The sequence below is a fragment of the Oryzias latipes genome, chromosome 5 (assembly GCF_053564925.1).
Source record: "Oryzias latipes strain Hd-rR chromosome 5, Olatipes_Hd-rR_3.1".
Lineage (NCBI taxonomy): Eukaryota > Metazoa > Chordata > Actinopteri > Beloniformes > Adrianichthyidae > Oryzias > Oryzias latipes.
The window spans coordinates 13,865,729-14,009,907 of record NC_136241.1 but is presented as its reverse complement, the minus strand read 5'-3'; the positions used below and the strand labels follow the sequence as shown (position 1 = coordinate 14,009,907).

Here is a 144,179-nt window from a genome sequence, read left to right as displayed (position 1 = left end):
GTTTTTTCATGGCCAGTTTTTTAAGGTTTTTAGGATAACAAACAATATGCTTGAGAAAAAAATTCACCAACAAGATATTACTAGAAATTGGTATCAGTAATTAATATTCAATATTTATTGCAGTAATTAATAGGTATTGTACTGAATCTTAAAAGTGTGGTATCACCTCCACGACCTAACTATCACCTCCTACTGTTACAACAATGTATTGGCAACAATGACTTTGGCTTCATTTACCACCTCTCCTAATGCTATATTATCTTTTTGATTACAAAAAAAATGTTCTGGATGTGATAGAGATGGAATCTGACATGTGGAAGTCATCTGTGAAGTTATTTCAGGAATAGATCGTTCTTCTATTAAACATGTTTTAGTAGATGATGAGTTGCTAATATATTCCAAATAACAAAAAAATTGCACCTCTGTGTCCCTCTAATTGCAAAACATTCTGCAGCATCAGACCAAATCTTTTGTGTGTTTACACAATAGACATATTTTCACTAGACGAATGTTCTGTCCTTCATTCTCTGGAGAAAATGAAGTCTGAAGAGGGACTGGCACACTCACTGGAGTTTACCTTTACCTTAACAACATTCCAAAACGGGTAGCTGGGAGGAAAAAAGTAAAGTTTTGCTATAAATCCACCCACCCATCAATCAGAAAAAATACATAAAATAATGCAAAATATAATACTTAAGGCCGTGTCACACAGTCACTTCAAACATTTTGTGCATTTTTCACATATGACATTTCGGTCTTTTGTGATACATGATACTGCGTTCGTGTGCGCAGATATCCGTACATATCACATTCAAATTACATAATTGATGTATGAATCACTAACGAATTTCATATAAACAGCGCAATAATCAGGCACGGTTCATGTTCTACGTTGATTGACGTATTCTTTGCGTGGTTTATACGTCTTCTGTAGTTTTCACATGGTTCGTTCGTGATACATCTGTGTAAATTTCACATAAAGACCACACATTTTCTCACTTTTTCCACATATATTCGTGTATGACAATTTTCATCCGTGTAATATGCACAACATGTTTGTAGTGGCCCTGTGGCACGGCCTTTAAACAGCAATTTGTAACCTTCTTAGAAGGCCTAAAGTGCTTTACAGTCACAGTCCCATTCGCACACTGATGGGGGCTCCAATGCCGAACACTGGCGCCAATCTACAACCATTAGGAGCAATGTGTGTGTGTATGTGTGTGTGTCGATAAGAAATTTCTATCCTTTTCCACACAAATGAAAAATTCAAACATAAAAACCAACTCTTTAATTTGATGTGTTGTTTTTTTAAGTCTTTATTACATAGAAAATTACTCCCTTTAAAGGTAAAACACTTTATGAAGGGAAAGTTTTTAAATTCTATCATATAGTTGTTGTATTTTTTGTGCATTTCTACACAGCAAAATCAGCAGTGTTAATTTAACTCCCATAGTGTCAATTTTAACACTTTGCGAGTGTTTATATAATCCTCACCAGCCCAGTGTTAAAATTACACTTTATAAAGTGTTACTATTTTAACTCTGCAATAGTGTTACATTACTGACATTCTTAGTGTTATTTTTGACACTTCAACAGTGTTTTTTTCACACTAAATTGTGTCAAAAATTAACTCTTATTCTGAGTTGATTCCCATGATTAGTTTTTTTTTCTCTGTACTTTAGTGCCTTTAAAAGACTAGTTTTATATTACGTTAAGTTTACTTTTATAAGTAGTCAAATACAAAACATAAAAGGTTTGGTTCCTATAATGTTGTAAATATGTTTATCTCAATATATACATACAAACAACTGACGATCAGTTGAAGCGTGGCTTTCTTTGATTATACAGAAGTAGGAGCAGATACACAATCATCTTTGCCTACCTATCCCTAGCTTGGTTGTAGGTGCAGCCGCCTGAGAAAACACCAAGTGTAAAAATATTTTACAATGTGAAAGAAATATTATGACATTTGAGAAAGCTTTGAACTCTTTATTAAGAGTAACAAATCATCCAAGCACCATAACATTTTGCGCACAAGGTAAATTTGACCATCATTACAACAAACACAGAGGTACAATATAAATGCTGTCGTCTTCACTGTAGGCACTTTGTAAGTCAAACGGCCTGTGAATGGCAAGACAGTCTGCTTTAATGAAATCATTTTCATTACTTATGAACACTTTGTACGCATGAAAATGCTCATTGAAATGTTCCACCACAAGCTTGTCTACAAGGAAGTAGATCTCTGTGTTTAATAAAAGGATCTTTTGTATCCTACCAAACATTGGAATTTCATCAACAATATCACTGCAGATTATTAGTCCTTGCCTGTACTCTGTACCACATATTTTAATCCAATTAGCTGAAAAGATTTTTTCTGGTGAAAAATTCAGAGCTCTTAAAAACATGTCAACATTGGGCTCATTTTTTAGATTAAATGACTTCAAAGGCCCATACTCAATGCTGTCTAATTGTGATGTCTCCCAATGATACCCAAGTGACATCTGGTGTTTTTTTGCAAGGGATTTAGTAATGTTCTTAAAGTTTTTAAGAGTGTTTTTGAAAATCTTGTGTTTTGCTTCAAATCTCATGCTCCACATATGTATCAAAGGTCCAATTTTTCTTATGCAAGCTGGGTAATGTATCATGAAATGGTGTTTGGGAATAAGATTTCTACCTGGATACAACACTTTAAACAGGCTGTGATGTTCAATTATTAAATATTTCAAAAGCACAGTCATACCGAATGAAACAGAAGTTGAAAACACTATGTTAATTATCTGGAGTAACAGAAGCAGCAATGTCCAGTTTTGGTTTCCTTCCGGCACAATATCCCCAAAGACCAAGGGAATGTTTCTAACAAGACACAGGGTCTGAATGGCATTCAGTCCAACACTGTTGCCACAACTGTCCAAAGTAAGCCTGGTAGGGCGATTTTTGCGTTCCAGGTACCCGTAGTCAAAAGCATAAATTCTGGACAGTAGCTCAAATTTTGACAAAAAATTTTCTGACAGATATTCCAACAATAACTTTATCTCATATTGAGCCACCCCTTCAAGAATGTCATGCATTATGTCAAATGAGAAATTGTTTGAAACATGAAAGTAAAGCAGACTATTCAGTGGTGAATTTTGCTTTAAGCCAAAAACAGATGACTTTTGTGGCTCCGACTGTAATTGTTTGCAATGCATTTCAAAAACATTTCTTTCACGCAGAGTTACCTGGAAATCGTCCTCATTGTAAATTCTCTGGGCATCATCTTTTTCAATCAAGCACAAACGACAAAAATAATGCCCATTAAAAGACTCTGTAAAACCCAGAATTGTGTGCATTCCTAGGTTGTCCCCAGTTATCTGACAGATGGTTCCATGGACTTTTTCTGTGGAGAATGGAAGGTAAAGGCCTTCGTGTTCCAATATTTTGATATCATTAATCAGAGGCTGCAGAATAGGATCAAAGCCATATTTCTTAACATCATCTGTGTGAAACAGTGCAACCAAATGAATGTTCATGAGAGCAGAATTAAACTTGGCTGGCAAATTTCTAAGGACAAAATAGAGGGCACCAACTTTATGAACAGTGCGTTTTGAACCAAGTGGGTTAGCTGTTTCGAAATCATCATAATACAACAGAATTTGTAGAGAATTTGGCTTTTCTGAGAAAAGTGGGTGTGCTTTAAAATAACTTCCATCGCAAAAGTCTTCAAGTACATTAGTTTTTGAGAAGTGATGATGTTTGAGAAGTTTACATATTTCAGAATTTCGGCATATAAATTTAATTGTTTCTAAAATCGGAATGTAAACAAATGTATCTTTAACTGGAACTTGATCGTAAGTGCCTGTTTGTTTATTTTTACGATTGTCAAATCGAACACCTAACATTATTTCTACAGGCTCAACTATCCCCCATTTGTTCTTGAAGTATTTTACTCTTTTTGTTTCTGTGTTAAAGCTCAAAAAGGGATTTTCAAATTTGTCAAAGGTTTTTTCTAGTGAAGGTCTTATTGGGTTGTCTGGAGGCAAAGCAGACAAAACTTCAACTTTGATTTGAGACTGCATTTCAGTTGTAAGTTCTTGCATATCACTAATTATAGTTGAAACAACACTGTTTGCCATTCCACTTCCTTGGAGTTTAGCTATAATTGAAGTGCAGATACTTTTAACATTCTCCTTTTGAGGACTTGATCCACTATTCTCAGAACATCCAGCCTCTGACCTCAGAGTTTCATCTGCCGAATTTACTTCTGTTGTGTCATTGAAAGAAGGGGCCTCAAATGGTTCTAAGTTTGCTGAATTACCACTCTGTAACTTGTCCCTGTGAACAGTTTCCAAATGCTTTTTGAAACCAGAATAAGTTGAAAACTGACGCCTACAACAACCTTGTGCACAAAGCAACTTAAACCTGGTGCTTGGATAAAAACTATGGTCAAGTCTTAAATGGATTGTCAAAGACTTACAGGTCACATGAACAGCCTGACAAATGAAACACTTAAACATATTTTAAGCTAGTTGAGCAGTTTAGCACGCAACTCACGAACTCTCGGAGACTCGTCTGTTGTTGTGACATCGATGTTAAAGATGGTTGTTTGAACAAAAGTGTAGAGCTGGACCAGGGATTCCTCATAGGACAAGTTGAAAACATAGTGGGATTTAAAGAGTTCATCAAACGCGCCCAGTGAACTAGTGGCTTGGCAGGGAATGAGCTGTTTGTCCACAATGATGTAGAAGGTCTCAATTTTGTTCTGGGTTTGGCCAATGGCAAGGATGTAGGGTTGCTTGCCTTCACGTTTTTGCAGGTGTTCACCAATGCTGCAACATGACTGAAAAAGAAAACATTGACAAAGATTTCAAAATAAATAGATATTTTAGGATATGAGTGTTACTTCTTGGGTGCAAACATTATCTCCAATTTAGAGAATTCAGGCCAGACTGAGATAGCTCAGACATCTTGAAAAAGACCAAAGAGGACGTTTATGGATACAGTGGAGGAAGACATAAAGTTAGCTAGTGTTTGTTAGGGGATGCAGAATTTGGTTAGATAACTTTCAATTAGAAATGTATGCTGAAACACAAAAGTGTACACAAATTAATATTTTGCACAACTTAAAATAAAAAATATGAACACATTTGTGCATGACCTACCTGTGATTTTTTTTCACTCCCAGTTTGTAAATATTGTAAAACCCATACCTTATGAAAGTGCACCATTTTAGGTACAGCATCAGTGGGGCTTATTTTAATCCTCTTTCGTCCTGCTGTGGGTGGCAACAGATGAAGAAGGAGCAGCAGTGAAGCCATATCACTGTCCCAGTCTATCAAAATATAAAAAAATAACAGAGAATTTGGGAAGAAATTATTATTATCCACTCTGAACACAGAGATAATACAGTGTAAACTATCATATTTATAGACAATGTAATGCTTACTGGTCTCATCATTCTCTGTTAAGTTTTCAGCAGCTTTCAAAAGTTGAAACAATTCATTTGTCCGTGTCAGGTGTTTGGCCTCCTCAATGATCTTTTGCTTAAATGTCGTGTCCCACTTTTCAAGCATCCTCGAGGCAGTTTCAGCTCCAAACACCAGCACAAAGTCTTGGTTAAGCTGTTAATTACATAAAAGGGAAAATGTATTATATGAATGAATACTTTACAGTGAGCTGTCAAAATCTACCAATATTTGAAAAAGGTCAAGATCATTACAAACGCTTACAAGTCCTTTGACATCTAAAAAACGTGGAAAGACTTTGAAGACTTCTTCTGTTCTTTGTGGATCATGGATCAGTTCCTGGCGGTGTTTAAAGGTCTTCTTCATCTTTTCCATAACACTTGTGTCGTCATTACAATGGAGAAGAAATGATATTGCCTCTTTGCAGGCATCTCCAGTAAGTTGCTGAGGCACTCCATCTGCTGATCTTTTGCGGTTTGGTCCATGGGCTTCAAGATCTTTAGCTACTTTGACCGGCCTCTGATACTTCTTTCTGGATATGGTCTTGAGGCGCCATGCTAAATATCCAGTGCCCTTTTGTGCATCATAAAAGTGTTCCTATTAAATAATTTAAGAATAACAAACATTTCAAAACACAGCTGCAGACAAATGCTGTCTTCTTGTTTGTCTAATTTTAAATAAACTTACATAGCCCTTTGGAGAAAAGGGGTCCCGCAGTGAAGGAAAAAGTGTTATGATTCCAAGGGCATACTTCTCTTTCTGTTTGTGAGATGGAATCCTCCTTCAAAATTCAAAAGAAAAATAAAACAACATAAAATGAAGAAATCAAGTTAACTTAAACTACAACCAGTTCTACCAAACATCACTTTTGTCTTGTGAATCTAAAAAAATAAAATAGAGCAACAAAAAAGGGCATTTTTCTGTAAAACTACCAGAAGATAACTGTGTGACAACAGTGAAAATAACAGAAAAAACACTAACCCATGTAACTCAGTCATATGGCTAACCAATATGTTGACAAGCTTCCTTCGGGTCCCATGCTTTAGTGAATTTTCTGACTTGTACTCATCTAGAACATCCTCACCTCCTGGCTTCGCATGCAAGGCATTTTCAACCATCTACCCACATACACATAAAAATTGATTAAAAATGAAATAACAATGTTAAGCTTACATTGAGACTATTCTGAACATTTAATAAGACTTGGCTCCATACACTATAACCAAAGGCTACATAGCACAAACGCCCTTACATTTAACATTGTCATGTTTCTTTTTTTAATTAGAGATCCAAATATTTTTAAAAATATATTTTTTAACTTCAAATTGTATACCTCTTTTGCAGCATCTGACTCAGAAATCTCAGTGGTTGATTTACTTAAGACCTCGCAGCTTGTTCCATCTCTGACAGTGGGAATTCCTAGCTCTCTAAAGAAATCAGTCACACTTAAAGTGACTGACTGTTCTTCAGGGAGGGTGGATGGACATGAATGTTCTAAGGGAGAGAAAGGGAAAAAAATGTAAAAATTTGTACAAGAGCTAATGATAAGTTATGTGAAATCATTCAAAAAGTTACTGAAACTTACTGTCTGATATGCTGTCACAAACAGTCAGACACAGGTCAGGTTTGCTTTCTATAAGTTCAAGAAGAACATCTTCCTCCACTGCTGTGTCAAAGTCGTCAAAAATGTGAAGCTCAGTTCCATCTGGAAGTCCAAACTTGTTTTTTACTGGAAAAAAAAAATTGGCATGAGCGAAAGAAAGAAAAAAAGTAATAACATCTGCAGTAATAAAAAAATGTCATTACATTTGATCAAATATTCCCAGCTTCCTTGCATTTTAGCAAAGACCAAATGATGTAAATATTTAATTATACAGAATGCCTGCTCACCTTCACAGATGACATCTGCATAGGTAAATCCTGACTGTAATCGGATGTATTTTTTGGTACTTTCATATTTGACCTTTAGCAGCATAGTGGCAGTTAACAGAAACTGTTAAGGAAAAACAGTACTTTAGTTTCACAGAATTAATTTGCTCTTAGACAAGTTGAAGCATAGATAAACATTTTTGTTCTAATGAACAGAATTCATATCAGTAATACTTTTAAAAATGTGTAATATGCAAAATCAACTTTTTCTAGCTTTCTTTCATAAAACAACTATTACTTGATCAAAAACGTGTCTGGAGTGATTTTCTATTTAACTGACGCACATGCACACACAGAATCTCACCCATCCTGTGACATTTAAGTATTTTATAATAAATAAGTAGCAAAAGGGTCATAAAATTACTGTGTATTTTTTTGTCTCGCGCCCCTGTCAAGCCTCCAATGAATGTCCATTCTCCTCCTCCTCCCCCATCTTTAGATAATTATGGCGCGCAGCAGAAGTTACTTTTCTTATTAATGCTCAAATCACTTTCGATTTAAAAATGTGCTTTTGATTTATTCACACCTGTAATTGAGTCCAACCTTGTACCATAGTTATAACATTAGATTTATAAAGTCCCACTACTACTATATTTCGGATCCTTGTTGTGACAGCGCTCAGTTGTCTTTTAACTATGTTGGGGGCGTTTTTGGCGGTTTTAGGGTCGGTTCAGCGGGGTTTTTTTCTCATGAAAATACCGTACCGGACTAAGTTAGGCTGTATGGCCGCTGGAGTGCCGCTATCCTTTTTAACCTGGAGACGCAACAGGCAGAGACGGCGCTTAACGGACCCGGGCTCTGTCATACAACCTTTTGTTGGGGGTTTGCCGCCCCGCCCCGCCTGTCCAAAATTGGGTTAAGAAAATGAATGAAAGTCCGGGAGCAGAACTGTGTGTGGGGTGTGCGTGTGTGTGCTTGTGTCAGCGTACGCAGCGCCCCCACCCCGGGGACATAGAAGAGATTGGCGGTTTTCAGATTACTTTGAGCTGGAAAACGGTGACACTACCATCCAACACTACCTTGTGCGTACAGTTTAGATCCAGATTCCAGCGCAGACGAGACAAAGACGTTCATGGATCTATTAGACGCATGAGGGGGGCAGAGCGGAGAGACCGGGTCGCCCATTTTAGTAACTGCGTCACATTTGAGGTTTTTTTTTTTCCGAACGGCGCATTTTTGTCTGCTACAATTACAAAAAGAAATACTAAAAACACAGTTTTACATATTACATTATTCAATTTCCAATATCATCAGAAAAATGTAACAAAAATATGTTAAAAATACTCAAGAAAAGGCGATTTTCATTGGAGTGGGTCGCCATGATGATGTAACACTGAAAAACTAGCTAAAGAAAAATAGCGCGTTACTTAACATTAAGAGCAATATATACATCGAAGCTAACTAATATCTATCGCATTACAAGCATGCTTTATGTTTATAAAAGTGAAGAAATTTATATTTTTGTTCTTACCCTTTTGAAATGAATGTCGCAGACGACTTTCCTCCTCCGCTCTCCGAGAAAAAACCGCCAACAGACTTTGAAATAACTCCGTCAGCCGTTGCAGCACAAAGCTCCGCCCCAAATTCTGTTTTAACACTGGATGTGCTCAAAACAACACTAAGATCAACACTTATCAACTCGAAATATTTAACACTGGAAAATTCAACACAAATCAACACTGCAGATTTTGCTGTGTATACACACTCCATGCTACCTTTCACAGTCCAAATGGTCAGCAAAGGTTAATGAGGACAGATAATATAAAATGAACCATAAAGTGGCTTCACTTAGCAGACTACTCCTCAGCTGAGCACTTAAGAAAAACCTCTGAGAAAGAGTCTAAGATAGTTTACTCCATTATCATCAAGATGCCACATAATGAAAATACAGTAGGTGTAAAGCAACACTCAACTTAATGGCTCAATGCTGATACTCTAATTGTGAAAGTAATATCTTAAAAGCTGCAGAAGTCTCTTATTGAAAATCAATACATATCACCTCATACAAATGTCTCATCTGGCATGATGCTTGTGGAGCATTTGCAGTATATCAAGAGACGCTGCATGTTTAAGCCGACAGCCAAAAGAGCCATTTGTGCAGGAAACCAGTGAAAGCTGCCTACTTTAGGTTCAACCCATATTTTTCAAACGTTGTGCATGTTTTTTAGTATTTTTATCGTACCAGGTGTAACCCACCATCCAGGGTAAAAATATATTTGAAAGCACATTGAGATTTGTCTCTTTTCACATGGAAACATTGCTTTGCTGATTTTGTTGCTAAGGCAGTCGTAGACACATAGATTTAAAAATAATTTGAAGTCACACCATGTAGACTGTGTAGCAGCAGAGCTTTAAATCCTGTACATTTAGTGTCTCAAAGAGAGAAGATGAGGGGAATTCTGGACGTAAACACAGATTTTCCACAAACAAACTCCATTGATGACTTAATAAAACAGGGATGGGCCTCGCTCCTGTACATTGAACACTAAAATGTGAGAAAAACATCACTTCTAATCGAGACTTTTCTAAAAAAAGTTCTACTCCGATCATCTTTTGATCTATTTTAAGAGTGTTGCTGGTGGTCTTTTAAGTATGATTATTCCGTTTTTGGCCAAAATCAACAAACCCATGTTGTTTTCTAGGACACAGTTTCTGCAGAGCAGCAGGAGTTCTGTAGAAATTCACCCTTTAAATTGTGGCTGGGACTGTTGGCATGCATTAAGTCCATCCCCACTTCCTGTCACCCTTCTTTTAAACGCTCTTTTGCTTTCTTACAGCCCCTTACAACCCCAACTCCAACATTACAAGTGCAGCAAGAATGGCGAGCAAAATTTGAGCTATTCAGCTGTACAGTTTTGAGCCAGACGTCAGGAAAACAAGGACATACATGGGTCAAGGTGATTAATTTAAGTGGATGCGTGGAATTTTTGGTGATTGTACTTCTACATCACTACAAGTTTTTTCAAACAGCATTTTTTGTTCATCTGCTACTAATTTAAAACAATGTGAGTAAAGGAATTTTCAGAAACACGTTTATAAGCTTCTTTTTCTTTATATATGTTCTGCATCATGAGAAAAATGCCACATTTACATATGAAAAACACTATGAACACACTCAACGGAGTCGGTCTTTAAAGGGCCTATTTCTTCTTAAGCCTTTCAGAGTAAACTATCAGTATATCCATCTATATGATAATATATAACCTTTGACACACTAAAGAACAAATTACTAATGAAATATGAGTCGTTTGAGCTGTTCATTTTCGTACCTGATAATAAGACGACTCAATCTCTGAGGCACCGCCTAGTACTCCTTGTGGACGCCGCCCATGTCATGAGGTCAATCTAGAGTCGGCCTCTGCAGCTTGTAAGCGTCTCGCCCGTGAAAACAAAAAACATCCGAACTTTTGCAAAAATGGATGTGCATATTGTGCATTTTAAAAATGAAAGCGGTTTTGCAGTTTACAGCTAGCTCTGCGGTGAAAGTGGTTGTTTGTGTGTTAGCCTGGGGACGGTGCTGACAGCATAGAGTCTTCCTGGCAGGAGCTGTTCCACACTTTCATACATATGAATGTGAATACCCGATCATTTTCGTGGATTGGGAGGGGCTGGTGCTCAGAGAGCAGGTTTTTAGAGGAATACTCAGAAATGAGTGAACAGTTCAAAATACCGCCTTGGGGGTTGTTTATATTGAGGAATTAACATTATAATACACTTAAAAGCTCAAAAAGTTAATTTTGGATGATTTAGGCCCTTTGAGGTAACTTTTCTTGGCTGCAATACAAATCCAAAAAGGTTTACTGATCTTCTTTGTAGCTGTATTGCTTCATATTGTGAAACATTTACTTTGAATATACACAAACCTTTAAGGAACCATTTTAATACTCCAAAATGTATATTTGCACAGTAAAAATAAATAAATAAAACAGTTTCCCAAAATACAGTTGTCGTGCACCTGCATGAATGATTACACATTACACATTGTGAAGAAAGTTTTAATTTATGCAAAGCACAGGGATCATTCTGGCCAAGCACTTCCAGCCTCCACCTCTATGCTGCTCCTCTAAGCAAAGCACTGCAAAGACACTGTCTATGAAGCCCCTTTATGACGCATGAAAAATAAACTGGGTGTGTTCAAAACATTCTGAGAGCATAAACATAACTCAGCTTGCTTTTATAGACGACACAAACATGAAATAGAGGTAGGGGGAGTCTCTTTCTCTCCAGAGAGTAACAGAAGGTTAGCAGAGGAGGATGGACGGCCATGTCAATAAAAGTGGCTCCTTTTTTTATGGCCATAACAGCTCCCCATCTATCCATGGTTTACAGGTTATTGATTACAGCAGGCTCAACATCATGTGAATTCTATTTGTGCCATTGATCACGATGCATCGTAAAGCCATAAGAAGATCCTGTATGGCCTTTGTGGACCCCTTATTAAAGCAATTTATTTGATCTTTTATTTGCAACACTAAGACCTGCACAGAAAACTTCGCCAGAGTAGAATACATGTTTTATCCTGACAAACAAAAACAAAAAACAATTTAATAATTTTTTACAAATGATATTTCAGGATCTTTAAAAATATATAATATATAATCTAGATCAGCCCGTTTGGCCACTATCCTTTGTTTGGGCCAAAATGTTCAAATCTAAGCCAAATAACTGAGAAATGTATTGTTGGAGTGAAGTCCATATTAAATTACCTAAAGATCCATGCAATGAATATTGTGTTTTTAACATGTTTTTGTGGCGTTTTTCTGATGATGGACGACATGTGTGAAGAAAATTAAGCTTAAATTCAATTTCTGGGTATTTTTTTATTCAAATAATTGTGAACCAGGAGCAGACTATGGAAGCGATTCAGAAGCATAATCAAAAATAAAAGACAAAACCAGAAATGCTTTTTCATTTTCAAAATGTAACTGCATTTTTTGACTCAAAATTAAAATGAAAAAGCAATCCACCAAAATGCTTTTTCCTTTTCTACTTCAACACTGCTTGTTCTGTAACTTAATTAAAATGATAAAGAAAATGGTATTTGACATTTCATTTTCAAAAAGTTCTCTGGTAAATGTGTAGCATAATTCATTTAGAAATGTCTAAATGTCTAAATGACTAAACAAGGGGAATCAGCGTTTCAATATTCTGCAGCTAAAATCTGGAACAGCCTCCCTGAAGGCGTAAGACAGGCCTCTTCTGTGTTCATGTTCAAATCTAGACTTAAAACATTTCTGTTCAGCCGTGTATATGACTGAAAGGTCCTATCTGCACTTTTCTTTCCTTTCCTTCCTTTATTTTTAAATCATTTTTCAAATTTTTTCTTTTCTTTTAAAGTAAATTTTACGTTGATTTCAATGATGTATTGTGATTTTAATGCATTTTTCTGTTTTGTGAAGCACCTTGAATTACTTTGTGTACGAATTGTGCTATACAAATAAACTTGCCTTGCCTTGCCTTTGACCATTAAAATGGATTAACAGAAATGCTTTTTCATTTTCAAAATGAAGCTGCATCAAATGACTCAAAATTAAAATGAAAAATCAATCCACCAAAATGCTTTTTCCTTTTCTACTTGAAAACCGCTTATTCTGTATCATAATTAAAACGAAAATGCAAGGAGGGGATTGCATTTTCATTTTAACATCCACCCTGCGAATAGTGTTGCATATCTCAATTCGACTGAGCATTTCCAGAGGGGAGGTGGGGCGATGACGTCAGTGCTGTCTCCGTGTGTCTGGCTGCTAAGAGACACATGCTAGGAGCAGTGGAGCTTTGTGTTAGCGGCAGAGAAGAGGGCTTTGTGATGGTGTGACCTCCTGATGATTGTACACAGCTTCTCAGGACTATGTAGGAGCAGAAGAGAATGAAAAAGCATTTTGAAGGATTGATTTTTCATTTTAATTTTGAGTCAAAAAATGCAGTTACATTTTGAAAATGAAAAAGCATTTCTGGTGTTGACTTTTATTTTTAATTATTCTACAGAATCGCTTCCATAGCAGACGAAGAAAAGCTGTTTGAAAAAGAGCTTATTTGTGCCATAGAAAATACCATATACCAAAATACCTCCATTCTGATGTATCCACTTACAGACAAATAAATCCATGTACATCTTTGGTTTCCTTGTCTGAGCTGGTATCTGGCTCAAAACTGTATGGCTAGATAGCTCCCATATCGCTCGACATTTTTGTTGCACCGATAATGTTAGGTTGGGGGTGTAAGTGGCTGTAACCTAGCGGTAGAGTTTTAATTGCATGTCGGGAAGTCGGGCAGGGCTTACTCTGTGCCAGCAGTCCCGCCACAACTTTTTAATAAGCTAATGCCGCCCAACAGAAACTATGTCCAAGAAAATGACACATTTTCTTGTTTTGGCTAAAAATGGCACGATCATAATGAAGGTTGTATTCAGACTTGATACATTTGGTCCGCTTAAAGTAAACCAGAATTTGTTTAACCCGGTAATCCAGAACAAATCTTTAGTCTGAATGCCCCCAAGCGGACCTTGCTCCAGGACCAGGAACCGCACTCTGACCATTTATTTCGAGGTGGTCTCGGTTCGTTTCCAAACCGACTGAGCTTCGGTTCGCTCTGAGTTTCCTCGGCCTGAACGCAATAATACATCCTCGGAGCGGAACAGCTGGACCAAAGCAGTCACCATAGCTAGGTGTTATGGGGAGAGTAGAAAGGAAGCAAATGATGAGCCGCGGGGAAACGTGAAGCAATGACTAGACACAGTCAGTCATTGAAGTGGGGTCGGATGAATGCAGGCTGATTAAAACAACTTTTAACGTCATAAACACTGCTTCTTAAAGTTTTCCCAGCAATCTATGTGTCATGAACATGTAAAAAGTGTTGTACCTGACGTTGATACAGACGATCATAATTGGTCAGCCAAATATGAAGTTTATTCCAACAAGGATTGCAAAGTGCAAGATTTACATAATTTCTGCTAGTTTTCTCTAGTTTCTTTGCCTCACTTTGGTCATTCCTGACCAATAAATGTGGAGATCTTTGGTCAGGTGGTGTTGATTACAAGCTTAGGTTCAGAACAGGAAAGTCTGCTTGACAGCAGTCTGATTATAGACCAGACGTAAAGTTCAGGATTCGATCAGACCATGTGGTCCAGACCAACAGACTTTTACAATCTTAATAAAACCTTAACAGACCACGTGGAAGTTAGTATAAAATAAATGGCTTAAAAATGGAGCAAAACAGCTTGTGAAAAACTAGTTCCTGGCACCGGTTTGTAGCTGCACATTTGAAAACAACACACAACCATTCACCTGTCAGCTGTTACCCAAAATAATGACAACAACAAAAAAAGAACATCCACCTATGTAGGTGTGAGACTGTCAACTTTGCTACTCTGCATATGCCAGCGTGTATACCATAAACATCTGCCAGTCTGCCTTCCTCCAAACTCAGACAACCTGCAGTGGAACAAACAGATTTGCGTACATCTGCGCACATCATTGTCATGTCATGCATTGCCGCGCAGCCAGATGGCAGTGAGCAAAAGTTGGATGAAGAAGACTTGGGCTTTAAAGTATGCTTCCTTTTCGGTCTTGCTGAAAATTGTAACACGATGACTCATGGGAAATCGCGCTGGCAGTGGGGCCAGGCGAGCTTCTTATGAGGTGAAAAGCAGACCACCTGTGCATGCGGGGTGAACAGAGGCTGCAAGGGAGTGTGTGGGAGGGTGTGTAGGAGGGTGCTTTGGTATGTGTGTGTTGGTTATGTAAGAGAATGAAGTGATAAATGAGAAGATCTTACAGAATTCAGGAGTGCCAACAAAGTACCAATTTTTTCTATCTTTTTATCCACAGACAACAGGAAGAAGAAAAAAGGTACACAAACTTAAATTATGTTTTCAACGTTCAAGATGTTTTCATACATGCTATGTCTTGGGAGATTGAGTTCTGCAAGAAATCGACAACATTAAGAAATCCTGAATAAATGCTTCGAACTGAAAACTATTTGATGTGAATTTCAAAGGGGTTTCATCTTCTAGAGACCACAGACAGGGACTCGTGTTATCAGTAAGCAAGAGGAGTGTCTGTCCTTACTTTCTGAGTATCCTTGGTAGTAAAAAAAGTTATGCAACAACACTACAGTCACACAAACACAGTCGATGCTTCATTTAATGCATCTACCCTCTCAAAAAACCAATGTGTTTGTGTCGTGGCGGTTAAGCATATCTTGTACTTGAGATGGAGACCCTCGAGGGAGGCAAGACCTGAGGGATGTGAGGCTGGAGAAGTGATGCGAAAGATGCTAAAAGAGTGGGGGAAAAAATGGCAGGAATTAAAAGTATAGACCCAATGGATGAAGGGAAAGAAGAATGGGAAAAGATATTGCACTTGACTGATTTAATGTCAGTCACTCCTTTCTTGTATTTGGTGGTTATAAATGGGCAGATTAGGACTGTAGGCCACAAATGTAAATCAGCTGGCAAAAAGATCAAACACTTTTAGTTGAATTTACCCTTGGGTCTTCATACTCGACTCCCATCAGAATAGAACTGTTCCAGATTTTCCTCGGAAATCCCACAGAGGGTGAAACTGAGTTCTCCAGACTGCAGGAGAAACTTCCTTCTTCTTCTTTACAGATAAACTTTGACCTAAGATTAAAACAACAGTTTAAAACATTTGCAGTTTAAATGTTTTTTTTTTTCCTGCAGTCATTTTCTTTTTTGGTTAAAAAAAATATCAGTTTGAAAGAAATACAGGGGAAAAGAAGTTTTAATATATTTTTGTTAGAGGACGGTCATTCCCTTCATTTTTGTGTGTAACTTTTTATATATCGTAATTTTCAGGGTATGAGTCGCTCCAGAGTTAAAGTGGCAGCAACCAAAAATGCAGAGAAAAAGAAAGATTAATCACGTATAAGTGGCTCTTTTGACCAAATACGGGGAGAAGGACGGACATTTTATCTTGAAAGGCAAATCATAATAACAGACTATTTGTCATGTAAATCAATAAAATAGGTCAAAATGTGTCTGATGAAAATATGCATTTTTATGCGATGACACAACTATTTATCGCTTTAGTGAAAGCTGATTCAGTGTGGCAACCTCTGAAAGGATGTGCCGAAAAGTCAACCAAACGCTCAAACAACAAAATACGTGCTATAAGTTAAACTTTGACTAATCAGGGACTTGGATTTGGTTCTGACGTATGGTAGCGTCATTTACAAAACACAGAAATGTCAACTGTTTGAAAAGTAATCAAAGTGAAATTAATATTCAGAATAAGCCTGGAGTAAGATTTGCACCGCTTTGACATTTCACACCAAGCCTCTTCCAACTGTGAGTGCATGCATTGGTATGGAGTGGCAACAGTCCAATATGAACACCATATGCTAAAAACGTGTTCAAGAACATTCTGAACGTAGGCATCACATGCCAAGTGAGACTAAGTATAAGACTGAGTGGCGCTTCTTTTTCTCGCAAAGCTGTAAGTAGCAAATACTCATAGACATGCCTACCTACCCTGTAGTGGTTGTTGCTTTTTTTTTTAAATCACATATAAGTTGCACCTCACCAAGTAATACATATACTCCCAAAAACATAAAGTTTTTTAATAACAATGTAATAATCAAAGTGAAATCATGTTGTCATTTATATAATGGTGGGTTTTCCTTTTTTAGTGTTTCTTATAAAAGAAACCTTTAAAAGTTACATTAAAGTCAGGGTGTTTTTTAAACCATTGCTGTGACAGTAGACTTTAAAATCCAGTATGTTCACTTTTCTATCTGACTTGACTATCTGTTAATAAGACAAACTAAAAATCTCTTATGGAGCCAAAAAAGTATTTGACGTTGTCCGTTTTAAAAAACACTTCTTAAAGGAATTTTTTGAACAAATGTTCAAAACGTGGGATCTGAGTAAAACATAGGATCTGATTATTTTAAACATGTTAGGGTAATAAGGGTGTATCTTTGTTTGCTAAATTCAAGTGGTAAAAAAAGGATAATCAAACCAGTTTTACAAACTGTTCCCCCTTGAGATCCATTTGAATACAGGCCGTGGTTTGATTATCACATGGATCCTTTTGAAGAGATGAACAAATTGCTGTGTGACAAGAAAAGGGGGATAATAGTGGATTTTAATATAGCTGCCCCTGTTGTTTCAAAAGCACATTATCTGGCCAGATAATGTCAATCTTTTGTTGCTCAGCTAATCAAAATCATTTAGCTTCATTATGTCCGTTTTCTTTCGATGGTTTGGCACTTAAAATCCAGGGTTTGGATAACCAGGCAACAGAAACTGTGACTTTTAATGGGAAAATGTTTTTGTAGAAATCAATAGGTCAAAATATACACTTTTTTTTAAATATCTGTTCTGTCCGACGAAGAACAACTCAAGGGGGACTGCCTTCTTAATTAAACCCGCAGTACTTTACAGTTTACTGAAGCTCTGTATCATGTTCATAAACAGATTCCCTGAAAAAATATTTAGCCTTTAACAAGGGGATCTCTCTCATCTTTGATTGCATAAAGTCTCTTTTTCTAAGTGTTGCCAACTCAGCAACTTTTCTGTCAATCATATTTAGCGACTTTCCAAAACCCCATGGTGACTTATTTTCTTAAAACCAAATCCAGAATTTAAAACAAAAATAGTATTTTGAGTGAGAAATGGTGAGAAATTGTATTGGTAAACTAACAAAAAAAAGGCAAAACTGAAGCTTAATTTGGATTTTCAAAAAAAGTTATTGCAAATAATATGCAAATTAGAAAATGACACCTTATACAGACTTGTAGTGACTTATAGTTCAGCTAATACTACTGTCACAAATACAACAACCACTGCGGGGAGGCATTTGCAGAATCTTCAAGATTTCATGCCGCCGCCAGATTTTTGGGGGCATTTTGAGATATGTGACCGTAGAAAAAAACGCTACTTTTCTCACTGAGTAGTTGTCCGTGCTGCTCTTTACACAGACTAAAACAAATTCACAAGTCTTTACGATTAAACATTTTTGAGAAAATGTCAGTTTAATGATTACTTTGCGCTCTTCAAAGGGCAATCCATGCCTGAACACGACTGTGAGCAAACTTGTTTAAGAATAGGATTTTAATGCAAACTCTATATCGTGCTTCTCTTAAGCCTTTCAGGGTAAACTATATCCCTATATATGTGATAATATATTAACTTTGGCACACTAAAGAACACATTTTTAATAAAATGTGTTTCCCCATAAAAAACAAACAACATCCAAACTTTTGCAAAAATGGATATGCATATTGTGCCAAAAAAGGAAAGCGTTTGTGCGATCACTACTAGCTCCGTGGAGAAAGTGAGTTTGTGCCTTAGCCTGGGGGGGATGCTGGCAGCGCAGAGTCTTCCAGGAAGGGGCTGTTCTTCACTTTGTGACATCACTCACTGGGAGGGGCTGATGCTCAGAGAACAGGTTTTTAGAGGAATACTCAGAAATGAGTGAATGGATGAAAATACCACTTTGGGTTGTTTTTTGAGAGGAAAGAACATTGTAATACACTTAAAAGCTCAAAAAGTTAATTTTGAATTACTTAAGCCCCTTAATAAGATTAATAACGCTTTACATGCCTAAATTATCTTTGTGAAAATTAGAAGCATAAAATGTTATGACACAATATTTCTGGCTGTTTTTAAAGTCCCTATTTCTGAGAAAGCTGGACTGGACCAACATTATATGATTACATTATATGACCAAGCTGTCAAAGGGATATTGTTTCCCTTTGAAACCTGCCCCCGCTGGTGTTTTGAAGAACTGCATCATTTGCTAATTCTGGGTTTGATTCAGATTCACATTATTCAACAGAAAATCCATCTCTCTTATCTTATTATGTGTCTTCATTAGCTATTGTGATAAATACCTTGTTATTTTTTCATGATATAATGCTTTGGACTTAACTCTTAAAAAAACTTTTTTCCCTAATCAGTGTTAATGAACAGTAAATTACATTTTAATCATGTTTGCTGCTGTAAGCGTGGGTTAATTCACATCAGAAAATCCTTTTTAAATGCTTATATGTTGCTTTTGCACAAAATGAACTAAAATAAGTAAACATGAGATGTGAAGCATTCAAGAATACGCACCTCATAATATTTGAAGTTGTTTTACTTCTCATTCCCATTTTCAGGGTCTGCTGATCCAACAGTCTTTAGGCATTTCATTTAAACCCAATGCATTTTGTTGAACACTTAAAGTCCTATACTTCAACCTGACAGCTGATCAGTGATTTACTGTGAGAAAAAAATGCATCTACAAATTATAGAGGCTTTGAATTTGTTCTAAGCTCTGTATTGTCAGCATTCGGTGGGCTTTAAACAGCTGTAGGTGGCAGATGGTCTCTGGACAGATGGTCATCATCACAAACGGACAGTGTGTGAGAATACATCAAAACAGAGCAGACAAATCTGATTACCTTTTAAATACATGACTGCCACTTTGCTTCTTTTTCTGCAAGGTTTTCTGTGGTTAATGTAATTAATGAACAAAAAGTCACTGGGTTTTCAATGTCAACACACAAAGAACTGTCAAATGTTGTTATATCATGTTGGCATAAACTGTGAATAAAGCATGAAATAAGCCAACCATGGCATGTGTACTTTGTGTGGGCGTCACAGCTTATTTCTCTGATTGATTTCATTTTGATTTATTCCATATTATTTCTGAGTGCAACTATCTGAGACTTACCACAGCAAATGTGTTTGTTTGTTTTTTTCTTTTTTAAGAAAAAGTAATTCAACAATTTTAGAAATCAGTTTTCTTTTTTTGTGATCTTCACTGGTGTCCATGGATTACATGAAATCTTTCCACCTTTATCGTAATCCATGGACACCAGTGAAGATCACAAATCATTGAAGTAAAAAAGGTTCAGTGCACTGTCTAGTGGGTCTAGATGACCCAACTCCCAATGTTAAAGTGCCTTGGATAGCACAAGGGTTAAATAACTGCAAGCCAAAAAACACTAAATCTATATACAATTTAGATTTTTCTTTATCGTTGGCTAATAAGAAAAAATCTTGATCTGCTAGGATGGATTTTTTTATCTTTATAACAAAATAACCAAACTCCATCCTTAAGGCTTAAGCTGTGTTCACATCGCATGCGATTGTGCGTCCAGTTTCAATGTTAAGTCAATGTACAGACCTGATCAGAGGTTCTGTGGCTTGTTTAGAGTGTCAGGTGTGACGGTCTGACAGCAGCGTGTTTCAGGCGTCACGTCGAGATGATTTTAGAGGTTAATTATATGAACTCTGGTGAAGAATTTATATAGCATCAACCAATCAGGAACATTGGGTGGAGTCCAAAACCAACATGGAGAACAATTTTATAGTTTTCCTCCTGAGATTTATATTTTTCTTATTTCCACATACACAATAAAGGTTCTCCAATTTTATTCTTATTTCAGTTTTTGGCTTCCTTGGACTAATATGGGTCAACAAGTCTTTAAACTGGGTCAAAGAGAGATAGAAGAACCGCTAAAAGCTTTCGTCATTCAGACCCAGTGGCTGCAGTAGTTGGGGAAGTTCACTGTGCTGGGAGATACTCTGAATGATTAATCAATCAATCAATCAATCATAATAGCACTTTTCATACTTGGTAACAAAAAGTGCTATACACCAAATAAATAAAGGAAAACAAGCTAGTTACTTTAATAATAGAGCCGCACTCCCATGCACACACACAACCCCCCCCCCCCCCCATACTCTTACACCTTCCACCCTCTAAACCAATGTCCCGAACGGAGACATAGAGACGTTCTTATCGATGCTTTTGGTCTATTAACATCATCCATGTCTTCCATGCCTGTATATGTATATGGGATGTACAGATATACAATCAATACTTCCATGTCATTTTGAATTGCTCTATTCAGACTGGAGTCTTCCCTGCATCTCTAAAGACTGCTCTGGTGAGGCCCACTCTGAAGAAGAGTGGTTTAGATGTGTCCAATTTAAATAACTACCGGCCGGTATTCAACCTGTCATTTTTAAGTAAAATTTTAGACAAGCTTGTTTTTACTCAGCTGAATGATTTTATTAATGAAAATAACATTTTAGAAAAGTTTCAGTCTGGTTTTAGATCTCATCACTCAACAGAGATGGCACTTGTCAGGGTCTTAAATGATCTCAGGTCCAATGCTGACATGAAGAAAGTATCTGTACTAGTTTTACTGGACCTGAGTTCAGCCTTTGACACAGTGGACCATTCAATCCTTTTAAATAGACTTCATGACATGGTTGGAATTACTGGTACAGCTTTCAGTTGGTTTGAATCTTACCTTACAAAAAGAGATTTTATTATTAATCTAAATGATTTTTCATCTGAAAGGCATACACTGACATGTGGGGTTCCCCAAGGTTCCATCCTGGGTCCCACACTTTTTAATCTTTACATGTTTCCGCTTGGTGATGTCATCAGGAGACACGGCATTAACTTTCATAGTTATGCCGACGACACTCAACTGTATGTAGCTGTGTCTCCTGATGACACTGGACCCCTGGATGGCCTTTTAAATTGTATTTTAGACATTAAAATGTGGATGGGAGAGAACTTTTTGCAGCTCAATCGGGACAAAACTGAAGTCTTGGTAATCGGTTCTGAGGCTGAGAGAGATAGGGTCCAATCTTATCTGTCAACCCACTCTATGACTACACGTGACACAGTGAGGAACCTCGGTGTGATTTTAGATGCAGATCTTAGCTTTGACCAACATGTGAATCAACTAACTAAATCTGCATTTTACCATCTAAGGAATATCGCCCGAGTGAGACCCTTTCTCTCTAGAGCAGTGTTTTTCAACCAGTGTGCCGCGGCACATTAGTGTGCCGTGGGAGATGGTCAAGTGTGCCTTGGAAAATTGCCCTCATTCACTGATCTAAAAACATTAACCATCTCCAGGAAATCAGCTCTTTGTTCATCCAAACAGGTCCTGATAAAACACTGAGTAGTTAGGAATATGAAAGATCATAAAATACTTTTTTCTTTGTGTTTAACTGATTCTATTAAAGACATTTTGATAAGAATGACGGCACCGCGATTTACCCGCAGCTATAACTATTTTCTGAAAAGTCCCGCAGCTTTTACTGTCTCCACGACTCCACCAATCATTCTTGAAGGCTTAATCACATGTCATCAGTCTGACCAATCAGAAGTGTTTGAAGCCTTCACTTCCTTGTTCCAATTTAGCTCATAACTCTCTCAGTTCCAACAGAAACACCAGCTAAAGCTCGTCTTTAGCGGTGTAGCTTTCCACAGAATCCGGTATCAGACCGTGGAACAAGTGAACAAAACCATGAAACTCAGACACGCAAGTGTTTCTGCCGTTTTCTCGCCGTATTCACACTACATCTCCCATGATGCATTGGCTTAAAGGGACAGCGCCTTAGCGTACAATGAGTCGTCCTTGTTACACGGATTGAAACCACAACGAACATACAGTTTGTATGTAACTTAACTTTTATTACGTCTTTTAGAAAAAATATCTGCATATTCCTGCTTTTTCTGCCACAATTATCACAAAAATGCACGTCAGATTGCCGGGGGGGGGGGGGCTGTAGATCAAAACAGACTATGAGTTTATGCTTTTTTTTGGGGGGGGGGGGGGGGGGAATGCTGGTGTGCCGCAGGATTTTTGTCAAGGTTAAAGTGTGCCGTGGCTCAAAAAAGGTTGAAAAACACTGCTCTAGAGCCAGTGCTGAAATCCTAATCCATGCTTTTATTACATCAAGGATAGATTATTGTAATGCCCTCCTTTCTGGTGTAAAGAAAGCCACTCTCAATCGCGTGCAGCTAGTCCAGAACTCTGCAGCACGCCTTTTAACGAGAACCAGGAAGAGGGAGCACATTACACCAATCTTAAAATCTTTGCACTGGCTCCCCGTCAGCTTCAGGATTGATTTTAAGATTCTTTTAATAGTTTTTAAGAGTGTCCATGGTGTTGGTCCTTCTTTTATATCTGACTTGCTTTTAACGTATGAACCTCCTAGAGCCCTTAGGTCCTCAGGTGCAGGCCTGCTGAAGGTCCCCATGGTCAGGACAAAAAACCACGGCGAGGCCTCATTTAGATACTACGGGCCTCGTCTGTGGAATAGTCTACCTGAAGATGTGAGGGCTTCATCAACTGTGGAGGTTTTTAAAAAGAAACTAAAGACATACCTTTTTAAAATAGCTTTTAATTAGATTTTATCCCTTTTTATGTTTTATGATGTTTTACTACATCATTTTTAGCATTTTACTTGTTTAATCCACTATTTTCTATTCTTATATTTTATGGTATTTTATCACATATATATTTATTTTCATTCTTTTTACGTTTTATGATGTTTTATTACATCATTTTTAGCATTTTACTTGTTTAATCTACTATTTTCTATTCTTATATTTTATGATATTTTATCACATATTTATTCTTCATTCTTTTTACGTCTTATGATGTTTTTGCACATCATTTTATCATTTTATCATTTTATTTGCTTAATCAAGATTTATGATATTTTACTAAATATTCTTTTTATTTCTAATTAGACTGTTTTCGAGTGTTTTCTCACCCCCGGCTGGGGTGTTTGGGTCTATACTGACACCCCTGCCGAGAGGAGGACAGGGCAGACGGCGCTTTCTGGTTTCTCTTGATTCTGGTTTCTCTTTATTCTGGTTTCTCTTTATTTTTATCACTAATTTATTATCCACTGGTGTTTGTCTTTGTGTATTTTATTGCGCGGGGCTAATTGAATGTATTTTATTGTATTTTATTGCTTTTGTTTTTCTTTTTATGTACAGCACCTTGAGCTGTCTTCTCGTCATGAAAGGTGCTATATAAATAAAATTAATTTAATTTAATTTAATGTAGTGATGAGGCAAAAACCTTTGACAGTGCCCCCCCCCACACATTTTTGGACATGCGTTGATCAACGAATTATACACGCATCAAAAAAGAGGCGACGGCTTTGACACACATCGCATTTGTTATGGACACGGCATTAGTCCTGCTTGTGGTTGCCTGGGCCCAGCCAGCTATCTCCAGGCCAAAGCAGGGTATACCCAAGAAAGTTTGCCAGTCCATCGCTGCACTATTATCAAACACAGGGGAGAAATGAAAGCATCATTATTTAAATACTACTTATGGAAATAATCGTACATTTGTTGTATCTATTTCATCCTGTTCACTGTCTTGATTAGGTTATAGGCTTTTTTTTTAGGATGGAGACCCATTTTTGTTCTGTTATATTACATGATTCCATCTTATAATGGGCTGTCAGTTTGTTTACACATTGTTTTTCAGCAAATACCAAATACCATCGGAAAGGGCAAGGGGTGCATCTGCTATTCATAACCCATTTTTTCATTCCAGGTAAATAAGTTATCTGTCTGCTGCTGAGACGAGTGTTTTTTACGATCAGGAAATCTGAAGCCAGTTATCTGTTCCTCATTGTGTATGAAAGAGGGCAGAGTATGCTGTTGAACTTCTCTACTCTGTGGGAAAAAACCTACATCTTTATGAAAAGTGTCTGAGGTACACATAGTCCAAATAAATGTAACCTTTATTTAACATTAAAGAGACATAATTAGTACTGATTACATTTGTAGAGGGTTCTTTTAGTGTTCATCATATGTATTATTTCCAAAGAGAAAATGTTTTTATAAGTTAATATTTTTGATGATCATGTGTTCATGTGAATGTCCCTTGAGATAATACAGTATGAATGAGCTGTAGATGATGTCATGATGGTACAGATTATTTTCCTGCATTGACTATTTTCTTTGATATAGTTTGTTCATGACATTGCTTGATTTCTTTTTATCAGAACAAAAAAATATTGTTTTTGTCATTTAGCCATTTAGCTTGTTAGCTCGTCAATTATCGTATTTCCTGCACCCCAGGGCGCTGGATTACACATTGTCAATGAATGGTCCATTTTCAAAATTGTGTCATATATGTAATGGGTACACCAAACTATAGGGCGCATTGAGCGAGAGATAAGACTCAGAGATAAGTCAGTCAGTCAGACTTTATTAACTGCATTCACAGTAAATACCAGAACGTGTTTATAACATGCTACCTGTTGGACACGCTAGAAGGATCCTGAGCATCCAGGAGAGTTTGGATAAAACCAGATAGAATTCATGAATATAGAATGGGAAGAAAATTAGCTCATGCTTTTACATGATAGTGTGACTGGTCTTTTATTTTGAAAAAAAAGGGCACAGCCTATGATTGTGTTTTATTTTTATGGCAATAGGAAGAACATATTAAAATGCCATTGTCTTATTTGGGATTTTTGCTTACTCTGTGTGCAAACAATGTTGATACTGGTCACTGAAAAGACAGCTTTTCTATCTCTGACTAAATTTACCAATGCAGGAAAATCTAATTATGCTTTTAGTCTGATTAAAACTTTTCAATGTCAACTTATTAATATAGGATGAGGAGACAATTTGCTCCTTGTTTTTGCTGAGTTGATTTCGAATTGACCTTGTGTGTCCGTTTTAAGAACATTTCTTGTCCTGGAAATAGCAGATGAAGCTTAACAGCCTTATTGTGGTAAATAAATGAGTTTCCTGTGTAATACAACATACGCAGTCATACAATTAAAATGCCTGGGTGCACTGTGGCCTGACAAAGCTGCTCTCATAAACATACTGACGGTAGTGCAGCATGGGCTGAGCTAACATAATCTATAATTTTCTACATAAAACTCAGAGTAAAAGCCACAGTTTTGCTCTGTGCATGTGCAGAATCAAGATTAAATTATTACCATGGCTGCTTCATCATAGAATTATTTATTATTCCAATGCACTGTGTCCATAACATGGAAAAGTGAAGTGCAATTTAATTTAAAAAGCATGCATGCAGGCTTTTTTTCCTAATTTATTTTTAAGACAAATTTTAGTGAATACATTTTTCTCAGCTTTGAGGGTTAGATATTAACCATAAACGGTTTTCCTCTGCAGTTGGCTCTAAATTAACCAAAAAGTCTTACTGCAGTAGGGGGAAAAGTTCTTAAAGAAATCTCCCACCCTTCTCCAAAATTCAGTAACAAATGACTCCCCCACACCCCCACACCCCCACCCCCCGAGTCTTCACTGTGGGTCAAAACGTGACGAATGGGAGCCTGTAAGGGACACATGGATGCATTAACAAGGCTCAAATCTGCACAAATACCAAGTGAGTGATGGCACACAGAGCTGATATCATTTGACATGAAGAGGAAAACAGGGCTTTGACATTTAGGCCAGTGTAAACAGCAGACAGATTCAATTCCTACTGAAACAAATAGGCAAACCCCAGGAAAAATATTTCTGACTAAACTTTGGGCAAGCAGTGCAGTGTTTTTGTAATCAAAACTCACCCCTCCTTCGTATTGAATTCCTGTTACATTGTGCCTGCTTTGCATAGTGCAGGCCAATTAATCCAACTTGGCTGCTCTCCCTTTGCGTGCTAATGCGATTAATGGGATTGTGACTAAAGCTAGCTGGATGTGGGTGACCATGCTCTAGCTAAGGGATAAAAAGAGAGACAGACATGGTGACTGTTTATACTTCTAAGCTCAAACATTTAAAAAATGTCAATTTTTGATGATTGTCCAGAAGGTAAAGATATAGATGAACAAACACTTTTAAATGTTGCACTTTTTAATGTCCCACTCCAATCCCCTTTTAATTGACTGTAAAAGGCCAAATCCGAATTCTTCTCCTACCCCTGCGGCTTCTCCCTACCCCTACATTTAATCCTCTAAATAGAGGAATGTAAATAATGAGAGATGTAAGTAACAATAGTGTCTTCAAATTCAGACGACACTATCCCTTGATGACTTCATGAATAGAAGTCGGGGAGCTACGTTAGCACATAGCTGCCAGTGTTCAGAAAATACATAACGTCAGTTTTGTCATTTTAAAAAGACATTCAAAAACAAAAAGTCAGTCCTTGCATTTAAAATTCAGAGCACACCTGCATGAAATAATGTGTTTCACCTCCGCGGCACAGTGCAACACAGAACACCCTCCCGGTGCAAGAATATTCAGTCCTAAGTCACTATGGCTACCACCCTTTAAAAAAAACAAGTTCGGACACCACTACAGCTTCAAATGCACCCATAATTGGAGGGGTATGGAGAAGCCGGAGTGGTAGGGGTATAATTTGGATTGGGCCAAATTGTTCCTAGTGGTCTTTTAATTATGATTTTTTTTTTGTGCCAAAAAAAAGAAAACTGTTGTTTTTCTATAGGACATAGTTTCTGCAGGGCACCTCCGAGTTCATCAGAAATTTGCCTCAGTCTTCAGGACTGTTAAATTAAGCCTTCACTCATTTCCCTTGATCCCTTTGTTTTTACTCTCTCCCGCTAGCTTACACCCAAGCTAACATTAGGGTTGCAACAAAAATGAGCAGCAATTTTGGAGCTATCCAACCGTACATATCAGAGCCAGACGTTTGGTCAGATGAGGAAAATGAAGAGGTACACAGATCCATTTGTCTGCAAGTGGATGCATCAGAATGGAGCAGAGCAAGAAATAGTATTTTTCAAATAGTGTTTTTTTATTTCTACTCCTGTTTTCACCACGATTTTAATAAAGCAATACTCAGAAATGGAATTTTGAACTTCATTTTCTTTATATGTGTCCTCTATGGTGAGATCAAGAACATGTGAAAAACGGCCAAAACACAATTTCCATTGGAGTGGGTTTTCAAAAAATGAACATAATGACTGGAGAGAGCCAAACTAAGTCACGTCTTCGGCCTGTGTGGCTACTTCACAAAACCATGCTTCTGAGCAAACTCCAACCTACAGAGGCCACTGCCCCCGCCACAGCAAAGCGGCTCAAAGTGTTTCACAAATCCAGAGACAAAAGGCAAGCAAGAGTGAGCAATTAAGTGCTAGCTGCTTTGTGAAGGGCCACGCAGCCCACACAGCACCATTCAGGGGGCTAAAACACGGGCCAGGATTACGCTTATCAAGCATCAACTGTTTGGTCACACAGACAAAAGCTTATTGCTGTGGGACAACTTTAATGGCCTGTGGCTGAGTGCAAAAAGTGCCTCTTATAGAGAAAGGGGAGCAGAGGGTGAGAAAGAGGGAGGGGGGGGCGACACAGCGGCAGTCTATATTTTCGATAATGATGAGAGCAAATGAAGGGATGAGCAGTTAGGGTTTGGTCAGTGGTATTATCTCTTTGGACCATGAGGAAAAGAAAGCAGACGGAACAATGGCAATCCCTCGCCATCCAGAGGTCCACGGTAGGTTTTACAGCTATTAATAGCTGCACAGAAGAAGAGTCTATTTGGTCGCTTGGTATCTACCGTGTTGCTGCTGTCATGAAACATGCTTTTAAGATAAACCAAGGAGCATTTCCACATGGTTTGGCACCGGGCTAATAAATGAGGTGTTAAGTTTCCAGGAAGTGGGCATGACTGCGTTGGATTTTTGTCATCTGAGTGGAGTAAAAGCTCAAACGTAATGAGCATCAAAGTGCAAACAAAACCAGTTTTTGTTTTCTTTTAAATAGGAAGACGGTTGTTGAAAAGGATGTCATTTCTTGGTTTATTTTCATTAAAAAAATGTTACAAATAAGGGTAACATCATGACCAAAAATTTCAACACTCAAAATGAACATATTTGTGTATTGATTTGGTAAATTCATAATCATTTGAGCTACAATATTTTTCGCACTATAAGGTACACTCTAAAGTCTTTTTTAATTTTCCAAAAAAGATGCCTCACAATCCAGACCGCCATACGGGATAATTGTGGTTGTTTTTACAGATGTCGGAGCAATTTTGAGACGTTTCCGACACTCTGTGAAAATGTTTGGTTAATTGTTATTGTGAAATTTACTAAAATGGCAACATGTAGCAGTGCCAGACTGTGTTGTTGTTTTTATTTATTTTTTATACAGTATATATGTTACTTACAAGGTTAGGAATTAGCGTGGTCACAGTAACATTTGTTTTAATGGTACAAATTGTGTTTTTTCACATGTTACAAACAAAGTTTGGGGTTAAAGGGATTGGGAATACGCTAACATGGCAAACATGTAGCAGTGTTGGACTGTGGCTATGTCCGAATTCCTTCCCTACTCACCATAAAGTGCACTATATAGAGCGTTCGCCATTTTGTAGAGCTGTCTGAATGTTCCAAAATACTGGAATAATAACAATAATAATACCAATTCCTAGAAATTTCCCAGAAGTCTCTACAAAAAATCAATGTGCATCGATGCTCACGAGATTGGCGAAAATGGACCACAATGCATTGCGCTTAAACAATTTTTGCAAAAAATGTGTATTCAGATGTATTTTTTTAATAAAACATCTATGTTTTTATCTTCAGAAGACAGTGGATTCATAAATGATCGTCCCAAAACACTTACATTAATGACATTTTAACGTGAAACCGATGACGTCATGTAGGCCGTTAAAAAAAAAAAAAGTAGTGAGCATGGTGTCCAAATTGCAAATCCAGGGCACTATAGTCCCGCACAATATAGGTTTTTAGTAGTTAGGGAGTAGGTTGGGAATTCGCACACACCATGTGTTTATTTACTTGTCACTAACAGGGTTTGGGGTTAGCTTAGCCACAATAATGCTTGTTTTAGCATGTTTTTTTTACTTGTTTCAAACAAGGTGGGTTGTTAGGCCGACAGGTATTGTGAATATGCTAACGTGGCTAACGTGTAGCGTGTTACACACAATTTCTTAAGTTTCTGTGAATGCAGGTAATAAAATCTGACTGACTAATGAACTTATCACTGTCCCTTATGTTTCCCTATGCGTTTTTTTAGTCCAATGTGCCTTATATATGACACAAATTAAAAAAATAGCCTATTCATTCTTCTAATTCTTTTCACACTACAGTGCAGAAAATACAGCAATATTTCGCTTTGTAATGTATGAAATGCATTCATTAGTTCCCTTGGTGTTCACATAACTGAATCCAGAAAATAATTTTTGGGGATTTCTGTGCGCAACTGCTGAATAATATTTTTGCAAGAAAAAATTGTTTACCCATTAGGACTTTACCCATTTGAGAAATGGACCAAAATGTTACTCAATTAAAATATAAAACAGAATTAACTGTTCCTGCTCTCTCTCTCTCTTATATGTTTAAAATCTACTAAATTTAAAAATCCTTCTCCACATTAGTGTGCACACTCATTTTCATCTGGCTGCAGAAGTAATAAATGTATCTAGGTTTCTTTTTCAATTGATTCTGTTTACTATACTATTCAAATGACACCACTTTACGTGCTCTCTCCTGCCTACAGTACTTTAGCCAAAACCATGTATTACTTTTATCCTGACATCAGCATTACACAGAGTTCACCTCCATATACCCTTAACCACCAATACATTCTCCCACATGCATCTGATACTGCCTGGTCTTTTCCCCTGCAAATCCACTCAGAGACGACATTTTATGTAAATCCTCCTCTTTCCGTTTTTCTTTCTAGTTAGGTCTTTAATCCTGAGCTCTATCCGCACGCTCTGACTCTGCGCATGTTTCTTTGTCTTCCTTCTTTTTATTGTTTGGACAGATTAGACTGCTCATTAGCATGTGATTGCTTACCTCAAATCAACACTTAGAAATTCTGCATCTCTTACTAAGTTCATTGTCTACTATGTTCCAACTGTGTTTTCACTATTACTCAGTGCTCTTTCCTACTTACTGGTTTGAACCATGTCAGGGTTTGTTCCTTCAGATAGTCTGCTTTGCTTTGGTGAGTGCGAACTCCTGAACTCTGGATCAAAAAAGATAATCCTAGTTGGTTGCAAAGAAAGGATCATAATTCCCATGCTGGTGTAATCTGGTGTGGTAAACTGTGATGGTTCAGTCCTGCACCTTCACTTTCACCCAGCATTTTCTTTCCACTCTGATTTAATTCACCTGTGCTGAGTAATTCCTATGGGCTCGAGCTGCGTTAACAGTATTTAAGATGCTCTGTTTCACTCCCACACTGCCAGTTCGTTAAGTTACTGTTTCACGTTCCAGGCTTTTCTTATTTAGTTTCTAGCGGTGCATGGTCTTGACTCTTTTCTGGGCCTGGTTTAAAGCCTTGTTAAGGCTAAGGGTGGGGTCATCTAAGATAGCACAAGGGTTAAAATCCCTTGAGCTTGATCCATTTTAGCTCTGGAAACAGTGGTCTAATTTTCTGGTCATAATCTTGGTCAGTTTTCAGTAAGGTCAACCCTGCCTTACATTTTGGCCGAATCCAAAAAGTATTCTTCTCCTACTCCTCTGGCTTCTCCCCATCAAATCAATTGAAGGGGCATTTGAAGCTGTAGTCATGTCCAAACTTGTTTTTTTAAGGGTCAGTCGTATAGGGACTTTGGGAATCCCTCTGCCGGGAGGATGATCCGCATCTCACTTTGACGCAGAGGAGAAACCATTTTTTCATGTGGGTGTGCTCTGTAGCACGGAAGTTTACACTCTCACGTAAGTACAAACTTTTTGTTTTAGCGTTACTTTTTAAAAACAGCCCTTAGAGGTGAATACAAGATGTCTGCGGGCAAAGAAAAGGGGCAAACTTGTAGGGAGTATGCAGGTGGCCTGCACCAAATTTTAATGAAATCGTAGCGAGCTCAGTGAGCTTGTAAAGCGAAAATGTTCATGCACATTTTCCTCTACTAGTACGCTGCAGGGAACTTGTCTTAGCTAACACTTATACAATACGTAAGGTTAAGTAAGTGGGTAGCAGATGAGATGCAGGCACGTTGTACAGATTTTTCATTTTTTCACCCATCCTGAACCCTGCGCACTGAACAAAGGGCCCATAGTGCTGTTCTAGTGATAAGTGTGCCCTTCTTGTGCCCGTTGGTTGCAGCCTGGCTTTTAGAGGTGAGGAAATTAGACAAAGTGTAGTTCATGTGGGCATCTTTTGTGCACTTACGCATCGCCTGCACCCCGTGTCAATAAGGAGCTAGGACGCACACCTAACTAACGGCTAGACTGCGGTGAAGTGGGACCATGCAACACCATCACCTGGAAGTGAGTGGGACTTACATTATCCTTACAAATATTTAACAACACATTTACTTCAAACACAAAAATCATACTTTCCATTTCCCGATGTCCCTTAAATAGGCCATAAGAGCCTCAACTCCCGTACAGGTGCATGTGACTAAGGCAGAAGGGGACCACTTGCAGTTTGTCCCTGACATTCCCTGCTGGAAGAAAAACATCAGTTTGAAGTTGATTCAAGAGCTCATTTTAAACAAGTCAGCAACTTGGTTTCTTAGCAGTGTTCAAAGTTGACTTGTTGCCAAGGCTCAATCCAGAAATTGTAAAAAAAAATTATAATAATAATAAAATAAAAAAAAGGAAGATTCTTGGAACTGCTAAAAATTGGAGCAAGGCCTATGTTGCTCCCAATCAGGTGCAATCAGGCTTATCACCCAGAATCATTGTTTCAACAAGGATATAATCTACCAATCACAAATTCCCTCCTTTCTTGTGTCACATTTATACATCAGAGATTGATATATCAGGTAGCAATGCATTTTTTTTGTCTGTTTGTTTCTCGTGGATTTGATGAGTTGTGGACTTAAATCTTCCCCGAAAACGAGGTCATTACTCTTATCTATTGATATTCCATAAGAGTTAACATTCTGGGGCTTCTTCTCTATTGCATCCAAGCTCTTTACTCTGTTGTGACAATCCTTATTTGCACAACAGCAACAACAGAAAGCCGCAACACACAAGCCGGTGCTGTTCCATAAAGATGCAGTCAGAAGAAAGGAGGTCGATCAGCCATTCTCCATTTGTGTTTGTTCTCAACATGACAGACTTTCCTGGGGAGGCTGTGGCTGCTGAATACTAAAGAGGGAGCAAGGCTGTGATGTGGAGTATGCACACAGGCCCAAGTCACCTCCCCAGAGACACCAGGTGCCTCAGAGAACAAGGGAAGAAACAGGGACTTAGACTTTATTCATTGATACCGCCCACTGAGTTAAAGGGTTTCAAATGGGCAGAATTACTGGATCAATAGTGTGATTAGCAGAGACCTTGTAGCAAGAGCGTGTTGTTGGCAATCCATTGCATCACACTACACCCATAGGACTGGGGGGGGGGCTGCTATTCTTTCCAGACATGGAAACCAAAGCAGTAACTAGGATTGGGGAGAAGTAGACAAGTTAAGCAAGGCCAGCTGTGCCAAGCTTTTAAACCATTCCATTTAGATCCTTGTCAGCATACATATGCGAGATGCAAGGGTCGTTACTCTCAATGATTTTGAGTGATGACAGTTCTGACATGCAGGAAAAATATCACTGAAAGCCAGTGAATAAACTAAAAACGTTTGACATGTGGAAGAAACATGAGAACCCTTTAAAAATACCAAAGGTTTTGTACATTGTTGTCTCCTGTGGTAGATGACATTTGAACTGATTCTGTTTCAACATTGGATACCTAAAATTACTCAAATAAACATGATTTAAAAACACTCTAAGGGATTGTCTGGGGGGTTTTGCGGCTGTGGTGCAGAGGCAAAATGGTCGATTTCTGATCAGAAGATCACAGGTTTGGTTAGTGTCTTGCCCATCCATGTGCCAAAGTGTCCTTGGGCAAGACACTGAACCCCAAGTTACTCCAGGTGGTTATGGGTTGGTGTCAGTCTTAGGCATCAGTGTGTGAAAGTGTTTGTGCATGGGTGAATGGGACTGTGACGGAAAGGACTTTGGGGCTTCAAGACAGGTTGAAAAGAGCTAAATAAGTACATATACCTTTTTGTTGGTTCCCGGTCTATATTCTGTAGTGTAGAATATTAAAACACTTTAGAAAAAAATAAACCCTATTTCATGCTGCTTATGTTCTGCAGGGAAATCCAGAAAGTTCTTTAAAAAAACTCACCAATTAATATAAAGTTTAGGCTGGATTTGAATGAATTTACACTCACTGGCCACTTTAGTAGGTACACCTGTCTAACTGCTCGTTGATGCTAATTTCTACTCAGCCAATCACATGGCAGCAACTTAATGCATTTAGTCATGTAGACATGGTCAAGATGATCTGCTGCAGTTCAAACGGATTATTAGAATGGGGAAGTTAGGTAATTTACGTCATTTTGATTGTAGCATGGTTGTTGGTGCCAGACAGGCTGGTCAGAAGATTTCAGAAACTGCTGATCTTTGGGATTTTCACCCACAACCATCTCTAGAGTTTACAGAAAATTGTCCCAAAAAAGAAAAAAAATCCAGTTTTGTGAGCAGAAATGCCTAGTTGATGCTACAGATCAGAAGCGAATGGACAGACTCGTTCCAACTGATAGAAAGGCAACATTAACTTAAAAAAATCACTGGTTAAAACTGAGGTCTGTGGAAGAGCATCCTTGAACCCAAAATTTAGTACCAATTGAGCATGGTTACAACGCCACAGCCTACCTGAATGTTGTTGCTGACCATGCCCAAACCTTTCTGACCACAGTGTATCCCTCTCCTGATGGCTACTTCCCAGAAGGATAAGGCGCCATGTCCCAAAGCTGGAATCATCACCACTGGTTTCTTGAACATGACAATGAGTTCACTGGACTCCAATCGCCTCCACAGTCACAAGATCTCAACCCAATAGAGCACCTTTGGGATATGATGCAGAAGACAAATCTGCAGCAACACTGCGATTATGTCAATATGGACCAACCTCTATGAGGAAGGTTTCCAGTACCTTGTTGAATCTATGGCACCAATGATTAAGGCAGTTCTGAAGGCAATAGGGGCCCAACACAGTAAAAGCAAGGTGTGTCTGATGAAGTGGCCGGTGAATATGAGAGTGGCTCAAGTTGATCCTAACAAGCAGCTTAGATATTAGGTTAACCAATAAAATAACTAGCTATATATTTATACACTGGGGATTACTCCTCATCATATATGAGCCATTGTGGATAAATGCATGATGAAGGGGCTGAAGCATGGATGCAAACTTCCCCTTAAAGTGTTATGTCAGCCACAGTTTATCTTCTGCCTCGCCTGGGTGGCTCCACAGTATCATCGGCCTCAGTTCCGCTCTATGCATTTAGAGCTGCTGTCCCTGACATTCTGACTGAATTTCATTATAGATGCTATTACACAAGCAAGCTGCTGGTCTGGCCTCAGGATGAGAAGGCCAATCAATACAGTCAGTATCTGCCCCCTATAATCTCTTTCGCCTGTGTCAGCCCAGCTATCTGTAATAGATCTTAAGGATTAAGGGGGACCTTCTTAAGACACTTCTTCTTTAGTTGGAACTGGCTGGGCAGCAGGTACCGTGGAGGTAAGACCGAGTCATGTTGATCCGGCCTGAGCTGTGAAGGGAATGTCAGCGGGACGATGAGAGGGAAATACTCACATGAAGAGGGGGAGATGGAAAAACAAGAAGGTCATGTCACAGAGGAAGAAAGTAAAGAAGGCCACAGAGGAGCTTCAACACAGAAGGAATGAAGACAAGAAAAAGGGCGCCGGGGTGGGAAAAACTGAGAGCAAACAGAAGACAAGGCAAAGAGCAATTAATGAAAAATGGCAGAGGAAGGGAGAGAGATGAGCAGGAAGGAGGATAAGCACCAGCCAGGAATTTCTCTAATCCTCGTGGCATTTATACTTTCACTAGACAGATAATAAAAATGAAAAATAAAATGGAAAACTTTTGCTCTTAGTCCGGGCATGTTTTTTTATTTCTCCTTTTTTATTCTCCTCCACTATTTCACTTCTTTTTACTTTATGCAGCACCTCAGAGGCTCTGCGCTGAGTCAGCAAAAGTGTTTCTGAGATTACTTTACCTTGAGACAGACAGACAGACAGATGGATAGACAGACAGATGGATAGAATAGAGTGGGTAGGTTGATGGATGGAGGGAAAGATGGATGGACAGACAGATGGATAAACTGACAGACGGATAGACAAAAAGATAGAAAAATGGATACATAGATAGCAGGGCAGGTAAGGGGGGTGAATGGATGGATGGTCAGACAGAGGAATGGATGTAGACAGATGGATGGGCGGAAAGTTAGAAAGATAGATGGAGATTTTTGAATATGAAAATGGTGAATACAGTTTAGCCAAACAGCCATTTAATATGCAGCACAAGAGGCTGGAATTCAAACTTTTTGTAAAGATTTAAATTCAGCTGTGTTGTGTGTCGAAGGTTCAAAAGGGCCTCATACTTTTGTGGGCAAAATTAAGATGAAAGAAAATTGCAGCACTTTTCTTGGTAACATGCAAAGAGCTACACTTTCATCTGCAGCTTCTGCTGGGCTCAAACAAACCGGAGCCCCTTTTCTAAGCACATTACAATTAACCTCAAGTGAAAGCAGGTCAGAACAAAGTCATTTCTACATTTCCTGTTATTCCATCGCCTTTCTGTCTACCTGATTGTATGATTGGTGGAGCTAAAAGCTGAAATCACGTGTGTGCTTGTGGCTTCAGGCAAGCAAATGTAAATGTAAAAGAGCAGATTTATTTAGCAAAGAATCACTCTCAGAAATCAAATAAGAAACTCAATTTGTTTGTTTATCTTACTGAGCCAATTGATGTGGGGTTTATTTGATTGAGTGGGAGTGCATTGAGGATGATCTGCTGCTTGTTTTGTGCAAATCAGCAAAATCACAACTTTCTGAAAGCAAAAGCCGCTGTTTTTTGTTCATGGCTGTGCAAGCATTTAATATAAAAAAATCACCCTGGTCAGATTTTTTGTGTGTAGTTGAATCTGTGAAAGCTTAAAAGAAAGGAGGACCCCCTGCCGGCAGCATGAGGACAGAGTCCTGAAACCGTTTGATTTCAGAAGCAAGAGAGGACTACAAATATTGGAAAACTGTTCAATTTCTACAACAATAGCAGAAGAAAAGAGAATGAAAAAGAAAGGACCCTGCAGGGAAAAACAACATCATTGGAGCATTGTCCCTAAAAGCAGTAAACCCAGGGGAAGCACTGCATTACTTCTAACACCCAGTGCTCTCCTTTCCAATTCGTGAAATCAAAAAGAGAAAGGAAGGATTATTAAAACCCTCAGACTTGGTTGTGACCTTGAACTGTTTTCAGTAGCACCTAAAAGTAACTTCCTGAAGGCCGTGTCACACAGCCACTATGTACATTTCACGCATTTTCCCCGTATGAAATTTCAGTCTTTCGTGATACATACGTGATATACATAATTTATGCGTGTTTCTTGCATTCGTCATTCGTCGATGTGCACAGATGTCTGTTTAGGTTTTCGGCCGACGAGTCTTTACGTGAATTCAATTTGAGCTGTCCAACATTTTTGGTCCGTTGAGAATTACGCCGTTTATGTGTATTTAACATTGTTTATGCAATTATTACGTAAATCTTATGCAATTGAACGTGATTTTCGTGAGATGCATATGCAAATGTTTGGCTTTCGACTACCATTCCATGTATGTCCACATATGTCTTCAAACCTTTCACGCATGTACCACTCATGTATGAATTTTATATCGCGTGCACATTTCATATTAAAGTTACATAATTGATACATAAATCACTAATTAATAATAATCACGCATGGTATATGCACGATTGCCGTATTGTTTGAGGGGCTTATAAATCGGTCGATCTTTCCCCCCTCCAGCAGTCAATACAAAGTGGAAGTCGGGTCTCTCGCAGGGCCGTGTCCACAGAAGGAGGGTCGCAAAGGAGGCCAAGTGCGGCAGGTGCAACTCTGGATGCGTGCCGGGCCCTTCTTTCAGACCTCTTCTGCTGCTCCCACTGGCACCTAGCAGCTCACTTAGAACTGGTGCAGACCAGTAGAATCCAACTGTTTGATTAAAACAAAGCATCGCCAGGGCCTGCAGGGCTGATGACCATGGTGCTGACATCATGTGATTTTTGTCCAGTGCTCTGAATGTCAAAGTAAAGAAATTCAACTAAGCAACATAGCTGTTTCAACTGCTTTCCTTTTCAGTTTCAACTAAATTCATTAAGTATTCTCTGTTCAACAAATTCTCTTCAGTTGGCCCCCTCTGTTTCGAGGTGACTTTAAATTTCACAAAGGCTGTGCAGATCACGGTCAGAATGCTTTTAAGGACCCAATCAACCCTCTACCCATTTGTCTCAACAATTTTACAACCACTTGGACCCTTTTATAAGCAGCTCAACTCATGTTAGAATGTGACTTCACTCTCCTACCTCCACTGTGTCAAATCACAGAGAAGTATGCACCATGCTGCGTTTACAAGGCTTTTGTCATCTGGATAACTCGCTCCAGGAGAAGGCAATGCATAATGTGGATTGATCAGCTCTGCGTGTGCTTGTGCTGCTGATGACACAGCATGAAAAAGGTGCATGAATGATGCTTAAACATAAGAAACATGCACACTTCTGTTGCTGCACATCAACTGGTGTTTATAAAACAGTAATGTGTGGTCAGAATGTGAGCACCTCACACAAATCATCAGATCACGCTGCCACACAGTTTTGTGCATTTGAAAGCCTTGATATTGTGAGGTGGGATGTGAAATGGTTCCACAAACAGCTACAAATGTGTTCAGTCTGTTTTTCATTCTGTTTAGACTTGGGCACAGTGGTGGGACGTTGATGCAGTTGGTGACATGCTACTGACATGAACTGGTAAAACATTATCATTTGGCCAGATATCATTAAAATAAATAAATGATGATTTTTAGAGCAAAAGGTGAGGCTGGGTGCCGCTTTTAATTATTGAAATCACTTAAAAGAAAGCCATGGTAAGACCACTGTTTAGAATGGGAGGATTGTGCACTTTTATTTATTTTTCTGCCCCATACAGATTTGCGCATTTTTTGCTCGCACACAGACCAAATCCATCTGTAAGGGCAGTTGTGACTAAGGCATTAGTTTTTCTCATCTTCAAGTTCATCTTCTACAGTGGGGCAAAAAAGCAGAAAGTCAGCGACCAACTGTGCAAGTTCTCCCACTTAAAAAGAGAAGAGAGGCCCGTAATTTTCATCATGTACCTCGACTATGAGAGACAAAATGAGAAAAGCAAATCCAGAAAATTACATTGTCTAATTTTTAAAGAATTTCTTTGTAAATTATGGTGGAAACTAAGAATTTGGTCAATGACAAAAGTTCAATCCTCAGTGCTCTGTTATACACCCTTTGTTGGCAATGACAGCAGCCAAACATTTTCTGCAAGTCTTCACAAGGTTGTCCCAAACTGTTGCTGGTATTTTGACCCATTCCTTCATGCAGATCTCCTCTAGACCAGTGGTGTTTTAAGGGCTGTTGCTGGGCAACACAAACTTTGAAACTCCCTCCAAAGATTTTGTATGGGATTGAGATCTGGGGCCTCATTTATAAACGTTGCGTACGCACAAAAGAAGGCGTACGCCACTCTCTACGCAATAGTTGAGATTTATAAAAAGCAAACTTGACGGGAAAATGTGCGGTCCTCCACGCAAGCTCTGACCCAGGCGTACGCACAAAAACGGGTGAAATGAGAAATGGCGACACCGTCGGCAGATTGAAGAAACACGTGAAAGTGACAGTGTGTGCCAAATCGTGCTGGCATGTGCTGTGCTACACAATGTGGCACAGCTTAAAAACGTGCCTCTACCCCCTGGCGCTGATTGCTGTGTTGGCCCCGACCCTGAACCCCATCCCCACGCATTTGAGCCATTTGCTGCTGCTGTGCGCCAGCGTTTGGAAGTGATGCGTCGCTTGTAAAGAAAAAGAGGTGTGGAAAATATTATTTATTTAAGAATTCCCTCATCGTGCAGTTTATTTCAGTCAGGGCGATCTTGATTTCGCCCAACTCCTTGGCCACCTCTCTGATTGAACTACTGACTTCCCTCTGCATTTCAAGGACTGCATCGGTGAGGACGCGTCCACTGCTGGAGGGTTGAGAGCCGCGTGCCGTGGAGACGCTGGGGCCAGACGGCTGCTCAGCTGCAGCATCGTAACCACTGGCCCCGCTGGAACACCCAGCAACTAAAATAAAATTGTTCTATATTAATAATCTGTAATTGTGTAGCCTGCATACATGTGACTTGACTGCATTCATTTTAATTATTTCTCTTACCTGTGTCACCCTGACCCTGGCGCGTCGGCGTCCCCTCCGTCTCAGTCAGGTGACTGAGGCGGAGGAGGACGCCGATAAGGGGGACTTAATAGGGATTCCCCAATAATAGCGGCCAGTTTCTCATCAAGAGGGGTCAGCTCCGGTCCCCCCCCCACCCCCCACGTGGCGGACACACTCTGCCGATGCAGCGCTAGACGTTTTTTTGCCTCGACTTTGATGTCCGATCATTTCTTTCATTTCTTTTTTATTTCGGCCACAGTCCGAGGTTGTGAGGCTACAGCATTACGGCGTCTGCCACCGTTTGCCGCTCACGTGCCTTTTTGGCATTAGTAATGCCCACACTGTGCCCCAAACAACACTTTTCTCCTCTTTTCCACCTCGCCAACGATAACTTCTACTTCACATTGAGTGAAGTTACGTTTTTTTGATTTCCCCTCTGTGTTTGCCATGATTTAGCAAGCCATGAATATTAATTTGTGGGCGTTTCACGGACTATTTATGGGCAACTATGGGCATGTCATGTAGCCGCAAAAGCTGCGCTGCATTTAGAATCGGTTGTGATTTATAAAGGGAAAGATGCGTAGGATGTGCGTGCGCACGGTTTTATAAATCCGAATATTTCTGTGCGTACGCACGTCCTATGTTTCATCCGTACGCCACTTCTGACGCAAATCCTACGCAAAGTTTTATAAATGAGGCCCCTGGAGACTGGCTAGGCCACTCCAGGACATTGAAACTCTTCTTACGAAACAACTCCTTTGTTACCCAGTTAATGTGTTTGGGATGGTTGTCATGCTGAGAGACCCAGCCACGTTTCATCTTCAATGCCCTTGCTGATGGAAGGAGGTTTTCACTCAAAATCTGACCATACATGGCTCCATTCAGGCTCCATTCATTCTTTCCTTTACACGGATTAGTCATCCTGGTCCCTTTGCTGAAAAACAGCCCCAAAGCATGACGTTTCCACCCCCATGCTTAACAGTAGATATGGTGTTCTTTGGCTGCAACTCAACATTCTTTCTCCCCTTAACCCGACGAGTAGAGTTCTTACCAAAAAATTATATTTTGGTTTCATCTGACCATAGGACATTCTCCAAATCCTCTTCTGGATCATCCAAATGTTCTCTACTATAGATGGGCCTCCATGTAATGGCTTTAGCAGGGGGACACGTCTGGCACTGCAGGATTTAAGTCCCTGGCGGCGTAGTGTGTCATTGATGGTAGCCTTTGTTACTTTGGTCCCAGCTCTCTGCTAGTCGTTTACCCCTGTGTGGTGCTGGGATTTTTGCTCACGGTTCTTGGCATCATTTTGACCCCACAGGGTGAGATCTTGCAGGGAGCCCCAGATGGAGGGCAGGTCAGAACAAAGTCATTTCTACATTTCTGTTATTCCATCGCCTTTCTGTCTACCTGATTGTATGATTGGTGGAGCTAAAAGCTGAAATCATGTGTGTGCTTGTGGCTTCAGGCAAGCAAATGTAAATGTAAAAGGGCTGATTTATTTAGCAAAGAATCACTCTCAGAAATCAAATAAGACCCTGAACCCAGAACCCTGTGTGGTTCTGGGATTTTTGCTCACGGTTCTTGGGATCATGACTTTGACCCCACAGGGTGAGATCTTGCAGGGAGCCCCAGATGGAGGGACATCATCAGTGGTCTTGTATGTCTTCCATTTCCCAATAATTGCACCTACAGTTGATTTCTTCACACCAAGCTGCTTACCTATTGCAGATTCAGTCTTCCCAGCCTGGTGCAGGTCAACAATTTGGTTTCTGGTGTCCTTAGACAGCTCTTTGGTCTTGGCCATGGTGGAGTCTGGAGTGTGATTGTTTGAGGTTGTGGACAGGTGTCTTTTATATGGATAACGAGTTCAAACAGGTGACACTAATACAGGTAACAAGTGGAGGACCGAGGATCCACTTAAAGAAGAAGTTACAGGTCTGTGAGAGCCAGAAATTATGCTTGTTTGTAGGTGACCAAATACTTATTTTCCACCATAATTTACAAATAAATTATTTAAAAATCAGACAATGTGATTTTGTGGATTTTATTTCTCATTTTGTCTCTCATAGTTGAGGTCTACCTGTCATGAAAATTACAAGCCTGTCTCATCTTTTAAAGTAGGAGAACTTGCATATTTGGTAGTTGACTGCATACCTTTTTGCCCCAATGTATATCTTCCTGATATAGAAGGTGCAGTGTATCTCTCAAAAAGGCTAGAAAAAAACAAATGGGGTAAAAAATGAGAAGTTAAAAAGAAATGATGTGCATTAAATAAAACTGCTTAGATTGAACAGTCTGAAAACATGAATGGCTTCTTTACTATAGATACTCATACTGAAACACCAACCTTTGTGGATTCCTTCTAACAAACTGATCACACTTACAAGCAATTTCCTTCAGCTCCACAATGAGGCACACAGAAATAATAATATCCACATTCATTTCATATTCATGCAAAGAAAAAGAAAAAACAACATACATAATACATGATCCGGGTGCCTTTTGGATGACTTCCAAATGAGCCGTTTCAAACGTGTCCCACCAGGAAAAAGTCTTGAGACAAACTCAGGACTCGGTGGAAGAATCATCTCTCCCCGCTGACCTGAGAAAGACTCAGCTTTGCCTCAAAGGAGCATTTGAAAGGGCTGAAGAAAATTAGAGTGTCTTAGGGGTCTCTGAACATATCGTCACCCATGAGCTGTTCATGGATAAACATTAGAAAATGGACCAGATTTTTTGCTGTCTTCAAGCTTTAATGGGACTCTCGTGTACTTCTGTGCTATTTATTTTTCTTAAAAGAATAAATATTGAACCCGTGTTTATCATTTTTTGCCATACATTTCTTCTTTAACATAGGTTATTGCTAGTATTTCAATCTACCATGGCTTCTTTCATGATCAGCACTAAAGCAACATGTTTACAAATCTCTTTTAAAGCACTTAATCAGTTCATACACTTTTTTTTATTTTATTTTTTTAGTTGGAAACATTTTAAACTCCTCAGTGCTCTGAGGCATCAACACTATGACTCAAACAGTACAGATGAAAGTATCTAATGCTCATGAGTGGCTCAACAGAACTGGATCTGCAGGCGTTTCTTTATTTTTCCAAGCTCAGCAGCTTGGTTGCATAAAGGCTGAAAATGTACCTGAGTCATTTAAAATATTAACTGCAGATTTAATGTTTTTGTGACAGTCTTCCACATAAATATATACATTAATTAGCTCAATGCAACCTAGAATTTATTATAATTTAGAGTCTATAGCAGTAATCTTAATAAGTGGATGGAATGAGGGCAACACAGCAGTACAAATGTATGGTTGAAGCCAGCAAGGCAGAAAAGTGTGAACAAGAAAATGGCATTTCCTTACTGCTGGGAAGGATCAGCCACATGGGCAAAGATTTACTCATTACTGACACGAGTAATCATTTCTGCACGTCCTCCTTCTCTCAGTGGCTTTAGCTCTTAAAAAGAAACGTGGCAGACATTCACCTTCATAAGTTATGCAGAAAGCATCCCGATGTTTCACAAGCATGTAAAAGTTGAGTGTGACAAAACTCAGGGTTTCAGCTTTAAAGTCCCATTCCGATCATCTTTTGATCTATTTTTAAAGTATTCCCGGTGGTATTTTTATTTTGATTATGCAGTTTTTAGACAAAATCATAGTTAGACATAGTTTCAGCAGAGCAGCAATAGTTCAACAGAAATTTGCCTCTCAGTTGTGGGTGGGACTGTGGGCATCCCCGCCCCCCTTCCCCTCCCCATTGCTGAGAGTTCTGAGTGGGAAGCTTGTGTCCTGCCCAGCGTATCTTCTACATCACAAATAAGCTCTTTTTTTGTCTGCTCCTGATCTACAACAATTTGAATAAAGCAATACTGCAAAGAAAACCTGAAAAGCCTCATTTTTTTCATAGAAATCCTTGATCATCAAAAAATGCCACATGGATATGTTAAAAACACCAGCCTCGCTTCCACTGAGCGGTCCGGTCCGGTTTAGAATGGTCCAGGCAATTCAGGTGAGCGTTTCTACTCAAATTTGGACCAACACGGCACATGCCGGATTAACAACAACAATGGAGGTTGCCCAGCAGCTCATTTTATCCGTTTGGCTTGTTGTTCTTCGTTTAACCCTTGTGCTATCTTAGATGACCCCACCCTTACATTGACGTGTTCTCCCTACCATGACAAAGGTGGATAAAGGTGGAAAGATTTCATGTAATCCATGGACACCAGTGAAGATCACTAATCATTGAAGAAAAATGGTTCAGAGCACTGTCTAGTGCAGGGGTCGGCAACCTTTACCACTCAAAGAGCCATTGGGATCTATTTCCCACAGAAATGAAACCACAGGGAGCCGCAACACTGGATTTGGCTATATATCGCCATAGTTCATGAGTAAGATGATGAAAACAAATTTGCTTTAATGCAGACTCCTTTCTTTTCTTTTTTTTCTTCAAATCCAGTAACCCAATAAAGTAAATTAATTTTATGGATGACAACTATTTTTTTATTAAGAAGCAGCTATTAGTTTGTCGCGGGTCTGGAAACACAAGCAGTGAGTCTAAGTCCCGCCCCCGCCTCGCTTCCTGTTCACATCCTCTGCAGCTCCAAGTTGTTTCCCCATCGTGCAACCCCCCCTATAACGGGTTCTACACAGACAGCGCAACATATACGGTCATCATAGCAGACAATTGACAGGATAGTAGGGGCGCCCTAACACAAATTTAATTAATTTAACTTTTTTTTGGGGCGCTCATGTGAAATCGCCACTGGCTGTCTTTTTAGCCCTTGTGCTATCTTAGATGACCCCACCCTTACATTGACGTGTTCTCCCTACGATGACAAAGGTGGATAAAGGTGGAAAGATTTCATGTAATCCATGGACACCAGTGAGGATCACAAATCATTGAAGAAAAAAGGTTGAGAGCACTGTCTAGTGGGTCTAGATGACCCAAATCCCAATGTTAAAGTGCCTAGGATAGCACAAGGGTTACAAGAGCTTTCCATCCCATAACAGACCCTGGTCGTCTTCACAGCGCAGACACGCTTGCACACGCTGCTCTCTGCTCGCTTCCTCCTGCCCGCTCCCACAAAAATCTTAGAACATGACAGATATATTACAAAATCACATAGAGCCGCAGCACAAGGGTGAAAGAGCTGCATCCGGCTCCGGAGCCGCAGGTTGCTGACCCCTGGTCCAGTGGGTCTAGATGACCCAACTCCCAATGTTAAAGTGCCTAGGATAGCACAAGGGTTAAGCAAAGTATTTGTTGTTGTTTAAGAGAAGATTGAGGGCGACAAAGAGAAATACAGCTGCTTTCTTGTAGCTTTTGTTTGTCATAATGAGCTTCAGTCAATCAACAGGTTTCATCCTGTGACGACTGTTTTCATTTCTTACATTTTTTTAGTTTTAATTTTTAATATTTTTTTTCCCATTTTTAATTTTTTTTATTTTAATTCTTTATTTTTGGGGGCTGTTAATTGCTTTCACCCAAAATTAACAAAGAATTTTAAAAAAAATGTCAACTTTACTTTTAAAGCTTAATGGTAAATTTTAGGGTTAAATGTTTTAGGACTGCTTTTTTTATTTTAAAGCAGAAGTTGTTCCCAACAAACTGATTAGATACAATTTTTTGCCTCTGGATTATTTATTAATTTGTGTGATTGTTTGTCTTTTGCTTGTTTTTTTCATTGTTTGTATGTTTGTTTGGTGGTGAAAATACAACTAAAACATCACATTTGATTTGTCTGATAAGATGTTCACCACTTGATACTTCAAAGGTGTTCAGTGCAATCAAAGTTGGCTACTTTACTCCATAAGTGCAATGTAAACACAGAAGTATTCTTCACTACGTTATGCAGCAACTGTGTTATCTCTTGAGATAAAAACATTTGTGAGATGGACTGAAGTTTATAAAGCTGCAACTGAAATGATGAAACAGTTACGTCTGTTGTTTAAATTCCTGAGCCGAGAATACATTCACACACTAAATAGAAAGCGTCTTAACTCAAATACACTCATCTCCTGGTGATGCAGGGATGACTATTTCATTTACAACAGGAAAAGGGCTCTGCCAGGATTATCTGACAGAGTCTAGACGCCATCTGCAGACAGTAAATACACCATGATTGGTCAGTTTAGCACCAGTTCGTTGTCGGCTTACTTCCACAATTATTAATTAAAAGTAAAAGAGAATGTGTTCTGCTGCTGGCAACATTCCCCCTTAGAATCAGGTTGGTGTCAGAAAGACAGTCAGCTGTGATGTGAACGTTTAGCATGCACTGCTCTTTACTGGGGATAATTACAGCCGGAGCATATGAATGCATGGTTGCCAACCCCAGCTTCTGAAGTGATTAATCTCAAATACTTTTAAAATTCACAGTGGAGCTTTTTTTATTTTTTATTTTTTTTTTTCAGTGCAGCAAAACTCTTTGCAACACTGCTGATTGGTATAGTAAACAAATACAGCACAGAAAATGTTCTTTGGCTTTCATTTTGCCCCAGCTGATCGACTGAAATGCCCCTCAGTGCACATACTCAACCACAAAAAAAGGCCTAATACACCTAAAAAATAGGGTCTAAAATGTAAAAGCCTGTTTTAACCTCTTCAATGACTCCGGAGCCTTATAAAAACAAGCTTTCAATGTGCCTTTTTTCTAAATCCTCCATGCAGAGAAGACTCCATGTTGAGAAAATCCTCACAAGGTTTCAGCCATTGCAGTTTCTCACTGCAGGCATCTCCTATTCATGAAGAGATGGGCAGTGTCTTGGTTGCACTATAAAGTCAATTATTCAATATCAGTTCAGAGGAATTTGCTTCTTGTGGTCTGAAAACTTCCAGCAGGCTGTCATGTGTTTCATGTTGTTGTTTCTGAAGCAACGAATAGCTTTTTTTCTCCCACCGCTCTACAACACCTATAGTTTCCATCCTGTAAGTTTACCAACTTTTTTTTTTTTTTCCATTTGAGATTGATGGGGGGGACGTCTGCTGCAAGGCACTCTGTGCTGCAAAAATTAGTTTATCCTTCCCCTGAGGCTGCGCTTTAATCCAGTCCTGTCTTTTTAATATCTACCGTGGTGCACATTAATTTTGAGAACAGGCCAGTCTTCTCCTGGGTCGGGACACTGGCTAGCTATAAAAATTGGCTCGAATTCTTCTTATATGCTTGCTTCAAATCCCCATCAGATAGTATAAATAGGTTTGGAGGAATCAGGGTCTTATCATGTGGGCATTCAGGAGCTGAGAGTGAGCGGAGGCCGTGTTAAAGACTGAACAAATGACGCACAGGGTAGCAATTTACCATAGGAGTTGCAGCCCTAACTATGCACAGTTTGAGCTATTTTTCACTTTCAAGTTAAATTTAAATCCTGACTCCAATCATCTTTGGATCTATGGTAAAAGTGTCCCCAGTGGTCTTTTAATTATGATTATTCCATTTTAGACTAAACAAAAAAACCTGTGAAGTTTTCTGGGACATAGTTTTTGCAAAGCGGCAGGAGTTCATAGAAATTGAGTTGTGGGCGAGACTGTTGACATTGAGTAACCCCATCCCCACTTCCCATCATCTGTTTTTACAATCTCTCTTGTCACAGCTACAAGCTTTTTCAAACAGTATTTTCTGTCTGTTACTGATTCACAATAATTTAAATAAAGAAATGCCTTTTTAGGCCCTTATATGTTTTGTTTTCTTTTTATTCTGTGTTTTGTTTCTTTTATTTCTATCAGAGTGGGACTTTGTGGGATCTTTGTGTGTCTGTCTCTGAAGACTTTCAGGTGTTGTCCTGGAAGGGGTGTGGCTCCTGTGGGACCCAAGCTGATGGAGGCAGCCTTTAACCCTTGTGCTATCCTAGGCACTTTACCATTGGGAGTTGGGTCATCTAGACCCACTAGACAGTGCGCTGAACCTTTTTTCTTCAATGATTTGTGATCTTCACTGGTGTCCATGGATTACATGAAATCTTTCCACCTTTATCCACCTTTGTCATGGTAGGGAGAACACGTCAATGTAAGGGTGGGTTCATCTAAGATAGCACAAGGGTTAAAAGTACCGTGTGGACCTCCAGCCTGTGAGAAGGGAGCTTTACTGCAACCTGTCTCTTTTATTTTAGTAGGGAGGCACTCCTTTGGTGTTTTTGTTATTAATTTAAAGTTGGGATGGAAAACATTATTTATATGTTGTGCTCCTCTAGGTCCCCTAGACAGAAAAAGGGGTCATAACAGAGCCGATTTGATTATTAGTAGTCAAGAAGGCTGATGACCAATGTTTGGAGACAATATTAATTTGGAGTAGAAGTAAAAATATTGGCATAAAAATTTAGAATAATGCAAACACTAACACTTGTCGTTCACCTTTTGGCATTCCAGCTTTCAATGATGCACACAGGTGGTTTGTCACAGAGCTTTACGTTGGCCGCCCTTCCTGACACAACCCTGTATTTCATCCAGGCTGGGGACCTGCACAGAGACACACCCAGACAACATACCTTGGCAGTAGCATGAAGGGTCTTGCCCAAGGGCCCACATTGGATGAATCTCATTATTTTAAAGAACTGCAATTTTGAAAGCCCTTTTTTTCCCCCTTTTGTTGTTCACATCCCAAACAATAAGCCTTTGAATGTTACACTAATAATGTAGAGTATATATATAAAAAGAATAACGGGAAATAAAGCCATGGATTTAGAGGGGCTGATAGAAGATCCACACTCCCCTTATATTAAACTAAAGTAATAAAACTGGGGAAAAAATCATCATCTTATCTAGTGGGCCCATTTTGACTTCACTGTTTCATTCCCCTTCCTTCTGCTTGTCTTTAATCTGAACACACATTCTCTTCAGAGGACAATGATTGTCTATCGACTGACATTCAGCTAAAGAGGCGTAATCGCAATCATTTTAATGCAGGGCAGTAAAATGCAGGAGGCTGCACTGTCGCTGGATTTCTGAATGCAAGTGGATCAATGAGTTCGCTAGTTCACAAATGATAGATCTGCGGACCAAAAAAACGCTTACAGGAGATGTGTGTGTGTGTGTATAGGTGTGTGTATTGTGCACGCAAATGACTATCCAACTTCCCTGGCAGGTTCAGCTGTGCTAGGGTGGCGCCTGGGGGGAAGTGCATCTCCGCTTAATGTTTTCCATCGATGGAGCAGAAACATAGTTTGTTTTATACCTGTCATGGCCTGTTGGGGTTTTGCTAGATGGCGAGATGCCCTGGTACATACCAATAATCATACACTGATGGTAATGGTAATAAACCACCTTTGTCACAACCCTCGAGCACAGGAGAGTAGAATGGATTAGCCTGGGGATTATTTCCCCTTTTTTTGGTCATTTTTCACCTGTGCTCTGCACAAAGCAAAGCTCATTGCATATTCTGAAAAGCACATATGGCGTTGTATTAAAAATTTGGAGGTAAATCCAGAGTTATGAAGCGGCAAGAGCAGCACTCGGAAGCCCAATGCAGCAAAACAGCTTAATGTCAGCCAGTAATCTAGTTGCAGGTGTTCAGAGAAGCAGAGCTCAATTAAACCAAATTGGCTTTCACACAGTTATTCAAATTAGTTTAGAATCAAACCTACACAAGCCAAATATGCTTACCTGGGCAGAATATCCTTTTTTTTTTCTCACCCCCCCCCCCCCCCCCCCTTCCTCCTAAAAGACACTGTCAAACAGGAGGAGCTGGAATAAAAATGAATTTACATTTAAATCAGCCTGGAAAGCGAACAAAAATGTGATCAGGGTCTGAACTTCTCCCTGTGCCTTAATCAAACTTTTGATATGATGACACACACACACACACACCCGAGAAACTGCCTGATGAGTTTCTCAAGGGAGGCCAAGGATAATAAGCTATTAATACACTGCCCACACTGCAATTAAGCATCAATTAAAAACCTCTTCTTGTGGGTCTCCTGTTCTTTCAAACTTTTTGTTTTCTCCAAGAAAATCTGACTTTATGCATACTTGTAATGTAATGACCAAAGGATTCTATCTGCAAACCTTTGAAGAGAAAAAAGAACAAAAACAAAAAAAATGTGATCTCCTCATCCAGTTTGTACAATCAATAGGTATGACCACCTTTTTTAAAATTATTTTTGGGAAATGTTATGCTGTGTTCCAAAAAATACAAAAGTGTGGCAGAAATAGATTTTAGCTTGAGCTATACATTTGCTTAAAAGTTAATGTTTTTGCTTCTATACATATAGAACATGTATTGGTAATATCTTATGCTTTATTTTGTGTTTTGTCTCAGACTTTATAGAGGACAATCCCTTTTCAATGACAATTTTTTAAACTTTGTCAAAGGCTGCACATTAATAAAGAGTATAATTCAAATTTGAATTGTAGACCATCTAAGGATCTAAAACTAGAGCTTAGTCACAACTACCCTTATGGGTGGATACGGGGTGTCTGCGGACAAAAATTGGGCAAATCTGTATGGGACACGCAGGTGGCTCGCAGGAAATATCAACAATCTTAGATCGCTCAGTAAGTTAGTAGGGTCTGGGGCGGAGCTACGGGGGGCTGTTCTTCACTTTGGGACGCCACAATGTGAGAACCTGCTTGTTTTTGTTGGATTAGCAGAAGGTTGGTGTTCAAAGAGCAGGTTTTTATTATAACATTCAGAGATGTGTTATGAATGGATCAAAATACTGTTTTCGGGGTTTTTATTTTTTAGAACAATTAACACAACACACTTAAAAGCTCAAGAAGTTGATTTTACATGATATAGGCCCTTTAAAAATAATTACTAAAATTTGCCGCTCAAAAGCACCCCTAATTGTTAATCATTTGAACCTTCCTTTTTCTTCCATTTGTCTTTAGTATAGATTTTCTTTTTTCATCTGCCTAAACATCTCTCTATGGACACCATTTGCTGATCTACCAGAGGAGGATCAGTCAGAAAGCTCCATTCATTTTTAATGAACTAGGTTACAAGTTTACCCCTCCTTATTGTCTTTCTGTGACTTCAACTGCTTGTCAGTCGAGTCTCCAGAGGCATGAAGACAGATCAGTCAATCAGTCTTCTTCTTCCCTTTTCCATCAAAGTGAACTATTTTCCCTTTTGATTTATCCACATTAATGGTTTTCTCCTTGGTTTCTCCATGTCTTTTTTCATGCCTCCTCAATCCAAATGATGAAGATCGGTCAAATCCAGTGTGTGTGTGTGTGTGTGTGGGGGGGGGGGGGGGGGGGCATGTTAACAGAGTCAAAACTGCCTGTGGTTAAAAACCGGCCGTGCAGGGGTTGGGGGGGCTGGTGAAGGCTAAGTGAGTCTGCCACTGGCTGGGAGAAAGAAAAAAGCCAGAAGATCCATGCGGTCAGAGGCTCACACCTGAGGCAGCGGACAAATTTGGTGAAAATTGCAGTCAGTGGGGGTGTAGAGATATTTTATGAAATTGTGATTGCTGTCCCCTTTTTCATATCCACTTGTGCTGAACAGATTTTCACTGCCAAGAATAGTGGCAGCCACAAAAGAGTGCCAGGTGGACTCAGAGTTTTGTGAATTATGAGCCACTGCACAGGGCAAGAATATATTGGAATGTAATGTAATAGAGTTCAAAGGAAAAACTGTCAAAGAGCAGAGGGGTTTTATTTCTAAAGGTGCTTGGTGTGAAGATCCAGTGCAGTAAGTTGAAGAAAATATCCAACTAATTCCCTGAATTTACATGCACAAGCAAGCAGCAATTATGGGCTGCAGTAACAAAGTTAAAATCCAACTTCTCTGGAGGACAACCATGTAAACAGCCTCTCATTCATAATTTAACACAGAGACACGCTTCGAAGAACATGAAGAGGCTGGAAGGTAATGCATGAATGCAGAGGCTAATGTTTTTCGTAACTTTGCTTTGGATCTTTTGGCAGAAGTACAGGGTTGCTGTGCTCTCCATCTCGAGTGTGACATCACATCACACACGGTCTCTGTCGCCTGGAAACTTTGGACCCCAACCTGCTGTGCTGATGAAAAACCTCTAAGGGAAAGTAATGAGCAATTTTCTGATAGTACAAATCCATTATCCTTAGCCTGCATAATACCAACAGGTCATTCTGTGTATATGAACTCAGGTGCTTTTTCTCAGAAGTAGATTAACACAGAGTTTTTACCTCTGGCTGATTTTCCAGTGAAAAGGGGAGAAATTATGCAATCAAAACCCAGCTGGAAATAACTTTTCTAAATTTTTACATCTATTGTTATAGGATGTTGAATAAAATAATTAAAACAACAAAGGAGCCACAAAGTACAAATCATTTTTTAAAGTATTCCCAGTAGTCTTTTCATTTTGATTATGCTGTTTTAGCCAAAAACAAAAACCCTGTGTTATTTCCCAGAACAGTTTCTGCAGAGCAGCAGTAGTTCACGGCACTGTTGGCGTGGAGTAAGCCGACCCCCACTTCCCATCACCCCTCTGTTTACACTCTCTCCCACTAGCTTAGAACCCCTCACAACCCCAACCTAACATTACCTGTGCTACAGAATTGATGAGCAACATTGGAGCTATCTAGCCGTACAGGATGCCTGCTCAAACGAGGAAAACAAAGACTTTAACACGTTAAAAACTGGGGCTGTAGGAAAAAATTGATTCGGAGATGTATCGCGATATTTCATTTGGCGATATTTGTATCGATTTTAAATTGCTGTCAGGGCGATATTTATTTAATTATTTCTGACCGTCCTTCAGCGTCTGACTCTTGTTTTCCACTTCAACCTCCGACCGCTAGTTGGCAGCAAAGCACACGGAGTCTCTTTGAGCAGCTCTACACCGCACAAGACAACAGGAAGATTTCAGCCAAAGGCAGCTTTTTTCGTTCTAATGAGACATGAACTACTTAGTTTTTACTTGGGATTGGTACCAAACAGAAACTCTGTGCCATGTTGCTGTCAGTAACATAAAAACATGGATCGTGGTGCTTTGTTGCGGCCTCAGATAGGAACGAGTGAAGCAGTGCAGCTGCACAGCGGCTTCATGCACAGAGCATCAGCCAAAATGATGTCGGCAAAGCGGGCCAAAGTTCTGCAGAACCTCACAGCAATAGATTCTAGTTCAGCAACCTTATGGATCAGTGATGTGTACAACGCTCTGAAAACAGGCCAACATTGTGGCGATAACAGTTGAAATACCAGTTTACTTCCACCTGTGAGAAAACGGAGCTGCAGTGCAGACTGTCACGTAAATAAAGGATCTCGGCCACATTAAAGCGCTCTCCTTCACCCTGTCATGCTGCCTCATCAGACTTTATTGTTTCTGGAAAGAATTGGTGTTTTCTTTTTCTTTATTTTTTGAAATACCATTCAGGCTCCTGAACTGTTTAAAAGTACTAGAGAAGCTACATTTAGAAATGTTTGAAATAAAAAGCACTTTATTTCCCTAACCTTATTGGTTAAGGCACATTCATTTTTTTTACCTAAACCAAAAAATATTTGCTTTAAAAATCAGACAAGTTTGATTATGCTATCCTTGTGCTATCCACACCCTTACTTTGACATCTTCTCCCTACCATGACAAAGGTGGATAAAGGTGGAAAGATTTCATGTAATCCATGGACACCAGTGAAGATCACAAATCATTGAAGAAAAAAGGTTCAGAGCACCGTCTAGTGGGTCTAGATGACCCAACTCCCAATATGAAAGTGCCTAGGAGCGCACAAGGGTTACAAACATACATACCGGTATTCTCGGAGTCACCAAAATAAAAGCACTATGAATTTGCTTGTACATGAGATACAGTTGCAGTGATTAACATTGTGATCATTAAATAAAATTAATTTGATCATTTTATTACAATGAAAGGCGTATTGACATTCAGGTAGAGTTTTTTCTAAGTCAATTCTTGAAAAAAAGAAAAGAAAATATTTCCCGGTACAATATTGTGATGTGTATCATATCGTGGGGCGCGTATCAGGATACGTGTTGTATCGCCAAACTCTTCGTGATACACACCCCTAGTAAAAACACAATTTTCATTGGAGTGGGTCTTTAAAAGGTGCGTTTGAAAAAATGTTATTCCTGCTTTGAATGTACAACACAGGAATGTTTTTTTGTTTTAATTGGCTGTAAGTCTTCCTTTTAAACCAGGCCGTTGAGAAGAGCACACTGTTCTGACTCTGGCATTCATATCTACAGAGTGGCCTTGAAGATCTTTAAGCAGTCTACAGCTGTAGACACACTTTTATGTGAGCTTCAGATAAGACAATTTATTATCTACTTAATCTGCAAGAGATGTTGCACACAGATGCACTGGAGAAATTAAACAAAGAGCCTTACATCATGTTGTGAGGATCAGTTAGTGTGGTTTCATCAATGTACTGGTTGTAATTTCTGTTAGGCTCTGCCTTGCATTGTTGGTATCTATTATTTCACAGAGTTTGTACCAGAGTTTGTACCACCCAGAAACCTGTGAATTGCCGTGCCCAAAACTGCGCGCTCCCGTCTCTGAGAAAGAGCGCGCAGTTGCGGGGACGGGACGTGTGAGGGAGAAAGCAGGGGGGGGGCAGAAGGTGAATCGCGCAGGGATTGTAAAAACGTAAAACCCACTGACCGTCACTCACTGCAGCATGTGAGTGTGTGTTTGGCTCCCCGTCTGCATGTGATCAGTCTGTCTCACATCTACAGAACATTCATACTAACCTACCATCACGTTTAAAGTCTCAACGCCTGCGTGAAGCAGAAACTCACCACGTATCAACCGGACTAGACCATCAGCAAAACTACTACGAGAAATACTCATCATTTATTAGCAACAGCATAACAATGTTATTAAAAAGAATCCACAGACTTATTGTACTTTAAAATTGTTGAAATTACATCAAATGCACACATTCATTTGTATATTTAGTTTTAAACATATTGTAGAAGACTGAGTTTAACTTGGCTGTTGGGCCGCGTTAAAAGTTCTGGAGTTCAATGAACGCATCAAGCAGAGATCTGATTGGCTCTCAGTTCTGTCGGTCAGCCTGTTGTTAGGTAGTTTGGACCATTGGGGTTCAGCTATGGGCCGAATAAGGGAAATGGGAGGGCTGCAGCGGGAGCAGGGGAATATAAAGTTGGGAGAAGCGCTCTCGTCTCGGCGGGAGAGATTCAGGAGTTGCTGAATTAATTGTACGGCGTTTGTTGCGGTCTGCAGTAACCAGAATAAAGAACCTTAAAAGAGGTTAAGTCTGCGTGCCTCAGTGTGGGAAAGAGACGCTACATTATTGTATGGCTCTTTCGAAATTACATTTAAAAATATGTGGCGTTTATGGCTCTCTCGGCAAAAAAGGTTCCCGACCCCTGCACTAGACGGTGCGCTGAACCTTTTTTCTTCAATGATTTGTGATCTTCACTGGTGTCCATGGATTACATGAAATCTTTTCACCTTTATCCACCTTTGTCATGGTAGGGAAAACACATCAATGTAAGGGTGGGGTCATCTAAGATAGCACAAGGGTTAAGCTGCATTTACACTAAACATGATACGTGTGGCACAGGCGACCAGTTTTAATGTTAGGTCAATGGTTCTGTGGCGTAAATTTGGGCATGAAGGTCTGGCAGCAGTGCAATTTGGGCAGCGTGCCACAGTGGGCCAGAGTTAAAGAATCTGAAATCTGGCAAAGTCGCCATTCATCATATTACGGCCGTCTTACACCAGCTTCATTGGTTACCAGTACCTCAACAGATCACTTACAAAATCTTCATTTTGACCTACAAAGCCCTCCCCAACCTCGCCCCTCCATATCTGTCAGAGCTCCTAACTGTTGCTACTCCCACTTGCTCCCTCAGATCCTCTTCCTCCCTCCACGATCACGCCTCATTTCCATGGGGGGCAGAGCATTCAGCAGCTCTGGAGCTCCCTCCCCTCTGATCTACGAAATACGGACTCACTTTCTCAGTTCTCCAAACATCTCAAAACTTATCTTTTTCATCATGCATTCAGCACATATTTAAACTGCTGTTTTAACTGTTAACTTATTTGTGTTATTGTGGAGTTATTGTTGTTGTGTTTTTATGCTTTACTTATCTTTGTATTGTGAGGTGACCTTAAGTGTCCAGAAAGGCGCCATATAAATAAAATGTATTATTATTTTTATTATTAAAACAAATAAACCTGATCTCTCAGCATCATCTGTGTCTTCCATGCATTGTAACTGAGATCAACACAGACAACCCTCCATTGTGTGTGATCATTCTACAAACTGGTTGCTGGTAGCTCCTCCCATATGCGGCGTTAAGCTTATGAAGACACTTTTGGACAAGCGCCAAGCAGCAAAATCTGCCACGTGGCAAAAAAAGGGGTGGCTGACGTGAATTTGTCGCCCGCATCACATTCAGTTTAGTGCAGTTTAACCCCTCCATTAACCCTTGTGCTATCTTAGACGACCCCACCCTTACATTGACGTGTTCTCCCTACCACAAAGGTGGATAAAGGTGGAAAGATTTCATATAATCCATGGACACCAGTGAGGTTCAGAGATCAGTGAAGAAAAAAGGTTCAGAGCACTGGCTAGTGGGTCTAGATGACTCCACTCCCAATATTGCAGTGCCTAGGATAGCACATATTTTTTTCTCCAGCTGCTTTCCATGTTTGTGTTTACCTTATTTGGCATAATCCCCTTTTATCACTTTGATTACTTGGCACAATTTCAATAAGGAACTCTACCTCATCTGCAGGTACGCTGGGTTGCTGATTCTTCCCTCCACGTCACTCATCAGTTGGACTTCACTCTGAGCCAATAGCTAAAGGGATCACCTTCTTCACAGCCAATGACAAGCAAATTCATATTCCTGCCTTCGAATTCAGAGAAGTTTGCTTACTCCTGACATTTCACAAGCCCACTTTCACCCTGTTCTCCTGGCTCTTACTTCAGCGCGGTGTGGCCTTAACCACCATCAGCGTCTAGGCTCTTCACGTCATTCGAGGTCATTCCAAGCATGCAAGATGTCTCCGACCCAGAGCCCAACCGCCAAAGACACGGATTATTTCTTTCACAAATTCCTGTTTCACTGTTAAATCTTTCAAATCTTTCCTTATTTAAGTTTCTCTTACATTTTTGTAACAGGTATTTCATCTCATTTTTTAATTTTTCTGTGCTAAAGTTTTGTAACTATTGTCTTATCAAATCTGAATGCCTTAAGAAGCAAAGAGGTAGTTTTTATAATAAAAGCACAGCAGTTTCAAACTCTGACAATAGCATATTGTAAGAAGACAAAACATGATCGATGAGTCAGTACCCCCTTGAGGATATTAGCCTTTTTCTCCAGCGTCACCTTTCATCCAGCTCAACCGGAATCTTGAATCCTATAAACACTGAAAAGACTGGCAAGCTTTTAAAATGTTTTCAATTTTAACGCTTTCCTTGACGGTCCATTTTCGTTGCCCTCCCCCTTCTTGAAGACTGGCCCGTTTGCATTGGAGCTGAGTTTATGACAGGGACACATTCATCATGTAATAAAGCGATGCAAGCTGTTACAAAACGGCAAAATGAAACTCAGCAACTGGGAGTCTTGTATAAAGAAGAGGAATGGTGGCTATTTCAGGGCTGTTTCCTCAGCTTCAGTGTGAATGATATCTTGGTACAGGCTCAAAAGCTTTCATTCTGTAGTTTCATCTGTACCTCCAAAGAAAAAAACAAACAAAAGTAATGCTTTTTATAAGAGCTTTATTAATTGTGCATACATACTAGTACACATAATATCTGAAATATGCTTGACAAAAAAAAATATCATTTCATCATGACAATTCAATATCATATGCATTACTTGAAGAAGAAAAAAAAGAAAACATATTTTAATTTTCTCTAACCTGTTCATCCATGCCTGACAAATGTCTGATTTCTCTGGCATATTTAAGGTGCTTTACTGCCACCTACTGTTAGATGAAAAGACACACCATCTCAAACATATCAAGCAAGAAGTGATGGTGAGATTGTGAAACAATCAAGTTGAAACCCCTTTTGTTCTTTAACTATTTATAGATATTAAGTACAATCTGAAAAGCAGTTTTTACATCCTATTTATACCAATAATCTGTTCTTGAAATTGAAAAATGTAACCAATTTATTTCAAATAAAAGAATGAGTTCACTTAACATCAGTATGGGCATGCAGGGTTTGATCTTTTATGCCTGCCCGGAAATGTTTTTGAAAGGACCCTGTTTCGTTGGCTTTTGCAGAGGTTAGTACCTCTCCAGCATGAATGAAAGTAGATATAACACCACAGTCTGGGTAGTTTTAACAACAAAGAGCCAAAGCAACAATTAATTGCTCTTATGAAATATCTAAATGTCTTGGAGTTCAAAGTTGAGGAGATTGTTTTGCTCAGACCAAGCAGGGTGCAGTGCTCCATCCATTTCCGTAGCAACAAGGTTACCTCTGTTGAGTGTGTGATTTTGGCCACCAATAGTGGCATTGCAATCTGGGCATTTTCGGCTTTCCATGGCCCCGCCGCACTCTGTGATCAGGTAGACGTGCCCGTTAGGACATTTGTGCCAGTGACCTGGAGGCATTTTCAGACTTGAGACGATCATTTTTCTCTCCTCTTCAGTGATTCCTAAGCCTGTCATTGGAAACTTTTCATCCAGTCTCTTCATGGCTTCTTTGACCTTGAGTTCATCATGCTCAGTAAAGGGGCCGCACGTTTTCAACAGGTTTCGGATTTCCTCTTCCTCAGGTTCGATTTGGTCTGTTTTTTCCATCTTATATGCCTTTTGACAGCGGACGTTGAGCTCAGCCTGGAGGTTCAGTCTTGTTAGCTCTCTCTGCAAATCACACACCTGCTGATCTGTGAATTTTTGTTGTGGATTATTAAGCCAGCTCAAAAACTGATTAACACTCTGCCGAAACCTGTAGCCATGACTGAACAGCATTTTTTCCTTTTCAATCTCCAAAAGCTTTCCAACTCTTTCTAGGAAATCTATTTGGTTTTCCAGAACCCAAAGATCATGTACAGTAAGGAAACGCTCTCCCAGTTTTTCCTGGATTTTGAAATACTCATCTCCCAGATAAATTTGACAGCTGGTACAGTTCTTGAGCTTGCTTTGAAGGTTTATCCTCTGCTCTTCGATGTCAAGTTTCCGTCCATTTATCTTCTCCTTGACCATCTCGATCTCAGCCAGACTGCGGTTGATGTGCGCTCCGTAGCGCAGGTTCTTGCGTATTGGAGTTTTACACTTTGGACATTCCTTTAATTTAATGGTCACCTGCTCTTCATTGTTTGCCTTGATGTCATCCAACCCCATGTAATGGTCCATGGCAGTAGATTCAATGAGGTGTCCGCAGTCCTCCAGCTGAATGAAGCGAGCATCGGGCTCGTCTTCGGTTCCAAAGAAAATGTCTGTGACCTCCTCGCGATTGCAGATGCGGCACATGTTTGGGCATTTGTCTCCACATAGACCGATGCATTGGTGGCCACAGTTCAGGATCTTGGTGCAAGGTTGGGTGCATGGTGGTCGATCGCATGGCTCGTGGCAAAGTTTGCTGCAGCTTTGGTGAGGACACTGCCAAACACAGGGCTCAATACAGGGAGCACACGGCTGACCACATGGCTTCATGCAATTACTGTGGATGCAGCAATTCTCACAAGGTCTCTGGCAGGGGGGGCAATCCCCAGTGCACGGCTCCGTGCACTTGTGTGAGCAGATCAGAAGACGCTCACATTGGTGAGAACAGAGCACGTGAACGCGTCCCTGAAGGCAACTGCTACAGGTACCAGAACATTCATGGCCACACTTCAGCTGATGCCGACATGGGATTGTACATTTGAGCTGGTCTCTCTCTTTCTTGTAAAAGCAAGCCCCTTGCTGACTGTGCCCACATTCAAGTGCTAGAGTGACCACCACCATGCACTTGGTGGTGCATGGTGCCCCACAGGTGGAGCCACATGGATGGCCACAGCTAAGCAGCTTTTGACAGGGCTCCCGGCATTCAAATGTCTGCGGACTTTGGTGGCAAGGAATCATCTGAGAATGCTGACACTTAGGTACAATCTTCTCAACCTTCATTGGACACTTCTTTGGACATTCTTGATGGCAAACAAGTGTGCACCGGTGTCCCAGATCGCATAAAATCTTCTCGCACTTTTTGCTGCATTTAAATTTCTTGTGCTCCAAGTCAGAGGGGTGACAGACTCTTGAGCATACATGGCCACAATCCAGTCGATACTGGCAAGGCTGGTTGCAGCCCCCCTCTGGGGCTTGTTTAAAGTCTGCAGCACAAGATGCCTTTACCCGTCGATCTGAATGATTCTGACAACACAGGGTTAGAGCTTCTCCAATCTGGTCTTTTCCTCTCAAGGTGTGGAAGATGTTGCTCCATAGCGGGACTCTGCTCAGGATTGAACTGTTCCCGATACAGTAAAGACCTTTCTTGGCACGGGACAAGGCTACACAGACACGGTTGGGAATACTCAAAAAGCCAACTTTTCCTTCCAGGTTGCTACGCACTAGAGACAACAGCACGATATCGTTCTCCTCTCCCTGGTACTTATCTACAACATGCACCTTGACTCCTGAAAACTCGCTTGCAGGCATTTCTTTACGCAGACAATGAAGTTGGCCTGTATAGGTGGTGAGAATGGTGATTTGTTCTGGTTTGTAGTCTTGGAAGAGAAGGTACCGGCAAAGGGCAACAACAAACTTTGCTTCATGAATGTTTTGATGGCTTCTCCCATCTTTGATCTGTTCCTCTGGGTAACTGTGCTCCACAAAAAACAAGTTGGTGTTGAGCCCCTGTAAGATGTGATAAAATGTCACGTGTTTTTACAGAGCATGAAAGTTTATTCAGTTGTCTTTATCATTTTTAGTTGATCAACTTGGAGTGTTTGGTCCACAACAGAGCTTTTTTTCTTAAGGCCAAGTCACACAGCCACTAAGTACATTTTGTGCATTTTCCACATATATAAATTGGTCATACATGAATATACGTTGAAAAAGTAAGAAAAGTTGTGTGCCTTACCTAAAAGTTTCACAAATGCAACACGAATGGACCACGTTAAAACCACGAAAAGAATACAAACCACACAAGGAACACGTAAACCTGCGCTTCGTGCAATCCCTTCACGGGTTCTGGCAATGCTTTGTTTTAATTCAACAGCCGGATTTCCCCAGTCTGCTTGAGTTCTAAGTCAGCTGCTAGGTGCCAGCTAAGGCAGCATGCGGAGGGGGGATACTTGGCAGGAGCTGCAGCAGGGAATATCCGCGAGAAGGGCCTGGTACGTGTTCAGAGTAGCATCTACGACCGCCATATCTGAGCCCCTCCCGCGCGGTGCAGGACACCGTCCCACAAGAGACCTGACCCCACATCTGGGTGGGGAGTCAGGTCTCTCAAAATCCTTTGACAAACAATTTTGAATCTCACGGAAAACCCGTACTCTGCATAGACTGCTGTAGGGGTGACAGATCAGCCAATTTATAAACTCGTCACACAATACGCCAATTGTGCATGAACCATGCATGATTATTCCACTGTTTATGTGCAATTTATTAGTGATTTGTGCTGCAATTACGTAGTTTGAACATGACATGTGCATCATATACACAATATAAAAGTTAGACATCGATGGTACATTCGTGAAAGGTCCATTAGATATACGTGGAACAGTACTGGACAGCCACAAATTTGTGTATGCATCTCGCAAAAAATCAAGCACGATTGCATAAGATTGACGTAATAATTGCGCATAAGCTACGTAAAATATGCACACACTGCGATGACTGTGTAAACCAAATTCACGTAAAGACCCATCAGCCAAAACCCTCGACGTTCATCTGCGCACTTCGACGAACGCAAGAAACACTTATGACCTACGTACATCACGCATGTATTACGAAAGACCTAAATACATGGACAATGCCCAAAATGTACGTAGCAGCAGTGTGACATGGCCTTATTAATTTTTGATTTTGTTTCCCCATATGTGAAAGATCACCTGAACTCTGATGCTGTCCAAACCAACCCCAGTTTTCCTCAAAACATCATTTACAGTCTGACTGCAAATAAACTGTCCACCCAGTTGTAGTTTTGTAACATTTAACTATAAGATGCCAAAGAACAGGCTTACATACTGCAACCAAAGGGAACTCCTAACACTAAAGTAAATACCTTGATGTTTTCGTACTCCAACACAGAAGGATGGTTTTCAAGTTCAGAATAGATGTGTGGGGTGAGAAGACACGCAATTTCCGGCCTCATACGATGCTAAAAAACAAATCAAGAAAAACACTCACTCAGTCTCTTCCGCTTGAATCGTGTGATCTTTGTTTTCATTGATTAGTGCAGAAGAACAAACCTGGTAGTTGAGTCTTACGTATGGCAGTCCCATCCTCACCAGCCTCTCAAACATGGACATTTCCAGGTTGAAATTCTTGGCTAGTTCAAATACTGTGGCACTGGGACGCAGCTGAAATAAAGACAGTCACATTTAAAGCAAGCCCAGACCATGAAACTACCCTTACAAGTCACAATATACATATCAGATATTGTATGATCATCATTTTATTTCACCTCTTTTTTTTAGTTTTTAGTTTTATTTTCTAGAAATATTATACGTGACATGAAAGTAACTTTGCTAATAACATGCCAATGTTGAACGTGTTTCATTGTGTCCTGATAGAAAGAACATACTGTAGAGTTGGCAGCTTGTTTTAAGCCTGAAGTGAATAAACCTCTGTTTACTTGACAGCTGTGTGCAATCTAAGTAAAATGCAAAGTTGCTCTTAGCCAAAATGTGTGCTAAAAGTTATTTTAAATCACAAAAATAATAATGAATAGTTAATTAATTGGTTGAAGAAACTATATTTGCAATAGGTAGGCGATGTACAAAGCGACACACTTTGGAGTTTGACAGTTTGGTTGTTTTCATAGAGGGAGTCTTACAATATAATATTTATATTGTTTACCTGTTATTACTTTCTTAATTATCTGCATAATTTCTTATTAGAGTGCTTTTGCAAAACTAATTTAGCATCAGAACAGAACAATTCTGTATGAAGGAGGGCGGTGGGGGAGGCAACACAAAGTCTCATTTCGAGGTGAAGCTCTGCGATTTGCTCCAATGGACACAAAACCTGTGGTTATTAAACGGCAGAGTAATCCCACAGCTTTTATTGAATCCAGCCATCCACCTTCATTAAAATCAGAAATTAATATAGAAAATCAGATCAACTATGACTGCTTGCAGTGAGAACAGAAAAACTGAAAAACCAACATCAATGGGCAAAACAGAAAATAAAATTACACAGTTTTTTTCCCATTTGATTTTCTGGTATCATATATCTGGTCTAATACACATATATATATATATATATATATATATATATATATATATATATATATATATATATATATATATATATATATATATATATATATATATATATATATATATATATATATATATATATATATATATATATCTGGTCTAATACATATATATATATATATATATATATATGTATTAGACCAGACCAGATATATATATATATATATATATATATATATATATATATATATATACATACATATCTCAGAGACTGGCTATATCTCTATATCTTAACAAGGATAGATATATACTGTACACACACACATATTTATATATATATACACATTTTATTGTGATGTATTAGTTGGTCTCAGTGTGCGATCGAGTTATTAATTAAAGCCCGGTAACTTGTATTAAGTTTACGGTGAATTTTAAAATAAATAGCTCGGATTTATTCATTTAAATAAAAGAGCACAAATCCACCAATAAACAAGGCAGATCAAAAACGTTTTAGATTTCAGCCAACAGGGAGAAGAAAGCAACACAAAGTCCTAAAATGTGTGATAGAACTGTGTGTAGTTGCTACCACATGCTGCAGATTGCTAGACAGGCTGGCAGGCCATATGTGCTTGGTAGGCTCTGACAAGTTGTGTAATCATCTACTGGATACCAGAAAACCATCACTTTTCAATCCCCTCCATGCTACTTATTTGTTTCCTTTCCAGATTACAGGTTGTACTAATACCAAAACAATGTTTGGTTTGGGAAGGTGAGGATCCCCCAGAGGATTCAGGGATTATTGTCCTTTTAAGTGCAGCTGATCTCTTACCTGCTGATGGTCTCCAATGAGAATGAGGTGTTGGCATGCTTTGCTGAGTGTGGTGATGGTGTGGGCTTCCAGCACTTCTGCAGCCTCTTCCACTATCACCACAGTCGGACGAACTTCTTGCAGAGATTTACGAAACTTGGCCGCCCCAGTTGTCGTCATTCCAATAACCTGGTGGATGGAACATGCGTTTACTTATGAACACAACACTAATAACTGACAGAGAAAATTATGATTTATTCTGTAAACAGAAAGGTTAGAATAAAAACTTCCATCATGTACAGTGGTGGACAAAATTGTTGGTACCCCTCAGTTAAAGAAAGAAAGTCCACAATGTTCACTGAAATGACTTGAAACATTCAATAGTAATAATAAATTAAAATGTACTGAAAGTTAAATAATCAAAATCAGCCATTACTTTTGAGTTGTTGATTAACAGAATTATTTAAAAAAAAAAAGTAATGAAATAGGGCTGGACAAAAATGATGGTACCCCCATAAAAGACTGAGAACTAATTGCCCAGGGGGTCATGATGGACTCAGGTATGTCCTTTAATTGACATCACAGCTGTTTTTAAACCCATAATCAGTCCGTCTGCCTATTTAAAGGGAGACAAATAGTTACGTTGCTGTTTGGTGAAAAGGTGTGTACCACACTGAACATGAACAACAGAAAGCCAAGGAGAGAACTGTCCGACGACATTAGAAACAAAATTATAGACAAACATCATAAAGGTAAAGGCTATAAAACCATCTCTAAGCAGCTTGAAGTTCCTGTGACGACAGTGGCACATATTATTCAGAGGTTTAAGACCCACGGAACAGTAGCCAACCTCCCTGGACGTGGCCGGAAGAGGAAAATTAAGGACAAATTTAGGAGACGGATAGTTAGAACTGTATCCAAAGAGCCCAGAACAACCTCCAAAGATATTAAAGGTGAACTCTTAGATCAAGGTGCATCAGTGTCCGATCGCACCATTTGTCGTTGTTTGAGCCAGAGTGGACTTCATGGGAGACGACCAAGGAGGACACCACCGTTGAAAGGAAATTATAAAAAAGCCAGACTGGAATTTGCAAAAATGCATGTTGACAAGCCACAAAGCTTCTGGGAAAATGTCCTTTGGACAGATGAGACAAAACTGGAGCTTTTTGGTAAGGCACATCAGCTCTATGTTCGTAGACTCAAAAATGAAGCGTAGAATGAAAAGAACACCGTCCCGACTGTGAACATGGAGGATGCTGAGTTCTGTTTTGGGGCTGCTTTGCTGCATCTGTCACAGGGTGTCTTGATAATAAATTTAGGTAATTTTGGAGCCGAAGTGGTTTAACATATTTTTGCATTAATAGGCGCCAAGGGGTTAAAGAAACAAAACCTGACTCCCACCATTTATGCCAGTTACGTACTTTCGCCTGCTTGAGTACATGAAGGTTCTGCTGCCGTTTCACGTCCGCCAGTCTGTCCACTGCATTCTGATAAGCCACTTCGGACTGCAAGGCTTTTGTGCGAAGCTCCACCCTGTAGCGTGTGAGCCATAACCTGCAGACAATAATAATATATATATATTAAAGAACAAAACACCAGTATTTATAAATTCAGCGAGCCATAACTAAATTTGAATAGGATGGTAAATAAACTGAAAAACCAACAAGCACGTATTTCCCAAAATTCCCCAGCTTGAATATTACCAGGGTACCTGCACCTGCCTTCATAGAAAACTGCCCTATATGTGACTTGAAATGACTGTAATAAGCCCACAGTCTGGTTTCCACAGTTATGGAACTTTGGAGTTAAACTGTGGCTCTTTGGTGATCAGATCCACTGGGATCCATTTTCTCGGCGATTAGTGGACCTAATTACACACACTGGGAATGCACCGCTTGCATCAGACAAAAGTTCTGCAGGGAGCAGACGAACTGCGCAAGAAAAGGAAAACAAATGGAAGGGTAATGTTTGCAGAGTTTTTTATGATAAACGATAGGAGGCAGAAGAGGAAAACCAAGATGAATTACTCAGAAAGTGAACTACTAACCGGTACAGCTTCCATCTGTCCTCAACACTAAGACTCCAAACATTGAAGACATTCTTCTCCTCTTCCTCCGTCATGGCCAAGCCCCTTCCTATCTCCTTCCGTATTCTGCTCTTCATTTTTTTCCTCTGGTCTCTTTGCATCTGTTGAGATTAGAATGGGGTACACTCGAATCTTCCAATTTTTGAATTGTTGCAGCATCTGCTGAAATGCTATGGTGCTGTGTGTGTGTAGGTGTGTGTGCATGCGTGCGTGTGTGTGCGTATTTCTGAAACCTTGAAAGGCAGTTTGTAAGGAATGCCTGTCAGAAAACAAAACATTCTAATTTTCTCCCACTGTAAAATTCAATATGAAATTTAAACCAACTGATTGAATTAAAAACACTCATATTTTAAAGGGCTACTTTAACTGTAATGCTGCATGCACATTACTGTGCAAAAGTGCAAAGCAATTAAAATGGTTACCACTCCTGTCAATAGGTTTCCAACATAGTGTTAAGTGTGTCAGGAACTGAACATCCATGGGTAGCATAGACTGTTTATTAGAACTAGACTGAGTGGCTCCTCCCCCCTGGTGCTCCAAACAGGAAGTACCTGCTGGCTCCAAGAAGCCAAAATCAAACAGACTTCTACTAAAAAATAAACAGCTATTATTAAGTCATTCTATTTGTCAGAAGAAAAAAACATTTTTGCTCTGCTATCTTTTTTAACATGTTCTTGTTAATCTTGTTAATTCTTTCTGTAGTGTAAGTCACTCAGGTTATAAACTGACCAATCAGATACCTCAATAAAAGTCTGTGGACTCACGTCGAACCATTTGATTGACAGATTCTCCTGAGCCCACTTTAAAGTGGTAGGGGTGTGGACTTCCAACAAGCTCACTCCAGTTTGGCTAGAGTGCTTGCCATAGAAACGACGACTCATACCGACTAATTTCTGGTTTAAACACGGCAGCATCTGAATCACAATAAAATGGCTACTGAATTGACTTTGTCGCAACCCTAACGGTCCCCGCTCGTGTCAAATGTATCTACTTTTGCTAAAGCATTTTGCGGTCCGCAGATGTTAATAACAATAATAACCTCGTAAAATGTTTATTTTAATGTTGACGAAAAATGAAAGAAAAAAGGATGTTTAGGATGAGGACTCTCAGGAATCCTGCAAAAGACAACAATTTTTTCTTCTTCTTCCGTTTACTCCCTGAGCATACCTTTTCCTCAAAGTAAAATGCCATCGACAACATATCCAAAAAATAAAAGCCAAGCCATGTAGCTTTCATTAAATCCTGGATCGTTGAAATTTTCATTGTTTGTAATGACACGACTGTACAGTTTTGTATTTAGGCGATGTTCTTTTATTTTATGGCGCTGTAATTCAGTCGAGGGAAGCTCTCCATTGTTAAGGAAAACATAAATTTGTAAGATCGCCGAGTTTTCTGCTGTTTAAATGGACAATCGTAAAGGAGGCAGAACTGTCGTTACCAGAAGCAGAGCTTTTACATATATATATACATACATATATACATTTATTTTAACTTTTTAAATAATTAATTCAAACGTCAGCGACAGACTGGCGACCTCTCCAGGATGTCCCCTGCCTTCACCCACCAGGATAGGCTCTGGCATCCCCATGACCCCGAAAGGGAGAAAAACGGGTTTAAAAGATGAAGAAATGAATGAATAATTAAAAAGTTTACAATCTTGGAACAACAAACCTATAAAAAGATATACAAATTAGGGGAGCAAATCTATATCAAATTGCTTAACCTTCGCAATATTGGCCACAAAGAGGAAGTGACGTAATGCTTGCGGGTTTACGGACTGATATGACAGCCGGGTAGCGACAGACTTCATTTGGTTAGAGCCAGAAGTGAACTATTCTCTTTGGGTGACGTCACACTCACTTGGTCCAGTTCTCGCATACAGATGGGTACAAAGAATGTTACTACCTGAACATGACAATATTCAAGGAAATCCTAGGTATTTTCACCTGCCATAAATCCCCACTCTGCTCAGCCTGTGGACCAACTTTGTCCAGGTTCATAGCCAGCAACAGGTCCTCCACTGCTCTGACAGCCTGGCCCTGGTCTCCCTTCTGTCTGCCAGCTGTGGGGCCCACTGTCCAGTTGTCCTCAATCATCCTCTCCTCCTGGATCAGATCAGCCTCCTCCGCAATTTCAATGAGGTCTTCCTCCTCCATTTCTGCTTCTTCCGCTACAGGAAACACAGTACAGTAAAAAACCTGCACGCCATTGTTTCGGATACACATTTGTGCGAGTTGTAGAAAACCCATACCTTCAGCTGCATTTGTGTTCTCTGCCTCCCTCAGCTGGAACACAGTAGAGCCCAAACCCAGCCACTCCATTATCACACTGAACTTCTGGTCACTCCACAACTGAAATTCCTCTTCCACCTACAATTGAATTCACATTGAGAAGATTGCATTGAATTTCCCTCTGTTTCAGTTTCTTTTGCACGTGTGCATCAAGAATTCCATGTGACTCACAGGGAGGGAATGGAGACTTTTCCAGTGTGTGTCTGAAATGAACCTCTGTAGGAAGTTTTCACGGATGACACCTTTCAAAGAGCACTCTAGCTTCATGCTATGGCTTTGCAACTCCCTCTCCTCCATACACAGCGTCTTGTAGATCTGTTAAACGGGAGAGGACAAGGGGAACCTGTGTGACCAACGGCATGGTGAAAACCAGCCCACCCAAGCTTAAAAAACAAGCAGGAACCCACCTGGTTATGAGCACTTTGGAGGTTAGATGGCAGTGAACGTCTGTAGGCGGGTGACTGGCTCAGCTCACGTAAATTGAACTGCTTCAAAATCTCACTGTTGCTGCGACCTCCCACTCTGACTATGCCTTTACTCAGAAATTTATGAATCCCTGAAAACAGAGAAAGACTAAATGACCATTTGGAAGCAACAAACCCCAAACGCTGGAATGTAAACGTGTTGACAATGGCCGTGTTTTCATGGACACAAGTAATCGGACCTGAAGCCTGATCAGAATAAAATGTGTCTTGTAATCACGCCATTTGGAATACTCTGCATTCAGATAAAAACTTTCTTCTGATTGAAACAGGTGGATCATGCCGATTGTTGAGCCGACCGTGGTGCATGTAAACAATTTATTCTGATTGTGGGTCTTTACTGGACTGGCGTCATGTGTAGACGTGTGCTCTGGAGGGGACTTCGCTCCGGAGCCAGCTGCTCTGCCCCGGCAAGCTGCCTCTGAGCAGAGGTTTTAAATGCGGAAATGCCAATCCGTGATCCGAGCAAACAATCATGTCGTGTTACCAATCGTTTCCAGAAAGAAAAAAGGCTGAGGTCATACATTGCGTGTTGCTGCATTGCCCACACGTATTTTAAGGCATCCAAGGTAATAACCCTTCTAGAGGGGTAGTGTGGTATTATGTGCAAATAGTGAATTTAAAAATATAATAATGACAATAAAAGCACACTCCGAGGATCATCTCTCTACATGCTAGCAGCAGCCATGTTTCTGTACATAGTACTGAGCTACTTTCCTCTTCAACGTCACTTTGCGGTCTTTTAGATTGTTCTGTGCATGTCAAAATGCTTTATTCCAAACGAACTTGTAAAATGTAATCGGATCAAGTTTTCCAGGGCCTGTGTACACAGTTCAATTCGAATCCCATTTTTTAGCAGATTAAAAGACCTTTTGGACATTTAACTGCAGCTAATGTGAAAGCAGAGATCAAAAAGATCATATTTCATTAGAGGTATGTCATATACAGAGTGTATAAAATCACATTTTTGGTATATTATATCCCACTCACCCTCAAGGAACTGATCCAAGGCGTGGTTAGTGTAACAAACAACCAACATTGGAGTTGTGCCATGCCGATCAATCAGCATTTGATTGGCCAACAGAGCTTCAGCAATTTTCAGGCCTACGTATGTTTTTCCTTAAAAAAAATGGAAAAAGCAGATAAAGCTTTGGTAGTACAGAACGTAAACACAATGTTGAGATCCAACTTTCACCATTTTGTGCCAGAAAGTTGGGCTTTTCATTTTTTCATTTACGTGTACATTAGGAGCAGCACATGTGCCTCACGCCTTAACAAAAGATCAATTCTTAATCAGAGTTTTCACTCAAAGCTTTCGCATTTCTTACCGGTGCCAGGAGGTCCCTGTATGATTGCCAGCTCCTTGGTGAGAGCCAGCTGGAAAGCTTTCATCTGAGACTCGTCCAGGCCCAACTCTTGCATAGGAGGCCAGGCTTCTGGCTTAAGGCTGTGAAAAGGCCTGATGCTTTCCTTGTACTCTGGGTCAGCAACGGAAGATAGGTCATACACATCATTCGCTTTAAGGTATTCTGGGGGATTCACGTCTTTGTGACACTCTACGATGTACCTGAAAGCACAAAGATTCTCACTGTTGCATCTTCAGAAAGTATTTAAAACTGAAATCCTTTTTGTTTTAGCGGATACATTTTCCTTTTACATCAGTTGTGAAATAAAAAACTCTAAAAATATCATTTTTTAAGTTACTGCAGACCAGGTTAAAACAGAGGATTCAAAATTAGATTTAAAAATTACAAATATCATGAATAGATTTTTAAAAAGGGGGGAAGAGGGGACAAACTTTAATAGTTTAATGGTGTGTCCAATAAAAAAAACAGGTATGCCACTAAAATATGTAATAAATTCATTACATCTTGGCTAAACCTTAATGTTTCATGTCCCTAACATTATTTGTATCCTTCTGAAACCCCTCAAAAAGAAAAAAAGAATCTAGAATGTTAGTGTTTGAAAAAGATATTTTTTTCTATTATGTAAAACCATTTACAAAATACTGTACAAGAAATGTTGATTCATAGTGAGCCAAAAGGATAGCAGATTTTCTGTTTCTGAACCGTTTTGGACAAATGAAAACCCTCCAAAGGTGCACTATCTACCAGTGTGCATCCATGCTCACTAGATTGGCGAATATAGACCCCAATGCTTTGGGTTTGAACAATTTTTGGAAAAAAATGTATTTTATTTTATTTTTTTAAATAAAACATCAAGGTTTTCATCATCAAAACACAGTGGATTCAGTGGATAGTCGTCATAAAACACTTACTGATTTTACAAACTGAAAATCTAATCAATGACATCATATTCGCCGTTTAAAAAAACCTGAAAAGCGGTGAGCATGGGGCTGAATTGCTTTTAATATCCATTTTATGCTCATTTCAAAACGGCTGCTTCCGTCAAATCTCAAAAAAACTTGGCGGGAAAAGCTCAACTAAGTTTCCAAACTTTATGGTGAGAATAATTTATCTATTGAAGTGGAGGACGGTTACTAGGATGGTTACTTCCGCAAAGTGCGTGTCAAGCGGGCCATTAACCCGCTTATACCACGGTCACTTACAAAAGAAATAAATAGTAACCCGTTTTTAGTCCTTAATTCTTGTTTTTTTTCCAATTTGGATCCCTTTTCTCACAAAAAGCGGACTATTTGTTACGTATATATACATGGTAAATGGCGTATACTTATATAGCGCCTTTCTTCCTACAAGGACAAAGCGCTTTACACAGACCCATTCACCCAGTCACACACACATTCACAAGCTGGTGGCCGCTCCGCTGCCAAACACAGGCGCCCGCCTACCACCAGAGGCAACGTGGGGTTCAGTGTCTTGCCCAAGGACACTTCGACTCATGGGCGTGCAAGGCGGGAATCGAACCTGCAACCTTACGATCATGGGACGACCGCCCTACCACTGCACCACGCCACACATATGATATGTTACTTGTTAAGTAACCTGCACCACCGCTGCAGTCAAGACTCTGCGATATAAAGCGATATATATATATATGCTGATCTTTCCGATGGGTTGAATAAAGCATCAGTTCAGAGAGAAAGTTCATCTCTTACCGCTTGTTTTTATCCAAAGGATGAAGCAAAAGGTTGTTTTTAAGAAGCCGGCACAGTGATACAAAACATTAAAGCTAGGTGACCGGAACTTCTTTTTTCACCGTGCAGTTATCCTGGGGTATATCACTTTTTAATGCACACCCAGCAGCCAGTCAGAATAGAGTATTCACCCGGTGATGGTATGTAAGGGTTACTTTTTAACGCACACCGTGGAAGCCTGAACTGTCCAACGCGAAGCGAAGGATGGTTGCTTCCGCCACAGTCAAGATTTGTCGACATATGTATGCTGATCTTTCCGATGGGTTGAATAAAGCATCAGTTCAGAGAGAAAGTTCACCTCTTACCGCTTGTTTTTGTCCAAAGGATGAAGCAAAAGGTTGTTTTTTAAGAAGCCGGCGCAGTGATACAGAACATTAAAGCTAGGTGACCGGAACTTCTTTTTTCAGCATGGTTTATCACTTTTTAATGCACACCCAGCAGCCAATCAGAATCGAGTATTCACCCGGACCATGGTATAAAAGATGTTAATTTTGTCAATTCTTTGATATAGTGGTTTTTACAGAGTTTAACTTTCAATTAAGAGCTAAGTTTTGATTGCAGGACTTGCTTTTTACTTTTACATATCTTCTATGATCCTTCAAAATCAGTTTGTGTTTGTATTGTGTTTAAAATTGCCACACAACACACATACACACACGCACAGACACTGTTACCTCTGAAAGGGCAGGTCTTCCTCCTCCTGTTCCTTCAAGCCTTCCAGAACATACCGATAAGCTTCAAAGTAAGCAGTGGTCTCAACCATGAGAAACAACTGGTCAGTCTGTTCCAAAAATGGGAAGCTCTTTTCATTAAATTCATCCGGTTTTTAGGTTCAACTTCAGCCTGACTCTTAATTACAAACTTGTTAATTACAAACCTGCTCCACACATTTCTACACTTGTGATTGGCTGAGAGAGCAGAATTTAGAACAATAAAAACCATAAAGGGTCTCACCGGAATTCTGGCCAATTTGTATCTGCTCTCCTCGGTGAAGGTAATCTGGACTTGTCCTTTTTGCAGGTATTTGGGGTCTCGATCTGAGACCGTAGCAAATAAGAAGCTCTCAAAGTTATTGCACGAAAGGCAGACCAAAGAACCGAAGAGCAGCCTCTTGGAGTTCTGCCAGCGCACAAACTGAGGGAACAAAATCAGACCCATATGAGGATAAACATCATGACAACACACTAAAACTTAAATAATAGTAAGTAATTCCATTCAGAATCTGACCTGGAGTGGCTTAATATCAAACTGCACAACATAAGCGAGGCCGGTGTGTGTGCATTTGGGCACAACAAGTTGCGTATCAAAATAAACCCGGATGTCATCAAAGTGCTTCGTCTTTGCTGGATTCATGGTGTTCCCCAAGTTCTTTTGGGTCTGCAGTAACTGTTGGATCCCCTCCCTAAGCGGTCTCACAAAGTCCTCTCTGAGCAGTCGGAAGTGCGTGTCGAGGTAGAGGTGGGAGTTTGTGTAACGCTGATTGGTGAGGTTGGGTCTCAGAAATGGTTTGTGGTCCTCCTGGAACTCCTCAGGAGTTGGATAGATTGGTATGGTCCGAAAATCCTGCTGTTCTTCATCACCTAGGACACAAATGGGGTTCACATCCGTTGTAAGTTCTGTACACTCACTGGCCACTTTATTAGGTACACCGCAAATTTCTAATCAGCCAATCACATGGCAGCAACTCAGTGTAATTAGGCACATAGATATTGTCAACACAATTTGCTGCAGTTCAAGACAAGCATCAGACTGGGGAAAAAAAGAGATTTAAATGACTTTGAACGTGGCATTGCTGTTGGTGTCAGACAGGCTGGTCTGAGGATTTCAGAAACTGCTGATCTACTGGGATCTTAACCCACAACCATCTCTAGGGTTTATAGAGAATGGTACCAAAAAAGGGAACATATCCAGTGAGCAGCAATTCTGTGGGAATGGCCAGACTGGTTACAGCTGACAGAAAGACAACAGGAACTCAAACAACCACTGATTACAACCGAAGTTTGCAGACGAGCATCTCTGAATGCACAACATGTCCAACCATGAGGAAGATTAGACTATAGCAGCAGAAGACCACACCAAAGCCGGACAATAAAAGATTGGAAAAACGGCGTCTGGTCTGATGAGTCTCCATTTCTGCTGCAACATTTTGACGGTAGGCTCAGAATTTGGCGTGAACAATGTTAAAGCATGGATCCATCCATGCTTTGGTCCTTCAGCACCAACTGAACATGGTTCCAACGCCACACCTTATTGACCATGTCCATCCCTTTATGACCACAGTGTACCATCTTTTGATGGCTACTTTCAGAAGGATTAGGCGCCATGTCATAAAGCTGGAATCATCTCAGACGAGATTCTTGAAAGTGACAGCAAGTTCACTGGACTCAAATGACCTCCACAGTCACCAGATCTCAACCCAATAGTTCACCTTTGGGATGTGGTGGAATGGGAGATTGGCATCATGGATGTGTAGCCAACAAATCTGCAGCAAATGTGATGCTATCGTGTCAATATGAACCAAACTCTCTGAGGGATGTTTTTCAGTACCTTGTTGAATCTATGCTGCCAAAGAATGAAGGCAGTTCTGAAGGCAAAAGCGGGTCCAACCTGGTACTAGCAAGGTGTACCTGATAAAGTGGCCAGTGAGACTATGTTAAACCAAAAATATACAAGATTTCTTGAGGAACTACTAAAATTCAAGTGGGACATTCTCAACACCTCTTTCCTTAGCAAACAAAAACAAAAAAGTTATTCTTTAAAAAGGATTTTAATTAAACCAATCTTTAAAGGACCAATACCTTGCTTATCACCATCAGTGGGAAGAAGAGCATAAGTGTCCTTGTCTGAACGCAGGGTCCCCTCCCTTGATCTCTCCTGGAGATGCTCTATTAAGCCTTTCAGCTGTTCCCCGTTTTCCTCCACTCGAGTGTCCACGTCCAAACCAGATCCCCTCAGACTGTTGATGGAGGCTTGAAGCAGCGTCAACAACATACTCACTGCTTTGACTGAACTTGCAGGAAACATACTAAGCACCTGTATGAACCACATATGAAAGAAAGGATTAGAAAGTATTCATCTTAATAATAATGTACTTCATATCATGTACTATATTTTTCAGAGTACAAGTCGTGGTTTTGTGTAGTTTAGCCGGGGGTGCGACTTATATATGATTTTTTTTGATGTATGGCAACAACCACTAGAGGGCATTGTAGGTGTATCAGCATTTGCTGCTGACAGCAACTGAGGATAAAGAATTCAACAGATTTAGTGATTTGAAGTGAAATAAAGAGTTTAGTTGACCTGCTAGCATGTTTTTCATGATGTGGTTATCTTAAGAGTTGTTCCTCTGTTGGGCTAATATACTAGATCTTTCTCCTATGTTTCATGAAGCATCAGTGTGTTATGGTAGTGAATTGCGCAGCTTTATCTATGATTGTAATCTAGTTTATTATTACGATTTGTATTTCAAGATTATATGCTTGTTGTTGTTTTCTTATTTTATGAAATAAATTTCTCCCAAAATTGTGACTTGCACTCAGTGCATGTTTCTTTTCTATGATGCATTTTTTTGCAATTTATACTCCAAAGCGACTTATAGTCCAAAAAATGTGTTAAATGAAGATGAAGTGATTGCAAAATGCTTAGATAGCGTTGGATTTTTTTCTTTATAAATGACGTTTTACTTCAAAACCTTAAAAATTGCGTTATTTTTACAGAAATTCTATCACTTCATTAGAAGTGAAAGGGCTTATGTCATGCTTTTCTTAAACCTTTCAAGGTAAACTATATCCACATATATGATAATACATTACCGGTACCTTTGGCAACACATTTATTTATGAAATCATGGTTATTTTCCCGGTTCTTTTTCCAACTCGGATGTGAGACGCCTCGATGTCTGAGCCACCGGCTTTTTCTCCTTGTGGGTGCCGCTCATTTCATGACCTTAACCTATAGCCGGCCTCTGCAGCATCTCTGTGTTTTGCCCACGAAAACAAACAAACATCCAAACTTTTGCAAAGATGGATGTGCATATAGTACATAGAAAATAGTGTGTGTGTGTGTGTTAGCATGGGGGTGGTGCTGGCAGCACAGACTCTTCCTGAAAGGGGCTGGTCCTCACCTTGTGATGTCACAATGTGAGAACCCGCTCTTTTTCATGGGAGGGGCTGATGCTCAGACCGCAGGTTTTTAGAGGAATACTCAGAAATGCGTAATTGATAAAAAAAATACTGCTTTGAGGTTGTTCATAGTGAGGAATGAACATTATAATAAGATAATTTTGCATGACATGGGTCCTTTAAGGTAAACAGATTATACACAGATTAGACTTATGACTAAACATGTTAGAAAGTAAAAGATATTTTATATTATTTAGTGTTCTATCTTTATCACATCTTTCGATTTAATCAAACTGTATGAAATAAACGCCTCATTTGAAGTTAAATTAGCTATGAAAAAAATATACAGAAGGCAAGAGGAGCAAATAAAATGCATGCAAATTGGAACTCTCATTTTCCTTTTTAGACTCCTCGACTCTGATTGTTCCCTCATTATGCCATGAATAATTAATGCAGTGGGAAATGTAATCCCCCTTCTAACAGCTTTATACTTTATTTATTCAAATAGTTTCATGTCTGTTTAATGGTTTTTGTTTGAACAGAACAAAGTAGGGTTATGTCCGAACTCCCTCACCACAACTACAGAACTATATAAAGTGAGAATATGTAGTTCTCTGGATTTTAAAGGCAATTTGGACACCATTTTCACTGTTTTTCTGTTCTTTTAACATCAAATATGACGTCACCAACTTCCTGAAGTAAAAACCTGATAAGTATGAACATTTTATGAAGACTATTTATGCATCCACTGAGTACTGATGATGAAAACTTTTTTTTGTTTTTTTCAAAATTGTTCAAATGCAGTGCATTATGGTCTATATTTGCACGCTATGTCTTCGGACAGGGTTAGCTTCTGGTAAATTTCTAAAGCCCTCGATTGTGGATTTAGAAAAAAAATGGCGAACACACCATAATACGAAGTGGTGAGGAAATTCAGACACAACCTAAAATCAAGTTATTCCCTAATTATTTTTTTTTCTTTGGTTATTTACCTGCGAAAGAATGGTCAGGATGTTGTCAAGATGCTGCGGGTACTGGGCTCTGCGGGCAGGGTTGGACTCTAGCACCATGCCCCCCACATGTTGAGGCAAGGTGAATTGGAAAAAGGCTGAATCTTTGATGACGCCTGCCAGGTGCTGGAGTGTCCCTCTTTCTGCCCTGGATTCGAACGCTTTACTCAGCACCAAGCACACAAGTTGAATAAGGTCTGGCCGTATTTCTTTTGCACTCAGGAGTCTGTGAAAGGCGGGGTCTGAGGAGAGGGAAATGGCCACGACGGTGGGCTCCTCTTGGTAAAGTTCCTCCAGGGCTTTGTAGCCCATTATTCTGCCATGGGACCGAGCACCATCTCTTTTCTCATCTCTCCCGCCCTCTTCTCCCTCACCTCTTTGACCTCCTCTCCCCCTGCCCATCCTCGCTCCATCTCTTTCAGCGCCGCCACGTCCTCTGCCTATTTCAAGCCTCTCTCCAACGTTCTCTCTATTTCCTCCTCTCCCTCTTGGTCTGCCTCTGTCTGCCTCCTGCTCCCTCCTGTTGCCTCCGTCTCTGTCTCGCCACCAACCCCTTTCTGCTCCATCACCTGCCCCCACCGGGAACGCTGCTCCTCCATCTCTCTGACCTCTTCCTCTCCCACCTCTGCCTCCACCTCTTCCTCTGCCCCCCCTCCTTCTGTCTGGATTCTCACGATCCTCATTTTCTAAACCTGGAAGAAAAAGGCAACAGTGAGTCACAAAAAAACAACCCAACTTTTATCAGTTTTTTGTATGAAATTCTGAGTTCATTACCTATCCCAACTCTAAAAGTCAGTCTGTCCATGGTCTTTCTTCCATGCAGGACTTGAATGACTGCTTACACTAGAACAAAGAAAGGAGACAAAAAAGGAGGGACTACAGCATTAAAATGTAACACATAAAGATTTTAAACTAAAATAGCCAGAAAAAGGTTTGTGGAAAAATTTATCTTTTTTACTCCAACTCAAAATCAGAACAAAGGAAGGCCAATCTTGGATAAAATGGTAAATGGCGTATACTTACATAGCGCCTTTCTTCCTACAAGGACAAAGCGCTTTACAGTCACAGACCCATTCACCCAGTCACACACACATTCACTCACACATTCAGACACTGGTGGCGGCTAAAAGAGCTTTAAAGCACCCAAAGAGTTTAAAACTTTAAATTTTCTTATTCATGGTTAACTAAAACAAATTTCAATTATTAGCAATGTATACATGTTAATATTTGCATTTGAAGCAGTTAAAACACTGTGTACAAACTATAAAATGTTAGTCTGATCTTGTTTTTGCACAGTAGAAATTGCGCCCTCTGCTGGACGAACTTTTCTGCATCTTAAGTTTCTCTTCTCTGGAAATGGTGGGACAAAAAAACTGTATAGAAGCGACAACGTAACCCATGTGCTATCCTAAGCACTTTAACATTGGGAGTTGGGTCATCTAGACCCACTAGACAGTGCGCTGAACCTTTTTTCTTCAATGATTTGTGATCTTCACTGGTGTCCATGGATTACATGAAATCTTTTCACCTTTATCCACCTTTGTCATGGTAGGAGTAACACGTCAATTGCGAGGGTGGGGTCATCTAAGATAGCACAAGGGTTAAAGTCCCACTCCGATCATCTTTTTAACCATTGTAAAATAGTTTTTAGTGATCTTTCAATTATGATCATACAATTTTTAGGCAAAAATCAAACAACCAGTGTCATTTTCTAGGACATAGACTGTCGGCACTAATTGACCCTACCTCTGTTCCCCTCATCCATCTGTTTACACCAGGGGTGGGAAAACTTTGACTTGTGATCCACAAAGTGTTCTGGTATTTGACAGAAGGGCAGAACCAGTAGCAGATGTGAGTGTTTTAGTAGTCCTATGGGATGGGTCATTCAAATGTCGGTCTGGTCTGGTTTTTGCACAAGCGGCGTAGCTGAAATTGCGCCCTCTGCTGGACAAACTATCATGGATCATGGATGGAAGTTTCCATTTTCTTGAGTGACAAAAAAAAGGACAACAAAGAAGGTTTACCCGTTTAACTGCTTAATTAATTGCCCAAAATATGTCCCTAAGTGCAGTTTTCTATAACTGCATTTTTTAAAGTGGGGAAATTCGATTCCGTTTCTTAATTAACCCATAAAAGCCTTCAATTTCAAATCACACAATCTTAAATGTATTACTATTACTGCACAGCACTACCATTTCCAGTGGACATCACACGCAAGTTAAGAATCGATATTTTAGAAACGTACCTTTTTGGATAATCTCTTTATACCAGGATGTCTGCACCGTTTTGCAGTCCTCTGTTATCACTTTGCCGTTGAGGAGCACGAACAGTCTCTCCGTTGTCTGTTCTGACAGGCGGACTTCAGGACTCCGGAATATATAAACACATCTATCGGTTTCGTTTTCGTTTAACCGGAATCCCCCACCCCGCCCCACGGGGAGAGGACAGTGACTAATGCTTCTCTGATCATGTTGAATTTCATGTCTGCAACTTTATTTGAAACGTGCATTAATATAATGTGCTTGAACAGAGCAATATGTATTCGCTCACTAATTTAGTTGGGTATAAAAGACAGCTGAATCTGCTGTATATTTAATTAAGCTGATAGCTGGATTCACCAAACTCTCTCTGTCATCTCAAGTTTCTTGATTTGTTTTTAAGGGAGTTCTCAAAAATTCTCAAAAAAGTTCTCAAAATTCATTTGTTTACAAGAAAAGAAGAAAACGGCAATGTTTGTTCATATTTTTTCCAGTTAGTTTCTCGAAATAACGACGTCATTACTCGTTTAACAGGCATGTCCTTTCTCGTCTTCCGTAGTTTACCGTGACTGCTGCGTTCAAGTTCTTTTTTTAAATGGAAAGTTGGACAAAACTTTTTTATTATTATTATTCTTTTTATTCATAAATGTTGTTTTCTGAAAGAGAAGTTTTTTTTTGTATTTCAAAAACGATAATGCGCTTTTTAAATCTGTACAAAAATATTTGACAAAAAGCTATAAAACTCTTGAATTGTTTATCTGTTTATCTGGATTAATGCCTTAGTTCGTTTCTTTTCATTTTATTTTAATTATGTTATTTTATTGCTATATTTAGTTGGTATTTTGTAGATATATGTGTTTTGTCTCCTCCTGCTTAGACTTTGTTTTAGCTTTTTATTTGTAAGATGCTTTATGAAAATATACTGTCAAAAAACATTTGAATACTGCCACCAAAAAGCGTTACAGGAACCTGAACTTTTTATATGGAATTTGATAAAGAACATGTGTTCTGTAAAGCTATTCAACAGCCAAAGTAAACGTAGTTAACACTTATTATGGAAGGGCACACTTTTCTACCGGTAATGTTCAGATTTTATTGCTTCCCCCTGAACGTAACATCAGACCAAATGAAAAAAAAAGCGAATTTCCAATTTCCTTGTTTTTCCTGAACCCAACACTAGCAGGAACAGCTAACTTACACGTCTCCATGGTCACTTCCGCCGATGTAAACAGACTTCATTGTTTTTTGCTCTATTTTAACAGTAGGATGTATTACGGGCCCAAGTGATGATGGAGGTATTAATAGCCGCGCCGTATTCAGAACCAGAACCGCGCGGAATTAGCTTAGTAACTAGCTAGCACAATACCAAACTAATTGGGTTTGTTTGAATGAGTGTGCTGCTCTTACGAGTCAGCTAGCTAGCTAAAACCTGGAAGCCACGAAAGCTGACATCGGGGTTATCCAAGTAAAGACATGGAGGTGAATTGTAATTCTTAAAACTTGGACGCAAGAACAAGAAGCAAAGAACATGAAGAAGTCCAAAAGTGGCACCTCGTCACCAGTGAACGGAAAACAATGTAATAGCGGTGAGTCCAATAAATGTGTAGTGAAAAAAGCAGCAGCATCGGGCTTTGGTTGGTGTTGATTCTTGATGGGAGGTGTTTTGCTTTGGTTTTCCGTGTTCCACGTAGCCCAGAAATGGACGTGAGGGGAAAAATAATCATGCTGGCGTTTCTCTTGTGTTCAGGAGACAACAGACGGAAGAGGAAAATGGGAGAAATCGCACAGGCCCTCAGTGTCAGCCCAGTGGATGTAGCCACTCTGAGGAGAATGGCTATTAGTGAAGGAGGGCTGCTCACCGATGAAATCCGCTGTCAGGTCTGGCCCTGGCTGCTCAACGTCCCCCCGCAAGTTCTCGACCAGGAGCCGGGTACGTCATGCCGAATGATGACGTAGCATCGCCCCCACATTTGATGGAGGGTCCTTGTGATTTATATCAATTGAGACCTTTTTTTTTGTTTTTTGCAGACAAGGTAGAGCGGGAAAACAATAAAGACTACAACCAAGTGTTGCTGGATGTCCAGCGCTCACTGCGAAGGTTTCCACCTGGTGAGTTGATCCCACAAATAAAATATGGACCATAATGTTTGTTTGGTTTGATGTTTGTTTGTTTGGAAGATTTTTGATTAGAAAATGTCAGCATGAAATTAATCAAGGGGGGGGGGGGGGGGGGATAACTTCAGTCCCTCTCTCATCATCGTCTAACTCAGGGGTGTCAAACTCATTTTCCCTGAGGGCCACATCATCATAGCGGCTGTCCTCAAAGGGCCAGATATAACGTATACATGTAACTAAATGTAACGAAAAATAAATGTACCTACTCCTTAATGTTAAATAACTCATTGTTTATTTATTATAACTTTTTAAAGTGAGAATTACAGTTGCATATAAATCATATGTTTGCTTGTTACTCTAGCATAAATCCTTTTTAACCCTTGTGCTATCCTATGGGGTCAGGATGACCATTGACGTGTTATCCCTACCATCATGCAATCCATGGACACAAGTGAAGATCACAAATCATTGAAGAAAAATGGTTCAGAGCACTGTCTAGTGGGTCTAGATGACCCAACTCCCAATGTTGAAGTGCCTAGGATAGCACAAGGGTTATATTTGATATGGACAGTGTTTAAGTCCTAATGTATAGTAGCCCAATCCAGTATTTTATAGTCAGATTCCCCCTAGATATGAATGAATACACACCAATTTTTATTTTTTATTTTAAGAAATTAAAAACTTTTATGCTCTCGCGGGCCACATGAAATTACATGGAGGGCCACATTTGGCTCGTGGGCCTTGAGTTTGACACATGTGGTCTAACTCAATATTTATTGAAAAATGAACTGCAACTGATATTTAATGTTTAACCTATTCATGTGGAAACAAACTTTAATTTTGCTTAAACACAGAATCGCAACAACTAAAGCTTAATGTTATAAAACACACGGGAAATTAAATAACAATTCCTTCCCAATTGCTGAGAACTCTCTGTTTACACTCTCTCCTGCTAGCTTACAGCCCCTCGCAACCCCAACCTAACATCAACAGTGCAACAAAAATGGAGAGCAAATTCGGAGCTATCCAGGCGTAGTTCTGAGCCAGACGTCAGCTCAGGCAAGGAAAATAAAGAGCTAGATGGATTGTTTTGTCTACTAGTGGATGCAACAGAGTGGAGAGGAGCGGGGAGCGTATCTTCTGCTCTTTTTCAAATGACTTTTTTTTTTTTGTCTGCTCCTGATCCACAACCATCTGTATAAAGAAATATTCAGAAATGCAGTTTGGAGCAGAGATTTCTTTAAATTTGTCCAACAGAAAAATGCCACATGAACAACTTAAAATCATAAAAAAGCAGTTTTGAACAGAGTGGTTATTTGAACTTTTTTTTTATTCATGAGTCCCCTCTCTTTTATGTTTTTTTTTTTTTTTCTGTGAATTGGAAATACAGTTTTATTGAGTTTGGGATTTGACATTTTCAACTTTAAATTTTTTCAAAGTTTTCAAATATAATTTTTTGTTTCTAATAAAAATAATGAGTTTATGTTCACACTTTTTTTTAAAAGTTTCAGTATTTTGGCCCTCATTTGGCATGAGGGTGTGGTTGTCAAATATGGAGAGGAAGGTGAAAAAAACTCCTCCCCATCATGCTGCTTTCAGGGACTGTAGGTGCTGCGACCGCCACTGAGTCCAGCCACTAACTTATTATCACGCGACTGACATAACAAGTGTTTTATTTCAGTAGAATAGAAAGCTTTTGTGGACAAAGATTTCACCGACAAATCCATTTCTATGTAGAGTTTTCTAGAATGCTAGTCATAAAAGTGTGCAACTAATTCCTTGGAACAGCCTAAAGTAATTGGACCATGAAGAACACACATAGCATTTGCATTTAACATTACCCAGAAAGCCTCATTTAAAGTAACTTGCCACTATTTTATTCTATAGGACAAGTGTATTTGTGTAGCATGGACAACATGTCTGTCTTCCTGTCCACTGTGCACATAGAACACATGCTCCATTATTGTTTACTTTTTAATGTCTAGTGTCGTCATTCTCACACAGGTCGTCTCTTTAAAAGCACTTAACTTGATTCAATAAAAAAAGGTCACATAGACTGGAAAAAAAATGGATAGTTGGACCTTTTTTCTAATAATTATTTAATAATCCTTCTTACCAGGGATGAATTGAATGTCATATTTCAGATCAGAACAGACGTCCTTAAAAGCACCAGCAGGAAATCTAACTGTCAGGTTATCTGCTAACAGTCAATACCTAATAATAGAACTTTCAGACATGCCACCCATTAGAAAGCTTTTAATCTCAATGGGAAATCTTCCATATAGTAGTTAAACAGACACACCCTTTTGGAGACAGGAAGTGGGTGTTTGGAGACAGGAAGTGGGTGCTTTCTCCATACCACATGTTTACTTTAGTGAAAATACAAAGGGGTTAGAATCGTTATGGAATACGGAGGAACTCTTCATTTACTCAACTTGACTAAAGAGTTGTAGAGATTCCTTGAGTTAAATACTTTAGTAGCACTAAAAAAACCTAAATACTGTGGTATTTTACTGTTAAATTGGCTCTTGTTCTCTTTTAGTGCATATATACAACATCTTAAAGAAGAAATCTATTGTCTGCTGTTAATATATATTCTTGAAGTTTTACTAAAATCATTTGTCCAAAAGAATCGGTTTGTAGAGTTTCTACATATTCTGGTACTACTCCATGCATGAGAACAGCAGTAAATCACATGCGGGGACATCACATTTTGGGTTATATTGCCCCAGTAGTTTATTCGGTTTAACGGGGGGTCCTATGACTACATGTGTAGAGGGTTAGCTCAAACATTAGCTCAGGTCTTAAGAGGTTAAAGATGTTTATATAATGGTTTCCAAACAATTTCCAATCCTTTCCAGAACCAGTCACCCCTTTAATAGTAGCAGGGAAGGGCAGCCTTTTTAGATTTATTGCTTGTTTTCCTTCCTAAAAGTGGTAATATTTCTCTAAATTTTCTAAAATGTATCTGTCAATACATTTGACCTCAATGTTTGCTTTGTTTTAATGAACCTCATAGAGTTTTGGATTGGGACCTTAACTGCAATCTTTGGTTCAAATTCTGGCTTGTGACCAGTTTGTCCTGATCGGCTTCACTGAGTGAAACATGGAAGCAGAGACGTAACAATTCAGTTTACAGATTAGGCTAAATTATCTATCGGAACACTTTACTGCGACAATTCACTTTTTTATGAAACATTGTGTTCTGGAGTTCAAAATCAAAATGTTGTAAGTAGAATGGTCGTACCTGGACCTCCAGCTGTATCGACGTAGCCCGCTCAGATTTTCAAAATATTTGCCCCATATTTCATAAATGTGAGACAAAAAACCATCTCTGTGTGTCTTTTTTTTTCTTTTTATGTTCCAGTAGCAGCTACACACACACCACTACCATCTTCAAAAAAATAACCACAAATGTAATCTAAATGCGATCAATAAGCATTTTAATTTTAAAACCAAACAAAACAGATCTCAAATGTGGGAAAAAAAAGGTCAAAACAAAAGACTTAATCCAAATAATGAAACTGTTTCAAACAAAAAGTTTGTTTTTAAAATGAAAATGATTTAGTTTAGTTGGTTGAACATCAACATTTTTAGTTTTTGAACAACTTTTTTAACGGAAGAGCAAGACGGCCTTCTATTGACAGAAAATGTGGTGTGTGCTCCACCTGTGATGCTTTTTGGTCGTCCAACACTGTGGTAAGGGGCATTTAAAAAGAAAAATCTGAAGCTGAGAGGATTTTCTATTTGGTGGACAGGGATGCCAGATGAGCAGAGAGAAGGGTTACAGGAAGAGCTCATAGACATCATCCTCCGAGTTCTGAAACGCAATCCCCAGCTGCACTATTACCAAGGATACCACGACATTGTCGTCACCTTTTTGTTGGTCCTGGGGGAGCGCTTGGCAACCGCGTTAGTGGAGAAGCTCTCCACACATCACCTCAGGTACAGACCGTACATAAAAGACGCAGCCCTTTCAGGTCGTATTTGTAACCAGTGAGTGTGTTTGTCTAAAAACAAAAATCTCCCAGTTGTGTTAGTTTTATCCTGCTTTTCCCTCAGGGATTTCATGGATCCCACGATGGACAACACAAAGCACATCCTAAACTATCTGATGCCCATCATTGAGCGGGTCAACCCGGAGGTGCACGACTTCATGCAACAGTAAGACTACATTAAAGCTCCTTTGTGTCTCTCTTCTGGTTAGAAACAGAAATATTTGGCTGATTCATGTCAATTTATACAAGTTGGCTAATTTACTGAAATGGTCGATTCATTACTTTGGGATTTATAAAGGCTTTATATCATTGTCAGTAAAAGAACTGTTGGAAATGTTAATTTGACCAAATTTGAAATGCAACATTGCTGTTTGGTAGAGAGACTGGCATGTCCATCATAGACAGGTCTTTTCCATTGTCTTGCTTTTATCATATACTGGGGAATAAGTGATAATGCCCGAGGCGGAAGCCTGAACCGTCCAGTGTGAAACGGAGGACGGTTCAGGCTTCTACAAAGTTCATTATGTTAGGGATAGTTCCACGCCAAGGCTTCCGTGTCGTCCGTTCATTTCTGATAATGGATGCTTTGTCGGGCATGATCCCGCTTATACCATGGTCACTCACAAAAGAAATGAATATTTAATCAACTTTTAGTTCTTTATTCTTGCTTTTTTTTTTCTTGTTTAAATGACTTTTTCACAAAAAGCCGACTATTTGATACATGGTGCGGTGCGTTGTCATGGTACAGACCTCGACTGCATCAGCAAAGGAAAGCGATATATACGCCGATCGTCAGGATAAGTTAAACAAAGCATCAGTTCAGAGAGAAAGTTCACCTCTGAACACTTGTTTTTGTCCAGATGATGACGCTAAAGTTTGTCTTAAAGACGCCAGCGCAGTGATATGGAACATTTACGCTATGTGACTGGAACTTCTTTTTTAGGTGTAACTTATCACTTTTTAAATCCACACCCAGCAGCCAATCAGAATCGAGTATTCACCCAGACCATGGTGTTACATAAAATGATGTTAGATAAATATTGTAGTATTTTCATGAAGCCAAATATCAAAATACCGATGACGTCGTTCAATGTTAAACAATTGCAATGTGTTGTTTTTATGATGTTTTTTAAATTGACCTGCTCAAAGTGAATGATATTTTATTTAAGTAAGGATACTTTGTTGTGTAATAGCACACAGATCCTATTATGTCAGCTCAGGTTTTACCTGTGAACAACACGGCTTCAAGCTTCAGACTTTAGAGGCTCATTTCACCTTCAGGGTCTTCGGTTTCAAATCCCTTCATTGTTGAGGAAAAAGTGGAGCAAATGTCAGCATAAGTGTGTGTGCTGCTTTCCATTTCCAGGGCTGAAGTGGGGACGGTCTTTGCTCTCAGCTGGCTGATCACCTGGTTCGGTCATGTGTTGTCAGACTTCCGCCATGTTGTGCGGTTGTATGATTTCTTCTTGGCCTGCCATCCGCTGATGCCCATCTACTTCGCCGCCGTGGTGAGACTCCTGTGTTCAGTGCAACCATTTATTCCAGGGAATATCAACACAGATTGAAGGTTTTAAGTGGTAATTTACATTTTTAGCAGTATTTAAGTTAATACTTACCAAATTTAGCTACAGTTTTTACTTCTCTGTTGATGAACTGTTGTTGCTCTGGTTTTTAATGATGTAAAGGCCGTGTCACACAGCCACTACGTAGAATGTGCACATTTTGCACAAATGATATTTACCGGTAGTTCTATGGTGATTCATGCGTGATATACCTCATTCATTAGTGTTTCTTGCCTTCATCAAATGTCCGTCGAGGGTTTCGGCCAGTAAATTTGACACATTCATGAAATGAAGGGATTGTGTTTAAAAATGCTTTTATTTTTCACATTTTTATGCAATCTTTTTGTTCAACCCATAGAATAAAAGCTGAAAGTCTGCACTTCAATGGCATCTGAGTTGTTTTATTAAAAATTCAGCGTGGTGATGTACAGAAACTAAATTAAAAAGAATGTGTCTCTGTCCAAATATTTATGGTCCTGACTGTACACTAGCTTCATTTCTGTCTTTTGCAGTGCTAGAATCCTTTGATTTCTTTTTTCTACAAATCATGCTGGAAACATAAATGATTTTTTTTTCTGTTCTGGAACAAACTACGATACTCGTACGAGAACTTTGAGCGAGTGCCTGCAGGTTTTTTCTTGTTGACTGAACCTGTTCCATTCTGCCGTACGTTAGCAGAATAGATTGGCGTCTTCACAGCCTTTTTTTTTTTTTTCTTTGAACCCGTTTATGTTTATTTGGGTTGCTGTTTGTGTGGTTGCAGATCGTGTTGTACAGAGAAGAGGAAGTGCTGGAGTGTGAATGCGACATGGCCATGGTTCATCACCTGCTGTCCCAGATTCCTCAGGATCTCCCGTATGAGCTGCTCATCAGCCGAGCAGGAGACCTCTTTGTCCAGTTTCCTCCTTCGGAACTGGCTCGAGAAGTCGCCGTGCATGAAAGGTAGTTAGGAGCGCTTTAACTCCTCCCCCGCACGCTTAGACACACTGCGCTCGCTTCACTGTATATGTCACGTCCACTTTTCTGCCTCGCCTTTAATAACCCTTTCCTGATCTTTTTCTTTAAAGCATGGCATCCTCTACCTTTAAAGACTTTGAACTCGCATCGACTCAGCAGCGACCGGACTCGGTTCTGCGCCGCAGACGCAGGCAAAAGCAGGCGGCTCTGGACAGCTCCGCGGTGAAGCCAGCCGTGGCCGTGGCCCAACCTTCAACGGCGCGGCGGTTCGTCCGACTGGCGGTCATGGGGCTGACGGTGGCTTTAGGGGCAGCGGCTCTTGCCGTGGTCAACTCGGCTTTAGAGTGGGCCCCCAAGCTGGACCTGTTTCCCTGAACCGCCTTTCGCATCCTCCTCCCGCACTGCAACTAATGTGTGTCACATAAAAAACCAAACCCCATCAAGCTGGCACGCCTGCTTTCAAGCAGCTTGTTAACCAGTGAAGCCACAGTGTGCAGAGCCTCTAACTCTGTCTGGAGCACACGCCGCCGGACTCCCGCTCCGCGCTGAGCTGAGCTGGTTAGGCCCCAAGTGCTGGAAGGAAGACTTTACCTTCCTATGAGGAAGAAAACGCTCAAAGGATGAGCTGGCATAGTTATTTTTAAAGTTTATTTATACTTCAGATCAGGATATATGCTTGAGTCGTGCACACGCCTGAAGGGTTCACTACACTTGAAACTGCTGCCAATTCAGAATGTGTGTGTGCGTGCGTGAGTGTGTGTGTGTGTGTGTGTGTGGGTGTGGGTGTGGGTGTGGGTGTGGGTGTGGGTGTGGGTGTGTGTGTGTGTGTGTGTGTGTGTGTGTGTGTGTCTGTGGTAAGAGCCTGTTTGTTATCTGTTTTATACCTGGACTGAGACCAAATGGAGGTTTCTTAGAAACCTTGTTGCTTATTTACCGCTTGTTCATTTTGAAGCATGGAAATGTCAAGAAACGAAACACACAGGCAAACTTTTAGGTTTCATTTCTTCACTCAAAGGTTTTTTTTTTGTTTTTTTTTTTCCCTTTCAAGTGAAATGGTAAATAAGGAAAACTGAGTCTTCTTGTATAATCATAGAAAAATAACATTCTCCGAATTGATGTAAATTACAGATGCAGTTAGAAATGTCCTTTTTGCGCCTAAAAGCCACGTTTAGAATTCATTTTCAAGACAGGAAGTAAACTTATACGAATTTTGTAATGAAGTCTTTGGATAATCATCGTTCAAAATGTGCCTGTGTTGTTCTGATGATCAGCACACGTCACTGCAGTTAATAAAAGCTAAATCCCAGTGAGGCAGGAATAGTGGAAAAAAAATCATTTTATTATGAAATGACTTCAAAGCGACTTAAACGTATGTTTGTCCCAAGGCAAAGGCTTTCCCGCCTCTGCAGAGCATGGGGTAGTTGCAGCTTCACTCATAAATATTAAAAGAAGAACGTTTATTTGAAAAGAAAATGCAAGTGGAAGGATGTCCAGGGTTTGTCAATCTTAACAGTTTCTCCAATTTCCTTTTTTTTTTTGCTCGTAAATCCTCCGTTATGCTTCCGGAACCGAAGTTCTTATAAGTTTACGATAGTCCGAGCAAAAGGGCGCTGCACCCGTTTTCCAGCACTACTGTCAACTGATTTGATTGCACTCGTAATAATCTACAGTTTCGCTGTTCATTTTGCGTTTCTGACAACATAAGTATCACTTAGCGACACGCAGCAGCAGGATTCCTTCCATTTCAATTTGCACTAAATGATTTATCTGCCTTATGTTTGTCCGAAAATGTTAAGTTGTAAAATGGAACACTATTAAACTAAAGTCAAATTGTTGCCTGTTTGTTCCTGCGTGTCTGTTCTGAGTTCACTCACTTCAACAAAAACACCACGGTGGGCACAGGTGTACTTAATTTAAATGGTTGTTACCACACAGCTTTAATTCCATAAAACACACATGTTCAATACATGTAGAACATTTTAACTCAGACATTTAACAGTGAAGACGGCAAAATCAAAACCCCTGAGTTCTTTTCTTGGACATAATTTCTGCAGAGCGGCAGGAGTTCATTAAAAAGAAAATTAGCCTCCTGACTTTATCTTCATTTTCTTTATATTTGTTCTCAATCATGACCAAAAATAAGCTACAAGAACATGTTAAAATTCCCATTTTCATCAGAGTGTGTTGTTGGAAGTACAAAAGTCTACTCACATGGTGCAAAAATACTTAAAATTGCTATTTTCCTCCCTTAAAAAATCCTTTTATAGTAATTCCAAACAATGATTCAAATGTTTGGAGTGTTTTCAAACTATAGATAGAATAGAAGTTGATTCCAACACATTTTTAGTGGAATGAAAATACAATTAAAACATTAAATCTAGAAATACTTTGTGATTTGTCTAGTTAGTAAGATCTTCACCACCTGGTACTTCAAAAGTATTTAGTGCAATCAAAGGAGGTTACTTTGTTCGATAAGTGCATGAGGCCAGTGTAAACGTGGAAGTATTCTTCACTACAGTCTGATCTGCAGACGGGAATACCAAAAATATAGATCTTAATAAAGCCTGGCAAGAATACATTCTTTAAATCTTCAAGATAAGTTTAGCTCACTTTGAAAAACTGCTTTTTTTTGGCTGTTTTCTTAAGAAAACTGCTTCTGTCAGGAATGTGTTTAAGATTTCATTTCCCTGATCAGAGTATAGCTCAGCTCCCTGACGTCTAGCTCACTGAAACTGAAAGGAGCAGCAGGTCTACAGGTCCTAAAAGTACTCATGTTGTAGTAAAATTCCTCTGTATTGCATTTTCTCGTGTTCTTGCGTGTTTATATTTATGGAAAAAAAAGCACTTTTGGTGTCATCTTTCCTCTTCATGAAGCTCACAGATTCACCACACGCTCACCTCAGTGGCAATTTTGGCAATTTGGATGGCACGGCTGATTGTTGACTCGACATCTACAGCCACCGGAGGTGTCGCCGGGTCCCTGTGATAAAACCAATAAAAAGGAAGGTGTTTTCTAAGACTGCACAACACGATCTTTAAAAATATTAATAGACAAGTTACATGTGAAACGTTTAACTACACCAAAACAAAAAATTTGTTTTTACGTTTGGTCCCCATCGAGCTTGTTTGGTGACCCAACAGATTTCCGTCTTGCACATCAAACAGCAGATCCAATCACAACCATCCTTTTTCTGCACAATGATGGCACACCGTGGACAATTCATGGCCTCTCCATTCTGAAGCATGCTCTATAGTGGAAGAGAAGACAGTCGAGGGTAAATGTTGGAATTTTATAAATGAAAAAGAAAAAAAGTCTTTTTGCGATGAAATGCATTGAAAAGTGTCATATTCCAATTGACTGCAAAGTAATTGAGATGGTCAATGTTCAGGGACCAAAAAAGCGTCAACTTGCATGTCTAAAAACCATAATTTCTTAATGATAGGTTAAAAATAGAAAAGAAAAATCCAACAATACTGTACTGTGATATGAATTAGAGGGCCTATATCAAGTTAAATCAAACTTTTGAGCTTTTAAGTGTACTATAATTTTCATTCCTCCCTAAAACAACCCCAAAGTGGTCATTTGATTCGTTTATGGATTTTTGAGTATTCCTCTAAAACCTGCGTCTGAACACCAGCCCCTCCCAGTCCATGGAAACCAGGGGGTTCTCACATTGTGACGTAACACACACACCCCCTTTCTCCACGGAGATAACTGTGAATTGCTAAAAACGTTTCACTTTTTATGCACAATATGCACATCAATCTTTGCAAAATTTTGGATGATGTATGTTTCGTGGACGAAAAGCAGACACCCTGCCGAGGTCAGTTCTAGGTTGACGCCATGAAATGGGCGGCGCCCACAATCAGTGAGAGCCGATGCCTCAGAGATAGTCTTCTCACTTCCAGGTAGGAAAATGAACTATCAAAATAACAATTAATTCATAAAAAAAATTGTTCTTTAGTGTGCCAAAATCATATATATAGATATAGTTTACTCTGAAATCCTTAAGAAAAGCACGATATAGACTATTAAAGATTTCTAGGAATGGCGAAACATTGTACAGTTTGACCCAAAACCTGAACCCAGAATGTGAAGATAACAGTGAGGCAGCTGCATTTGACATTTAAGTCCCCTGATCATGTCTGCACATCAGTTTCATGCAGGATTTCCTCTGTAGAAGAGGAAGTTGACACTTTTGAATCTATTTCTAATCTAGCAACAACCTTCTATCAGCCTATGAGCTGTTTGAGTGGACTAAAGCCAGCAGTAATAAATTCTATTGAATTCAATTTTATTTATATAGCCCTATATTACAACAACAGTCGTGTCAATGAGCTGTGTACCTGTAATTGCATAAAAAACATGAAATCATCAAGAACATGAAGTCAAAGAATTCAATCGGTATTGGCTAAACTAAATAGACAAAAACTGGGCATTCCTGCCCTTAGACCCTCCTTCTCGGTAAGCAAAGACTCCTAAGAGAACAGATTCCAGGGAAAAAGGGAAAAAAAAAAAAAGAGACCTTAGGGATGTCAGCATGAAGGAAGGATCCTGCCCAGGATCGACAGGCAATGTACCAGAGGAATTAGCTTATCTAACTCTACAACTACATATGGCAGTAAAGATGCTTAACTCATTCTAGGATTTTTAAAATAAAGGGGAAGTTTGATATCAGTCTTTACTTGGCCAGATTGCCAGGATCTAAACTGAGCTTTTTCAGAAGAGGTTTAGAAACTGCATATTTAAAAGGCTGTGGCACATAACCTGTTTCTAGAGAGGTATTTATTATAGTTAATATGGATTTATTAATAAGAGGGAAGGTTTTTTAAAAATGCTTAGTGGGGATAGGGTCTATGCAAAAGTGGTGTGTAGACTCTACTAGATGGCCCACCTCCAGCATCTGCTTAGTTTGCTGAGCTGCTTTGTCGTTCTGTGCTCGGATGCGCAGGTCATCTTGGTAGTCCTTACAGTTCATGTCTTTGTGGATGGCCTGAAATAAAACAACACAAATCCCCAGTTACTATCATTTGGGCGTTACTTCATAGGCCACAACAGTTGCTTTAGTTGACGTTTGACCAAAGGCTACCCGGCAGAGAAGGCAGTTGACTTCCAAGCAGAGGTCGCAGTGAAACTCGTTGACTTCATCTTCGTAGATGCACCATCCTCTGCAGTTAGGGGTCTGGCAGTGAAAGCTGTGCTCCGATCGACTCTCTGCAATACTTAGACGCAACTCCAAAAAGCGCTGGTGCTCCTCTTCGGTGAGCAGCTGCAATCAAAAGCATACCAGAAATATATATATATATTAAAAAAAATCTTTCCGGAATAAAAGAGAGCCTTTTCCATTTTTATTTTTTTGGGGGGGCTGTAACAATTCATTTTAACGATTTGATTCATATCATTTGTGGTCGGCGATATGATTCCAAAAATTCAAATCATAATCGTTTTATTTCATTTTGAAACTGTTTTATAGTAATAAAGGTCAACTGGATTAACGACTTGATTAGACGTGTGTTAACACGCTACTGAAACACACCCGCTACATGCGTTTTTTGCATGTTTGCACAATGAAAACTGGTCGTACATGAATATACATGAAAAAGTGAGAAACGTTGTGGTCTTTACGTGAAATTTTTACAGATGTGTCACAAATGCACCACGTTAAAACCACATAAGGAGTACGAATAAACCACGCAAACAACACATAAAACCTGCACGAAATTTTATTTCTTCACTTTGACATTAGAGCAGTGGGCAGAAATCACATCGCGTCAGCACCTGCCGCGCAATGCTTTGGTTTAATTAGACGGCGCCGGACAACACCCAGCGAGAGACCTGAGCCCAGATGAGTCAAACAGGGGGAACGGGAGACCCCCACTCGGTGTGGAGGGGTTTACACACCCACCGGTTTATATATCCATCACAAAATAAACCCATCATGCATGAACCATGCATGATTATTGCACTTTTTATATCCAATTCATTCGTGATTTGTGCATCAATTATGTAATTTGAACGTGATATGTGCGCCATATATGCAATATAAAAGTTATACATCGTTGGTACAAACGTGAAAGGTTTGCTAGACATATGTGGAATGGTTGTGGAAAGCAACAATCACAGACAATTGGGAAAGATTTATGTAATAATTGCATATAAACTGCGTAATTCTCAACCGTCCAAGAATTTTGAACCGCTCAAAACTGAATTCACGTAAAGACCCGTCGGTCGAAACCTTCGACGGTCATCTGCGCAAATCGCCGAACGCAAGAAACACTTATTAATCACATATACCACACATATATCACAAAAGACAGAAATTTCATACACAAATTGTACATTGTGGCTGTGTGACCAATCCTTTAATAATGTAGTTTCACAATACAAAATGTTTTCACTTTTTCCTTAAATATATTTCCTGCTGTCTCAAAACATCACTGACCTCTTTGATCTCTCTGTCCAGTAGTTTGCTTTCACAGTCGTCTGGACACGACACTTCAGCATTGTTGCTGTTTCTTATTGTGCCTATTAAACACTCCCTAAAAAGAAGGCAAATATACTATATAAACACTGCAAGACATAAAGAATACACATCTTTTGCTGTCCTTTTTTGTACACAACTTCAAGAAAAAATAACTTTTACATTTCGAATAGCAGTACTTAAAGTACTTTATTAAAAGTTGTGACAATTGCATCTTTGGCTGGAATACTAAATCAATACTCTTCTTCTTTCTCTTTCGGCTTTTCCCATCAGGGGTCGCCACAGCGAAACAACCTCTCTGTCGAGGATGAGTCGCATGGTTAACTTGGCATGGTTTACGCCGGATGCCCTTCCTGACGCAACCCTCTCAATTTATCCGGGCTTGGGACCGGCACAGAAGCAGAGAAGGAAATTGGGAGCAGCCCGGATTCGAACCCAAACCAGCACGAGCTAAACTGGCTGGAATAATAAATCAATACTAAATCAATAAATAAGATCTGCACAGAAACTAGGCTTCACTTTCGAGTTCTAACCTGCAGAAAGTGTGCAGACACTCTCTGAGCACGACGCCCTCTCCTGGTTGCAGAGCGTTGAAGCAAATGGGACAATCTGCCACCGTAGCGTTGACGATAAGGTTCTGCTCATCTGTGGCCAACAAGTTCAAATAGTTTTGCTGCCGTTCTTCTTGTTGAGCCTTCATCACAAACCAGGACAGGTCCATGCACAACACAGAGATTCAAATAAAGAATCAGATGAACAAAACGATTAAAGAATAGAACAAAAGAAGAGTTGTAATTGAGGCGATGTGCTGTAACACTTCTATCTAGACACAATTGATGATTCACACGATATATTTAAGGCTGAAAAGGACCAAAAAACAAAATCCACATTTAAAAATCTTGTGTTCTTGAGTTCTGCAGCTAGGTTTTGCAGCATTTACCTCTTGGTACTGCAGAAGTGCCAGGTCTTCTAGTTGAAGTCGCTCAACTTCTTCTTGGTCTGGCTGGTAGAGGTCAGGCACCAGGTAATCGTCTGGCCTCTCGTCACCACACATCTCACAGCCGGGGCGGGTCGGCTTGTTCACGTAAGTGCACGTCTTACAAGACCAGCCCAGCTGCTCTCAACATTCACAAACATGCATGGTAGGTTACGTCACAACTGTGAGGCAATGACACGCATCTGACAGCTTTGAGGAGCGGTGAATGATTCACACGTCATTACTTGGAAGAGATACAACTTAATGTCAGGAATTCAATGGGGAAATGAGGCTCTGGACTGACCTGAGGTTTTGGAGGATTGGCTGGTTTAGCAGTTTTGTAGGTTTTAGGAGGAACAGAGGGGGGAAGAACTTTTTTCTCTGTGGCATTTCCACCAAATCCTCTGGAACAAAGCTCCATGGATGGGATTGATTCAACAATGCCTACAAGTAATCAACATTTGGTGATCTGTACAGATACTGTTCCACTAGTTCAACCATAGCAGGCATTGGTTGTATATGAGAACTGGACTGAGTGACTCGTCCTCCCTGGCGTTCCAAACAGAAAGTATCTGCTGGCTCCAAGAAGTCAAAATCCCATATACTTCTATTGTGAAATAAATAGCTATTACGCAGTTTTTCTACTTGTCAGAGTAACAATTCTTGCTCTGATAGCTTTTTTTGACATGTTCTTGATAATCCTAATTTTTTCATATTATTTTCTGTTATTTCAGATATCAGATGCCTCAATAGAAATAGGTGGTCTCTTGCTAAAGTATTGAAATGTTTGATTGACAGATTCTCCCATTCCCAGTTTCAAGTAGTAGAGACAAGCTCTCTCCTGATTGGCGAGACAGGCTGCCATACAAACGAAGACTCAGACCGACTTGGATAAATCACTGCTTACTGTGGATTTCTGGCTCCAACATGGCGGCGCCCCTACTGCAAAAGAAAAAGTTGACTGAATTGACCTCATTACATTGGAAATGGAAGTACGGCATTTTCTATGGGTGACGTCACACTCACTAAGTCCAGTTCTCTCATACAGTCGATGATAGCAGGTCACATATGTTTGTTGCTGAATTTAGGTTACGATTTTTAGAAACATTCACTCATTTTGCAACCTGGCAAATGTTAAACGCTACTGAAATGTGTGTGTAGTGGCATTAACTCTCTAGCAGCTGTTGCTCCTGGTCCAGGTTGTACTGATGGCGAGTCAGACGAGCCGAACTGGCAGAGCGGATGAAGAGAAAAGCTTGATCCCCGTTGCTGCGGATGCCGTGGCTGTACAGCGTGTCCCGGTCTTGGGCTAGCCGCTTGCCAATCACCCAACGCTGGAGTAAAGGGTGGAAGCCAAAATCCCGGTTGATCTATGATACAAGTACAGACACACACAAAATAAGAACATCAGGCTTAAATGTGTTTATATTCTGGATCAGAAGGCCTTGAAACCCAACTTGACTCATTATGACATAGGGTGTTACAATCAGAACTGAGAAAAGCAGGTTAATAAACAGAGAAAAAAAGTAAAGACCCACTCCCATCATCTTTTGACCTATTTTCAAAGTGTCCCCAGTGGTCTTTTAATTATGATTATGCTATTTATAGACAAAATCAAAAAGCTGTTGTTTTCTATGACATAGTTTCTGCAGAGCGGCACAAGTTCATTAGAAATTCCCCTCGCAGGACTGTTTAGTCTACCCCTATTCCCGTCATCCCTTTGTTTACACTCTCCCTTGCTAGCTTACAGCCCCTCACACCCCCAACCTAACATTACAAAAATGGCGAGCAACATTAAAGCTAAAGAGTTTTGAGCCAGATGTCAGCTCAGACGAGAGAAACAAAGACGTACAGGGATCTGGTCGTTTGCAGGTGGGCGCATCGAAATGCGCCACAAATACAATCTTTTTCAAACTTTTTGCATCCTCTACTGATTCACCACGAATTGCAAAAAAGAAATACTCAGAAATAATATTTTAAGCTTAATTTTCTTAAAAAATGTGCCAAGAACATGGTGAAAATCACCAATAACACTACTTTCATCAGAGTTTGTCTTTGAGTCTGGGTTACGTCCCCCACCCTGAGTGATGGAGACACACCACACTGGGATCAAACTGTTCTATTGCCCCTGGTTGGGGCAATAAGGAGAAAACACCACTTGCATACAAGTGATCAGCACCTTGTCCTTCAGCTGAGCTATCGTCATGGCAGAGGAGACCTCCAGGGTCACCGGGATGGAGCTCTCTGACTGAGCATCCTCCACTCCAACCCTCAACCTACACAACAGAAAAAGGTCAAAGGTCAAATTCCAATCAATCAACAATTAGGAAACCCAAGGATCAGGATCCCAGGATGGTGGATACCTGATGCGGTCCTGTGGATAAGCCTGGCTGCTGATGCTGACCGACACCGGGACAGACAGCTGGGCCAGCTTCCGGCTCAGCCGCACCGCTTCCTCGGAGTCCCCGCAGCTGAGGGCTTCGCTCAGGGAGGAGGCGAGCTCCTCCGCTGCAGGGACACACACGCACGCTCATGACTCCCCCGCACACACACACACGCACACGAATCCCGCATTTCCTGCTGGATCGTCTGATCGCCTCTTAATTTAGAAGCCGAGCAAAGGTCAAACCAAAATCTGACACCCCCGTCAGAGTGGAACAAACCAACAGCTGACAGTCCTTCACAAACACATTTGATGCTCCAAACTAAATCGAAACATTGGATTTGGAGCTCACCCTTCTTCAGGTCGCCTTTGCGTGTAGCTCTAGACGCCATAACTACACCTGAACCAAAGGTAGAATGGCGTGGACTTGATGATCGCGTAGCTGCGGGTCACTCCACGCACGACAGGCCAAAAATTCCAAAGAAACTTTTGCTTCAACAAATCCTCCTAATGAACCGACCTCACCATTCTGACTGACTGCCCCCCTCCCTCCAAAACGAAGCCTCCTCAGCTGACGGTCAACAGAAAGTGAAACCACTGAAGCCCAGGAAGAGATTTTTTTAAAAGCATATGATTGTTTTTTTTTTTTTTTATTCTTTTTAACTCCACCTCCTATTCTAACACGATCAAACCTTTCAGATGTTTATTAAAATCGTAAATAGTTCAAATTAACCGAATAAAAACAAATAAATAGAAGCGCTATTTGGCAAACTTTGTCTGCCAGTAAATAAAAAGAATGTGACAATTGCGCTCAGTGGTCAAAAGGTGGCAGTGTTTCGCAAAAAATTGGGCAAATTAGATTTACATGCTTAAAAATAACCAGGTTTTCATGACATTCTTTATGAAATTCAAAATGTTTTACAATTTTATTTATTTTAAGTAGTATTACAAGCTTTTTGTAAACTATTAGATAAATGAAAAATAATAGGGGGGGGGGGGGGGGGGGGGGTTCAAAGTAAACTTCAAGATGCTCTTCATCTTGATGTAGGAAGATGCTGCAGAAAAATGGACCAATCAGAGGAGCTCCAGCAGGAGGAGCTGCAGACTTTGTTCAGCAGCTCCGCACAAAGTTGCAGAGCATCCCCGAGTCTCCGCCGACCCTCCCGCCTGCGTCCTTCTTTACTTGGCAGCTCTCTCCTCCTGCAGCATCGTCACCTTCAGCCCTGCGATTCTCCTGCACTTTGGAGCCTCTGCACCGACAAAGATGCTGGCTTGTACGGAGATAATCACCATGTGTCTCCAGTCAGCCAAACAGAAGCATCTTCTGGCTCAGCAACTGCAGCCTCAGCACCAGCAGCAGCAGCAGCAGCAGCAGCCGTCTCACAGCGCCGGACACGGGCTTGCTATTCTTCATGATGTAAGTGGATTTGCTTCCTAATGATCGACAAAAAAAGTGGAATTGTTGCAGATTCACGATGAATGCTGTTAACTAAAACAGATAACAGTGCTTGTCATGAAGGTCCCTCAATTCTTATTAACTTTAGTGTTTAAACTTTCAATCAGGTATGCAAAAAAAAAAAACAACCTTTATTTGACATTGCCTTTGTGTGATTGTGATCATTGCAGAAAGGACAAATATTTGCATGGTGCATCTGAATGAAAAAAAAAGCTCCTAGTCTGACAAGTGATGCTGGGGGTTCTTCTCTTACTCTTTCCTGTAAACACTTCTGATCTCTCAAAAGATTTTCAAATAGTCTCAATTAATCACAATAAATTCTTATTTTTCTTTTAAAAAATCTGTGTATACACAAGAAAAATAAAAAAATGCATTCAGACTAATGCTTTTCCTCTTTAATAGTGTTTTTGTCTCAGTGTCTTATGCCCGCACACACACACACCTGCCCCAAACCGTGCTAAACAAATGGCACCCGTTGCTAGATTAACTTGCAATGCTGCCATAGAAACCATCCATCTTGTTGAAGGTTAGCAGACCAGTGATGTTTCCAGAACTGAGCTGGCTGCACCTGACAGCTTTTGTCTATCGTCCATCAAGGATGCAAGGCACATAGACTGTAGTCCATGCAGGCAAGGGTGTTTTCCTATAGAATGTCAGGCCTTGAAAAGGATACACAGTTCAGCATCAATTTGATACACTTATCAGAAATGTTTCGATGGAGGACAAGGAAATTAGGAAGCTCGGTGTGCTTGATGAGTCGCTGCTCAAAACAATGTATCTGAAAAAATTTACAATCATGTTATTTTGGACGATGAGTCCTTTTTTTCTGAGAGACCTGTGCACTTTCATTCATTTGTTTATTTCTTTACTCATCCGTCCTCCCAATTATTTGTTTGTTTTTACAAATTTTAACTGAAAAACTGACTATAGCTGGAAAATTTGCAAAGAACTGGAGAAGGATATTTGCACAATTAATAAAGATTAAATATGAGTCCTTGTAATCGAATCATTGAGCCATGCCTCAAAAACATACATTTTCTGGCCATAGGTGCTGCAGATTCTTTAAATTGTTGGCTGTTTTCAATTTTTTGATTGATTATTTTGACCATTCTAAAGGATTGTTTTTAGGATTATCAAGGACATTACTCCTTTTTTTTTAAATTAAATGCAACATATTTTGTCTCTCACCGATGTTGCCCTCTTTCTGATACTCATTGTTTTCCGAAAGACAAACAAAAAGAGGAAACAACAGCTATTTACAATCAATAATTGAGGAATTTTCAGAAATCCCATTAAAATGCTTTTCTATTCTAAAAATAAATAAATAAATGAACCTGCAACGCTATGTGTCAGCAGAGCTTGTGGGAATCTGTCTTCATACCTGCCTCCGTGACATCAGACCACCAGCACTATGGGAAGCAGCTTTGACCTTTTCTGGGCCTGCTGTAAATGATGCATTATGGACTCCTAACACAGGAGAGTCCAAAGACAAACAGCAGCCAAGTTGCTCTCCCATTGCAGGAGTTGCAGGACAAACTGAAAAAATGTTCCTCTGTCACGTTGTTCTTATAAACAATAAAACCCCACATCTGCTTCAGTTTCACTTTCTTCTCCAGACAGGGATGCATAAATATAGAGGGAGGAAAGTGTTATGTAGAGGATTGAAACGACCTGTCCCTTGTTAAAAGTCGGCAGGAAATGCAGAAGCACAGACCTTCAGCTTGTTGACCTGCAGAGGGTGAAAGTGAGGCACAGATTGTGGAGTTAATAATAACCGTGAAGTGAGCTACGGCAAGAAGGTCAGTGGTGACGGCTGCCAAACAATGAAAACAAATGACAACAATCAATAGAAGAGAAACTTTCAGCCCAAAATGTTGTTAAACGTAGTTAAAAATGTTGGGTTTTGGCAAATTTTAAGTTTAATGCTAATTATCAAGTTTGTTGCCACTTTGCTAGCTAAAATCCCCTAAGGCTTGGATGTTTCCTTTTTTTGTGTGTGTTTGTAGTTTAGCTTCTTTGTGTGATAATAGTTAAAGTCCCACTCCAATCATCTTTTCATCTATTTTCAAAGTGTTTCCAGTGGTCTTTTAGTTATGATTATGTGGTTTTTAGCCAATATCAAAAACCTGTGTCGTTTTCTAGGACACACAGTAGTTTCTGTAGACCAACAGCAGTTCACCAGAAATTCCCCCTCTGACTAGTGGACGGGACTGCAACCCCCCCCCCTATCACCCATAATTTCACTATCTGTTTTCTACACTCCCACTAGCTTACAGCCCGTCAGACCCCCAATCTAGCATTACTGGTGTAACAAAAATGGTGACCAATATAGAAGCTCTCCAGCTGTACAGCCAGATACCAGTTTGGATGAGAAAAAGGAAGATGTACATGGATCTAGTCTCCTATGTCAGAAGTCAAAGCTCTGCCCCCCCCCGGTCACTGGTGGGCGCAATCTGCAGAGCATAAATGCACTCCCTCTCCGAGCAACCCCAGCATGCACTTCCTGAATGCCACACACCAGACTCTAATTCCCTCAATCAACCACAGTCTACTTAAGCACTGCACTGAGCCTCACTCAGTGCGAAGTATTGTTTGTGCCACACTGCCTTCATTACTGAGCGACATAGTTGGACCTGATCTTCTGTCAACCTGACCCTGTTTCTGATGCTGTTTGCCTGCCACCTGCCCCGACTCTTGCCTGGATCCTGACTACCCTGTCTCTTCTCTGATGCTTTTATACCTGTCATTAACCTCTGCCTGCCTGCCCCTGATTTAGCTTTGTGGACTTTTAGCTGAGCTAAGAAACCTGCTGCATTTGGAACCAGTTGTTTGCCTTTTCTTGTGACAGATGACATGTGGTTAAAATCTGAATGGAGCAGAGCAAGGAGCTTACGGCCCGCCCAGTGCATTTTCTGTCACATATGTTCTTTTTTCAAACTGCATTCTTTCTTCTGCTTCTGATTCACAACAATTTGAATAAAGAAATTCTCAGAAACAAAATTTTTTATGTTTTTAGCTGTTAAAAACAGTAAAAACACAATTTTTCACTACATTTGGTCTTTAAAGCTGAGTTTCAAAGGCAGGACATTCAAAGTGCTTCAAATCCATTAGAGGACAAACCAAAGCGGCAGAGCGGAACTTGGGTGTAGGTGGAGGAAATGGGGAGATTCAGACTGGAAGCAGGTGCACTGATGAGGAAACTGGAGGCTGACATATCAAACTGGTTGTAAAGCAGTGAGGAATATTTCATAGAAAGTAACACAGAAACAAGAGAAAAACTGTTTTCGAGATACACTCATTTTTATATAAACCCAAAACCAGATGCTTTTTTCTTGCAGAGTTACCCTGCAGAAGCAAACACTTTCTGTTTTTTGGGTTATGAACTATTATCTAGCTGTGACTCATCAGTATTGTCGCGGTTCTGTTGATTTCCACTGATGTGGGTCGTGGTAGTTTATGATCCTGACTTGCTTCACTCTGAACATTAGGAGTTACTGCCAAACCAATAGAGGTGCTAGATTGCAAAGTCATGGTAGATGGAGTCTCACAGAAGCTGGAAGCAGTTTTAACGCCGTTCATTGCATCCTAATTTATGGGCTGGACACGTTTTTTTGGTGATTATTCTCTGGTTTTGTAATTCAAGTGTTCATAGTGCGATCCAAATGTACACATTTGTATTTGCAATGAACAAAGCTGCAGTGTGCTCCACTCTTCAAGTCTTAACCAACCCCACTGTTCTCTACGAGCTAAGAGAATGATGCAGTTCTATGTTCAGGACTTAGAACATTAGTTCAGCTTTCACACTACCTGGAAGGACAGTATATCTGGAAAAACTCCGATTATAGTTATATACTTTTTTCTTCAAGCTTTCCCTTTTGTAACCTGCTCCCCGAATACAGTCACCAAAATCCAGATGTGAACCGCAGCGACAAGATGAGCTAAATGACTGCCATCGAGCAGACAACAAATGTGAACTTATGACTCACCAAGGTCTGAAAGATCTATTTAAAGCCAGGTTTTGTGTGCTGTGGTCATCACTGTGCTGAAAAGGAAAGTTGGCGGAATAAACAAGCGTAATGAGAAGTGCAGTGACCCCAGTAAGACAGAAGAGGGAAAGTATTTATAGTTGTAAGTCAATCAAAAGTCCCAGCTTGTTAGCTGTGTGGATTGTTACTGTCAAATATCAAATAAAATTGTGAAGCTCAAAAGGTATTTTGCTTTAAAGGGTCTATCATGTTATATCTTTCAGAGCAAACTATATCCATATAAATCATAATGCGTTACCTTCGGTACACTAAATAATTTTTTTAATGAAATATGAGTTGATTTCACAGTTCATTTTCCCTTCCCAGAAGTAAGACGACTCATCTCTGAGGCACCGCCTATTGCTCCTTGTGGGTGCCGCCCATTTCATGATGTCAACCTAAAGCCGGCCTCAGCAGCCTGTCTGTGTTTCTCCCACAAAAACGGTCATTCTCCAAACTTTTGCAAAGATGAATGTGCATATTGTGTATATAAAAGGAAACAAGTTTTCCTCGATCACTGCTAGCTCTGCTGAGAAAGTGTGTGTGTGTGTTAGCATGGGGGCGGTGCTGGCAGCACAGACTCTTCCTGGAAGGGGCTGTTGCTCACTTATCTACGTCACAATGTGAGAACCCGCTCGTTTTCATAGATTGGAAAGGGCTGGTGCTCAGAGCCCAGGGTTTTAAAGGAATACTCAGAAACGTGTGAATGGATCAAAATACCACTTTGGGGTTGTTTATACTGAGGAAATAGAATTATAATACACTGACAAGTTCAAAAAGTTCATTTTGCATGATATTGGCCCTTTCAATAAGTTAATTTCTGCTGTAAAGTTTTGACATTAGACTGTTGATCTGTTCCTGGCTTCAGTTACCTAAATGGGCTTCGATCCGGAAGTCCAAGTGTTGTCCTTGGATGGATTATTCAAAAAGAAAAGAAATATGTGCAACTTGAAATATTCACTTCTCTTAATTCTTTGCCAGATGATAAAACAGCAAAACTAAAACTAGAATTTATTCCACCAATTAAATATGCAAGACTAAAAGAACAGTTAAAGCTGTTAGTACTTTCTTAATGGTTTCATTTATTTAAAAAAAAAGCTCTTTTTTCCGGGGGGGTTTTCTGTAGGTTTCTTTTAATGTCAAACAATTCTAGCTGTCTTGATTTCTTGTTTATTCTTGATTTCTTGGAATTTTACATTCATTTTTTCTATAAATGTGTGCGACTCTATAGGACGTGACAGATAAGTATCTCCACTGAAAATGTTCAGAAGTTATGTTAAACAAAAATGACATTCCTCCTGCTTATTGCATAAACAAGATCGCAACACTCGCCTTCTTAGACTTTAGGTGATGGCATATTTCTTTGTAGCTACACATTATTACAAGTACAAGTTTACTTGATAACCAAAGTAGTTATAAATGGCTTTTTTTAGGAGTGTTGAGTGATGAGGATAATACTTCAACCAAAAACCAAAAAATCGTTTAGACTTTCACAAAAACACCATTGAAAGCATTTGCCACAGTAGAATTACAAACTATAACAGTTTAACAGGATATCTATTAGTTGTTGCCTTGGCAACAAGGCTGCTTTCTCTTGTTAGTGTACACAAAATAGAGAATAAAAAATCCAAATCTCAATTACATGCACTTTCACATGTAGCATGCAGGAACTAAAACAAGCTCTCCATCACATTCGTCACGCAGCTTTTAAAAGGACCAAACAAAAAAATGAAAGGGTCTGATGCAACAGTTGCATTAATAAAACATTTTTTCCCCAAAAAAACATGAGTGGTTTTTGTGTGTGAAGCACCTGCAGGATAATGGTTTTCTGACCTCTTTGCTGCTCTTGTTTTGCTTCTGAAAACCAAAACATGACTCACTTGCAGTTTAACTGCCATGCAAATGCATGTGTTCTTCTTTCATCATTGCCAACAAGATTAGTGCACTTAAGGCACAAAACCACCTATTCAAAATCTCTCATGACTGTAAATAATTAGCACCTACTTCCATGACACTAACAAAAGCGTAACGATTTTCCTTTTTTTTTACTTTTCAGATTTTCCGCAGAGCTGACAAAAACGGTGAGTAAACGGTTCTGCATCTTTTTCAGTGAAACCTTCATTATTACTTCTTCATATCCCTTCACTTGTTTAGTAAGCTTATAGATCTGTCTGTCAGTGAAGATCTGTTTCTTTAAGTTGCTCAATTCTTTTGTGTACCTCATCAAAATTCCACATTTTCATTGAAATAAAGACGCTTGCACATGACTTAGCGTGGATTGGAGATGAATGCAAGATGTGCTTTTGGCTAAATTTGTATCATAATTGCAAGCAAGCATTCATCCGCAGGGATGAATCATTTGTTCCCAGTCTAAATTTCCACGTGTACATCCGTTGAGCAGTTTTTACTTCTTCTGAGTTGTAAAGTGACAGATGAAACCGATATGGCTCAAACTCACTGCAGTGAGTTCACAAATGGGTTTTTTCTCCTTTAACAAGTGTTCTGTTTTTATGTGAAATAGTGAAATAATCATTTTATTGCAGAAAACCCTTTACTGACTGCGCAAATAGCCAGAAGTGATGTCGCATAGGAGCAGCTGTAGTAAGAGTGGTTCCTGAATGTTAATGGACAGGATCATTCCCACAAAGCCTTCATAATGCATTCCAAACACACACACGGGTGAAAAAAAGATGTAATTAATAAGGAAAATAAAAGATCAAATCCATTATCGTTAAGCAAAAAGATCAGTGTGCAGAGGGGAATCATTAAAATAGTTCCTGCTGCAGGCTTTCATTGTCAAACATATTCGACATTTAACTAACTGAAGCACAGCAAAGGTGTCAAAAAGTCTCATAACTCCTGGAAAGTATTAGCTTTTGTGAAAATACTTTTCTTAAAACGGTCTGCTCACTTGTCAGGCAGGGTGTGCTCAACAGAATAGAACAGGCAGCTGCAAAAAAATGAGATCAGGTAGAGTTTGAGATCTACTGGGGGAAAAAAGTTTCATCAGGGATGGCGTTTGGGTTGGAACTGAATGCAGGAGATTGGAGTTGATGGAAATAACCCACTTTAATGAAAGAATCAAAACAAGAACAAAAAAATTAGCATTGGGTGCTGCTCATTTCATGACATCAACCTAGAGTCGGCCTCAGCATGTCCGCGTTCCACCCACGGAAAAAATCAACATCCGAACTTTTCCAAAAATTAATGTGCATAAAAAACGAGAGTGTTTTAGCCGATCATCACTACCTCCCTGGAGAAAGTGGGTGTGTGTGTTAGACTGGGGGCAGCGCTGGTATTGCAGACTAGTCCTGGAAGGGGCTGTTCTCACTTATGTACGTCACAATGTGAGAACCCGCTCGTTTTCATGGATTGGGAGGGGCTGATGCTCAGAGCGCAAGTTTTTAGAGAAATTCTCAGAAATTCGTGAACGGATCAAAATACCGCTTTGGGGTTGTTGTTTTTTTGCAAGGCAATTACATTGAAATACACTTAAAAACAAAAAAAAGTTGATTTTGCATGATGTAGTCCTTTTAAATATGCTGAGAGTAAATGTATCAATCACACCCTATATTAGTTGTGTTCACATGTAGAACTTGTTTGTAACTCGTAAATAAAATAAAAAAAAAAAACAACAAAACAGACTAAAATGGTTAAATGTTTGCCACATTAGCATTTTCACAATAACACCCAACCGAGTATTTTGACAGAGGGCTGTGTATTTCTTAAAATCACTTTGACAACACAACCAGAACACAACCTCTTGTTTCATTAAAAAATATTAGGGCTTGTAAGTTTAGTATAGTTATAGTGCTTAAAATATGGTATGTGAAATGTCTGTAACCAATGCATTTACTTTTCTACACTACAAACAAAATGCTTTGAAAAATCTGATGGTAATTGTGTTTTCATGCAGCCTTAAAGTAATTTTTGGTGATATATATTTTTTCAATGTGTTGAAATAGAGGATAAATAGCTCATGTGGCACATTGATGTGTGAATTTGAAAAAATGAATATTGTTAAGCATATATGCTCCATCTGTACATCTGTGTTCGCCTTCTGATCCTCTTCACACAAGATTTGCCCACCATACAGGCTGTAGGAGTGCATCTGTCGCCAGTTCTCACTATGTGCACGTAAAAATTGACTTTTTAGGGCTTTTTTTTACTGTTTCAGTTTCAGTTTCTTTATTTCAAACACAAATGAAAAATCAAAACAGTGGTTTAAAAGACATAAGACAATTCAGTGTTCAGAAATTCAGAAAAGGATTGGGTTGAAGAGAAATCTTGTCTGATCCCACCCCTTTTTACAACACCTGATGATGCGCATATTTCAATTTACAGATATGTACAAAACATTCACGGTACAATTTTGCAGGCAACTGCAGAGTGACATCTTTTTTAACCGTTTCTGGCCTTATAAAGATCTATTAGTGACTTCTTGTAGGTTTATTGAATACGTGTAAACTTTTGCTTTGTTTTAAACCTTCATCCAATCCATTCCATAAAACCACACTACAATTTGATAAACACATTTTCTTCTTTTTTGTTGTGCGAATCCACTGCTATTGGAAATTCAGTTTTTTTCTTAGATTGTTATTCGCGTCTCTGTCTGTAAACATTTGCTGTAAGTTTATTGGAAGTAAGTTGTATCTGGCTTTATACATAATGAGAGCCGTCTTCACTTTCACTAGATCCCATAGTTTCAATGAACCCGACTTTAAAAATAGAGCATTTGTATGTGTCCCATGATCCACTCCATGAACAATTCGAATAGCTATTTTTTGTAAGATATGTTAACACTGTAGGTTTGTTTTATAAGTATTTGCCCAAACTTCTACGCTGTACTGTAAATATGGTAGTATTATGAATGAATATAGTAGTAAACGTGCTTTGTGAGTGAGTGTATGGTGCGTCTTTCCCAACACTTCATGCCTTTAGTAAGTTTAGCTCTGACCTGCTTTATTTGTGGTTTCCAGCTTATTTTGTCGTCCATAATTACTCCAAGGAACTTGATTTAAATGACTCTTTCCAGAACATGATCATCAATAGCAACTTTTATTTCTAAATTTGCAGGAATGTGGCGATTTCTGAAAATCATGAATTCAGAATTGACAAAGCCTTTTGGATAAGAGGTGAAACGTCTTCAACTTTAAAAACTAAGTCCAGATGACAACCTTTAAACCTACTACTAAAACTTTCTAACGTTTTCATCTGGGATGTTTAGAACCCAACCAGAGATTTAGGCAGAATCCCAATTCTTCCCCTACGGCTTCTCCTTATCCCTCCATTTAGTCCTCCGAACAGAGAGTTATGGAAAAATATTGTCTTCGAATTCAGGCGTTGCTCCCACTCTATGATGTCATCAATAGCGCATAGCTGCCAGGGCTCTGAAATACATAACATCAGTTTTATAACTTCAAAAAGGCCATGCTAAAACAAAAATCCATCATTTTCATTTAAGTGTAAACTTGTGTACATCAGAGGACACCCACGTAAAGAAAAGCACTTTTTGTCTGTGTTGCAGTGCGCCGAGGGTTCAGCATCCCTCTGCCGAAACGGTGCCCCTTTAAAAAAAAACATTTTCAGACAACCCTTCCTCTAAATGCCCCTACAATTGGAGGGGTAAGGAGAAGCCAGTGGGGTAGGGGAAGAATATGGCCTTAGACTTGCATTTAAGCATAGAGAGTTGAGACAAATAAAAATTCTGCATGGTTTACGATCAAAGATGATTTTGCCTTAAGAAAGATGGACTAAACAAGGTCAAGAGAATTTTTCATTTTGAGGAAAACCTTTTTTTTAATTACCAGTATTTGTATTATTATTTATATTTTATTCTGGATGAGAAATGGACTGATGGCAGCTTAGTTTAAATTCAGATGCATCCCACCTGTGTAGCATGGCATATTTTCCACTTTCTTGTCGCAGTGGTGAAGCAATGGGCTGAAAGAGGACTATTTGTTCTGTGAGCCGCCTTTGCAAAGCATTTTTCTGATGTGATTTTTACATACTTGACTTCGGAGCTCAGCTGTCAATAAATCAGTGCCCTCGGAGTATAAGCGCAAGTGATGAAAGCTCCGGAAAAGTAGATTTGTTGAACTTTAACCCGTCAGAAATAGCGGAGAATTGTTATAAAAAGCATTTTAGTCCAATCGCTTTCTATTCCTCACACACAGAATTGTACTTCCCGCTGCAGGCCATCCTGCAGCGGGAAGTACAATTCTGGAATAGAAACTTTGTTTCTATTGCAGATTATTTCATCAACTTTTCAAAAAACCTATTGAAGAAATAACTTTGTTTTTACCTTAACTTTTAAGGAACCGTCACTTTTCCTGACAACAGCTCCAGTCAGAATGAAAAATGATGTCGGCTCAAACCATTAGTAGTATAGTGACTGCTAAAGGAGCCCAAATCTGTAAGCTAAAGGCAGCGCATGAGTTAAAGTGAAGATGCAAAGCTAAAAGGTACTGGTGGAAAACACTGATACTAAGAATACCACCATCGGTAATAGCTTTAAGTACAGCGTCGTCCACAGGAGCTCACCATGAAGAAATCAAACCATCTCCTTTTGTAACACTGCTGCTACTGAGGCTGCGATGCATTTGTGGGGAATTTATAAACCACTTAGGAGAGTCTGTATTGGGACTAACCTTTGGAGAGAGATGAGTGCGGCCTACTTTGTGCCCTACTTTACAGGACCTCCTCACTTTTCTGATATGGTTCTTGTTTACTTTCATCGTTCCTGTTTGAATTTAACTCAAACACAGAAATTAGAAGCCACTTTTAAAAAAATGATCTAAAGGCCATACAGCCACTACGTATATTTTGCACATTTTTTATGTATGAAATATTGGTCTTTCGTGATACACGCGTGATATATGCAATTCGTAAGTGTTTCTTGCATTCGTCTCTTCGGATCTTTACGTAAATTTGGTTTTGAGCTGTTTATAATTTTTGGTCGGTTAAGAATTTCGAAGTTTACCCGTATTTTACGTTTTCTATATGACATTATTACGTAAATCTTAGCAATTTTTGTGAGATTCGTACACAGATTTGTGGCTTTCCACGACTATTCCACGCGTATGTCTAACAAACTTTTCACCCACCAATAATGTATAACTTTTACATTGCACATACATCACGTTAAAATTACGTAATTGACAAATCTATCACTACTGAATTGCATATTATCACGCACGGTTCATGTTCTACGTTGATTTACGTGATCTTTGCGTGGTTTATTACTTCTGCAGTGGTTTTAACATGGTATATTTGTGATATGTCTGAACATTTCACATAAAGACCACAATGTGTCTCACTTTTTCTACATATATTCACGTATGACCAATTTTAATCAGTGCAAACAAGATCGCAACAGTCGCCTACGTACGTTTTGCAATATGTGCAAAACGTACGTAGTGGCTGAGTAACACGGCCTCATTTTTGACATAGCTAAGTGTTTTTGAAATTCTTGCTGCTTTTGCTTTAGGCTTCAGCAGGATTTTAGCCTCATTCTTTGTTTTTTATCACAATGTATCACATGCAGAGAGTTTCCAGATTGTAGTTCAATTCAAAGATGAACATCTGTGAAGTAAACAGTACTTGTATCTGTATGTTTTTTAAATGCAACAGTATTTGCTCTGATTAAGATGGTACGATTCTGCCTTAAACGGCACATTTGAGAAAATGTTACAGAACAGTTGGTTTGCAGTCATCATAGTGACACAGAAATGATTGAGGCCGTGCATGCTGGGGTTTTCAGAATGGGAGATCTGCCAATAGAGCTTATGTGTCATTGGGAGACCCATGCATGATTCATTAATCCAAAGGCATCAGCTGACATTTGGGTTTAAATCTCTTCTGGATCTGCTGCTGCTCTAATAAGACTAATAAGTCAATTATATTTTAGTGCGCTCTTATTTCATGAGAATTAAAAAAAACGTTTTTTCATTTTAAATGCAAATGAGATCAATCTGGCATGTGACCTATTAGCTATATTTTTTCAGGTCTTTAATGCAAAAACCCAGGGCACAGTGATGGATGATGCAGCTATAAATTTCTAATTGGGTTACAAAACTTTGGATTCTGCCCCCCAAATCCTTTGTAGTTCATTAAAAATCATGATGATCTATTTTTTACTTGAAGATCCAGATTCATAACATCATTTTCAGGGACACTGGGAAGTTTTCTAAATGCAATAGAAACATCCATCAGGGATTTATTCAATGAAGACCTAAAATGTTTTAACGAGAGCAGGAGCAAGACTTTTCCTGTCTTCAAAGACTAAACACTTTTACAACCTTCAATCGATCTGCAGGGCAGTTCTTGTTAGGATTGTTTGAGACGTTTCTGTGTCTCTGCAGGCTTTGAATGTTGCTATACCATGCTGCTTCACATAATGTCAATGGGAGACAGGAGTGGAGGCAGATCAAGCACATATGCAGCATGAAGCCCCGCTGCCCATCGTGTAAAATGAGGTGTGACATTGTCAGGAAGAAACAGCCTTTAAATGCATCAGCGCGTCACACGTCGATCATTGCCGCAAGCGCTGACGCACATCCATACCCATAATCTGGATTTTTCTTGTGTATTACATTTCAGGTATTAGAAAATGTGAATTTGTTGTTTAAAAAAAAGACAACCTTTAAACCCAAAGAGGAGACATGAAATAACGTCAAAAGGTTAAAAAAGAAGTCGTGCAGTCACTTGGTGAAGACATGCAGCCAAGAGCTGTCAAAGCTGCCTATGGTCATCGTTAGTCATCCATTGGACACGTGTCACTTTAGAGAATCATGCTGTCTGTCTAAATCTGACAATCCAGAGGGAGGAATCTTTCCCAAAAATCAACACGAGCAGTGACATGAGGATGTAAATTTAGCCCTGTCATGTTTAACCGTAGGTTACAGTTGGGAGAAGCAGACGGCAAAATTTGATTCAAAGGAATAAATCTGTAAATCAAAGTGAAGTTTTTTCAAAGAGAAGGCAGATGGTTCTCGGCAGCGTGTCTGCGTTTAGCCCACGAAAACAAACAACATACAAACTTTTGCAAAGATGGATGTGCATGTTGTGGAGCTTTGGAAAAAAGTTTTGCCGATCACTGCTAGCTACACAGAGAAAGTGGCTGTGTGTGTTAGCCTGGGGGCGGTGCTGGCAGCGCAGACTCTTCCTGGAAGGGGCTGTTCTTCACTTTGTGATGTCACAATATGAGAACCCACTTGTTTTAAGGGTTGGAAGGGGCTGGTGCACAGAGCACTGACTTTTTAGAGGAATACTCAGAAATGGGTGAATGGATCAAAATAGTTCTTTGGGGTTGTTTTTTGTGAGGAGTTAACATTATTATACACCTACAAGCTTAAAAAGCTGATTTTGCATTATAACGACCCCCTATAGACATCTTACTAAGAATTTATGAAATAAGTCTTATAGACCAGGATTACAAAAAAAAGTCATCACAGGCACATTCCCTGCCAGATATTTCATTTGCCGATCATTATATACTACCCATGGAGTCAAGGAAAAATTGGGAATTAAAATCTAACACTATAAGAGAAAATGTGTGGGATGAATTATGTGCAACCTGCTATGAAAATGTTAAAAGTCCCCCTGCTGGTTGGCTTCCTTGGTCCCGTCGAGGCCTGACCAGAGATCTTTCTGGCTCCTCTCTCTCTGTGTGGGGTGGGTGGTGTGGGGCCTGGGGGGTCTGCGCTTCGGGGATTGGCTAAGGAGACCTGAGGAGACATGCTGTTTGACCACCGGGGGACAGTCTACCAGCTGTCCCTGACCTACCCTCTTCCTCATGTAATCTCTTATTAGGGTGATGGGGGGGGGGGGCAGGCTGTGGGCAAGCATGGTCGGTCCATGCTTACAACACTTCCTGTGGACCTCCTCTTCCCCTGGGTGCCCTCCTCCTGTGCGGGGATGGCTGGTCCCTGCCTTGCCTCCTGGACCAACCGTGCGCTGGGTGGGTGGTTGCTTGGAGCATGGGGCGGGTGTCCCTTGGGGGGTCCTGGCTCGTACCTGAGGTTGGGGCGGGGGGATGCCCAGAACTCCTGGGTGGTGTTGGGGTGCTCGTCTGGGGCTGTGGGCGCTCTTCTGGGGCGGGGCCCTGCGTTGGGCCCTCTTGGCGCGGCAGGGGGGGGGGCTGCTCTTTTGGTTGGGGCTGGAGCTAGCCCTCTCTGTCCCCCCATGCCTCCCTGCTCTCTGGCTTTGGGGGCCCCCGTGGCGGACCAAGCCCGGGTGGCGGATGTGATTGCCGGGGGGCGGTTGTTCTCTATCTGCTACCGTGCGGGTGTTGGGGGGTTCTGGCTGCCGCTGCTGCTATGGCGGGGTCTCGGTGTGGGGATGACTGCGCACTGTCTCTCCTTCTTTTTACATTCCATCATCCATTTTAGAAGAACATAAATACTCACTCGAGCACAGGTGTTAGCTCACCTTTGCACAAATAGTTTGCGTGATTGAATTTCACACTAGTTGGTTTGAATGTATAGGTATGCGTGTGTGAACATTATTTTTATTGTGTACATGTGGACATGGAAACATTTTTGGAGCCAACAAGTATGTTTGTGGCATTTGGGTGTGTGTGTGTGGACAGGCCCCGCCCTTATAGACCTGCATTACATCTGAACCTGACCGTAATGATAAACATCCAGCAACTTGTTGCTTTATGCTTTATGGTTTTACACCCCCCCCCCTCTATAATCACCCTCCTACCCCCCCCCCCCCCTCTCTAACATCCCTCTCTTTTCTTCCATCCTTTCATTTTCCGTCCGGTCCAACACAAAAGATTTTCAAATACGATTAAAATGAAAAAAGTTTGGCCTCGATTACAAAAGGGGTTTATTCAGACATACCTCTGGCTTGTCAGAAGATTTATAACTCCTGTTGTTAAAGTAAAATATGTCCAACACAAGAGGCCTTCAGCTCTCATCTGTTTGCTCAGCTGCTGGACAGGACAAGTTAAAAAAAAACAACAACTTAAAAGTCGGCAATGGAGACATTTTTAAATAAAAAAATGAGCTACTTCTATACGCCTATGGCCATTTCTAAATTCATCAAACAGTTCTCATCATTGCTATTTTGGAGAAAATGCAGAAAAATAAGAAACCACAAAAATCCATGTTTGATCTCTTATTCTAGTTAAAGAAGAAACTTTAAAAAATCATTAAAAAGGAAATGCACCATCATATCTGTTTGGTGTGATAGTTTATTTTCCAATGAATTGAAAAATACTAAATCGCCAAGAATGAAAGACTGGAAAAAAAAAACTAAAACAAGTTGACGTAATGGAAAAACTGACCACCTCCCTCCATATGGAGGATGGTTTTGTTTGTCTTAGATTTTTGTTTTGTTTTGATTAGTTGATGAACTCTTCCAATATTATTGTTAAGAAATTACTGAAAACGACGTAATGGAAACGAGGGCTGCACGGTGGCGCAGTGGTTAGCGCTCTTGCCTCACAGCAAGAAGGCCCCCGGTTCAAGTCCCGGCTGGAGGACGTGAAAAACACAACATCAGTGGGGGACCTTTCTGTGTGGAGTTTGCATGTTCTCCCCGTGCATGCGTGGGTTCTCTCCGGGGTATCCGGCTTCCTCCCACCATCCAAAAACATGCTTCATAGGTTAATTGGCAACTCTAAATTGACCATAGGTGTGAGTGCGGGAGTGAATGGGTGTGTGAGTGAGGACATTCTACCCTGCAACAAACTGGCGACTTGTTCAGGGTGTCCCCCCTGCCTTCGCCCACAAGTGGCCGGGATAGGCTCCGGCAGCCCAGTGACCCCGAAAGGGATAAAACGGTTAAGAAAATGAATGAATGAATGAATGAAATTACTGAAAACGTAATTACAGAAAAGCAATTATCACAGAAAAAAACAATTGCAAATATGTTTATTTGTGAAAATAGCTAATTGATCCAATCCTTCTATGTTTCAGATGATGGTAAGCTGTCTTTTGAAGAGTTCAATGCTTACTTTGCTGATGGGATCCTGACGACTGAGGAGCTACAGGAGCTTTTCTACTCCATAGACGGCCGACAGAATAAGTGAGATGTTTGTTTTTGTTTCTCATTTGGGCGCCATACGTTGCATCACCAAAGTCGTCAATCTGCATTCACTGCAGAAAGTCACCAGTTAGAATCTGAATGCTTTGCAGAGGGTGGGGGGCGACTGAGCTAAAGCATTGCCTGCAACTGGACTAAAGCTCAGTAAATCATTATCAGCTGCCGTCCTTTGGACACAAAGCCCAATGCTGCTTCAAAAACTCATTTTTTGAAATGTTAATCCGCGCTGTGAATGTTGGACCCTCTGTGAAATGGTTTCAGGCTTCATTGTGAAGGAGGTGTTCTTTATTGCTTGTGATGGATTTGGTATTTGTATTCATGAAACCATTTCGAAATCTGCCTTCCTCTACACATCTTTGTTGAAGTAACATGAAGAATTTTGAATGTGTTGTTCACCTTTCGGCGTACTGTCACACCGAATCAACTTTCACTGATGTGAAAGTGGTTTTGTCAGAGAGTTTTATGCCGGATGCCCTTCCGGACACAACCCGGTGTTTTTATCCAGGCTTGGGACCGGCACAGGGAAACCCAGATTTGTGGCTACAATAAAGAATTTTGAATTAAAACTCTCATTTTATTTTATTTTATATAATCAGATTTATTTGCCTTTAGCTGCTCAACCTTAAAAAAAAAATTAAAAACCCCACAAGTAATCGAGGATGCAACAAAGTCTGCATTCACCATGTCACAGCAGTAATCATGTCTTTTTGGAAAAATAGGTATAACGTGTCTATTGAGAGCTAAAAGAAAACTTAAAATGTAATTAATTTTTTTTTATTAAATAAATCAAAGTTGCAGGACTGAATGCATTATTTTAACTAAAGTGGCCTGTCTAACTTAATTAAATCCATGTACCGGGCTTTAATTAAAAGAGCCGAACAGCCAGGACCAGTCCTATCCTCCACATCAAAAAGACCCTTTTTTTTTTTTTTGGAAAGGGTAATCCTGGGCTGAGGATTGTTCCTGATGTGACCCCAGCCAGGCTTAAATGCTGTTAAATCTGTGAAGCAGAAAAGATGAGCGGTTCATCTTTGAATTTGCCTAATTAACTTGCTCCTTCCTCTTCTCTGGTGTTCTGCCCCGCAGCAATCTGGACACAGACAAGCTATCAGGTTGGTGGGAGAGTGCTGTTCTCTGTTTCGGCATGATAAGAAGTTCCTTTTTTTAAGCTAAATATTCACAGACTTCAGTGTGTGTCAGTGCGTGGGGATATTTTTAGTTCATCAGAAGGGCTATAGCGGATAACTTCAAAGCACACAAGTCCCACACCTTTGAAAGTCAAATGATTTGAGACTGCCATCACTTTTTCGACTTTTAATATGGAAATAAAAACCCGATAGTGTGTTTGAAGCAACAAAAAAGATCACAGCTATTTGAAATGGTGGCAGGTCAATGGAATTTACTCTGAGAATGGCAGCTTTTTAAATATTTAGAGCTTTATCCTGAGCTAACTTACCCAGATGGCCTCTTTATATTTACATGCTGGAGAGAGGATTCTGCTTTTCGTCTACAAGAAAAAAACGACATTTATTGGTCTTTTTTATGGGGCATGCGTCAGATGAACTAATAAAAAGTGAAGAATTGGGTCACAGGCTTGTAAATAGCAGTTTTGCCAAGAACGAAACTTCTGCATAATTGATTAAATAGATTTTTTTTCCCATCTGATGTCGGTAGAATCTCACTGCTTTTTCCACGATACAATGCCTCCTTGTTTTTAAAGCTCAGATTTAGTTTGCTAAATGTTTATCCTTCTATTCTTGGAGTTTCGTTGGTGGTGAAAGTGGGATGAATGAGTTGAATTTTTGGGAAGTCACATTGTGTCTGCTGTATTTAGGAGTAATTTGATAAAGCAAGTTAAGCTTTTTTTTTCAATGAATTTAGTATTTTATGCTCCCTGAAGGTCTACCTACTGATTTAAAAAAAACATTTTTTCTTCTTTTTCTTTCTCTACTTTTATGTTTGGACTTTTTATTCTTCATTTATTAAATGAAAAAAAAGGACACTGCCATAAGACTTTGTTTGTTTCTCATTTCTTTTTCAGATTATTTTTCCCAGCACCTCGGAGAATATTTAAATGTCCTGTCATCTCTGGAGAGCCTGAATATTGCCATTTTGAAGGCAATGGATAAAACTAAGGAGGTAAGGCTGTACCACAAAAGGTGCCGAGGTTAGTTCCTGCTCGTGAACCAGTAATTTAACACTCCAATGGCCCAAAGGACCTCTATAGATGGAAGCAGACTCACATATAGTGAACTTCAACTGGAGCATTGACATGATACACACAGGTGATCTGGAACCAAACAATCAGGACGAACTGTTAAAAAAGTAAAGATCTCACATGGACTTTTAAAAGAAGAACAGTTGCCCAATAAATTATTTACAATAAATATTTCAACTTAAAATATGTAATTAAAAATACAGTATATGCATTAAAAGTTGTTTAAAATCAGAAAATTGAGCTGTCTGATTTGCAAAGGCAGGTCACATCAAATTCAGTCAAATCCCCTTTAAATTTACAAAAGAAAAGCAAAAACACAATGGAAAACGGGAGCTCTTTGATTCTTTCTTTTTTTTTGGATCAGTTGAGAGCCAAATGGCAGAACTCTGAATCAACCAAGCGACATCTGGTGAAGCCTGATAGAAGTGTCTGCTGGCGGTAAAGAAGAGCTGACTGGATTTGTGTTAAACGCATGAATTCCTGAAGGAAGTCTCAAATTCTGACTTTCCAAACTCCGATTGTAAACAGGATTAAAAATAAAACTAGCCGACCAAAGAAAAGCAAATTCAAATGCAAAATGGAAAAAAAAAACATTAACCTATTATTAACAGTTTTATATAAAAAATAAAGTATTTTTTATACTATGAAATACTAATTTGTATTTAAACTTTCAAACACATAAAAGCCTCTTTCAATAAATACAAAAAAAAAAAAAAATCAACCTTGTCGACTTAGAGAATGGTTGTTTATTGTAATATAAAATATGTAATAACATATTTTAAAGTCCTCCCTTTAAAATATGTTTAGGCCCAAAAATAAAGCTGTTACATAGCACCACCTAATAAGAGCCAGAGCTGTAATGGCAAAAAAGGTTTTTGTCTTTTCTGCCCCATCTACATGGAACACTCTGGAATTTAAAAAAACTCATTCCTCTGAATATTTTTAAATCCAGGGGGAGAATGGAGGAGAAAGTCACTTTTAACTGTACCTGTTTTACATAAGCTTTCATTATTATTTATTTTACGTTTTAAATCTTTTGTAAATGTAATTTATTGTTTTCCCCTAGCCAGGACTCCCTTGAAAAAGAGATTCTTAATCTCATTGGGACATTTTCTGGGTAAATAAAGGTTAAATACAAAAAAAAAGAAAAAGAAAATTGTGTTTGTGTCAGACTCCAAATCAAAACGAGGCAAGATCACAAACCACTTCGCCCCTGTGTGGCACAATTTATTTTACTAATAGATTTTTTTTTAGATTAGATTTGTTTATTAATCCCACGAATGGGAAATTTCCTTGTCACAGTAGCATGGAGTTTGGCACAAGTATGTACAGACAGTAATGACAAGTTAGACAGACACACATTTGAAAGAATATAAACAAAAGTAAGAGTGTTCAGATAAATAAACAGGGAAAGAGATGTGCAGGTATATAGAGGTCATCTGTATATACAGTTTTGTACAGTGAATAAAAAACAAAAACTATGAAGACTATTTACTTGGGCTGGTGTTGAACAGCCTTATAGCAGCTGGGATGAAGGACCTGCGGTAGCGTTCCTTCTTGCATCGTGGGTGCAGCAGTCTGCCACTGAAGGAGCTGCTGAGGTCTGAAACAGTCTGGTACAGTGGGTGAGAGGGGTTGTCCATGATTGATGTCAGCTTGGCTAACATCCTCCTCTCACCCACCTCCTCGATGGAGTCCAGGGAGCAGTCCAGGACAGAGCCGGCCCGTCTGACCAGCTTGTTCAGTCTATACCTGTCTCTCTCCGAGCTTCCGCTGCTCCAGCAGACCACTGCATAAAGGATGGCTGAAGCCACCACAGAGTCATAAAAAGTTCTTAGCAGTGTCCTGCACACCCCAAAGGACCTCAGTCGTCTGAGCAGGTGGAGACGACTTTGGCCCTTCTTGTACAGGGCATTTGTGTTGTGTGTCCAGTCCAGTTTATTGTTTAGTTGAACACCCAGGTATTTATAGTCCTCCACAACCTCGATGTCCAAGCCCTGGATGTTCACCGGTGCAGTCAGATGTGGTTTCCTGCTGAAGTCGATCACCACCTCCTTCGTCTTGCTGGCGTTGATGTGCAGGTGGTTCAGAGCACACCAGTCCACAAAGTTGGTGATGACCTCCAGGTACTCCAGATCGTTTCCCTGAGATATCCGCCCAACAATGGCTGTATCATCAGAGAACTTCTGGAGGTGGCAGCTGTCAGTGTTGTGTGTGAAGTCCGATGTATACAGGGTGAAGAGGAAAGGAGAGAGCACAGTACCCTGTGGTACCCCAGTGCTGCAGACTACCACATCAGACACACAGTCATGAAGCCTCACATACTGCGGCCTGTTGGAGAGGTAGTCGATGGTCCATAAAGGCTTAATGGCCACCAGTTTTATTTTTCTAAACAGTGAAGTTGGAATTTGCAGCCCTCATTGGTTTTTGGTCGGTAATAAAATTCACTAAATGGCTCTTTACACGCCAAAAGTTGCAGCCTCTTGGCCAATGGTTTGAGTTTCCCATCATCTAATCTGGTGTTCATTTCGGTTAAATTTCAGATCTTTTATTTATTTTAGTATTACTTTAGATGTCAAGTGTCAGCATGACACACAGCCACTTATACATTTTGCGTGTTTTCCACGTATTAAATTTCTTTCATGATACATGTGCGATATAGTTCCGGTTTAGGGTTACAGCACAGGACGCGTGTGGGCTCACGGCGGCTCTACAACTATCTTCAGACGACTTAAAAAGTTGATTTTCTCCAAAAAAAAGAGCTGACCATGGCCCCTAAGAAAAACCAGGACTACGAAGACCTTAAAAAGACTCTTGATGATATCCAAGCCACGTTGTATCCCTTTATGGAACAAGTGAATGCTAAGCTAACTCTGCTCTTAGTGCTAATGGAAGAATTCCTGAGGCTCCACGCTCTGAACGAGCAACGAGATAACCGGGTCAACATTCTGGAGAAAAGACTGGACGATGTGGAACAACAAGTAAGGATGAATAATGTCATTCTCACTGGAGTACCGATCAAACCTCGGGCAAAGCTAAATGCAACTGGAGTTAGCATTGCTAATGCTAATAGCGCTAGGAGCTCTGAAACGGAGAGCGGTGGAGAGACTCTGGAACACCAAGTGGAATCATTTCTCACGTCTAAAGGGATTTCCCTGGATCTCAATACCATCGAGACCTGCCACCTGCTCCCCAGGGGAAAGGAGACGGATCCTCATCAGGTTTGTGAATCAAAAACACAAGCTAGCTCTGATGAATCAAAGGAGGAATCTGAAAAGATCTGCTGCTTATCTGAACGACCATCTGACCAGAAGGAATGCTGAAATCGCCAAACATGCACGGCTTCTCAGGAATTAGAAGCAGATTGAGAACACTTAAGGCTGCAGGATTTATGTCAAACCACTCCAAGGTTCTGTTTGTGAACACCATGAAGGACTCTGAGAAGTGTTTGATCACGGTCGTCTGAAACAACATGCAATAATAAATCAAAGAGCCAAATAATTTCAAGAAATATGACGCCTGGATTCAACAACTCTTAGACTAATCAAACTTATTCTAAGTTTGATTAGTTATTGTATGAATGTATAACTGATGATTGTATTGTTTTTGTGTATTATTCCTATTTGATTGCTTGAAATAAACCATTTCAAATCAAATCAAATATATGTAATTTATGTGTTTTTTGTGTTTGTTGTTCGTCAATGTGTGCAGATGTCAGTTGAGGGTTTTGGCCAGCAGCTCTTTACGTGAATTTGGTTTTGAGCTGTTCAAAATTTTTGGTCAGTTGAGAATTATGCAGTTTAATCGTGTTTTACGTAGTTTATACGCAATTGTTACTTACATTTTATGCAGATGTGTGGGATTTTGGCAAGATGCATACGTAAATTTGTGACTTTCACATATGTCTATTGGACTTTTACTCATGTACCACTGATGTATAACTTTTGTATCGTGTATATGGCGCACATATCCTCTTAAAAGTGCACAATTGATGCACGAATCACTGCTGAATTGCATATAAACAGCCCAATCATCACACCCAGTTCATGTTTTACATTGATTTGCGTGTTCTTTGTGTGGTATATTCATATACTTTTGTGGTTTTAATGTGGTTAATTTGTGATAGGTCTGTGAAAATTTCACAACTTTTCTCACTTTTTCCATGTATATTCACACATGACCAATACTCATTCATGCAATATGCATAAAATGTACATAGTGGCTTTGTGACACGGTGTTAAGCTTCTGTTTTCTTGTCGTCTTGCTTCTCCTGAATTTGGAGAAGTAAACAGTGCTTCACAAATGCCGAACAGTTCACATTTGTCAAATAACTGGGAAGCTTACTTGAAATATAATTGACTGAAAGTTTTAATCATAAATCTTTTAAATGACATATTCAGGACCATAAAAGAATGTTTGTTTCATTTCACTCAATTCCACAAGGATTACCAGGAGTCACTCATTAAGGCTCTGAAACTGCTTTTTCAGATTATTTTATGCTTTCTCTTTTAACCCTTTGATGCCTATTGATACAAATATGCATCAAATCTCTTCTGCTTCAAGATTACCTCAATTTAGATCTACTTAAAAGCAAAAGCATTACAAACTTTTTTATAGCTGGAAATAAATCCAGGCATCAAGGGGTTAAAGATTATTAAAAATGTGAAATCAGTATAGCCAAAACAGGGGAAAAAATCAAATGAAAACCTCTCTGTAGTTTGGAAGTCTAGCTTTTTGTGTGATTGTGTTTTCTGCTCGAATAGAGAAAAGCCTCAGAAGTCAAAGCTGCATCTTTGCTGTTTTAGACAGTTTGAGTGAGCACCCTTCAATGAGGAATTTCAATTGTAACAAGTCAGAAAACAGCAGTGCTAATTTAACAAGAAGTGGGAGATGTATTCTGAATATTTTTGCATAATCATTCATCTTGTCTTAATTAGATCACCTTCCTTCTCTGTGTTTGTCCTATAGAGAAGAAGGAGCTTGTCGCTGCTGAGTGGATGCGGTTTGTCACAGCTATGCAGCTAGAAGTTAATATCTGTTGTTAATATATGTTGTGTATATATATATATATATATATATATATATATATATATATATATATATATATATATATATATATATATATATTACCTGATATTTTACATTAGGATTCAACAACAAGATAATAAGTCCATTTAACTGATGCTCCCACACATTTCCCTTGCAGTGGCTTTTAAAGCGGTATTATCTTGTGAGTGTGTGTGTGTCTCTAGTCTTTCTGTGTCTGAGTTGCTTCTCCTTGTGTTTGTCCCTGTCCGTCAGGAGTATCAGGGCGCCAGCGTGTTGGGTCAGTTTGTCACCAGGTTTATGCTCAGAGAGACGTCCAGCCAGCTGCTGTCTCTGCAGAGGTCCCTTCAGTGCGCCATGGAGGCTGTGGAGGAGCAAAGCAGCCCTACTCCGTAAGTTCTGTCAAATTAAGTTTTTTTTTTTTTAAATAATTATCCTATCTCTTTGAAGTTGATGCATGCGTGTAAATGTCTAACTGGAGGGTGAAGATCTTCACTGTCTGGAAACATGGTACTAGTTGTAGAAACAGACTTGGTTATGCTGTTGTAGAGCTGAAAGTGCCAATCAATTGATCCCCATTAGGGTGTATTTCAAATTTCAAGTAAAAAATCAAAGGAGGAAGTTAAGAATAATCCTTCGTGCAGTTTTTTAGGAGGAAATACTCACAAAAGAGGCAGAAAACAAAGATATTCAAACTAGACTTTAAATATGTCATTTTGGTTGTATAATTGAACCATCTTATGTTGAAACAAACGGGTTTGATTACTTTAAAACTGCACCTAGCTGCAGTTTTCATTACTTTAGATTCAATCCAGAAGCCAAAGGGTTGTTGAGTGATTGGCCCTTGGATGGGCTAAAACAGGGCTCTGCAACCTTTCATACTGAAAGAGCCATTTGGGCCACTTTCTGATCAACAAAGCATCACACAAACATAGAGATCTGGTCTTTGGTGGAGGAAGAAAGGATGCAAGCAAACAGCTGCAGGGACAACCGATGGCTTCATCATCGGGCTGCAGAGTATGGAGGCAGAGATCTTGCAAACCAACCAACCATCAATAAATAAAACTTTGATAACTTGTAAATCAAACAAATGAGCTTCCAGACATTTGGAACTTTATCAATAAACATTCAGCTCACCTCGGCTGCGGGGTCTTGGGGGGGGTGGGGTGGGGGGTCTTGTCGGCCCTGACCTGTGGGGGGGCATTCTGGGGGAGGGGGGGGTCCACTATTGGTACGGGGCAGGGGGGGTTGACGGGTCGGGGTCTCCGCTGAGGCCATCGGCGGTTTCCCCGGCCGGTTGGCTGCCTCGGTCCCGTCGAGGCCTGACCAGAGCTCTTCTAGGGCCGGCGTTTGGGGGTGGGGGCCTGGGCTTGCTCCGGGGGGGGGCCGGCGCTTTCTGGCTCCTCTCTCTCTGTGTGGGGGGGGTGGTGCTGGGCCTGGGGTGTCGGCGCCTCCGGGGGTGGGGCCCCTGGGCTGGGTGGGCCTGGCCCCCTTGCTGGGCGGGGGGGGGGGGGGGGGGGGGGGGACAGCTGTTTGACCACCGGGGGACAGTCTATCAGTTGTCCCCAACTTACCCCCTTCCTCATATAACCTCATAATAGGGTGAGGGGGTGGGGGGCTTAGCCTGCGATGAGCCTTGGGGGGGGGGGGGGGGTTTACTAGGCAGTGGCCCCCCTCCTATGGTTGCCGTATGGAGTGGGCCCCCCCTCTTTCGGTTTTACTTGCACCTTAGACATGTAGGGCCCTTGGTAGGGGGGGTGCTTGGACATCACTGCCAGCAAGCAGCGGATGTCCTCCTAGCACCCTACCCGCCAATTTTAACCGCACCTTAGACATTTAGGGCCCCTTGGTGGGGAGGGTGAGGGGACGTCACTGTGAGTAATCAGGAGATGTCCCCTTAGTGCCCTACCCGCCAATTTTAACTGCACCCCCCTTAGTACACACACTCCTCCCCCCTCAATATATACATCCCAACATAAACACACACACACACCATCTCAAACACACATACACGCACACACATTTTGCAAGGAAGGTGGGACCTGGGTCCGTCTGTCCCCTGCCTCTTCCCTGGTGGGGGGTGCGGGCCCCTTTGCAACGGCGGCCGTGTCCCCGGGGTGCCGGCTTCCTGGGCCCGGCGGTGCTCTCTCCGCGCGGTGGGGGAGTTCACATTACATCTGAGCCGGAGGTGTCTGGTCCCTGGGGGGTGGGTTCTGGTCCTTGCTCCTGAGTGCTGGGCCCCGCCAAATTTCCAACTGTGGCCGAGCCTGGTCGGGCCATATTTATAACACCCCTTGTGGGCCCTCTTTTTTTTCCCCGGGGTTCCCCCCTCCTGGGCGGGGGCGGCGGGCCCCCTGCCTCGCTCCTCCCTGGACCAACCGTGGGCCGGGCGGATGGCTGCCTGGAGTGCGGAGCGGGTCTCCCTTGGGGGGTCCTGGCTCGTACCTGGGGTTGGGGCGGGGGGATGCCCGGAACTCCTGGGTGGTGGTGGGGTGCTCGTTTGGGGCTGTGGGCGTCCTTCTCCGGTGGAGCTCTGCGTTGGGTTCTCCCGGCGCGGCGGGGGGGCTGCTCTCCTGGTTGGGCTGGGGCGGCGCTCTCTTTCCCTCCGTGCTTCCCTGGCCTCTGGCTCTGGGGGCCTTGCGGCGGCCCTGCTGGCCCTGGCCTGGGTGGCGGGCTTGGTCGCCCGGGCGGCGGTTGTTCCCTGCCGGTTCCCGTGTGGCGTTGGGGGGATTCCGGCTGCCGCTGCTGCTGCGGTGGGGGTCTTGGGGTGGGGATGGCTGGGCACTCTCCCTCCTTCTTTTCACGTTCCACCATCCATTTTAGAAGAACATAAAACCTCACCTGAGCACTGGTGTTAGCTCACCTTTGCACTAATAGCTTGCATGACTGAATGACTGAAATGTTTCACACTAGTTGGTTTTAAGGCATAAGTATGCGTGTGTGAACACTATCTGTTTTGTGTACATGCCGACAGGTGGACATTTTTGCAGCTAGCAGGTGTGTTTATAACATTTGAGTGTGTGTGTGGACGGGCCCCGCCCTTTTTGTATGCTGCTTCATGGTCTTATCCCCCTTCCCCTCCTATTATCACCCCCTACCCCCCCCTCTCTCTAGCATCCCTCTCTCTTCTTCCCCTCTTTCCTTTTCCGTCCGGTCCAACACCAAAGATTTTCAGACATGATTGAAATTAATAAAGTTTGGCCTCAATTACAAAAGGGGTTTATTCAGACATAACTTTGGTTTGTCAGAAGATTAATAACCCCTCTTGTTAAAGCAAAATATGTCCAACACAAGAGGCCCTCAGCTCTCGTCTGTCTGCCCAGCTGTTGGACAGGACAAGTTAAAAAAAAAAAAAAAAAAAAAAACATTCAGCTCACCTGTTCAACAAAGTTTAGTCGGTCTGATCTGCTGCTGCACGGCGTTCACTTGCTGCTCTGCATGATGCTCACTTCCACAATAATTTCGTAAATTTACGAGTTTTTTTCTTTCGCGCGCAACATTGCGACTTTAATCTCGAAACTTTATTTCGACTTTTATCTCGACAAGACGAATTTTTTCTCAAAACTTTGTGTCGAGTTTTTTCTCGTCATGGCGAGATTAAAGTCGACATGACGACTTTAATCTCGCCACATTGGCCAGAATTTTTTTTCCTCACCGTGGCCCTAAAACTCCGTCGTACTTTTGCCATCATTTTTCTGACATGTTAAAATTCTAAAAATAAAAAACCTAACTTGATTCCTTGAAAACAGATTACCCAAAACTACACATATTTTATTTATTCAAATTGTTAGCATTTTTCTTCAAAGCCAAAGAGCCATAAATAAAAGAGGCGCAAGTGGCTCTGGAGCCTCAGGTTGCAGACCCCTGGACTAGGAGGGCAGACCGGGCCTGTTCATCCACAAATCAGTTCAATCAAGTTGCCACCGCATATTCGAAGTTTTGTATTCTGTGTTGTTGTACAATAAAATGAGCAAAAATGGATGTTGAAACTTGGCTAAAAAAAATAAAAAAAACGAGACTACTTCAGCATCAGCGAGTCAAGTGCAGCCAAGCACCACGGCGACGGGTACGTTAACTCTGCCTCTCTACTCTGCTGTTTGGAGTGTTTATGTAAAGCACTAGAAGGAAAAGTGCTTTATAAATAAAGCTGAATTTGAATTTGAATATCTCTCTGCAAAGAAACAGAGTTTCACTAGTTCATGGTACCACAACAGACCTAGGTTAGAATATTGAGTAAAAAGTGATTCTTCATACTGTTTCCCATGCAGATGCTTCATCATGATTTGATTTGATCTGAAGGATGTTTTGTGAGTTTCCTTTTTACTGAACATTTAGGGTTTTTGTGTTTGTTGACTGAAACTTACCATGTGTTTAAAATGTGTTTTCTGGACTTCAAAATCCTCTTTTTCATGTCTAGAAGATTTAAAGTCCAGCTGTCCAGTTGCCACCAGTCAAAAAGGAGTTTGATTGGTGATTTTACTTTGACCACAATAGATTGAGCCTAGTCATCTCTTAGTCAGTTTCTGACAGCATAGATAAAATCCCCTGAAACCATAAATATGATGAATGTGGTGCAGAAAGTGCATAGATGGAAGCTTAAAATGTTCATTACCATAATGCCCTGAGGAAACGTCTTTGTGGGCTGAAATGTTGATTTAAAAAAAGTCTACATAGAGAGAAATGAAACTTTGAGAGAGTTCTGAAGTTACAAAGATCCTTGAAGTGCTTAAATATTTGACAGATCCAAATCTTCAAAGCAAAAATGAAAGAATAAACTCAAAAATGTTCTGTCCCTTCATGATGGTTGTCGTATGCTCAAAGGCGACTTTACAGCCACTCGGAGATTGTCAAACAGGTTTGGATCTGGAACAGCTCGCGCATGGAAGCTCTGTCAGCGGCAGAAGTAGAAACCAGCTGAGCTAAGCTGCAGGTCTTTGTTTTGCTGGGCTGCAGCAGATTCACGGCTGCTGCAGTGGCCTTTTGACTGCAGGCTGTTCTCAGCGTGTGAACCTTCCAGCAAACCTCTCCTCCTGTGTTGTTGGCATGATCCCACAGACGCGTGCACCGACACACAAAACAAAGAAAAGTATTCAAGCACAAACATTAGTGGGAAGTGTGGCTCTCTCCAGCAGACAGGGGGCCTGACATCCCATTCTTGACACTCAGCATTGAGCAAAACAATACTTTTCTTGATGATGACAAGCACACAAGAATGTGTGATAATTTGTGAAGAAAAAGGTTTTTTCCTTTTATTTTCCATGTCTCACTGCAATTTACCAAACGTTTTTTTTCCCTTCTCCACCGAATTGCTGTTCATCTCTACTTCTTGCATCATCTTTCTCTCGCTTTTTTAATCGCCCGCCATCCCTCTTTCCCATCGCATCATTTTACTCTTATACATTTGATTCTCAATTCCTCCCGTGGCTGCCTCTCCCTGGATTTGTTCAGTGGGTTTGTTTCTTCCACATTTCTGACACTCGCTGTCTTTCTCTCTGATGTCCGTCTCTGTGGGTCTCTGCTGTCATGGCAGGAGGGAGGCTAAGGCGCCGGAGCTGACAGCAGTACAGAGAGACGGGAGGCAATGTGGCCGCAGGGTCAACAACAACCTCTGCATGCCCTCAATGGAGCTGAGCTCCAACACCCTCAGCACAAGTAAGATCTAGATATTTTCATTGTTTTTTAGATTCTCAGCAACAAGATCGGACATTTAAATTTCCACTACAATCATTTTGTGATCTACTGTAAAAAGGGTCTTTTAATTATGATTATGCCATTTTTTTTGGCAAAATAAGAATTTTGTTTGTTGTTTTCTAGGACATAGTTTCTGCAGAGCAGCAGGAGTTCATTAGAAATTCAGTTTTGTGAAGTGAGCCTGTCCCCACTTCCCATCATCCTTCTGTTTTCAGCTCAGGCGAGGTAAAAAAAAGACGTCCATGAATCTATATTTCTGCAAGTGGATGCATCAGAATGGAGCAGAGATGGGAGGTTGCCGACCGACTGTAACTCCTGCAATCTTTTTCAAACAGCATTTTTTCATCTGCTCTTCATTTACAACGATTTGAATAAAGAAATACTCAGAAATGCTATTTTAAGCTTGATTTTCCTTATTTATATATGTCCTCCATCAGCAGAAAAATGCTATAAAAAAACAAAAACATAATTGGATTGGGCCTTTAAATGAAATGGGGTGAATAATGAACATGTTAAGGAGTTTTTTGTGTTGAGTTTATTGTCTCATTTAGAAATGTTGGCTCTGTTTGCTGTTGTCCTTACTATAAACGGGGTTTGAGGTATCTGATTAAAGGCTTTTACACAGAGGAGCTTTGTTTTGACTGACAGTCAGAATTACTAGATTTAATCAGAGTCTCTTCAGTTTTTAAAGTGAACCTGGACACAGTTGTTTGTACGACTTTAATTACGCTGAATCTTAGTCTGTAATTAAACACAGATTTTACAACCCAGATAACAAACATTAATGCAGATGTGAGTGACTATGAAAGTCCCACTCCAGTCATCTTTTGATCTATTTTAAAAGCGTTCCCAATGGTCTTTTAATGAGGCTTATGCTGTTTTTAGAAAAATCTTTTTAGGACAAAGGCTATTACCTAACTACTAAAAAAACTCTATAGTGCGGGACTATGTTAGTTAATTGAAAAAAATATGTTTAAATACATTTTTTTTTCAAATTGTTCAAATGTAATGCATCTAGGGAGAATTGATGCACACTGGTATTTTGCAGAGACTTCTGGGAATTTTCTAGGGCACTCAATTTTGGAATTGTAGGTTAGCACAGCACAACAAAATATACATAGTGCCCTATGTAGTGAATAGTGAAGGTAATTTGGATATAACCTTAGTTTCACCTTTTTAGTTGTTGGGGGGAACTGTTAGCACAAAGCAACCCCGCCCCCTTTACTCTCCCCGTTGCTGAAAACTCTATGTTTACACACTCTCCTGATAGCTTACAGCCCTCACAACCCCAAGCTAACATTACTGGTGCAATAAACATTCACAACAAAACAATTTGAATAAAGAAATACTCAGAAGTGCAATTTTAAGATTACATTTCCTAATCTTTGTCCGTCATCATCCGAAAAATGCCACAAGAACATGTTAAACACCAAGAATACAGTTTTCACTAAAACGGCTCCCTAATCACTGAAGGAGAAGGAATGTGAAAGAACACATTCAGAACAACCCGAACTTTATAGATTTAGGCAAAAGCAGGAGATGGTCCAGCAGGTTAAAACAAGAGAAGAACTAGAAACCTTTTTTTTTTTTCCAGCATGACGAGGCCACACACATGCCAGGCTCATTCAGTGTGTTGTGAGGTGCTTACTGCACTCAGCAGTGACCAACACCCTGCATCTGCAGTCAATCCAAGACTGGATGAGAAAAAGAAACCCGGATGAAATGGACAGGCTGGCAGAGTTTTGCATTTTTAAGACACTTTTCATTCTTTATCCGCACAGAGACCCTGAAGGTCAACAAAACAAAATGGAAAGGCAGAAGTGAAAAGAAGGAGCTTTTAAAAGTCAGAGTTTTGTTGACTGAACTTATGGAGAAAAAGCACAAAGATAAAGGAAAGGCAGGAGACTTTGAAAAATGGCACAGTTAGAAGCCGTTTTTGCAGTAAAAAGAGTATTACATATAGTTTTTCCCTTGGGAATCTTCATTGGAAAAGCTGCAGATCAAACTAGCTGACATTTTTTTTACTCTCAATATACTCACTGTCTTGTTTTTTAGGCATCAACACTGAGAAGGGAGAGAACTGGTCCTCCCAGATTAACCGGCTGCAGCTACTTTTGGACAAACTGGAGTTTCAGGTACCAAGCTTGTCTTTCTGCATCTGAAAAAAGATCATTTTTACAACATTACTCCCTTTATAAATTGATTGACTTCAACTTAGTTTCAAAGCAACATGCACGTCACTGCACCTCCTTGCCTAAAGGCTTCAAAAGTATAGATCTCACCTAGATTTACTATATTTAGTTCATTCATTCATTCATTCATCTTCTTAACCGTTTATTCCCTTTCGGGGTCACGGGGTTGCCGGAGCCTGTCCCGGCCACTTGGGTGTAGGCAAGGGATGCCCTGGACTGGTCGCCAGTCTGTCGCAGGGTGGAATATCCTCAATCACACATCCATTCGCTCTCACACTCACACCTATGGACATTTTAGAGTTGCCAATCAACCTATGCAGCATGTTTATGGACGGTGGGAGGAAGCCGGAGATCCCGGAGAAAACCCATGCATGCACGGGGAGAACATGCAAACTCCACACAGAAAGGTCCCCCATTGATGTTGTGTTTTTCATGTCCCCCAGCCGGGACTTGAACCGGGGGCCTTCTTGCTGTGAGGCAAAAGCGCTAACCACTGCGCCACCGTGCAGCCCCCTATATTTAGTTATAGTTATAGTTAGTTGAAGTATTACTAATACAAACACCGAATCTTATAAAGATTTTTTTTTTGTAATAAAAAAGATAACTAACAATATTTAGTTATCTTTTTTATTACAAAAATCTTTATAAGATTCGGTGTTTGTATTGGTAATACTTCAAAATATGCATATTCTAAAAGTCCCTAGCTGTGTGGAATTTGTTCTCTGCATTTGACCTTTGCCTCGAGCATTGTTGGGGCTAATGAATTACAAACTAAGAAATCACTGTAATTTATTTATTTTTGTCAGTAACAGAGTAATGTAACGAATTACAATTCAAATTTTGGTAATTTAATTACAATTACTAGTCTACAGAAACCCTCATTACTCACATTTTGGTACAGTGAAACCATAGGTGACTAATAAAACACATGAACTTCTGTAAGAAAAACACATGGCTCTGACCATGTCTCTTGGTTAAATGAAACAAAATGAATACTGAAAAAGAAAAAAATACAAAAATACTGATTCATGTGTGCACACGTGTGCTAATGCAGAGTTGGAGATTGGTCAAAGTAAGATGAAAAGAGTGGAAATATGTAGGGAGATATTCCTATTATTGCTAATTTGTTGAAAACAAAGAAAAACCATTTCAGTTCAGTGCAAGTTATGTCTTGGAGATGAACTGCTTTCCACTGCCCTAGTGTCAATAGGCAACCTGTCTGTACTGTACACTATGCATGCTACTATAATGTACATTTTCTCATGTTTATGTGGTGACATTAAAGAGGTGGTGCTAAGTGTAGCTTCGCCGTTTTTGTGGCTTTTACAAGGGTTTCTTATTTGTAGCTTTATTTCTTTTATTTATTTGTTTGCAAGTAGAGAAAAAGTAAAGTAACGAGTAGTGAATTACCTTTTAAATTGGGCAATAACTAAATTAATCAGTTACTTTTTAAAAAAACATTTACCCAACACTGTCCGTGGGGGAGCGGTGAGCTGCAGACAGAGCCGCTCTCAGGAACCATGTGGTGAATCAAGGCCATGTCACACACCCACTACGTACATTGTGTACATATTACATGGATGGGAATTGGTCATACGTGAATATATGTGGAAAAAGTGGGAAAAGTTGTGGTCTTTATGTGAAATTCTTTCAAAGATTTTTCACGGATAAACCACATTAAAACCAAGGAAAAAGTACGAAGAAACCACGCAAAGAACACGTAAATCAACATGAACCGTGTGTGATTATTGCATTGTTCATATGCAACTCATATGTGATTCGTGTGTCAATTATGTAATGTCAATTAACGTGATATGTGCGCTGTATTTGCGATGTAAAAGTTACACATCGGTGGTACATGCGTGAAAAGTCTGTTGGACATACGTGGAACGGTCATGGAGAGCCACAAATTTGCAAATGCATCTTTCAAAAATCACGCACAATGCCACAATTTCTGTAATAACTGTGTATAAACTACCAACGTAAAATATGAAGAGACTGCGTAATTCTAAACCGACCAAAAATGTTTCAAAAGCACAATTCCCAATTCACATAAAGACACGTCGGCCAAAACACTCGACGGACATCTGTGCACATCCAAGAATGACAAACGCTTATGAATTACGTATTTCACGCATGTATCAGAAAAGTCTGAAATTTCATTCATGGAAAAGGCGCAAAATGTACGTAGTAGCTGTGTGACACAGCCTTTAACCCCCTCTATCCAACCTCTTTATGTTCAGTTTCAAGGTGGGAGGCATTAGGCCCCATTTTTAGTCTTTGGAATGACTCTGCCGTGGATTTGAACTTTCCTGTTTCAGGGCAGACACTCTACCAAGAGGCCACTGAGTTTTTTTTTAAAGAGTAAAAGCAACGTACGACAATGTTACGGTTTCATGCTTGTCATAAGAAAAAAATTTTAAATGTTACACAATTCTTCTTGTCTTTTTTGTCCAAATATGGATCCATTAGCTTATGTCAAGCAGAGATCAGAATTTACCTTTAAAAATAACAATTCAAATTAAGATAGAAAAGCTTTCCACCTCCTTTAGAACATCTTTTTTTGTAGTCACATTATGCAACGAACATGTAAATTAGAACTACTTAATGCATTTGTTTTCTTCTTTTGAGCAGGCAGCACTTGACCGCCTAGAAAAAGGAGATGCACACCCTCAGACTGCACAAATATCTCTTTACAGTTTGCTTTTCGCTCTTCAGAGTTATTGGATCTTGATAACTGCATTGCAGATGGTAGCTTGCATGTTGGTATGCTAGTTTTGTTTTGCTTATTGTTCTGTCAAAAATAGCTTTTTGAGGCTTTTTTTGACTTCTGGTCGATTTTTGACCAAACTGCTAATCATGTCTGACATATTTTTAAGGGGACTGTGTCTGAGTTACAAAAAAACAATTCTCCTCTTAAAGTTACCTTTTCCTACAGAGGCTTTGCAGACCTAATTTCAGTCAAACCTTTCAACCGAAGCCCTTTCTCACCACAGTTTCTGAACCTTTACTCCCCGGCTTTCTTCCATTTCTGCTCTTTTATTAACTCCCACCCTTTGATCTTCCTTTTCCCTCTCCTATATCTTTTATTCCATCTTAATTTTTTTTATTTATTTTTTATTCACAGTTCTCTGTTTTGTCAGACGCAGAGGGACTTGGGGTGCAATATCAAAGCAATTCATAACCTGCTGCTTTTTCGGAATGCAATATCCCTCTCCTTGCCTCCACCTTGACACCCTCTCATAGCGCCTTTGTCCACCTCGCTCTTGTTTGCCGCACTGTGAAATGCAATACAATGAGTCTGTGGCCTCAGTGGCTCTCTGGATGGGAACTATACAAATAAGAGCAAAACCTTTGGGACAAATAGCCGGCTATCTTTCATCACATGTTTTGTGCTTCATCTGTCAGGCTTTCGTGGTTGCAATTTTTTAGATGCGTCATTAATTGCAAATTTCCAACCTATTTTTCATTTTAAATTGAAATGTGAGCTCCACTGTGAGTCACACATTAGTTTGATTTTGCCTGCATACCTAAAATAGTCCGAAAAACGTGTTATTAATATGTAAATATCAGATAAAAGAAAAGAAATGATGCACTGTTGTCACTTTAAAATGCCTCGAAGTCAGAAAGTATCTAATATTTTTTATACATTTGCAAATGTTTGCTATCAACTGCTCTCTGAACGTTATGATTTACTTTATCAAGAGAAATGGGTTGAGTTGCAGTCATTTATCAGCAGTCCTCTGCCAACTTGTTCAGATGTTTAGCAGAGCTGTAGGCTGTTTTATCACTGATTCCTGTTTCAGGGTCCCAAGCTGGAGCCGCTGAAGGAGGATACTCTGTCCAGCACATGCAAGTCAGCGAACCAGGTTTGATTCCATGCTCACTTTTCATTTTTCACATTTAGTATTCTCACTGAGGCTTGTACAATGTTTATGGAGAATTTCCATGGAGACAAAAAGAGGTAGAAATATAAGATTAAACTGGCTGTGGGGAAACAATAATGCACTAAATATTTTTTGCCAGTCACTGGTCACTTCCTGTTATTACATATCTTGTGTTTGATATGTAAAAAATTAATTGACAAATCAATTTATCTCAAAAATCTTTTAAGCTGCCAATTTCTAAATCTGTTTTTATGTATCAGAGGTTTCATTTTCTGCAGGTTTTTGGTAAAGGCCGGGTCTTTTGTGATACATCTGTGATATACATAATTCAAAAGCGTCTCTTTCCTTCCTCATTTGTCGATGTGCGCAGTTGTCCATCAAGGGTTTACGCCAACAGGTCTTTACCTGAATTGGATTTTGAGCTGCTTAAAACTTTTGGTCAGTTGAGAATTACACAATTTATGTGTATTTTGTATTGTTTGTATAAAATTATTACATGAATCTCAGAATTGTGCGGGATTTTTTCAAAAGCATATACAAATTTATGGCTCTCCACGAGAAGTCTAATAAACTTTTCATGCTTGTTTTACCAATGTATAAAATTTATATTGCGTATAAAGTGCACATATCACGTTAAAAGTGCATAAATGAAGCATAAATCACTAATGGATTGCAAATAAACAGTGCAATAATCCCACGGTTCATATTCTTTGCATGTCTTATTCGTACTTCTTCCGTGGTTTTAACGTTGTTCATTTGTGATACATCTGTGAAGATTTCACATAAAGACCACAACGTTTCTCACTTTTTCCACATATATTCACAGAAGACCAACTTTCCTCTGTGCAATGTGCACAAACGTACGTAGTGGCTGTGTGACATCGCCTTTAAGAGAAGGGTTTGACAAACTCTCCCTAAAGATGTTCCTTTTCACAATCACTGAGAAAATCAAATATATATTACAATTTTTGACAAGAGTTGTCAGTTAAAACAAAAAAAAATGGAAATGATATCTATGCATTGTGCAAGTGACTAAAGCATTACATTTGCCAGTTTTTCGTATGAAATCAAATTTTTACATACTTTTGACTTTGTTATGTTGACACTGAATTCCGAAAGTGCACATAGCAATTACTGATGAACTAATGACTTACTTATTAAAGGAAACAACTTTTGCTTGAATGTTTTTTACTGTCATGACAAATAGATGTCACATAAAAACAAAAACGTTCCGTCACATTTTTTTCTATAGTCTCAAAAATGACTCACGACAGGTCATTTTTGGCAGGTGAGTTGTGACCTTAAATAACAGTTTCTAGCTACAAAAGCACTGCGTGAAAATAAATGACAACCCTAGCTTCTCTGCAAAAATCAAGCAACTTAAGGATCATGTCATCAGCAAAGGTGAGCATGGTCAGTAGTGTCCATTAATTTATCAATTTTCTAGTCTTCTGTTGCTCCTTTTGGGGTCAAAGGGGTTGCTGGAGCCTATCCCAACCACTGTTTGGTGAAGGCGGGGTACATTCTGGACAGTTTGCCAGTCTATCACAGGGCCAGTAGTGTTATTTTGTTTCCTAAAGGAAGAAAGTAACATTTTAAGACGTCTGCCCACAAGTCACGGAAAAACAATGAGGCGTGTCATTCCTGACTCTCTTGTTCTTGCCAACAGAACATTCTGCTGGTTCAGAGGCAGATGTCAGTGATTGATGACGATCTCGATAATTTCCAAAAAGTTTTGAAGAGCTACACTGATGCCACTTCAGCTCAGGCTGACAACCTGCAGTGAGTGTTTTCCTTGATTCCACAGAGAGCGATGTATACCATGAATATTATATATCATTCTGCTGTTGCAGCAGCTTCTTCAGGTTTGGAACAATGCTGATTCAGGGAATTTAACTGTCACTTTGACTACAGTTGTTATGTTACATGATTTCTTTTTTTTTGCTTATCCATTTACCTTTTTAAAATGTATAAATTGTCGTCAATTTTCATGTTTGCAAAAAAGAAAATGGTTTTCAGCTTCTTGAAAAGTTGTGGCTTGCTTTCAGGATTCTGTTGGCATCTCTGGTGTGACTATGAATGATATGCCTTTTCTGAGTAAAACTTTTTTTATGCAGCACACTTCCACTGCTCTCTCTTTTTGCTTCTTTCTTCTCTGTCAGCGTGTCTGTTCAGAAGCTTCCAGGAAAGTTGTGTTACATAATGTATGAGTTCTGGCGAGACCGCATCTCCTGGATGAGGTCAGTACAGTATGTTTATGTGTGTTTGGTAGATATTGGCAGACTGCTTGGCACTCTTAACTTCTTGATGGTAACGTTCCCAACTAGTAAAGATGAGCAGATGGCCCATCTCTCAGATTGCAAGTTCAGATGGAGACAGAGTGAAACACATTCTGACACAGACAGGTGCTCCCTGAACCCTTTGAAATGGCCTGGCATAATTCTTTAGAGCTTTAAATGGTCAGGTAGACTCCTCTCTGTACATTATACCTCTTTGATTCTGTGTAAGAAATCCTACGATTTCTCTGTTTGGAAAACAAGAACTGTCTTCCAAGTAGATTAATTGTTCAAATTTGTTAATAGATTTTACATTTTTCTTTTGATGAGTGATGCTCGCCATCTTTCATTCTTTTGAACTGCCCATCAATGTTTCCTTCTTGTTATCTGTCTCTGTAGCTACCTTCAATCCAACTGCAGCAAAGACTTCCAACGCTGCATCATTGACATGTTGGAGGATGCTGAAATAATCAATACCATGCCGCTCCCAGGTTTGTATTTACATGTCATGTCACGTGCGTATTTTTCGCACACACACCATATTTTCTGCACTAGAAGGCAGACTTTGAAGCCTTCGGTTTCTTCATAAAACAACAGAGCGCCTTATGTAAGGGATAATAGCAGCAGAGGTATCCATTATCAGAAATTAAGGGATGACGCAGACGCCTGAACTTTTTGTGAAGTTAATTCGTCAATTTCTGAGAATGGACACCTTCCATGGCATTGTCCTGCTTATACCATGGTCACTTACATAATAAATAAGGATTCAATTAATTTTTAGTACTTTATTCTTGTTACGTTTTCGGCTTTATCGCCATTTTACAAAAAAAACGACCATTTGGTACGTGGTGTGGCATGTTGTCATGGTAACAGCTGGTAACGATTGGCACCAACCTCGACAAAGGAAAGCGATGTATCTGCTGATCGTCACGATGGGTTATTCAAGCATCAGTTCCGCTTGTTTCTGTCCAGATGATGAAGCAAAAGAATGTTTCAAACAAGCCAGCTCAGAACATTTGGGCTATGTGACCGGAACCTCTTTTTTTCAATGTGCATTTGTCCACTAAGTAACGCTTAATGGCCGACGAAGTATGTATTATCACTTAGATTACTTTACGGAAGCAACCGTCCTCAGCTTCGCGATTGGTTAAAAAAAAAGGAGATTTGGTGATGAAAAGGAAGGATCTGAAAGACAAACTGAAGATCAATGTGTAATAAATTCTCTGGGGAATCCTATGATTTAATGAAACTAAGTCAAATGTAAATCAGGAATTAAACTCAGCTTCAACACAATTCAGAAAAGAAAAAGTGTCATCAGAAATTACATTAAATGGCCAACCGAACAAAAATGAGATCTTGAAATGTTTACAGTCAAATCTGTACATAAACTGAAAGACAATAAATGTAAATGAATCTAATTAAATAGTGAGTCCCTCTGTGAGGGTGTGTGTGACCCTGGGGAACATGCTTTTGTTGCATTCACTCATAGGTCCACTTACCTGTCAATCAGGAAAACACACCCTTAAATCAACACATATCTGACACTGTAATAAAATCAAAACAACTGATTTGAAAATAAATAAATAAAACACCTCCAACTATTGCCATGAAAAAGATGTGAACAGATCCTTGAACCAGAGTGTAAATATAGTCATTTCAATAAGGAGAGTTTTTTGAATGAAAGTAAATTCGTGCTACAGAAAGATATGCAGTCTGTAATGTTTGGCGCTTAGGCTCTGGACCAATGCATTTTGCGTGCTTGGAAGGAACTTGGACCATAACAGACCATAACAAAGCGTTGCTCCAGGTGGACAATGGAGTGGAGGAGCTGGAAAAACTGTTGGTTCAAAGCAAAAGCATATTTGATGATGTAAAGTGCTGTAGATCTTCCTCATTCAAATTAGGCCAAAGCTTCACTTAAAGTCTGATTTTTAACTTGGGAGTTGCCAGTAAATTGCTCTGTTTTGCAACCTGCCTCCATTGGTCTTTTGGGGAACTGCTTGCGCAAGTTCTGGAAGGAGGGAATGACTCATGAGGTAATTTTAGGTGGAGGCTTTTCCCAAAGGGTTTGCAAAATGGATCCAAAGTCTTTCTGAGAGAGGGAAGGAATAATCTGTTAATAACTTCCTCGATCTACACTGCAACCTTTTTGGACAACAATGAAATTTCACACACAAAAGCAACAATAGTCTTTTGTTTGTGACTGTGAGGAGTGGAGTTTGGAACTTGACTTAGCTCTGTACTTTTGAATCTGCAAACATTTCCTATGTTTTCCAAAAAAAAACTGTTCAAGTAAGAATTTATCTTTCACTTTCTTCCGCTGTAATAGAGAGAAGAGGAAAAAGAAGAATTTGCTAAAAATGTTTCTGTACAACAACATTTCAAAATTGAAGGGTTCTTCTTTTGATGCTCAATAAAGCTTCCACAGAGATCTGTATCTGATACTGGAAGGACAGTAAGTCACAGAACAGTCACAGTTATGAGTGGAGAAAAAAAAGTGGAAAGAGATCTTATATTTGGCACAATCATCTCCATATGACGCACGCAAAATTTGCACCCTGCCCGTTGTCATGTCACTGTGTCCATAAACTCATGGCAGATTAGCATGCATGACTCACTGCCACTCTAACTCAGGCCTCAGCCGTGACACCGTCAACTGGGAGTTTGATTAATTTGTTGAGGGCAACACTGAACTCCATGTTCCTCAGAAAGCACCAGTGTTAATTCTTAATTATTACTAATTATTATATCTGCCTTTTTGCATTTGCTGCAGATGGTGATTCAGCCGTGTGGGCTGCGTAGCTTGAGATTGTTGCTAGGTTACTGTTCATAGTTGTTTCCTTTCACATCTGTGGATCACGTGTATGCATGACTGACTCTTTCAGACAGAAACTCAGCACTTTTCATGTAAAACACCAGGGCCTCATGTCTCCCCCATGATATTGTGCACTTAGAATGTAAAGTCCCACACTGATCATATTTTCTATTGTAAAAGAGTTCCCAGTGGTCTGTTAATTATGATCATGCTGTTTTTAGCCAAAATCCAAAAAACTTGTGCAGTTTATTAGATAATAGTTGCAGAGCAGCAGTAGCTCATCAGAAATTCACCTATTAGACTGTTGACACAGTTACACTAAACCTCAATAGGTCATGTGATTTTTTTTGTGTTTTTTTATTATATATACAGTATATATACAGTATATTCGGATCCTTCCAGGCTGTCGCTCCCAAACTCTGGAATGAGATCCCGTTGTCCTTGCGTTCCCTCGACTCTGTGAATTCTTTTAAAAGCCAACTAAAAACTTTTTATTTTTGCAAAGCATTTTAACTGAAACTGCTTTTATTGGGCTTGAGATGATTGTTTTACGTGGTTTATGCTTTTTATCTTTTATGTTTTTATGTTTTATATGTATATATACATATTTTAACCTGTAAAGCACCTTGTGACTCCTGTCTGTGAAAGGTGCTGTACAAATAAAATGTACTTACTTATTTACTCACTTACTTAGTACCTATGCATCAGCGATACCTTTTGGTTTGTCTGAATCAGGTAAGATATTGTTTTTTTTAGTCATGTTGCCCTTCTTCTGTTAACTACTGCCCAACTTCAGGTAGTCCTTGCATTGAGGCTCTGTTTCTTTTGTGCATATACCTGGCTAATGCAGCCATTACTTACCCTCTTACTTTATGGGTCTTGATGATTTAGATCTCACTGTTTAATGTTGGGAGCTACAGTACCGTCTCTTCACGTACATAAATGAAGATAAGAAAGAAACCAATGGAGTGTTGAACTGCTCTGCTGCTCCAATAGAAACAGTTTTTCCCTGTTAAACATCACCACAAAGTTGGATGTGTTATTCTTTAGTCTGAAGGAAATCTACACCAGCATAATAATGGAGCACACAAAGCCCCCGCATTGTACTTTTTTTACTCACTGAACTGCGCCCACTCTGTCTGTTATCAACATAGATCCAATAAATCTTTTTTGTTTTTTTCAGCAGACTCCTGGCCAACTGAAACAGTCCATGACTGGTAAACTATTTTAGAGGAAAATTAAAAAACATATTTTTGTTCTCAGGCTGTCCCCTGTTAAACAGTGTGATTAAACTACAGTGTTCCCTCGCTAAATTGTGATTCACCCTTTCTTTCGGTGTCATTGTGATTGGCTGTAGACCTTAGGCTTGGCGTGTGCATGTGCATGAATGATCCCGGTGATGGTCAGAGGGGCCGTAGGCACGAACTCGCAACCACATCTCTGTCAGTCTGCCCCAGGGCAGCTGTGGCTACAACCATAGCTTACCATCACCAAGTATGAATGAGGAGTGAATGAATAATGGACACACTGTAAGCGCTTTGAGCGTCTGGAAAAGCGCAGATAAATCTTATCCATTATTATTCTTATTATCAGTCGGAATGTTTACATCGAGTTCTATTTCCAGTTTGTTGGTGCTTCAAGTCTCGCTAAAAGGTCGGAGAACCGGTCCAGGTTTCAAAATACAAACTACCTATTTACTAGCGAAATAAAATTGTATTTATTTTTAAGCTGAAGTGACCACTGGCGATATCACTGTCAAGTTAAATATTTGAAGTACAAAAAGAAAATGCATTTTACACGGACTTAGTGAGGACAGACAGAGCATGGGGCCTGATTGATTAATTTTTGGATGAGCAAAGTTAATGGAACAAACTACTCGGCACGGGGGTGGCAGGACAAACCACTCCCCTGGGATCTAGGTGGGAGGGGGATTGGACTGGAGCTGCAACGAAGACAATGTTAAGTAAACTAACCGATGTTCGTGAGACAGACTTCATGTGCAATGTATGCAGTGCAGATGGACCCGTGTAAATTTGAACTAAGAAGGATGAAATACAGAAATACATTGAACCCAAATTTTAAATTTTAGATCCTGTTTATTGTAAACAAATACCAAAATACCAAGATGTTCATTTAAAGAAACACACAGAAATCATGACAGGTTCAATGCCCTCTTAAAAAAAATAAAATTCTTTACCATAAAAAAGGTCATCTTCAACTGTTTTCACACGCCAAGTGTTTTTCTCAAGTTCTCCTTTTTTTGTAGAATAATTGTTCATCTGCTTCAGTGGTCTGAAGGGTTGCCAAACAATCTTGTGCTGCCACAGTTCACTTATAATGAGGAAAAGGTAGAATGGTTTATCAGACCTACACAGGGAGGAGCATTAAAGGGTAGACTTTGGAGCGCACAATACAAGAAGGATTAAGTCCAGTAATGTGCTGCTCTCTCAGGCTTCATTCTGTTTCGCTGACAGTCTTCAGACGCTGCCCTCATTTATTTCCTGCTGCACTGATTGTTGCCTGAATACATATTTCAGCAAAACATTGCACAGCTTTGCCCCGTCACCTTTACGTATTACTTGTTTTTTGATCTAAACCATAAAACGTTGAAGTTTTGTTGCTGGTCTAGTAAGGGATCGGTTAAAAAACGTTGCCCTAATAAACAGTGATATGATATAAAGTGATATGATGCTGTGTTTGTGTTTAAATATAAACATTTTTTTTTAAACTGTGTGTTTCTTCAGCTTCCTGGTGGATTATGACTAACAACTAGAACCCAGAAAGTCATATCCGCTGCCTACACCATTTTACGGACAAAGACACAGTGGCGGGTCGATCTTCCAACATGCCCACAACACACATCAACACCCGGGGAAGAATTCAAGAGAGCTCGATGAGTTCAAAAGCAGCAGGGGAAAATGGCATCATCCAACATTCTCCGGCAGCGTCTATTAATGTTCCAGGCTTTGACGGCTCATTATTTTCTTCGCTAATATCAAAGTGGGGAGCTGCATTCTGTTTTTTAGCTTTTCCAAAACCTGGAAAACTACTGAAGTCTCTGCAATGAACAATCTTTTCCAACCTTCGTCTCTTACCTGTGGCATGACCGATTCTCTCCTGCAGTGCGTGCCTGAAACTATGCCATCAGAAAAAAAGTTCTGGAAGCTATTAGAGCAAAACCCATATGGAGAAATTTAAACTTCCCACTAGTTATCTTTGTTTCTGACGAGTTGTTTATTGTCAAATGCAAGCGTTTGTGGGGAGAGAGGAGGAAGGGATGCAGCGAATGGAGAGCGTGCATGCTAATGCAGCCACATGGCAACTGTATGATACTGTAGCTCAGTTCTCTTTGACTTTGCTGTTCTGCTAAACAAACAAAAAAACGCCTTGAGATGGATCTTATTCTAGTTGTTACTTCCTTTAATCGTTAAAATAAGATATATTTTTCATCTGTTATGTACAAAATGTATTTAAAAATGTGCACGTGTAGAAAACGTAACTATTTCATCACTAATAAATAAAGAGGTACGTAACATTTGTCATGTATTTATTTTGATCATGAAGTTTATTCAAAATTATATATATATATATATATATATATATATATATATATATATATATATATATATATATATATATATATATATATATATATATATATATATATATATATATATATATATATATATATATATATATATATATATATTTCTGTTGTGCTTTGGCTTGGTAATCTTTCACTGAATGATTCAAAGAAACTTTAATAAAAAAGTAAGACTCCCAACTGACAATTGTTTTATGGGTTTTTTTTCTCCAATGTGAGACATACTTTGACTACATGTCTTTACCCTTAATTCATCTCCATCCAGTCCTTTGTAGCATTCTTTCAATGGATATTAAGCCTTTGTTTTATATATAGACCATATATTAGATTATATGTAATTTTGGCTCTGTGGATGCTCATTTAACCATCCTTGAAGCAGGTACAAGAGCGTTCAGCTGGACTTCATTTAAATAGCTGTTAATTGATTTTTTTCTAGTAAGTAAAACATCTAACTGAGAAAAAAGGAAGTTGCTAAAAAGAAAAAACACTTAATACATTTTTATAAGATGAAAAAGAAGGGCTGTAAAGATTAATCAACTTAATCGATTATTCATTCATCTTCTTCTGTTTGTTCCCTTTCGGGGTCACGGGGTTGCCGGAGTCTATACCGGCCAGTTATCGGCGAAGGCAGGGGACACCCTGGACAGGTCTCCAGTCTGTCGCAGGGTCACAATAACACACCCAATCACACTCACACC

The 144,179-nt window shown here is 39.9% G+C and overlaps 5 protein-coding genes across 8 annotated transcripts; 2 read left to right on the top strand and 3 right to left on the bottom strand.

Moving 5' to 3' along the window:
* Window positions 1–1,954: 1,954 nt before the first annotated feature.
* On the bottom strand, window positions 1,955–9,085 carry LOC111946284 (uncharacterized). 2 transcript variants are annotated; one of them, XM_023954916.2, is made up of 10 exons: window positions 8,845–9,085; window positions 7,335–7,437; window positions 7,030–7,173; window positions 6,778–6,938; window positions 6,426–6,562; window positions 6,132–6,225; window positions 5,709–6,041; window positions 5,426–5,600; window positions 5,190–5,311; window positions 1,955–4,819 (listed from the first exon to the last, which is right to left on the bottom strand). In XM_023954916.2, exons 2-10 carry the CDS (start codon window positions 7,417–7,419, stop codon window positions 4,505–4,507), a joined length of 1,566 nt encoding a protein of 521 aa, XP_023810684.1. In that variant the 5' UTR covers window positions 7,420–7,437; window positions 8,845–9,085; the 3' UTR covers window positions 1,955–4,504. The 2 variants fall into 2 exon arrangements, with proteins under 2 accessions (XP_023810684.1, XP_078804123.1); XM_078947997.1 differs by having other exon boundaries at window positions 7,335–9,085.
* A 48,872-nt stretch (window positions 9,086–57,957) lies between these two features.
* On the bottom strand, window positions 57,958–79,869 carry znfx1 (zinc finger, NFX1-type containing 1). Of its 3 annotated transcripts, none has more exons than XM_011474925.4 (19): window positions 79,729–79,869; window positions 78,258–78,326; window positions 77,466–78,175; window positions 75,151–75,385; window positions 73,580–73,932; window positions 73,307–73,486; window positions 73,027–73,133; window positions 70,566–70,804; window positions 70,228–70,356; window positions 69,163–69,311; window positions 68,927–69,070; window positions 68,716–68,833; window positions 68,411–68,634; window positions 66,426–66,565; window positions 65,800–65,932; window positions 64,400–64,567; window positions 62,599–62,709; window positions 62,412–62,507; window positions 57,958–61,039 (listed from the first exon to the last, which is right to left on the bottom strand). In XM_011474925.4, exons 2-19 carry the CDS (start codon window positions 78,286–78,288, stop codon window positions 58,592–58,594), a joined length of 5,715 nt encoding a protein of 1,904 aa, XP_011473227.1. In that variant the 5' UTR covers window positions 78,289–78,326; window positions 79,729–79,869; the 3' UTR covers window positions 57,958–58,591. The 3 variants fall into 3 exon arrangements, with proteins under 3 accessions (XP_011473227.1, XP_020558865.1, XP_078803285.1); XM_020703206.3 differs by having other exon boundaries at window positions 73,580–73,923; XM_078947159.1 differs by lacking the exon at window positions 79,729–79,869 and adding an exon at window positions 79,230–79,370.
* Window positions 79,870–80,860: 991 nt separating this feature from the next.
* Window positions 80,861–90,208, top strand: tbc1d20 (TBC1 domain family, member 20). The gene is made up of 8 exons (XM_023954913.2): window positions 80,861–81,327; window positions 81,489–81,671; window positions 81,770–81,850; window positions 85,615–85,801; window positions 85,919–86,020; window positions 87,221–87,362; window positions 88,180–88,358; window positions 88,484–90,208. The coding sequence occupies exons 1-8, from the start codon at window positions 81,270–81,272 to the stop codon at window positions 88,746–88,748; spliced, it is 1,197 nt and encodes a 398-aa protein (XP_023810681.1). The 5' UTR covers window positions 80,861–81,269; the 3' UTR covers window positions 88,749–90,208.
* A 73-nt stretch (window positions 90,209–90,281) lies between these two features.
* rbck1 (RanBP-type and C3HC4-type zinc finger containing 1) lies at window positions 90,282–98,805 on the bottom strand. Its single transcript, XM_011474924.4, has 12 exons — window positions 98,567–98,805; window positions 98,195–98,339; window positions 98,011–98,107; window positions 97,003–97,201; window positions 96,136–96,275; window positions 95,796–95,969; window positions 95,389–95,549; window positions 94,817–94,913; window positions 93,464–93,643; window positions 93,269–93,367; window positions 91,478–91,621; window positions 90,282–91,353 (listed from the first exon to the last, which is right to left on the bottom strand). Exons 1-12 carry the CDS (start codon window positions 98,604–98,606, stop codon window positions 91,273–91,275), a joined length of 1,557 nt encoding a protein of 518 aa, XP_011473226.1. The 5' UTR covers window positions 98,607–98,805; the 3' UTR covers window positions 90,282–91,272.
* A 522-nt stretch (window positions 98,806–99,327) lies between these two features.
* necab3 (N-terminal EF-hand calcium binding protein 3) lies at window positions 99,328–143,412 on the top strand. The gene is made up of 13 exons (XM_023954912.2): window positions 99,328–99,631; window positions 105,752–105,776; window positions 115,626–115,734; window positions 116,839–116,864; window positions 117,794–117,891; window positions 123,272–123,408; window positions 128,547–128,668; window positions 130,763–130,842; window positions 134,706–134,768; window positions 136,456–136,568; window positions 136,949–137,026; window positions 137,462–137,553; window positions 142,622–143,412. Exons 1-13 carry the CDS (start codon window positions 99,479–99,481, stop codon window positions 142,648–142,650), a joined length of 1,125 nt encoding a protein of 374 aa, XP_023810680.1. The 5' UTR covers window positions 99,328–99,478; the 3' UTR covers window positions 142,651–143,412.
* Window positions 143,413–144,179: the final 767 nt, after the last annotated feature.

Excerpts from the sequence above, each read along its gene's own strand:
- LOC111946284 (XM_078947997.1), bottom strand. The coding sequence starts at position 7,419 with ATGCTGCTAAAGGTCAAATATGAAAGTACCAAAAAATACATCCGATTA. Across the intron at positions 6,226-6,425 it reads CATATGACTGAGTTACATGG|GAGGATTCCATCTCACAAAC; the intron begins GTTAGTGTTTTT and ends TGAATTTTGAAG. Across the intron at positions 4,820-5,189 it reads AAATGGTGCACTTTCATAAG|TCATGTTGCAGCATTGGTGA; the intron begins GTATGGGTTTTA and ends TTTCTTTTTCAG.
- znfx1 (XM_011474925.4), bottom strand. The coding sequence starts at position 78,288 with ATGGACAGACTGACTTTTAGAGTTGGGATAG. Across the intron at positions 78,176-78,257 it reads GACTTTTAGAGTTGGGATAG|GTTTAGAAAATGAGGATCGT; the intron begins GTAATGAACTCA and ends TTTTTCTTCCAG. Across the intron at positions 75,386-77,465 it reads TCCTGACCATTCTTTCGCAG|GTGCTTAGTATGTTTCCTGC; the intron begins GTAAATAACCAA and ends TGGTTCATACAG.
- tbc1d20 (XM_023954913.2), top strand. The coding sequence starts at position 81,270 with ATGAAGAAGTCCAAAAGTGGCACCTCGTCACCAGTGAACGGAAAACAA. Across the intron at positions 81,672-81,769 it reads AGTTCTCGACCAGGAGCCGG|ACAAGGTAGAGCGGGAAAAC; the intron begins GTACGTCATGCC and ends TGTTTTTTGCAG. Across the intron at positions 81,851-85,614 it reads ACTGCGAAGGTTTCCACCTG|GGATGCCAGATGAGCAGAGA; the intron begins GTGAGTTGATCC and ends TTTGGTGGACAG.
- rbck1 (XM_011474924.4), bottom strand. The coding sequence starts at position 98,606 with ATGGCGTCTAGAGCTACACGCAAAGGCGACCTGAAGAAGG. Across the intron at positions 98,340-98,566 it reads CAAAGGCGACCTGAAGAAGG|CGGAGGAGCTCGCCTCCTCC; the intron begins GTGAGCTCCAAA and ends GTGTCCCTGCAG. Across the intron at positions 91,354-91,477 it reads AAGCTCGATGGGGACCAAAC|GGACCCGGCGACACCTCCGG; the intron begins GTAAAAACAAAT and ends GTTTTATCACAG.
- necab3 (XM_023954912.2), top strand. The coding sequence starts at position 99,479 with ATGCTGGCTTGTACGGAGATAATCACCATGTGTCTCCAGTCAGCCAAA. Across the intron at positions 116,865-117,793 it reads GGACACAGACAAGCTATCAG|ATTATTTTTCCCAGCACCTC; the intron begins GTTGGTGGGAGA and ends TTTCTTTTTCAG. Across the intron at positions 117,892-123,271 it reads CAATGGATAAAACTAAGGAG|GAGTATCAGGGCGCCAGCGT; the intron begins GTAAGGCTGTAC and ends CCTGTCCGTCAG.